Source organism: Cavia porcellus, unplaced genomic scaffold, assembly GCF_034190915.1.
Source record: "Cavia porcellus strain 051 isolate PalLab524CR breed Dunkin Hartley unplaced genomic scaffold, mCavPor4.1 scaffold_2, whole genome shotgun sequence".
In the NCBI taxonomy this organism is placed as follows: domain Eukaryota; kingdom Metazoa; phylum Chordata; class Mammalia; order Rodentia; family Caviidae; genus Cavia; species Cavia porcellus.
The window spans coordinates 29,382,064-29,489,273 of NW_026947485.1; the positions used below are offsets into that span (position 1 = coordinate 29,382,064).

Here is a 107,210-nt window from a genome sequence, read left to right on the forward strand (position 1 = left end):
AAAAAGGGTGGAAAGTGTAGCTCAGTAGGAAGTCCTTGGATTCAATTCCCAAACTCAAAAAAAAATTTTAATTGATTTTTTGGAAAGACTAAAAATGCCAAATAGCCCAAATAGTTGTTCATCTGTATTGAAAAATTTCAAGTGATTTTTACTACAGGTATTCCACAAACTGAAAGAATTCCTTAGTTTCCACTTCAAGTAGTAAAATATATTTAAAATATCCAGTGTGTTTCTGTTGTACCCAACCCATGCCTTCCAGGTACCCCATTCTCTCTTACTTCTTCATGTAGTTCGAGCTATTAGATTTTAAAAGCATTCTATTCCCATCCTCAGTTCCTTCTCCTACTCACCCATCCTCAGGTTCAATTCTCACCCTTGTCTCCACAATCAATTTTAACCCTATAAAATAGTGATTTAATGAGTTGCAACTCAATAGTATAGAATAAGCTCAATTTGTCCCTTCTGAATGGCCCAATTAATCCAGTTCTGCAAAAAGCATTTTAGTCTTATTCCATAGGTCATTGGTGTCCATCAGATCTCCATTTATGACCAACGTATTCTGATGTTCTCATTCCTGATATTGAATTAATACTTACATCTCTGGTGAGTGGAACCTTGAAAATCCTGCAAAAGATGAAAGTCCTGAGGCATAAATTTTGTAATCTCAATTTGATCACGGTGATTTTCAAATATTACATACTCTCAAATTCTGTGTGCCTCAGTGTTGTATGTCTATAGAGGAACAATATTATCCCCATAAAGGACTTTCAAGATAAATATAATTTTATCATCATATCTTTTCTCTCATATATCATGAAGTGCCCAGTGCCTGGACTTCCTCTCATACTAGTGACTATTTTGAATGCCCGAGTGCATTTGAAGTGCTCCTTCTGCCACTTCTGCCTCAAGTAGCAAGCTCATATTTGACTCTTTTATGACATATTACTGAGAATTTCTGTATTAGTGTTCTTATTTTACAGCTATACCTAATGAATTAATTATATGACTCCAGCCAGTTCTCAGTAAAAAAACAAATACTCTGTTGCAAAACAGTTTCAGCATGTGACAGATTATTAGAATGCCTGGAATTTGTTTATGAATCTCCAATTTCTATAGATCCCTTAGAAGTTACTAAAATTTCAAGATAAAATTCAACTATACAACTCCATAGTAAAAATCATATATATATCATGATTGGAATTATGTAAGAAACAAAATCATTGATGTGTGAGCAAAGCCTTAAAAACAATCCGCAAGTAGCAATGCATTTCACGTGTAAGTAAAGTTAAATTACAGTAATGAAATTATTTTCTTTTTGAAATGTCTATTTTCCATTTTTAAAAGGAAGAGGATATTATAATATTCATCATGAGATAACACTCTGAAAGCATGCTGAAAAATGCTGTAGTCTTCAATGCGTTCTTTTCAATAAGCTCTTCCTTAATCAAATCTTAGTTTAGCTTTATATTGATTTTAGAACATACCCCCTTTCACATGCACATGTGTGTTTACTAGAGGGCCCAAAAGGTTAACAGCTGTTATGTATCATTATACACTAACAGTTTGGTCTAATGGATAAAGATTCAATCTACAATCTTAATAATCTTCTTGTTAGCTCTATAGCCCTAGCAAACCACTTAGCATCTATCGCTTCTGTTTTTCTTTCAAAATGAATAATAATAATTATTGAACTAGGAAAATATCTATAAAGTATATTTATATAATAGCTTTCAGTGAAAATGAGAAATGAATGTAAACTAATATAAATACCCAGTTCTTGGATTATAACTGGCTATGGAATTTAGATTATTAATATACTTTGGTAATACTTTGGTAAATATCAAAACATTTTGACAAATTTTAATGAGAAGCACAGTATGTATGCCATGCAAAAACAGTAATTCTTTCCAAGGGCTAAAGCTAGGAAAAAATTTTAAAGAAATTTTAGTTCTAAAATGTATGGTAGTAACACTACACATTCATCAACTATAATGACAGACTTAGAAAAATTCTGCCTTTTCACCAGTTATTGAAGAAATATTGAAGTAAAGATCAATTATTACCATTCAACTGTTTAAAAAATGTACTTTCATGCTGTTAAATGAGTGAATAGAGATCTATTAAGACTTTAGCAGGAACGTTACTCACCATGGGGATTATGGCTATTAATAAGAAATGAATCATTGAAGACATTAAGTGGAAATGTTTTTTAACCATTTAAATAAAAGTCTTTGTTCTTTACAATAAAACTTGCCTTTGTTAGCTTCTTTATTACAAGAGATTCTGCAAGATTTTCCTGATAGTACCATTTCAGGTGGCTTTACAACATTTTAAATCCCTAGATTCCAATTCTACTTTATAGAGACAGTGGTGGAGAGGTATTAACTTAAAGTAATTTAGCAGTGTTTGAATTTGATACATGAGATCTATATTTCAGCTACAAACGTTACCCCTAGTATAGCACTATTATTATCCCTAGTACAGCACTATTTCAAGTCTTAACAAATTTCAGTAGTCCCTGTTTAAAGGTTTCATTTTCCGAGATTTCAGATGTCCTCAGTAAACCACCATCTGAAAATATTAAATGGAAAATTACCAAAACAGATAATTCACAAGTTTTAAATCGTACACCATTCTGAGTACCAAATGAAATTTTGTGCTCTGTAGCTCTCTCCTGCTCCAAACATAATCATCCTTTTGTCCAGCATAGCTGCACTACAGTACCTGCCCATTAGTTACTTAGTAGCTGCCTTAGTTATCGGATCAACTGTAGTGGTACCACAGTGTTTGTGTTCAGATAATCTTTTGCTGGTGCTGAAACTACATCACAATATCTACGCTATCCAGTTAATTTCATCTCATCATGTAGGCACTGTGTCATCTCACAAGAAGACTACAGTAAAATATTTTGAGATAACATTCATATAATTTTTATTTTAGTGTATTATTATAATTGTTCTATTTCATTATTAGTTATTATCTTACACGGTATCTAATTTACAAATTAATCCTTTTTATGGATACTATATATAGGGAAAATATAATACAAAATCTTAGGAATCCATTGGAGGTCCTAGATACCAGTCATGGACAAAAGGGTATTTATCATGTTTATACTCAAAGATATCAGATGCTGAATTGTAAGCTTTCTTGCCATATATGTTAAAAATTTCACATAAGGAACTTCATTAAGTATATGACAATGTATTAGTCAGCTTTCTCACTGCTCGTACCAAATACCTTAACACCTGAAATTTAAAGTGTAGTTTTCCTCACAGTTTCAGAGGGTTCCATCCATGGTTGGCTGACTTCAAGGCAAGTGCAGCATGGGAGAAAAGCATAGCGGGGCAAAAGTGTTCATTTCATGGAAGGTGAGAAGCAGAGAAGAGAGCAAGAATGCCAACAAAAGACACATCCTCTAAGGCAGGCCCCAGTACCTACCTCCAACTGGGTCCCACCTAAGAACACATTCAACTGTAAACATCAGTGGATCAACCCACTAATGAGTATAGTGCCCAAATGATCTAATCACCTTTCATTAATCCTGTCAAAATGACAGTCAAGATTAACTAGACAGACATGGTATAAAAAGAGGGACAGAAAGCCAAGTGTGGTGGGTACCTACACTCCCAGCCTACAGCTGAGGCGGAAGGATCATCACAAGTTTGAGGCCAGCCTATGCTATATAATGAGTTCAAGGCAAGCCTGAATTACATAGTGAGACCCTGTTTCAACCCCTACCCTAGAGAGGAAGTTTTAAAATATTTGAAAATGGTGGAATACCATGTCAGGAAAAATCGAATTGTTACAGATTTAGATTTTTTAGCACTCCTAATGCTGACCAGGGTGCAATGAAAAGAGGCAATCATTCCCTTTCAGGAAGTAAATTTATACTTTTGGAAAACAACTTGGTCATATGAATCAAGAGTTTTGTTAATAATCTCAAACTTTGACACAAAATTATTACTTCTAAGAGCCTACCATTAAACTGAAAACTAAAAGCAAACATTTTATTGCTTTTTTTTTAAGGCAGAGAAACGGAGCTTGGCATAGTGGTACATGCCTATAATCCCAGCTACCCAGGAAACTGAGGTAAAATGATCACAAATTGAAGCAAAGACTAGGCAAATTAGTGAGATCCTGTCCCAAATTTAACAAAAAAAATTTTTTTTAAAGGCTAGGAATATAACTCAATGACAGAGCACTTGCCTAACATTTATGAGGCTCTGGGATCAATCATCAGTACCACACACCAATACACAGTGACATGAGATAAAAGATTATCATACATAGTCAGATTTTTTTTCTAAAGCAAATTACCTAACTGAATGTAGGTTGATCCTAATTTGTTTTTCAAAAAGTGCAAGCTGGCAGGTATGGTGGCATACTCCTGTAATTTCAGCATACTACAGAGGCTGAAGCAGGACAATTGAAAGTTCAAGCCCAGCTGGGGCAACTTAACAAATTAATGAGACTCTGCCTCAAAATAAAATAATAGTAATCATCTAAAAGTTGGGGATGTAGCTCAGCACAAAGGTTCTGAGTTCAATCCCCAGTACCACAAGTGAAAAATAAAAATAAATTTAAAAATAAAAAATAGGGGCTGGGGATTTAGCTTAGTAGCATAAGTGTCTGCCTGGCAAGTGCAAGGTGATCAGTTTGATCCCTGGTATCAAAATAAGTAAATAAATAAATAAATATGAAAAATAGCCAAATTTATAGAAACAAAAAATATACTGATTTTAAAAATACACATATACTGTTGGCTGCAGGGACCAGCAGGAGGAGGAAATGAGAAGTGGCTTAATGGATCTAGAGTTTTAGTCTAGCAAGATGAAAAGTTCTGAAGATCATTTGAAAGACGATATGACTATACTTAAAAATACTGAACTGAAAACTTAAAAAATATAATAGGAACTGGGGATTTAGCTCAGCATTGTAAGTGCCTGCCTGGCAAGTGCAAGGTTGAGAATTTGATCACTGGTACAAAAAAAAAAAAAAAAAAAAAACCTGAAAAATATGATTAATAGAGCACATATTATTTTGTACATATTTTATTTTTTAAAGTATAATTATGGGAAAATTAGCAAGTGCATATGTATCCAGGTAAGCACCAAGCTGTTAGCAAGAATAACTAGAAATGAGGATAAGGAATTATCCAGTGTTTGCTTGCTTTTATAGTATTTCTATATAACAAATATTTTCAGCGGGAAAGGTACTTATAGGTGGGATGTGGATCCCATTTGTGGATTCTTGATTCAAACTGCAATAACTTTCAATGAAAGAGTAGCGAATTAAGTCACTATTTGTGTCCTATTTAACAATCAATAGAAGCATACAGTTTGCAAATCAAACCAAGGATGGGAAACACATGTACTACTTCTTTAAGCAGTTATCCAGCTTTATAAAACAACTTTTCAATGAAAAAGTTAGATATTAAAACATTATTGCATTTGGGAATAAAATGGAATAAAAGATAATAAAGCTGTATATTTATTAATGAATTTGCATTTACGTATAACAATAAAAATTCAATTGGAAAATTTTAAGTACTTACTAAAAGTTACCATACAAAATGAACTAATTATTCAATAGCAGAAACACAGCCATATCTAATCAAAACTCACATTTCCATTGAACACGGCTGCTTTGTTTATAGCAACACAGTGACTCTACAGAGATCAATCCATTCATCTGACTTTGGTGACTATATCTACTTACTCAAAGTACTGAGAATTAGTGTCCAAATTTTCTGAATATATTAGTAAAGAACACTGATTCATTTACTCACTGACTCAATAAGATAGTATCTGAATATGAAACAACTGGAATTAGTAGTTCTAAAATATTTACTGGGCACCACCTTGTACTTAGGACTGATGGTAATTATTATAGAAAAACTAGAGAACCAACTATCATAGCAATCACTCAGTATTTAAATCTTGAAAAGAAATTCTTTTGAGACAATCTCACTATATATTCTATGCTGACCTTGAACTCATGGAGATCTTCCTGCCTCAGCTTCCTGAGTGCTGGGGATACAGGCACAAGCCACCAAGCTCAGCTCACTCAGTATTTAAAAAAGCACTTCAGAATTAGAAAAAAATATTGAAGCAGTAAGTGTGTGTACTTTTTCAATTACTTCTCTTTTTTTGGTACTGGGGATCAAACTCACAACCTCACGCTTACCAGGCAGGCGCTTACGCCACTGAGCTAAATCCCCAGCCCTTCAGTTATTTCTTAAATGAAATAATGATTCTATTAGATAGTATTTGTTTTCCTTAACGGCCTTGGGCAAATAAAACATGTATGAATATATGAGTTTCCCTACTTTATTTTAAAAATTTACAAGAATATGAAATCCTAAAGTTTAGAAACCACTGCCCTAGAAGACACAGAGTTAAAAAGTATGTATTTACTTCCATAGACAATTGGAATGATCCCTGAAGAACAGGATGAAAATGGAGCAATAAGCTAGGTGTGCAGCACATGCCTATCATCCCAGCAATGGGGAGGCTGAGGCAGAAGGATTGTCTTAAGTTCAAGGCCAGCCTGGGCTACACAGAGAGATCCTGTCTCAAAAATTTTTTTAAAATGGAGCAATATAATGGTCATAAATGACAGGCTTATTATTGTTGACATCTTGAAAGACTTTAGCAAAAGCAATTAATTTATTTATTTAGGTGCCAGGGATCAAACTCACAACCTTGCACTTCCCAGGAAGGCACTTATATCACTGAGCTAAATCCCCAGCCTCTTGCAAAGGTAATTTAATATATATCCTGAGCAGGAAACAAATGGTCCAAGCTACTTTCAAACTAACAACAATAAGGTTAGCACTTGTGCACTAAATTAAGATATCAGAATCCAGTCAATACATTATGTCTGTTCTGTTCACTATTACTCGGAGACGAAAGGAAAAGAGTCATTCTGAGAGTGTTGCCTCTATTTTTTCACCAAGATACATTATTATTTAATAGTTCTATAAACAGAACTAGTACCCCAATCTTAATTTTACATCATGACAATGGCCTAAATGTAATTTGTCAATATCTCGACTTTCTCAGAGTATACAATAAGAGAAAAGATAAAGACTGATAAGTATTGCTGTTTATTTTGTGTAACCATACCAAAAACATTCCTACAACTCATGAGGAGAATCACTGGATTACAGAAGACAGCATATGCCAAGTTTCTATCAAAAACAAAAACAATTCAAAAAAAGAACTGTAGCATTATTGTTTTCAGGGATCAAACTCACAAACTCACACTTGCCAGGAAGGCGCTTATGCCGCTGAGCTAAATCACAGGCCCGCCATTTTGTTGTTGTTGTTTTGTTTTTCCATGGAATTCATCTGGATCATTTTAGTCTTGTCTTTTTTGCGCACAGGAGTGGGGGACCCATCTCATGAGCTTGCTCTTACCACTTGAACCACTGAGTTAACTCCTGGGCCCTAAACTCTAGCATTTCTACAATTTCCTTTGTTCCTCTTTTGCTGAAGGGCAGATGTCTCACACTGTTTAAAACATCAAATAGGGACTAAACTTCATGATTCGATAAACTGTGAAGTTGGTAGTTTCATTTCTATTTCTCATCTAAAATGTATTCGTTACCTCCGATTTTCTCCTTCTAGCATTTTTCTACTGAAAAGCTGTTCTTTTTGTTTTCTTTCCTTACATAAGAATCATCTAGCCACATGAACTTCTGGCCCATTTCATGAGCTACTTGATTACCAAGAAAGCTTTCCAGGGTGCTATACTGGTGGTTACTTGAGTGTGGCTGTGTGGAAGCTACCAGCATCTGTCTACAGGAGTCAGTCCTTTCCTCAGCAGTGGTTCACAACCTCAATGGCATTAGAATCACTTCTGTAGCTTCTTAAACATATGGAGGACAGACCCCAGGCCAGTCCAATTAAAACAATAAATTGGTAGGTGGTATCCTAGCAAGTATAGACAGTTCCTAACACTCTTTATACTGGAAGCTGAACTAAGAAACACTGTTAGGATGCAGGAATCAATTATTTCCAAATTTATCACACTGACTGGCCAATACTTGTTTATGTCTACCTCCTCTTTAGAATGTGAACTTTCTGAAGATGGTATTTAGCAGAGCAAGAATTCAATTTCACTTAAAATGAAAATTCAAACTCCTTAGAATGGTTTACATGAGCTTATCTAATCTTTTCTCAGGCTACCCGCCTCACCTGCCTCTGTACTCCTGAGCTCCATGCAAACATTCTAAATTCATTCCCACTCCAGGCCTTTGCATTTACTGTCACCTCCTCCAAAAACTCTCTTCTCCTAGTCCATTTCTCTGCCTCTTTCTCCCCACAGAGGTCTTTGCTCTGTTCTTAGAAAGTCCTCTCCTGTCAGGCCTGTATAAAATATTCACTCTTCCTATAGCCTCTATCACTTCCTACTGTCCTATTTCCTTCATAGAAGTTACTGTTATCAGAAATTAACTTTCTTATTTATTATCTATTTATTCATTGTCTGCTCCTACCCACTTCTCTACACTGTAAATTTGAAGAAAGTCAGAACTTTTCCTTGGTATTACATCATCAAAGGTTACTTCCTGTGTCTATATGGAGTAGACAAATTTTTTAATAAATGTTGAATAAGCATTTAAGTAAATGAGTGAAAGCGTTAACTCTGGCAGATTGTTAAAAAGCTCAGAACACCTTGATAAGTTTAAGTAACATATTTATTTTATCACAATATTTTACTGCAAATAAGTGCCAATAAATGCACAATTCCATTTGTTCAAGTCATTGATTTTTAATCACTGTGTTGACTATTGTATGTTACTCCCTTTTTTATACAAATCAACTTGCTTCCCAAATCCAGCATGTGCACGACTGTGTGAATGTGTGTGCATGCATGCAGCACTGTGAATTGTATCCAGGAAATGCTAAGCTACATCCTCAGTCCTTTTTATTGTTTTGTTGAGACAGGTTCTTGCTAAGTTGCTCAATATGACTTCAAATTATCCTGAGTAGCTGGATTACATGCATGCATCACCATGCCCAGCCAAGTATTTTGTACTTTAAGGTTAATGATCCTCACAGAAAGATCAATTTCTAATTTTATAATAAAATATAGTGTAAAAAATACTTAAAATACAGAAATGCATTTTACAGAGAATATGTAAAGAAGCAATTTATAAAGTAAGCTTCGGCTAAATAGCTTATGTAAGAAACAATAAAAAAAGTGTCAAACAAGACATACAAGACATAGAGTAAATGCATTGTCATGTGGTATCTGTTATTGCCTAACATTCATCTGGTTTTTTCAAGGGGCTTACATTTCATTTAGACACTGATAACACATATCAACCTTGAAAAAAATGATCATGGAGGGACTTACAAATTACCGAATAGAATTCAAATTCTGTCATAAAAGCAGTATAGTATCACGGAGTCATTCTAAAGCAAAGAGAACTTTTACCTAACTGGGTATTTTAGAAATTGTACTCTGCAAGTTGGAGGATAGAATGAAAGAAGAAGGGCTAAAGGCAGCAAGCCCTACATAAGAGTTATCAATCTGAATTTGGATGACAACAAACATGAGGAAAAACAAACATACTCAGGAAAGATTTAAGGAGATGAAACAAATAGAACTTATTTAGAGACATTTATTATGTCTTGTCTTCTTTTATTTATACTTTATATGTCAGGTAGAAGTTCAAGGTTATGACAAAGTAATTCACATTAAATAATGATGGGATTAATATTTTGCTTCTGTTCATCAAGAAATCTTGCAAGATTTTCAGAAGTAAAACTTCAGATTTACAAAATGGCAATTAGCAAATAATTAGAATATTTATAATTTCTCTAGATCTTTTTACAGACTTTTAAGCTAGACACTACAGTAAGTATATGAGGCACAAGCTGATAAATAACAATACCACCTATTTGTCTGCACACATGAAGGACCATGACAGCAGCCTCCTATGGCTCTTCTCTAAGGTATAGTGGTCTATAATGGTTGTGGGGCCTTTATTTTCTTTCCTGCACATTTCCACATGTCTAAATCTAATACACATCTCCCAGCATATTTGAAGTACCATCTTTTCATGTAACCATCTTAAATTTCACAGTCTGAGAATGAATAAATCTCTTCAGAATTCCTCTCTTTCTTTCACGGCACTGTTTACTTCTCTCTTGTATAAAGGCTTATCTCTAACAGATTGTAAATTTCTTTTAACTGGGATCCTCACTTTTTCTTTAAATTATTAATAGAACTTAGCACAGTGCCTGGAACATGACAGAATCTCCAAAAATATTTATCAAATGAATAAATCAATAGCTATTTCCAGCTATTCTTTCCACACTGTCCAGTTTTACCTAGGTTGATCCCAATGAAAGTACTGTCAGAGATCAAAGCCTTATGTGATTTCTGAATTATAGATTCAGGAGACAAAGTTCACTGGCAGCTCTTAAGAAATTATACTAGATATTTGACTTTGACTTAAAAGATACTGCTGCATCACATGTCTAAATTTCTTTTATAATCTGACAATGGCAATTAAACTTTTAACGTAAAAATTCTTTTTTTTTTTTTTTTTTTTGTACTAGGGATCAAACTCACAACCTTGTACTTGTCAAGGAAGACACTGAGCTAAATCCCTAGCCCTTAATGTAAAAATTCTGACCACTAATTTTTTTCAATCTGAATATTCTACATATATCTGTGTATCTCTATTCCTGTATATCAAATTGTATATAAAACACTGATTCAAGGACCTGGGGATTTAGCTCAGTGGCATAAGTGCCTGCCTGGAAAGTGCAAGGTCATGAGTGTGATTCCTGGTTCCAAAACAAACAAAAACACCGATTCAACCTAACCAGACTGACATAAATGCAGTCTGTGTTGTAACTAAAGGTATTGTTAAAACATTAAAATAAATGAGCTCCATACTAATGAGTAATTTTCCAATGAGTTCCATTCCTAGAAAACAATATAATCATGTTGAAATCCCAAAGAACAATTTAATTCTCTTATAGAAGACAACTGTTAAAGGTAATCAAATTCACAAACCTGGCAGTTGCAGTACCTTTCACTGTCCAAACTGCTTCAAGAGGAAGCCAGCCAAAGTCCTGTGCAGTTGAATATAGACTGTATTTATCCTTTTAATTCCTTTCTTACTGTTTAGAATGCTAGTCCTGCAACATTATAAATATTCTTTAGCTTCTGGGGTTTAGGGTAAGGAGTTTAACCTTCTAGTGCCTGATCATATGTGGCAAAATTTCTAGTTGTATTTATTCACAGTAACAAAACAATTAAAAAAGAACACCTGATTGTATGAAATGTGTAGGAGTACAATGCCATGATATTTGGGATTTGTTTTAAAATATTGTAGCTAATGAGGGAAAGGAGATGAATAAGATGACGAAATCTAGATAGTAAGTGAACCTGGGTGTTAAGTAGATGTAGCTCACTGTACTATTTCTCTGCATTTATGTATATCTGAATTTTTATTACTTTTATTGGAATAACAATTTTAAATAAAAAATAAGAGATTTGGACAAGTTATGCTCAGTCTTGAATCATTTTTGAGAACTGTGGGGTATATTCTATCATGGTGCATCTCAGTTTGACTCTAGACTCATGTCCTCTGCTGGTTTTCAGTTTTGATTTCAGTTGTTTCCTAAACTGGCAGGAGATGAGGGGACTGATAAGTGCTTTCAGATTGTCAGTCGGTTCTGTGGCCCAGAACATTAAAACACAGCCAGAAATTTCAGAATGGTTTTGACCTCGTATCTCCTCTCTAGTTTCTGGTACCCTTTTGATAGATAGAAGTTGTTTGTTTTCTACTTGTGGGGGGTAATTATTGTTTTTGCTGTCCAGTACCTTCTTTGCCTCCCGTGATAATAATTCCTAAATTTCGGGGCTGGAGATTTAGCTCAGCGGCATAAGCGCCTGCCTTGCAAGCAGGCAGTCGTGAGTTCGATCCCCGGTACCAATAAAAACGAAAAAGACAAAAAAATAATAATAATAATTCCTAAATTTCCATTTAGGGATGTGCTGCAGTCCTATTCTCAGTCCATGAAGAAGCTGATTCTACCTTTGTACTTGAGGGTAGAGTTTAAGACAAGACTAAGTCAGAGTACGCTGCCTCTTCGGTCACTGATTCGTTTATACACAGGCTAATTAGGGCTAAGGAGATTCAGGTTGGGGATTTATGTTTTTGTACTTAGAGAAGTAAACTATCCTTCCTACCAGATTTGATATTAGGTTACGGTGTGCAAAAGATTAGTAGTTGCTTGAAAGCATAATGTGTAGCCCGACAATGAATCAAATGCAGCCAAAAGCAGGCATATTACCACTGGAAATAAAAAGGAGACAGGCTCTAATGACATCATGTGAGCCTTGACCAGGTACTCTTGAAGACTATCACTAGCCTTTCACTGAGTCAATAATTCCCTAAAGAGCTCTAACTGATCCATAGCTTAATCATTCCAACCTATAATTAACACTATATAGATAGCTTAAAAATATAACACTTTTAAAGGTTTGCACTCTAAACTAAGATGCATAAAGTTAAAGGATAATTCTAATGTATCAAAATACACAAATAAGTCCTAGAAATGTGGCTTCATGACCATTAAGTTCTGTGACTAATTAAACCAATATTGCCTATTCTGTGACAGCTTTGAGCTGACTCCAGCAAGATCAGGAAAATTCAGCAAAGAGAAATTAATACAGTCCCATAATGTTTCAATCTATTCAACAATATATCTAACTCCATTTGCAATGTGTATATAATAAACATTTTAAGAGCATTTCAGTAACATAATCATCACTGACTTAATTCTCTCTTGGATGACTGGGTGTCTAGGTAACATAGCCGTCAGAAGCGGCCAGGTATGGAGGTACATCCTTCCACTACCAGCAACTAGGGAGAATTGAAAGTCTAAACCTAGACTAGGAAACTTGTGAGATCCTGTTTCAAAAAGTTTAAGACTAGGGATGAGCTAAATGCAAAAGATTTGGGTTCAACTTCCAAGTACTGTGAAAATAAAAATAAAACCAGAGGTGGACATCTGAGTAATGCTTCTTCTGGTTGCTAGGTCTAGAGACAAAAAAGATTCCAAAGATGCTGAACCCAAACAAGACAATCTAACTAAAGCAATATGAGGGAAAAGTACAAATGTGAGACAGAAGTAAGTAGAAGCTAATTAGGAAATCAGGAGCAACTGGTTGGAACAAAAGACAGAAGGAGATAGAGAATCTCTGAGACTGGTTACTATATATTCAATCAACACCTAGAAAAGGGTTGTGGATGTGCCAAGCTACTTCACATAAATGACAGAAAAATATTAGAAAATCATCATTTACTTTTAGTACTTCAGTGAAAAAAATTCACCTATCTAAATGAGACTCATCAGGCACTGGGAAGAAAAAGAGGGCACACAGATTTCTTATTCTGTTGTACCCTTTTGCTCGTTTAGGCCGTGAGATGGGAGTAGTAAATTAACAATCAGCATCTTCCAGCTTCTTTCTAGTATGACTTCCAGTACGGAAGAGATTTGAAAGATAAGATAATTTCCTCCCTACACGTCTTTGTAGCAGGTGTTCTGGAATTAGGACCCACCAATTAGTTCAATCATATAGTCTGGAAAGCAGAAGGGAAATAAGGCAATCCCTTTGCTGCAGTATAATTCTAGAGTCTAGTTACCAACTAGTTACTTAGTGAAGCTATTGGGATAAACTCTTGAATTCTACAGTTCTAAGCAGCCTCTGATTCTCCATCTTCTTGATCAAGTAGCAGCTAAAATTTCAGGCCAGTTCAGCAGCATTGCTTTGGATGTTACTCCTGTAAACCCGATCTTGAGCTCACTACTCCAGTTTTATAAGGACTTAATTATCTATATTAGAATCGTTCTTGAAAAAACTAAAATAGTTTCTGCTTCCTGAAACTAAATGACAAGCATCCTACTTCCTAAAGCATTACAGATTTGAAATGATAAACAAGTCAAGTCAAAGGTGAATCTCACATGGGGGTGTCATCTAGGCACAAAAATAGTAAATTAAAAAACATAGAAGTGCTTGCAAGTGACCAAAATGGCACAGCATATAAACCTCTGGTAAGACTGGATAATTGTCCTCAGGTAGACAGGTTTCCATGGCACAAAATTCCATAATGCCATTCATTTAGCAGTGTTAGTCACATTGATGACGTCACTGGCACTCACTTGTTGTCATTTCCCCATTGTGCACACTTAGGCCCAATGTGAAACATTAATAAATTGAACAGGTCACCAAACACAGTGATCTGGTCAAGGCAAAGCTGCTTGTAAAAGATTATGAATCAGATTAAAAACTTCATTTGCCACAGAGTAGGGGAGGCAATACTCTTCCCTTAGTCACGGAGTCCTCCATACCTTTCAGGGAATAATTACAGAAACTAAAATTATTATTAGAGAGCATTACTATTTAAAATACACAGATCACTGTCTGATTCTGCCATTTAAAGCACAGCAAGAAATAAAAATCATGAAATGGTATCCTGGAAAAACAGTGGCCTTGAAAATAAATACAGTAGTCAAATTTGGAATCTTCTAAGAGTCCTGAAGGGAAGGTGATTTTGCTAAAATTGATATTCGTTAGGATTTGACTTAAAACTCTTTATCATTTTTCAGTCCTGAAAATACAGGAAAAGGGCTACCTGCTTCCTCTAACAGGGTCAGGGTAGGGTCTTCAGTTCTGGCCTGTGTTTAGCATTACTTCAGCATCATAGACCCCCAAAAGTCCTGAGAATCTAGCTCCCCTGGTGCTGCCAGTGCTGCAATGCAACTTTCAAAGTAATCAACAAATTCTAAATGCAGTATCTTAAAGGAGTTAGTGGGATACAAAATGTACAATCAACCCTGTGAAAGTGAAAGGGGAGGAACTGTTTAAAAAGGGAAGGCAAAGGACATTGTTAATCTTGTATCATAATTTGAAACCCATATTGTTTTCATCTCTCTGTTTAGTTTGGTTATATTCCATTCCAGTTTGTCTAATTGTACTAGATTTGAGGGCATAGACAGCTATTCCAAAAATAGCAGGATATACTACAGTAACCATTTTTAATTTCCTATTAACATAATCTGAAGCCCTGTATTGCTTTCACTGTCTTGTTTAGACTGATTTTATTTGAATCTGTTTTGTTTGACCACTGTCTTGTCTTGACTGATTTTATTCGAATCTGTTATGTTTGATAGTATCAAGTCTGAGAGTATAAGCAACTACTCTGAAGACAGTAAGATTCACTATGATACCCATTCTGGTTTGATTATCCCTCTTTTGAAATCCTATAATGTCTCCAATGTTTTGTTTTTATTGATTTTGTTCTGTACTACTATGTTCAATTTTATTGTGCCTGATGATATGGGTAATTCTATTGAAGATAACAAGAGACATCAAGATAACCATTGTAGAGCATCTTGTATTGTGGTTGTGGTTTTAAATCATGTACTATGTCCATCCTCTTGTTTTAAATGACCCCATTTTGTTTTTTTCTCATTTGGTTTTATTCTTCTCAAAATAAAAAAATTGCAATATTTATCTGCAAACTGCAGTAACCTTTGAAAAACTGAGAGACTTGCAGAAGAGAGGATGGTTATAATTATTGTGTATGAATTATTTTTTAAATTAAATTATTTTTTAAATTAATTTTATACTTGGGGAATATTATGAGAAATCCATTGGCATTTTCACTGATGGGTGAGTAAATATTACAGTTATTATTTTGTATGCTCACAGGACAAATAATATTTTTTTTACAAGGTGAGTATATCACTTCTCGTTCTTGTAAATCTTTGGAAAAGAAATGATACAAAAAAGAAAACAGTCTGGGCAGGGAACATAGCTCAGCAGCACAAGTGCCTGCCTGGAAAGCACAAAGTCCTGAGTTCAGTTCCCAGTACAAAAAAAAAAAAAAAAATCCTAAAATTCTACATTTTAGTCACTGAAAGTTACTAAGGTAACCTGTATTCCTATTATTTAGTTATGCCAAAGAGCTATCCCCTTATTACCAATTATCTTTTATTAAAGTAACTTTCAAGGCTAAGAACATATAGTTAAGTTAGGCACAAGGTTCAATCTCCCACACCAAAAAAAGAACATTTTTTTAATTAAAAAGTTTTCTTTTTTAAAGACCTATAATAGTTTCTCTTTCTTAAAACTAAACCAAAAACTTCCTAAAGCCAAAAATCATTTTTCCCTACATTTCTTTTGTATCAGGTGTTCTGGAATTAAAATCCACCAATTAGATTCAATCATAAAGAATCTGGAAAGTAGAAGGGAGTTAACTTTCACATAGCAATTCCATGACAAGGTAGCATGACAGTCAAGCTCAAATCCATATTCTATACTTCTGGGTATGTGTTACCCTTGTAAACTATAATTATTATCCTAGCTATAAAGATTTAAGCATGAAATTTAAAATGTAAGCATTCTTAAGGATAAAGAGCTACCAAATGCAAAACAATAGGTATATGTTAGCATAAAATGCCACACATTTTAAACACCTCAGAATACAGGATTCAGGCAGGGTATAAGATATAGGTCAGCTGCACGAGTGCCTGCCTCACAAGTGACAAGTTGTGAGTTCCATACCCCATAAAAAAAAAAAATATATATATATATATATGAATGATTTCATTGCCATAAAATTATTTCTTATGATGTGTGTTTCTTTTTGTACAATGTATTTACACACTTACAAATATTTGAACACAAGCTGAACTTAGCAGTTAAAATAAAAACACATTGATTGTTCTTCTATAAATATTAAACTTTACAAAGAAGAAAACAGATAAACATGAAACAGCCACAACTTTATTTCAAAATACACAATATGAGAGCACAAACCTTCCATCACTGTTTGCCATCTATGCATACAGCAGACCTTGCAAGTGATTCTGCAGTTGCTGCACAGTAGGAGCCTCCAGGCCTGTTAGCTATCTAATTCCTGTGCTCTGCAACAGATCTCACTCCTGCACCCAGCAGAGCACAGGGTCATTCTTAGGTCAGGCTGGTTACAGATGGCTGTCAATTGACTCTTGGGCTAGGCTTGAAACCTCCTTTCTCTGTTACACTGATGATTCCTAGCGATAATTTAGGAAATTAACCATACCATCCATGTGCATCTAAGTGTGTTTTGTAGGCTGAAAGTGATTATATTAAAAACTCAGTGGTGGTTTAAGTCTGTTACCCTTTGAAAGCCAAGAACTGAAACAGATATACTTTTATTTCAATAAATATTTGTGGTTCTGTGCTGCCTTGCAAATTTAAGAAAGGCAAGCTGTAACAAAACAGGTTGAAACTAGCTAACACTGCCTTTTCTCCATGCAAAGATAATTATTATTCAGTCAAAAACGCATGTGAAAAAGAATAATTGCATAAGAAGACATTATAATCCTGCAAATATCCACCTGGTATTTTTATTTTGATGAATGCCCTTTTGGATTGCCTTGCCAGCGTAACAATGTTTGTGACAACTGTCTATAGCTAGGGAGAAAGACAAGCACCTTAATTGTAAATTTGTGTATGCTTTATTGCCAATGCAATGGCATGAACACATTTAACAGGATTGTCATTCCATTTAATTACTCTGATTTTGACATGGATTATCGCAAACAAAACTGATGACATGAGTTATGAGAGCCATAAAAAATCACTGCTTACTCTTCAAGGGGTGATATTAAGGTATTCTACCATATTCTCTATGGCTAGTGCATAAGGTGAAAAAAAAACCCAAAGAATTACCATAAGATAGCCATCCTCAAATTGCTTTTTTCCAAGTTGAGTTATATTTGTGGTATGACAATGATACATGATCATTTTTTAAGCTTACTTGGATTAGATATATGTATCTGACAAAAACCAACAAACAAATTAGTTAAGTAGGCAACTGGGCAAAAATAGAGAAAAACACTCTCCCAAATTAAACCTGTATTTAATTTCTATTGTATTTGTGTTTCTTCTTCCCTTTTTCAGTATTATTGTAAGGTATCCATTCCCATTCCTCAGAAACAGGTGGGGGAATCCTCGGAGGGTGGATACTAAGCAAGATTTGTGCAGATGCACGGGCTGTATGAGAGATCTAGGGTAATAATCACCTCCAGAAAAATGAAACTAGTAGTAAGAGGAAGCCAGCAGCAATATTCCTGTGAGACACTCGTGGTGTGGCACATCCTGGCACGCATAGTCAAAAGGAAAAGTGCCATATAGTGACTGGAAGGGAATCTACTACTGGCTTTCTCTTCCTGAAGTTGAAGGAAAGAAGAGCTTTAGCAGCACAGCATCAGTGTTTTATGTAGTACATTAAACTGTCTGCTACTTGTTCATTTTCCATATTCGAGTTTATGACTCACTAAAAAGAAAAGAAAGTAGCATCTTAAAATATCTCCATAAGTCCTACTCCTCTGCAAATGCAGGGGAGGGGGACTTAGGTTTATAATACATCTATAAACCAATTATACAAGTAGATGTTAAATCAAAGCATCCTCTTTTTTAGTTTTTAAACTTGAAACTATCATTGAAAATAAGACCATATTTATTTGGCTATTGATCAAGTAGAAATATTCAGTAAAAAATATTTTGCCAGGTAGTTCCATTCCAAGATTCTTTTATTTTTCAATTAAGAAATGGTTTTGTGCCATACCAATAAGATGAGGTATTCAGAGGATTAAATCACTTGACTATATATTAATGTAAAAGAAAGCATCAGGTCGCTGCCCTGACACAACAGATTTATTATTAAAGTTGGTAACTCCATAGCAATTTGCTACATTAGGTTTTATAAAATAAGAGACAGGGAGAGATCAATGATAACTTTGGCTTACAGTTGCTTTTAATGGTTCATTTATAATAGCTACTTATCTCCTATTATTTTAACTTGCTATAATAACGTCAAGCAAAAAAAGAAAAGATAATCACCATTATGGGAATATACATTTAATTCAAGTCTGAGTGACTATTCTTTAATTTGATTTATGTATTTGTAGAGTGACCAGAAATAACTGAAAATGCATAAGGAGTCTTAGGTACACATTAAGAAACCCTTTACATGGTCTACATTACATTCAGAGTACAAAAAAATCTGGCAGTTTTTGTTGCACTTTCATAGGTACATTATTAAACAACCACATTGCAGGGCCTATTCATAGCCTACCAGTTCAAATCCACCTAGTAGTAGCAACATCAAGAATAATAGTTGAATCCTAAATGGCCCCTTTAGCCTCCTTGTGTTTACTGGAGACTATTGTTGCAAACAAAAAACCACAGTTTTGTACCATATACACATGTGGATCCACACTCCATTCATGTATTCTCTGCAAGCACTTTATTGACCTTGAAAATTATTTCCTTTCTTTCAGTGGACTTTTGATGCAGGCTTCCAAATCCCATCTCAAATGAAGGTGAAATAACTCACCTATTTTCAACAAGGCTAAACAAAAAAGGTCCTTACCAGACAAACCCCCAGATATTTTCTTCCAGTGAAAAAAGATTAAATAAATATTAAAGTGGATGAAGGGATTATTGAATTAGAAAGAGAAGGCTTCCTACTACTATGGTAGAATAGTAATTAAAAAGAAGGCAAGCCTTTTTGGCAACACAAGCTAGTTCTACCACCAACTTCCCCTGTTGGTTGCCTCTGCCCAAAAGTGCAAGGAGCCTGACTGATCACTGCTGATTCTCCCTCTCCTAACTGGCACTACTGGTGCTGAATGTGTAATTTCACCCTAGAAGTAGCAGTCATTCTCCAGAAACTCTAAAATTAAGAGTGGTGAAATTAAATGTTGGCAAGAATGTGCACTAACTGTGTTACCAGCTAGCATGAATTCTTAGCTGCAAGTAACATGAAAATCCCATGTGGGCTAGTTCTTTCTGGTGGTAGGGATCAATATTGTCCACATTCTTCTTCAGGCCTTCTAAAGGAAAGAGGCCCCATATGTGTTTCTAAGATGGTATCAATCAGTAGAGGGCTCTTACTCAATTTGTATGGAAATCATAAATTGGCAAATACAGTTCTCTTAATGTTAACAATTGTATACTTTGAATGCCAGTGTCTATCACCTCCGTTAGTACTGGCAGTCCTCTTGTCACTTGGATCAAAGAGCTACTATCAAGCCACAGGAATTCTTCTGGCCACTGGAAATTATGACTCTTGGAAATTCTTTATCGTTCATTATTCTGCTTAGCTGTTTTCAATGTTACCAGCTCCAGCTAATGACCACGTTCCACAACAGTAGTATTTGGTGTCACCAGGTCTAGTGTCCCAATCCTACACATAAATATGAATGATACAGATTCAGGAGAATATCCCACAGACCATTCCCTCCTTATGAGAAGAAAAAAAGCAGGCTTACATGTGCACAGTGCCAGACATTCTGTTTGATCATGTATAGGATCTAACATGTAGCCCCTTTGGAGAGTGTCCTTGAGGATCTAGTGAGGAGGCCTTCAGAAGGGCAGAATTATCCAGAGAGGCTGCAAGGCAGAAACATGTGGGATACATCTTCATGAGAAGCCTCTGGCAACCAAATCAAATGTTTTCTAGTGTGGTAGTAGGGTATCTCGCATAGACAGATAGCCCCAAAAGAAAAATAAAAAGTTTCATTTGGGGAATGTTGAGCCTATTTCTCTTGTCTTAACTGGAACTCTCATACACTGATAGTGAGGATATAGATTGATATAACCACTTTAGAAGACTCCTGGGTAGCACCTACAAAAGCTAAACATATGTCTTCCCTCTTATCCAGCAGTTCTAATCTTAGGAATATATCTAAGAGATGAGAGTACACACTCTTACCAGAAGTTACCAAGACTATTCATAAAAGATTTACTATTTATAAAAGATTTACCACTGTAGGTCTGTGGTTAAGCACTCACCTAGCATGTACAAAACCGTGACTTTGAATCCTATCATGGAAAAATGCACAAAATATTTATTTATTCAGAATAGCAAAAATTAGCATTCAGGCAGCAGAGTAATTTCAAGCCTGACCCTCTCCCATAAACAAAAATTAGAAGCAACCTAAATTTCATCAAATACAATAGTAAATGAAATGTGGTATATTCATATAATGAATACTACACTGATTTTTTTTAAATGAACAAACTGTTGCCAGGCATGGTGGTGCCTAACTGTAATTCCCCTCACTCAGGAAGCTGAGGCAAGAGGATTGCTATTAGTTCAAGGCCAACCTTGGCTACACAGTGAGTTTAAGGCCAGTCTGCACTACATAGTGAGACTCAATCTCAAAACACCAAAAAAAAAAAAAAAAAAAACCCAAAAACTAGCTATATCATACACGAATCTTAGAGACATTAAGAAAAAAGATATGGGGCTAGGGATTTAGCTCAGCGGCATAAGTACCTGCCTTGCAAGCAGGCGGTCATGAGTTCGATCCCTGGCACCGGAAAAAAGAAAAAAAAAAAAAAAGCAAAGAAAAAATATATATAAAACCTACCATATGATTGTGTTTATATGAAATACAAAAATAGGAAAACTAATCCAGTGATAGAGGTAAAAAGTGGGGATACCAAGTTAACTGAGAAATTTTGGGGGCACTTCTAAAAAGGTTCTCTGATCTAGGTGACAGTTATACAAATAATACATGAATCTTAAAGAGCTTTTAAAAATTTAGACCCAAATGTCTATATATAATATGATTTCATTTATATGACTTTTTAAAATTCTAGTTCAATCAATGCAAGTGTGTGGTACATAATGTTTACATTCCTTGTGAGATACATGTACATAATACATCCTAATTCCTTTTTTAAAATCCCTATTCCTTTCTTCCTTCCCCTTTCCCTCCATCTTTTGATCCTCTACCCTTTTGAGAACAATCTATATCCATATTTCCTATTATCTTTTATTTTGCTCTTTATTTTTACTCTGTATTTCTTGTATAGAAGAAATCATGTGATACTTAAGCTTATGTATCTGGTTTATTTTACTGATTACTATGGTCTCAAAGTACATCCATTTGCCCACAAATGACTCAAGTTTATCTTCTTATGGCAGAGTAGTATGCCATGGTATATAAAGCAGGAGACACCACAGTTTGTATGACAAAAGGCAAAACTATAAGGATAGAAAACATATCAAAAATTGCCAAGAGTTATGGGTAGAAGGAGGGGACCAACTACAAAGGGGCAGGATTCTGGGAAAATGGCAGAAAATAAGCAGCAAAGTAAAAAGCTTCTCTGAGAGAAACAACCCAGATGCTGTAATATAGCATTCTGGAGAAGACCAGAAAGAAAGAAATGGATCCCCTCGACCCAGGAAGAAGCTAAAGTGAAAATGAGAAAGAGAGAGAGAGAGAGAGAGAGAGAGAGAGAGAAAACTTAAACAGAAGGTGGTAGCCAGACATGCTTTTACCCGAGCTGATCCCACTGTGCGTGAAGTGCCACTGGAATCTGGAGACGCAGGGTCACAGTGAAGTTGGGGTTGGCAAGCCTGAAGGCCTCAGCAGGAAGACATGGTCACAGAAGAGGGCAGTGGACCAGAGAACTGCACCAGCTCACAGTGAGTGTGGGGGACACAGTCCTCCCACAGGAGTGGGCGATTGGCTGGGCACCATTTTGGAGTTGGGCGGGATAAGCCCAGAACCAGAACTGCGCTGGCTTCATTCAGCCACTCGTAGTGTAGAGCAGATTGGTGAAAATTGCTTGGACTGAGTCCTGCCCCTGTGCGCAATCCAATAGCCAAGGCCAAGGTTTCCCTAAAATTATCCCTAACCAACCCCACCTGCACAACACACACTAACAAGGTGAAGATTCCCAGTGGTTAACCAGTTCACAAGGGAGGGGCCAGCCTGCCCCACCCCTGCTTATACTCTAGTAGTCACAAGCAGATTGGGGAAAGCAGCAATCCCTAGCCAGCACGCTTCAGAGTAATTATAACCAATAATGAAAGTGCCAGGGACCCCAATACCCACTTGTCTGGAAGAAACCAGGAATATGACAAGAGGAAGAAATGAAAGGCAGTCTCCAGCCCTCCAACTCAAGCAGTACTGGCCCAAGGGAGGTAAACACAGAAGAGATCAGGGGTTGCACACCTGCAGTTTCTGAAGCAACAGCATCTGACATAAAGAAACAATTTTGTGAAACTATAAAAAAAAAAACAGAAATATTAATACAAGTAAAGGAAGATATGAGAAAAATAATAAATGTTAAGCACCTCTCAAGAAGACACAGATGGAAGAATAGAGGAGCATAGAAAAAGGAGGGAAACCTTCAATGAAGAATATAAAAAAGAAAATTTAGAATACACAAAACAGAGAGATTCAAAGAGATTACCAGGAAATTAAAAACTCCACTGAAACCTGGCAAAACTGCTTGAAAGAAACTCAAGATAGACTATCAAACCTTGAAGACAGGTTTGCAACTTGTGATCCTGAAAGGAAAGATCTCTTAAAATAATAAGGAACCAGGAAGTAACAATACAAAGGCTAGAAGATAACAAGAAGATCTATAACTTAAGAATAAAAAATGAGGGGCTGGGGATTTAGCTCAGCGACATAAGCACCTTCTTGCAAGTGTGTGGTCGTGAGTTTGATCCCTGGTACCAGTAAAAATACAAAAAAGAATAAAAAATAAAAATAAAAAAAAGAATAAAAAATATGAGTGAAGAAGCAGGTGTAAACACAAATGAAATACAAAGGCTATTTACAGAAATAATTAAAGAAAACTTTCCAAGCATAGGAAAAGGAAATGATATTCAGATATATGAGGCATACAGAACTCTAGCCAGCTATAACCAAAACAGATCTATACCTTCGCATATAATAATCAAGATTCCAGAAATTCAACAGAAGAACAGAATATTAAAAGCTGTCAGAGAAAAGCAACAGATCACCTATAAAGGAAAACCCATCAAAAGCATGGCAGACTTCTTGACACAAACCATCAAATCAAGAAGAGCTTGAAGTTTTCCAAGCCCTGAAAGAATATAACCTCCAACCCAGATTGATGTACCCTGAAAAACTATCTTTCAACATTAATGAAGAAACAAGATACTTCCAAGATCAAGAGGAACTGAGGGAGTTCATGACCACCAAACCAGCCCTACAAAAAATACTGGAGGACATTCTAGAGAGAAAGAAAAAAGGCCATGGTTTCAGGAACAGTGGCAGATGGGGCTCACTGAATGGGGTAGACAGTGGAATAAAAGGGAAAAGTAAACAGCCAACAACAGAAAAATAGCATGGCAGAAATGAGGCAGAGAAGGTGGGCTATAATCACTAACATAGATGACCTTTGATACACTAATAAAAAGAAACATAGGCTGAGTGGATCAGGAGATAGGGTCCATCAAGATGCTCTATATAAGAAATATAATTAACCTGAAAGAGGTTTATGGACTGAAAGTCAAAGATGAGAAAGTAATGCTCTATGTGAGAGGGAACCAGAAAAATGTAGTGGTAGCTCACTCATCAGCTGCAGATTGTTGGAAAGACATAAAACTTTTATGCAATGCAGAACTACTCAGCTATAAAGAAGGAAAACCTTGAGGCTCTTGTAAGTAAATGGATACAATTTGAGATTATGCTCAGGGGTAAAAAGGTTCAGAACGACTTAGGTAAATAGTGGGTTGCCTCCCTAATCTAAAAACTAAAGGAGTTAGTGGGATAAAAAATGTACCATGCACCCTGTGAAAGTGAAAGGGGAGGAATTGTCTAAAAAGGGAAGGCAGAGGACATTGTTAATTGTGTATCATGATTTGAAACCCATTTATTTTCATCACTGTTTAGATTGGTTATATTTTGTTCCAGTTTGTCTACTTGTAAGAGGTTTGAGAGCATGGACAGCTATTCTAAAGATAGCAGAATATAACAGAGTAACCATTTTTGATTTCCTGTTATCTTAATTTGAAGCCCTGTATTGCTTTCACTGTCTTCTTTTGACTGATTTTATTTGAATCTGTTTTGTTTGATAGTATCAAGTCTGAGGGTATCAGCAACTACTTTGAAGACAATAAGATTCATTATGATACTCATTCTGGTTTGACTATTATCTTCTTTTGAAGTTCTATAATTTCTCTATAATTGATTTTGTTCTATACTGTTATGTTCAGTTTCATTATGCCTGCTGATATGAGCAATTCTATTGAAGATAACAAGAGACATTATGGTAACCATTGTTGATCATGCTGTATTTTGGTTTTAAGTCATGTACTATGTTCATCTTTTTGTTTTGACTGATGCTGTTTTGTTTTTTCTCATTTTGTTTTATTCTCTTCAAAAAAAAAAAAAAAAACTACAAAGGGGCACAAGTGAACTTTTGAGGATAATAGAAATGGCCTGTATTTGACTATGGTAGTGGTTACATGACTATGTACAGTTAGTTATCTGTATTCATCAGATTAAACTAAAAAAGTTGAATCTAGGTCTTGGATGCAGCTCCATAGTACAATGCTTGCCTAAGATTAGCAAGGCCCTGAGTCCAATACCCAGAAAATAAATAAAAAGGCTGAAACTTAGCTAATTATAATTTAACACAATTTTAAAAGATTCAACAATCTATACATTTAAGACTAGTGTACTTTATGCACTGTAAATCAATTTTAAAAAATTTTTTTTTGTCTTTTTCCCTTTTTATCGGTACCAGGGATTGAACTCACGACTGCCTGCTTGCAAGGCAGGCGCTTATGCCGCTGAGCTAAATCCCCAGCCCCAATTTTAAAAATTTTTAAAAAGACATGCATCCCCATCCAGACGTGCTCTGTGAAATACTTTAGTTGTTACCACTGAATAAAAACATACAAAGTGTTAGATTTGGAATGGGCTCTGAGGTTCATAAGTCACACTTCAACCCTAGAGGTGAAATGACTTGTGAAATGTCATACAGTTAGTCAGTTGTGGAACCAGAAACAAACCAGGGCATCTGACTGTCAGATTCTAGTTTAATTCTAGCTAAAGGGAGATTTTTAAAAAAGCAAACTGATCACATGGTACTGTGTAGTTGCAAAGCACAGGGCCTCTACACATATTGGTTCTCCTTTTTAAAGGTATTAAGAAAACAGAAGTTTGAAAAATGTGTTTAACTATGTAAGCTATTTAACCTGAATAATCTGAGATATCAGAGATCCTCTGATACTAGAAAATTACCATAAAATCTATATTATGACAGCCTCCATTTATGAGGCTCCAATTCCAAAACAACTCATGGTATATCTTCACCTCTTCCCTGTTCAGATCTTTAATATCAGTCAGTCATACAAAACACTGTTCTACTACTAGACAGATATATTAATGTACAATCTACATTATAAGACCCCTTATTTAATTCCTCTGGCAATGAATTCCTCTGTAATGAAGCAACTTTTTAAAAATACACACATATACAACCCCCAACAGTCAACAAATCCTATAAAACCTTACTCATGTTCCACATAGTTCTCAACAGTGTTCTCACAACATTGCAAACATGAGTAGTTGTACCACACTTCTACCCCTCCAAAATGGAGATAGTAAATACATAAGTCCAAAATCAGTGTCCCCTACTTTATTTCTCTGTGTTCTATACCAACCCAAATGACCTTTTGAATCCCTTCCCCCTCCTGCCCCCATCAAGGCCCAAACACCAACTTTTCTCTGACCTCCACCTTCTGTCAAAACAGAAAAGACTCAGATATCAATTATTTACATTTTTTGATTGACTGATTGGTTAGAACTTAGTTTCAATAAGCTTTAGCTTTATGCTAATTAAAGCAACATTTACATTTTAGGTCTAATTTACATTTTAGGTATAATGAAAGGTGAAAGCCAACTGATTCTCTATTTAAGAATTTTAAACTTCAATTTTCCTTCAGTAAGCAAGTGAGGAAATATTTTAGAAACCAGGAAAAGCTTGAAATGACACTATGTTCCTAACCTTAGGAAAGGGGAACAGGGGGAGGGGGAGGATCGTGAATAATGTTAAAATAACCTGGGCACTACAGAAAAAACCCAAAAGGATCATTTGCTCTTTCATTCATTCAACAAACATTTTCCAGCTGTCTATCGTATGCCAGGTATTGTGCAAGGCAGAGAGAAACAATGATTAATATCCTGGAATAAACAACAGTCACAGAATTTTTAAAAAATTTAAGGCCAAAAACGAGAAGTGTAGCTCAGAGAGGTAATACCAGCACTCAGAACGCTGAGGCAGGAGGATCACAGCAAATTTGAGGCCGGCTTTCACTACATAGTGAGTTCAAGGTCAATCTGAAAGCATAGTGAGACTTTATCTCAAAAAAAAAAAAAAAAAATTGAGAAGTGCTCTGACTAGGAGAAAATTTACTACCTGTGTAGAGCATCAAAGATGGTTTCATAAAGATGACACTGAGCTCAGCTTGAAGGAGTCTGACCAGCCTAAAGGCAAAAAAAGGACAAAATAAGATCCCTAACTGTTTACCCAACTATGAGAAGAAATGGGACGAGAATAATTGCCTTTGAAGTGCAGAGAGGATTTACAACAGGAGAGTCTAACGCCAAGCCTAGTGTCTCCTGTGACAACAAATAAGGTGGCAGCTGGACTCCTGCCTCTCATCTTCAATCACCTGGAGAAGCCATCTGATGCCAAGCCTTGCCAAAATGACGTTGGGTCACTTACAGGGAGGAGAGCTGCAAGCATTTATGTACAACTCCATGCTCAGCCTACCCTTGTCAAAAAGTTACTTTCATATCAGGTATATAGGTAGGATATAAATGTTATCCATATCTCTTAAAATAGTTAGTCTGGTTTTCTATTTTTAGCCTTAGAATTTCAGTCACTGTTGGTATTGAATTTAGCACAACAAAGGTTTAGAATGAAAACTGAACCACTGGCCCATGGCTATAATCCCAGCTATTCCGGAGGCTGAGTCAGGAAAATTGTACAAGTTTGGGCTCAGTCTAGCAACTCAGTGAGACCCTGTCTCCAAATAAAAAAATTTTAAAAAAGGCTTGGGATGTAGCTCAGAAGCCCCGGACAGATCCTCAGTAACACACAAACACACACACACAGAAGTACACATGTTTGAAACCACATAACACCCTTCTGCGTAGGAAAGGATGAGAAGGAAGTCTTACCTAGCCACAACAGTTAACAGCATATTTTTTAAAGCTTGCTGAAGGCAGAAAAATTCTTGTTCAATTGTCCCCAAATTCTAACAAGGACAATAAGAACAGAACTGCCTTGAACTACCTCTGCACTACTTCTTGGCCCCACTTCTTGGCCAAACCAAAAAAAAAAAAAGCATATATATAAGTTACGATGTGAAGCATATCATATTTGATGTTCTTTTTAACTAGTATCTAATGCTTTTATGGTACAGCCAAATTTCCTAAATTTCTAAAACACAGCCTTCAAATTCCTATTTTATTCCAAATTTTGATAATGTAAGGATGAATTCAATAGTATTTATCCAACATCAGGGTAGAATATGAAACAGTCCCTATTACCATGTTAACTGAGCTTGTGGCCACCCACAAAAAGACACTGTGCAGTCATGTGACTAAGTATATCAGAATAAAATGTAAGTAGAAGTAATACCCAACTTACAAGTCACTTCATAGGAAACTGCTTGCCCTCTGTTCCTCTTCCTAAGACCCGGAATGAGTACCTGGGGATAGTATTGTTTCCCCAGGTAAATAAGACCTAGGAAATGTCAGAGCAATATGATGGAAGGAAACAATTCTATAAGTGACCTTGTTACGTTAAGGCACCCTAGCTGTATGGACACATGTATTCCTTTGACATTTTACATGCAAGAGAATCATATTTCAGTTACATTAAAGCCACTTTATTTTCATGACTGTTACAGCAGCCTAGCTGGAGTAATATAAACATTAACTCAACAAGCTTTACTATATGAAAGTATATTAGGGAAACAAAGTGGCGACCAGATGGAAAAACTGCCAGGACATAGTTTACTTATATTCTAGAAGGAGAAGCCAACACAAAATGAAAATTTAAATTTTCAAGTTGTAATGAGTATGAGAAAGAAAGGAAGGAAGGAAGGAAGGAGGGATGGAAGGAAGGAAGAAGGAGAGAGACTGACAGACAGACTGTGCTGAGGTAGAAAATAAGAGGAGGGATCTATTTTGAATAGAGTAATCCAGTAAGTCCAGTAAGGCCTCCATAAGGAAACACCATCTGGTTGAGGCCTCAAGTCATAGGAAGAGGTGAGAAGGAGAAACGCATTCCAGGTAGCAAAGGTTCTGGGGCAAGAACAATCTCAGCCCCTGGACAGAACTCAAGAAGGCAGGTGAACAATGTCAGCAGTACGGCACCAAGAAAGCCAAAAAGGGATATGTATAGAGTGAGGGATGTAGCTCAGTGATAGCACACCTGACTAACAGATGTGAGGCTCTGGATTCCATCTAAGCTCCCATTTCTAAAATTTTTTATCTCTTTCCTTTGACATCCGTAAACTGGGTACATGAAACATCTTGCTTTCATAGGCAAATACCATCATAGGACTTTAGCAGTTAAATCAAATCATATAACACTGCCCCTACCCGGGCTAAAAACTTAGTCTGAATTTATACATTTTGGGTAGAAAAAAAATTGTCACTTCTCCCGCTGTATAAATTTTTATAACAAAGCCCTAAAAGTTTACATATCCAATTAAATTCTACTAAAACTATTACTAAATAATATAACAAATTAAATATTAGGTTATTCGTTCTACAATGACTTGTAAATTGTTTAAAAATAATTGTATGTTATCTATAAAATTTACATCGTCCCTAAATGTTTTTAATTAATGAAGAAACAAAACAATGGCTCAGAATTCAAATACTATGAAGCAGCAAGATAAAAACCAAAATAAGGTGAAAGCAGAAGTCTCAAGTGGGGAGGGATAGAGTTAGTGGAGGTCAGGAAGAGGTGAACCCAGGAGGAATTCCTGGAGCCAAAGAACAAATCTATTGGTGCTTATCTAAGGCACCTGCAGGTGATAGGTACCAAAACACTGACCTCATACAAGCACAGTACTCCGTTAGGGACTGAGCAGATACCTTTATGTGATTCCCACCAAAAACCTTTTTAAGTAGAAAACAAGAACAAGGAAGAGAGGAAAGAGGAAAAGAGAGAAGAAAGGAAAATGGATGGAAGGAAGAGAAAGAAAAAGAGAGATTTGAAGCTGAGTAAGGCAAAGAGTATACAATGTTATTAAGAATGGATCCTCAGGAAATAGATGTTGAGTTTAAAAGTGGACATCACCATTTTCTAGCTGGGTGATATCACTGTTTCCTCCTCTGTAAAATGATAGTACCTATACTTCATAGGGTTGTAGAAGAGATTTAAGTGAGTCAATCTATGCAAAGTGCTCAGAACAGTGCCTAGCACAGTGTACTCTACTCTCATACAGATAGTCTCAACCTCAAGCTGATGATAAAACAGGAAATAAATTTTATTTTGCATCTCAATTACTTTGGGGGGGGCAGTACTGAGACTGAGCCCATGGCATATGATAGGCAAGCATTCTACCACTGACCTATACCCACAGCCCTATTGGTATTTTCTTCATGGGTAAAGGAAAAGAACATCTTTGGCTTTTTTACATATTTTTTTAGTATAACAAGGCAAAGAAAGTGTACAGTGAAATAGTCCAAAGTTAAGAAAGGAGAAACAGTGCAATTTAAAGAAACTGTCATCTGACCTATCTTCTACAGAAATTTTCTAAATATCCTACTTTCCTCCAATAATTCTAGGCTATAGCTCACCAGCCCTAAAAATGTCAAAGCAGCAGCTAAGTGTAATGGTATATGCCTGTAATCCCAGAGCTCTGGGAGGCTGAGGCAAGAGGATCACAAGTTTAAGTCTAGCCTGGACAATTTACCAACTGTTGTAGTAAGGGATTGTAAGCAGAACAATTAGAAACAGGACATGGAATTTATAATATTATTTTATGATGGTCACCCAGAGTTAACACAAGAAAGTGCAGGAAATCTATCTACAACACTAAAGACATAGAATATTCAGCCAAGGGCCTGGATTCCACAGCAATGTCCAGCATGAATCCAGATGAAAACCTAGAGTCTAGGGACTGGGGATTTAGCTCAGCAGCATAAGCGCCTGCCTTGCAAGCAGGCATTCATGAGTTCAATCCCTGGTACCGGAAAAAGACCAAAACAAGAAAAAAAACCTAGAGCCTCCCACGAGTCCAACTGGGAGTCTAGAGCCCACAAGAAGGACTTATGCCAGTTTCTTTTACGAATCTGTGCTAGGAAGACACAAGGGTCAGCAATGGAAGCTAGAAAGTCTATGCCAGCGGAATGGAGCTGTGCTGGTAGGTTGAGAGTTCTATGCTGGAGCCAAGTCATGCTCACAACAAAGACCAGGGCTGTCCTGAAAAGCACCACAGCCATCAACGACACGGAGGCCCCAAACTCCTCCAATGATAAGAATAGTCAAGTACATGCCAGGAAGACAGTGTGATGAGTTTCTTCTGGAGATTAAATGGCATATGTCTTCCCCTCCACAGCCAGGAAGTGATGCTCGATGTAAAGACCAGAGCTCCTCCAGGAGAACCAATGGCTCAAATAGCAACACTTAATGAAACCATAACGCCTCGCCTCTCTCCTTCTCCATGTCTCTACGCTGGCAACTTTCCTCAGGTAGAACATCTACACTCAGCACCATGGTGATTTAATTCTGCTGGCATTAAGTTGACCACCAGCTTTTAATCCATAACACCAATTTAGCAAGACCCCATCTCAAAAGAAAGAAGGATTGATTCAAACCACCATTCTTTGATTATTTTTCTTGGTACATGTATCAACTTAAACTGACCATTGATATTTTAATTAGAAAAGGAACACTAGGAAGAGTGGAAATTAATCTTGCAAAATTGAAAGCTGGTGAGCCAGACTTAAATGCCAACACAAGTCAGTCATGTAAGGAGACAACTGCCCCACCTCCAACCCTTTTATTGACACCTGTGTTTTCAAAGCACAAGACCAGTCTGGCATAGTGGCACAGAGCTGTAATCCCAGCACTCCCAGCACTCAAGAGGCTGAGGCAGGAGAACTGCCATGAGTTTGAGGCCAGCCTAGGCTACATAGTGAGTGAGTTCAAGGATAGCCTGAACTGCACAATGAGACGCTATCTCAAAAAAAAAAAAAAGACAGGATCACTACTGAATATCATCTCTAGTACCTTCAGCATAGCTGTGGTAGAGATGGATGAGGCTATCGGAAACCCAGGTATATGGTACTTGCTCATATTCAGAATGAGAAATTCCAGGAGCTGAGGATGTAGCTCAGCAGAACAGTGCCTGCCTGCTTGGAAAGCACAAGGTCCTGAATTCATTTCCCAGGACTAAAAAAAAAGAAAGGAAATTCCATAAATATAGAAGTTTCAGATGGGAGCCAACTCCATGCAGAGGCCAAAAAATGAAAAGAAGAAAAAAGGAAAAATATACAGTCTAATAAGTAGCAGTACAACATTATTTTAACTAATCATTAAATAAAATTAGTTACACAGAAACACATAAATTCAGATAATTTTTATGTTATACCAGTAAGTAAAAAAGACAGAATTTTTAAAAAGACAGAGGGAAAAAAATATGTGTAGGGGCAAAGACTGGACTGTAAAAAACAGCTGTATTTGAAGAATGTGACAGTAACTGGGTGTGATTTCCTCATTTTCTATGGTAATTTTGTATTTACGATATTATTAAACTATGCCATTTTCTCAGTGAACTGTCAGTATTGCAAGCAGATCATGGTTACTTTGAGAACTTCAATTTTGCTGATGATAAAACCACAGAGACAGACAGACAGACTTTTGGGGCTGGGGATTTAGCTCAGCGGCATAAGCGCCTGCCTTGCAAACAGGTAGTCGTGAGTTCGATCCCTGGTACCGGTAAAAAGAAAAAAGACACACAGACTTTTTTTCTACTTTTGTGTATAGTTGTATATTTTTATATTTCAAATCTTAGATAATTCATACTATATACATAGGTTTATAACCACCAAACACAAGGCTTCTAAAATATAACGATTCTTTAAATCTGAAATTAAAATATAAGATTAGCCCTAATTACATTATTATTTGTGCATTTTTGAAGCACAAAATTTCAGGGGCAAGGGACATCATTCAATGGTAGATAGGTAAGCTGTGATAGTTAAGCTGAATTGTCAACTTGATTGGCTTTAGGGGCTTTAAGGCCAGATAATAACTTAGCAAAGTACATTTACATGTGTGTCTGAGTGGGTCAGACAGGTGTAGCCTCTGGTGTGATATCACTAGCCCTCCCCTCTGGTGCTCATGCTAACCACTCTGCTTCCTGGCTACCATAAACTGCTCTACTTGCTTTGCTTTACATTCCCTTCTGCCATACTTCTGCCTTGGAGCTAGATGTCCATGGACTGGATCTCCGAAACCATGAGCCAAATTAAACCTCTCTTCCTTTAAATTGCAGCTGTCATTGGGGATTTTGCTCAGAGGTATAAGCACCTCCATGGTGAATATGAGGTTGTGAGTTCATTCCCCAGTACCAAAAGTAAATAAATAAACAAAATTGCAGCTGTCACGTATTTGGTCCCAGCAACAAAAGACTAATATACTTGCCTAGCTGGTGTGACACCCCGTTGAATCCCCAAAACCACAAATTAATAACAATAACAATAACCCTGCAAACCAGTGCCGTGTGCAGGCAATTGCCAGTGGAGGGACAGCCAGACCCCAGTCCCTTCTGGTACATGGGCTGGCAAACAAGAAGAGCCAATCCCCCCCCCACATACCCCATAAGCAACCAATTGATCCAGATAAACACAGGCTGTGATGATAGATATTGGGGTGAAATGCAATTTGATGCTTGTCGTGTTTTGGTGTTTCACTGACCTTGCAGGTCTAGGGCCAGTAGTTTGATCATCTATTCAGAGGAGAGTGGTACACAGTGTGGCATCTGGGGAGGGAGCTCCTTCTGAAAGTGGTAGCCATTGTTAATTCCCTATGAGCTTGTTTTGAAGTCCTGTGTCATTTTCATTGTTTTGTTGGGTTGGGTTTTGTTCTGTTTTGCTTTATTTTGTTAAACCTAATGACATGAGCAGCTATTTCAAAGATAGCAAGATATGTCATGGTAGCCATTTTGGATTTACTTCTGTTTTGTTTTGAAGTCCTTTATTATATTCATTGTTTGTTTTTTGTTTGTTTGTTTGGGGTTGGTTTTTTGGGGGGTAACCAGGGATCAAACTCACAACCATGTGCTTGTAAGGCAGGCACTTACACTGAAGAGCTAAATCCCCAGCCCACTGTTTTGTTTTTATTGGCTCTATTCTGTTTTGTTGTTTGATTTTTACTATGTCTGAAATTATCTGCAGCTATTTTTAAGACAACAAGAAGCATTATGGTAACTATTGTTGATTTCGTATTGTTTTAAAGTCCTGTATCACTTACACTGGTTTGTTTTGATTGGTTTTATTCTGTTTTATTTTCCTTGGTTTTAGCCTCTTTAAAGTAAAAAATAATAATAAAGAAAACATTTCACATGTGATGATTAAAGGAACAGGTTACAAAGTCTAACTTTGTTAATCACTCACTATACAAAGGCAAGGGGCTTTCAGATCTTCCCTACGCCTTGCTTGCTCTATTTATAAAGGGAATAAAACTCATAAGGTTGCTGTGAGGAATAATTGAGATAATGATATAAAACTCTTATGTCTTATAATCTGAGCAACTACTTTGAAGATAACAATATACAATATATTAATCATTGTTAATCTCAAAGAAAAAATTCTCTTAACTCAGCATCTAATACCAAGAAAGCCTTCAATATTAATATAAAAAATTCATGACAATTTGCTGAAGTCTGATTACTCTCATACAATGCATATTTTCATGTAAGATAATTAACTGCAAATTCTTTTAGTTGATAGCACATCACACTGATGATGGAAAACTTTGCCCTTCTATGGTTTCTAAGTCAAGTAGGGACCAGGAAGCTAACATCACAAAAGTGTCTTGGGCAGGGTAAGTAAGAAGATTAGCACTCTCGATTTTATCACTGTTTCATCCAGAAAAACATGTAAACAGTCTCTGAAATGGAAAAAATAAAGTAGGCCAGATGGTTTCTCTTTACAGGGCAGGCAGGGATCTCAGCTGTTATCCTTACTGTAGAGTTCATGAAGGCAAGTAGGAAGAAAACCTCAGTGCCAAAGCTAGTTATTCAAATCTGCTTATTCTTAACTCTTAGAATTTTAGTACTTATTACTATAATACCATGCTTAATATATTAATTATTAATGCTATTAACATATGTAGCCTGAAATCTGGCCTTCTGATTTTTTGACACACACACACACCAATAAGAACAGTCATATTTTTTTTAACACTTAAGAATTTGAAAACAAATAAAAGAATTTGAGGGCTAGGAGTGTAGCTCAGTGGTAGAGCACATATTTAGCATGAATGAGCCTCTAGGTTCAGTCCTCAGAACTAAAAACAAAAACAAGTACAACCTGTGATTGAGAAACACAAAATACAAGTATCCACAAGTGATCACATTCATAAGTAGGACCTTAAAAAGTTGATCTCATAGAAGCCAAAATCAGAATGGTGGTTATCACAGACTCGGGACAATAAAGAAAGAAAGATTACTTAACAAGAGAATATGTTTTTGACAGGAGGAATAAATTCTGATATTCTGTAGAACATCAGGGTGAATATATTTAACAATAATGTATTATATATCTCAAAATAGAAGAAACTGAAAGAATTTGAAAATACAATAAATGATTGGGAGCCAGATTCTGTGGTGCACATTGTAAACCCAACACACTGGAAGTCTGAGCCAAGAGGGTCTCAACACTGAGCCCAAGCTGGACAAGTAAAAGAAGCAAGAGAAAAAGGGAAGGAGGGAACTTGCTTTGATGAATGTTCCAATTACTGAGTTCATTCCCCAACGTATTCATGAATCAAAACGTCACACGGTACTTTAAAAATACATACAAATATTGTGTCATTCAAAATCACATGGGTGCATGTGTACACACACATAGGTGTCCTGAATTCCAGTCCAGTGCACTTTCGACCACAAAGGTCTGTCACCTCCTGTTGCTGGAAGTCAGGGTTCCTGCCCTCAAGAAGCTTAAGATCTACTTAAGCTAACAGTCAAGACGAACGCATGTGCAGAGTCCAGTCCACTATTCCGAGTGATTCTTAACAAATTCACGTGTGAAAAATGGAGCTATTAGGAAAGGCTTAGCACCAACAGTGAGGAGTAACACGAGAAACGTTCTAGAAAACAAATGAGCCTTGAAGCAAACCTTTATGATCAAGTTTGACTCAGCAACTGAAGAACGAAGCTAAGTTGTTCCCAAAACACCCGAGTTTTAAACTTCTACCCCTGACCCACGCTGCCACCCCTACTATTGCAAACAGTCTAAGTCTGAACCTAAGCGGGATGAGGACGTCCCTAAGTTGGGTGCGTTGTGAAGACACCGCGGAAGGGTCAGACTGAGGCAGGGCTCCCCTTCCAAATCTTAACCGACGGGAAGGGGCGCGGCCGCTGACCTGGGGTCTTCCAGAGAAGAAGGCGGGTCCTTCCTCCTGGGGCGGGAGGCCCTCCCAGGGGCCGGGCGCGGCCCACCAGCTTCGGCCTCCCCTCGGGGAGAAGCGGGATCCGCGGGCCTGGCGGGAAAGCGAGGAAGCGCGAGGCTCTCGAGGGCTGCGACCCAAACTGGCTCTCCCCGGCCAGCCCCAGCCTTGGGCGGACCAACGCGCAGCCCGCGGCGCGACCCGACGTGGGCCTCGCGCTCAGGGCGTCTGCGGCGCCTGTGCGCTTCGCCCGCTCGGTTCCGCCCGCGACCTGCGCCGCCGGGCCGGAAGAGCCCGGATGCTGCGCTCGCCGGCGGCGCGGCGTGAGGCGGGGAGGGCGCGTCCCGGCCCCCACCCACCGGGCGGCCGCGAGGGCCCGGGGCTGGGCTCCTCCCGCGGCGCCCCTGCGGCCCTGTCGCCCTGAGGCCGGCGCCCTTGGTGCCGCGGACCGAGTGGGAGCGGCCGCCGCCGCCGCTCCAGCGACCGCGTAGATCGGCCGCCGCGCCGAGCTCGCGCCGGGGCTCGGACAGCTGCTCCCTGCACGGTTCCTGAACTCCTGAAGCTGATATTCCGTTTGCTCCTCAAAAGGGAAAATCCCCGGTCATAGTGTACCATAACCGAATTGCTGATAGTTCGGTGGGGTTGGGTGGAGGGGTAGGTTTGCCTTTTTTAAATCATCACTTTCTGCCTTCTTCTTCTTCTTCTTCTTACGGTACTCTGGCGAGTTTTCTTTTAAAAACGAAGCGAATTATAATTTGTAAAATGTTTAGAGCGTTCAAGAAATATCCCAGTTTGAAAAGGAAAAACTGCAGCTTTTTTCCATTTTCTGTTGTGAGCAGTTGTATATTGTTCCTAGCCAATTAAGCACACAAGCCTAAAATGAAAATACAAGACAGTCAGATTGCTATAACTTAACTTTGTAATGGAGCCTTTTTTCAAGTTTTTATCAAATAAAATTTAATATGCTGTTTTTAAAATGCTGACACATTTTAGTTGTGCCTGAAAATCTCGAGAAAGAAACATTGTTCTCTTCGTCTATTTCCAATAAATTTAAAATGCAACCTCTCAAGGACAGTTAGTAGAACACAGGGTTTGAGGTTACCCTCTCCTTTAAAAAAAAAAAAAAAGCAGACCCTTTCAAAGGTTAACAGTTGCTTGATTAATATTTGGTGTGAAGTTCTGTATTGAAAATCAGCTATATGTAATGGGCTGGTATTTAAAATAAGGGACTAAAACGCTGAGGATTTCTGTTTTGCTCTTCAAATATTGACAGCCATTGATGTCCTTTGAGGAAAAGGTTCTACTGGGATTAGCAGGACCCCAAGGAGATCAAATGAGGAAACTATGGAAGTTTGTGTTGCAAAAGAAAAGAAAGTTATGTTAATAATTTGGGCTTGGGGGCAAGCCTGTGTGTGTGTGTGTGTGTGTGTGTGTGTGTGTGTGTGTGTATCTTTTCCTGTTCTGTCTTACTTTTGTATATTAAGAAAGTGTTTTTTAAAAGGCAATTTGCCCAACATATTACTAATAGAACAAAGTGGTACAAATGTTTAACTCAGAGTTTTCAAATATTCAGTAGTCCAGAGGACTTAAAAGTCAAGGATTTTTTTAAAAGTCAAGGATTTGACTGAGTGATCAGTGAAACCGAAGTAGAAAAAAGTAAATTATATCCAGCTTGAAACAAATTACATAGAATAAATTTGGGGGATTAAACCAGAATTTTAGAATTAAAAATTGCATTGGGCTCAAGTATAAGCTACTCTGATTTGATTTTAAATTGAGTAAATACTAATGACTGACTGTACCCTTCATCAAATCAGTCCTTCTCTGGGTGGTTTTCCTGATACATAAAACGAGAGGTTGGATAGATAAATTTCATTCAATTAGATCCCATCCTAGGCACAAGGCATTCTAAAGGAGAGTTTTGTATGTTTCAGAAATGCAGGCACAAGGTAGGCTTATCTGTGGTAGAGAGTCACCAGTTATTCATCCAGTGAGGAGTTTATCTGACAGCAGCTTGCTAACTTGCATTCTTGTGTGTATTGAAAAAGACCATTTCTAAGAAAAAGAAAGGTATTTTACTTACATCCAATATAAAGATGCCATCCATCCACTAATTTTGAAATTTTACAGCAGAAAGGTCTCATGTCTCTCGCAATAGTAAATTAGACTCAAACACCTAAAGGTTCTACTTCCAAAATGATTATTCTTAAGGAAGAAACACAAACAGCAGTGACCATTTTTCACAGACGTGCTCAGCCATCAGGAAAGCTTAATAAATCCCTATTTAGTATGCATTTATGCAGTGATTACATGAACTTTGACCTCTGGAGAGCTGTAGCAATTAGCTTCAGTGTCCAGCATCTTCTATCCACCATTTCCCACTGCCTTTCTTGGGTCCTCTTTTTTTCATCTCAGTAGTTTAAAGGTGTAAAATTTTAAAGTTGACTTTCCACCTGAATATTCACAAGTCAAATCACCCTCTGATCCCTACCACTGTTGTCAGAAGACTCACCTCAGGTGGATATTGGGGCTTGAATTGTCAATATTACTTAAATGCAAATAGATTTCAATTCAGTCTTGTGCTGTACTTTCCTAAAGATAAACTTTAATGGCCCAAAGAGTTTCATTTCATAGCTCACAGCATCCGATATAAATTGGATCTCTTCCCTCAGACTAATCTGACATTTTAAAAATAGTCAATGTAATTTAAGTCAAATGAAGCCTAGTGGATAGAGGGAGCAGAGGAAGGGCAGCTGGAAGCTTCCAAAAGGAAGGAAGAAAAGAAAGAAAAGAAGAGAACCAGGCGAGAAGAGGAAAGTGTATTAAGTTTCTAGTAAACATTGTTTTGCAAAAGAATAATAGGAAAGTTGCCCCTTTCCCAGAGAGGGATGGGACTATAATTGTTGCCTTTAGCTAGAGCACAGATAAACCGCTGGGACTCTTTCTAAAGTGACCCATCACTGCATTCATCTCTTCTTGAACTTTCGGTGAACCTGAGATTAAACAGGGGTGAGCAGCTAAGCAGTTTGTTGTTAGCAGCCTTTTCAACAACCCTTTCAGACTGAGTAAATATTGATCGGTTTGAATCTGATTGCCCCAGAGGAAAACACCACCACATCTGAATAGCCTCCAAAAGTAAACTTTCAAAGGTGAAGCCCAGAGCAGACTTCAGAGTCACAGCAAGATCTCAACTCAGCTAGTTTGGGGATACCCTAAATTTTAGGACTATTTTGGTTGACTATAGAGAAAGTGAATTTTTAATTCTATATTGCAATTATCTAGGTCTGTAATTCAGACTCTTGTTTTATTCTTAAACTTATCAATAAAATATTTTGGTTTCTCTTTTTATGTTGTTTCAGTTACAGTTGCTTTCAATGAGGAGCTAACTGTGCTCCCCAGAGACCAAAACAGAAGAAGCAAGACCTTGAAATAGGATGTGTTAAATGCTTTTGATTTAATCGATTGGGACAGCTAAAAAGATACAAATGTTTTCCTTGTTGAAAGGTATATTAATGTTTCCTAAATGCATTGCTTGTTAACTGATTTATTCCATGACATAAAGAAGGCTAGAGTTTAGACATAATTTATCGTTCTGCTCTTGCGTTCAGCTACATTAAAATCAGCACCTAGAAGACTGGAATCTCTAGGATTCCAGCGGGTTGGCCCTGCTTTTAGATATTGAAATCAAGACTGTGGCATGCAAATGACACTTTAACACATTAAAGTATTTGGAAACCAACCATCTGTTTTGCTGTGTGGCCTTACACTAATAAACAAAAGATACAGTACAAGGCCAGGCGGGGAAATGAAAGAAAGGTTTGGCTGCCTTTGAAGTTCTCCATCCTCTTCAGTCTTTTAGAGGCCACCTCAGAACCCAGCTTATGGTGAGGGGAGGGCACCCATGCCCTTGATATGGCCGCCGCACCCGCGCCTACAGAGGCTGGGCTTGGCAGTGCAAGAAATCTCATGGGTACTCTAGAAAACCTGCAAATTCCAAGTTTTTGTAGCATTTTCTTCCCAGCCCATTCTTTTAAAACACCCTTTGGGCAGGAAGGAAGTCATATGTCTGTATTTGTTTGGGATGCTATAAAATTTCTGCTGTGCCCTTTGGGCTCAAATCCTCCAGATATGTGTGAAAGTGAAGGGAAAGTGCCAAAAGGTCTGGGAGGAGAAGCACTTTGAATCTTATCATGTGCTGGTCTACTTACCCTGTTTCAGATCTGAGGCATGCTTTGGTCAGAAATAACTTGGATATGGAAAGGCCAAGCTAGCTTCCACAGTTCATCTGAAGAACTTATTAAGCCCAGCGAAGAAAATGACAGTTTTTTTCTGGGCTATGTGGCAAGAAATTAGAGCTGTGAACCTTGTGCAACCCTGATGGCTCTGAAATCAAAGCTAAGTCTGAAGGAATGAGATGTGTAACCCAGAGACGGGGGTAAGGAGGAGCAGGAAAGGATGGATGTTGACAGGAAGAATGGGGAAGGGATGCAAGGATTTACTCAAAACAGATCGCACTCAATTTAAAGGGTAGAATATATTGGAACATTGCCTGACAATCCAAAAAGAAGGAAGAGGGGTGAGTGGGGCCTCATCCTTACAAGAGCTTTATACAGGACCTAATTAAATGTGAATCTCTTAGCTCTTGGTTCACTGATGTGAGGAAAGACTGACTGAAGACAGTTTCATTTTGAAGGGGGCTCTGTTTATATACATGTCAACATTCAGTTGGAGGTGAAAAGGTTAGTACTTAACCCAGGAAGTATCCATGTTTGTTTCACAAATAGATCTGCTTCATAAATTTCTTCACTATTCTTTTTTCTCATGATAAACTTTATTATAATAAAGGAGCTGTTGTCATGTTAAAGAGAATCAATATATTAAATAGACATTGGTTATGTGAAATTCCACTCAGGCTAAGTTCCAGCTACATGATAATGGAAAGCACTTCCTTTTATTCAAGAAAAGGCCCACTTCATTGAAAACACACACCATCCTTCTCTCCTCTACATGAAATGAGCCAACTGTCTATGGTATGAAGCAGCAAACTGAAACCTAGCCAAATACACAGATGCTTAAGCATACCTGAAAGCTGAATATATTTATTACAGACACTGTAAGACCCGTAAACTTTGCTCTGGATCACATTACTTCAGGATCTCAGAACTGTTCATGATTGTACAGGAAATGAGGGATATGATAGGCTCACAAAGAATAAACTGATAGAACTCAGTGTGGTACTTCAGGGACATCAAAACATTGTGCGACATGCAAAAGACTATTCACGAATCACACAAAATATACATTCATTGTGCCATCCATCACATTAACAATTGAGCTGAAAATACACCATATCCAGCTAAGATTACTTTGGAAAGAAATTGATTGGAATAATACCTTTAGAGTCTAAATAAATCAGCACAGAGTTTAAATGGAGGTTAGCCAGGGAAACAGGAAAAGGGTAGGGTTGGGTAGAGATTTAGCACAGGAAGCCAAGTTTTTTAATGTTGTGCTCTATAGGCTTTCTTAACTCACTAAAAGAAGAAATGGAGGCTATCATCTGAGCATCTGATTGGGTTTAAATGAATTTATTTTTTCCACTTATAATTACACATAAAATTGTACCACTTTTGAGTTTGCCCACCCTGTCTGACTTAGTGACCTAGTCTAAACATCTCTAGAAAATTTGTATAAAGATAAATCTCTTAGGACAAAGTATTTACAGTCAGCAAATTCACACAGGAGAAACTGAATTAAATTAAGGATGAATTAATTGTGTAAACACAGTCATAGTGCATCTCCTCTTCATGAGCTCCTGGGCTCTCCTCCTTTCTCTATATTCTACTTTGAAGGACCAGGTAAAGGAGAGCTGTAAATATACAGTTAGATAAAAGGTGAGATGCCTCCCTCTGACATGTTTCTGCTGGCAAAGGGAACTGCTTTCCAAAGCACATCTGAAAGAAACAGTAAGTCCTGTGAAAACTTCCTAAAATCAGAAAAGGATGTTAGGGGTCATCAGAAATTGATGCTGGCACCCAATCTGGATTAAAGAGTTAACCCCCTACTGAGTCTTTGGCATAGAATTATCTGGAAACACATTACCCTGGCCAGGAGCTCCCCAGATAGGATCAGAAAGGAAGAGAGACTGTAAATGGAAAGAAAGATAAGCTAAGAATGTGCTTTGGGTGAGGAATCCCAACCCAAGGAGGGGCCTGGGCTGCAGAGTCTGGGGCTGGGGCAGCCTCAATGGGAGGTAGTCAGAGTGTCTGAGGTAGAAGACCCCGGAGAAGGAACGCAGGGTGAGGAGCTAGATTTCTCTGAGGATTCCTCGGCCTTTTCGTCGCTTCCGGGTGGTGTAGCGGGTGAGATGGGCAAGAGGCCCTCTTTCTCACGTTTCTTCTGCTTCATTCTGCGATTCTGGAACCAGATCTTCACCTGGGTCTCATTGAGCTGCAAGGACGCAGCAATCTCCACCCTGCGGGCACGCGTCAGGTACTTGTTGAAGTGGAACTCCTTCTCCAGCTCCGTGAGCTGCTTGGTGGTGAAGTTGGTGCGCACAGCGTTAGGCTGACCCACATAACCATACTCTCCAACTTTCCCTGAGATAAAGTGGGAAGGGAAGAGAGGAAAAAACAAAAATCCTTAAATCAATAGGATGTCCCCTACACACCTCAGAGTATTCAGGTAAAGGGTAGATTATGAACTTAACACAAATGGGCCAGGCAGGCTGAGTGATGAGGTGAAAAATGTTAACCTCTAGCCAGCCATTATCGTGGTCCAACTAGTGATTACTAGAGCCTGAAGATATTAACAGAACACCATCACCACCAATGCTACACACACACACACACACACACACACACACACACTTCATACATCCAAAACATTTAAACCTCACATCCTTTGAAAACATACCAGTGCTAGAGACTTCTTTGCTCCCAACATACCTGGCACACTCCCTGCAACCTGCAAGTCTAGCCAAAAGCAAGAACCTTTCTTTAAACAAACAAACAAACAACGATAGCTTTGGAAACTAAGCAAACCAGCTCTTATAGAATCATCAGGATGTGTCCTCTGGCTGGCAGGACTGACCTGTTTTGGGAGGGTTTCTTTTGACTTTCATCCAGTCAAAGGTCTGAGCTGGAGATGTCTCCGATGCAGGGGAGCGACAGGCTTCTTGGTGGCTGGCGTGGAGAGGGGACAAGGAGTTATTATACGTAGCCAGGGCCAGGTTCTGGTGCTCTTGTCCATATGAGTGGTGAATGTATTGAGGCGAGCCCACCGAGCCCCCGGCATAACCCTGGTGGTGGTGGTGATGCTGGACCATGGGAGATGAGAGATTTCCAGAGTAAACTGTGGGAGCGCACGGAGGGTACCCGCCACTTACATCTGCTTCCTGATTTAACCCGTAGGGGCTGTAAGGCGGACCAAAGTTCTGTGCGCCATAGCTTGCACCACAATTCGAGTGGGAGTAGGACACCCCCAGATTCCCAGAAGTTTGGTAAGTGGCAGGCTGGGAGTGGTGATGGTGGTGATGATGGTGGTGGGGTGAGTTGATCTGCACCCCCCTGCCCACCAAGAAGCGGTCATCACTGCTGCAGCTGTTGGCACTGACTGCGCACGACTGGAAAGTTGTAATCCCATGATCGGAGGGGTAGGCTCGCCCTGAGCAAGTCCCCGAGTCGCCACCGCTAAGGATGGGGTATTCCAGGAAGGAGCTCATTCTTGCATTGTCCATCTGTCACTGAGTGACCGTGTCCTGCGAAGCCCTGAGTAACCGTGCCAACTTTCTCACTTCCTCCATGGGGCCGGAGAAGAAAAATGATATGAATGTACAGTGCGCAAGAGGGGGGGCCGGTGGGCGGAGGCCGCAAGGGATGGGCACGTGACTTTGTCAGCCAATAGCTGAGGCTCCTGCGAAAGTTTGCCGGCTCCAGCGGTGATGGATCACCGTTTCAGTGGCATTTAAATCCCTGGCGCTCCTCCGCCTAGGTGACGCGCAGTCGCCCCCCCAGGCAGCCCAGGCAGCGGCAGCAGCTGCGGCGCCTGCCACGGCAGATTCGGAGCGCTGGGGCGAAGGGGCGCCAAGGCTGCTTTCTGCGCGCGCCCGACACCGTACGCCACCCCCCGGAGGCAGAGGCTGGAAGGCATCTCCCCAGTCCCTGTCCCTCACCCCGCCGGAAAGATGAACAAGCGAGAGGTGAGACGGGTAGAGGGCTCTCGACTCTCCTGGGGCGGGCATCGGCGACCGCAAGTACCCGGTTGAGCCCAGGGCGCGCCAGGCGGAAAGGGTGGCGATCGGGCCCCAGCGCGCCCCAGGCTCCCGGGGCGCGTCCACCGCACAGCTGCTGCTGTGAGGCCGTAGGGCTGGGAGGAGCTCGGAGAATGGTGGCGGAGTGAGAGGCTCTCCAAGCTCGGAATGGAGAGGGCAGGGCGCAGAGAAGGTCTAAGGGGTACGCCGGTAGGTGTGGAGGGAGAGAGGGCAAGAAAAGAAACTTCCCTGCTACCCGGAGGGTCTCCGCAAGCCCTGCTCGCCATTAGCATAGCAATGAGGAGCTTCTGTAATCCGACCCCGGGGCCGGTGAGCGCTTGTTTTGGAAGTGGCTGGCCGAGGCCTAGCCTGGCCCGGCTCTTCTTGGCCCTCCTCCTTGCTTCACCCTCCGCCCCTTTCCCCTCCCCATTCAGCTCTGCTCCTTCGGGATCCGGAGCTACTGGCCGCTAGAGTTTGAGGGGTAGGAGGCGGGGAGAGAGATGACGACAGCAGACGTGGGCAGCGTGGGGGCCGGGCCGAGCGCTGCAGGCCGTCTGCCGGCTCTTCAGGCCCGGAACAGGCCTCACCGTGTCTGTCCACGGCTCCTACAAAGTGCGCTGAACACCCCCCCCCCCACACACACACATTTTTCTCGTTCTAGAAGGGGATGTTAGGAGTGGGAGAGCCCCCTTTTTCCAGTGACCCCACCCTCTCCACTACTGTACGTCTGGCGTGGGGGTGGGGACTGGCAGGTGGGAGGGGCGGTGGACAGATGGCTGAGGGTGAATGAGAGACACTTTCCTCTTCCCCAACAATATCTCTCACCATTTCCAACGGACTGTGTAGTTGCTAGTGTAACCCCTCAAGTCTTCCCCTAGAGAGACACATGCAGTTCTGAGTGTCATGCCAGGCCAGGGGTCCTGTCTCCATCACCTTCATCCTACAATGATGCGGCTGCGCTGTTTACTATTAGGTTTTTTATCATTCCCTGGGCTTGTGGAGAGAAAATGCTAGTGTGAGAACTGACAAATTAGTAAGTAGGAGAAATTCAAAAATTATCTAAGACGCTTGTAGCCTGTGCTGCATAGATTTTACTTAGACCATGTTTGCAACATCAGATCAGACAGATGAAATTGATAGTGAGGGTTGTGTGTGGGTTTGGTGCTCCAACTTTCCCCATTTCCCCTCCCTTATTAGAAAAAAAGCAGGCATATTTCAAATATGTTGATCATCCTTTCAGGCTTCTGTTTCGGTTCTCCAATATAGAAGTTACTCCAAAACCTGTTCACCCAAGAGGGAGAGCATATGCAACACACCTTTGACTGTAGACTTCCTCCATAGCAATAAAAGTTTCCCCCTAAACATTTGGAATATTTCACAGTGACCTTTGACCTACCCCCAAGCATGGTTAATAGGGTGCAAGGGCTGCAAAGCCCCCTCCACACACACACACACATACACATACGCGCCTGTTTCAGCTTCTGGGGATCTTCATGCTGGAGAAGGGGAAAGGCAAGGTGGCCCTCCTGGAGGCGGCTTCTTTGAGAAAGCCGGCCCTTCAGCGATGGGGAAAGGAGGGGTTCCTGTGGGACAGGCGCAAGATGTGAGTGGATCGGTGGTGACTTGTGCAGGGGATCTGCTCTCCAAACTGAAGCTAGTCATCTTCTCTGACCTTATTCCTGCACCTCTGTGGGCCTCCTCGGCCACATTTGCACTCCCCTCCCCCAGGCCTCAGGACGCCTGCCGCGAAGCCCCCCCCCCACCTACCCCTCCACCAAGGCTCAGTGGCTCTCTCATCCCTGTGTTCACGGCCTCTGCACTCTTCTCCCACCACTTCTCTCTCTCTTGATGTCTTTTCAAAAAACCTGGAGGCCGTGGATATTTTCCTTGGGATTTCAAACTCGCACTTAGGCCGGCAGACGCTCAGGCCAACCACCCACCCGCCTCCGTGCGCGGCTTCCCGCCTCGGCGGCCGCCCAGGACACCTCTCTCCCGGAGCGGCTCACCCAGGCAGCTTCCCCTGGCCTCCAGCCCGCAGGTTCCAGTAGCTCGGGTCCTCCCCAGCCCCCACTCCCGAGGAATCCTGGGGGGCATTCCGCCGCGCTGGGGACTCTTGTGGTCCTCTGGGCGAGTAGGGCAGCGACCCAAGACCGAGCTCCAGTCTCTAATCGCCCCAGGAGAGAAAGGCAAGCTTGGTCGCGATTAAAATGACTATCTGCTAGCCTCTTACTCGGCTCAAAGCGCCTCTTACTGGGCTGTTCTACTAGAAAGAGAACGAGCGAGGAGGAGACAAAACGCCGTGGCTCGGAGCTGTTACGGCATCCGCGGCTGAGCCAAGCTGTTGTTTTAAAGAGCAATAAAAATGAATTATGACTAAACGCCTTCTAACTTAATGCTTTCGGACGGGGATCCCCGGCAAATACGTAAGAGGATTTTTATTTGTGCATGTGTTCCTGCAATTGATCTCTTTGATGACATTCTCATTCATAGAAAGCGTTTGATTTATGAGCTTAGAACGAATCGCATCCAGTAGCGGTGCAGCCCTGGCCGCAGCCGGGACGCCCTGCTCGGCGCACTGCCTGGGCCGGAAACCGGCCGCAGTCGCCGCGCACTGCCGCTGCGGCCGGGATTTAGCGGGTGAAGTAGGAGGTGAGAGAGGTAGGGAACAAACCTGGGAAGGATGATCGCGATTGCATTTATAACTTTCAAGCCTTGGCTGTTAAGAGCTGGGTTCTTAACCCGCCCCACACACATGTTGCTGCATTTTCTCACGGTAAGTAGTAGCCCTCAGAAAGGGAAAAATTAAACAGGGGGAAACAGAAGGGGGAAAAAACAGAACAGCTCAGTAACGCACCCTAGATCACATTTTATTGGTATTTCATTTAAAGTGCTTTTTTCTCTTTCGCTGTCTAGGAAACTGGACTAATATATAATATAATCTAGGGTGTAGAAACACTCCATTTTAAATCTCAACTTGCTAACCTGACTTCAAAGCTTTAATGATCCATTATTAGCAATGTAAACAGATTTAAGAATGAAATATTGATTTTTCTGACCCTGGAAAAAAAGGAATCCTAGAATGACTGAACAGACGATTGGAAAGAACCCTTCTGACATGCATTTTGCAGCAAGTAACCATTGTTCTGTTTTATTTTGTTTTTCTCTCTCTTTTAGGTCTGTTTTGCCTGAACCCATCAACAGCTGGGAGATTAATCAACCACACGGAAAATGTGCTTGGGATGGGGGTGGGGGAGGGGTCGAATGTAGATGTTTCAGACAAACGTGTATAAATAAATGAATTGTTGGTAACTTAGTTATTGACCTGGAGACTGATAGCTTGTTCAAGAAACTCCACTTTACTCATCCCTAGAGCTGGGGGTTTCTGTAGGCACTTTATTTCTCCACTTTCAAAAAGCTTGGGCTTGGCCCAACTCTTAGGCTGCCCAATCCTGTTTCTATTTCTAATTTAAATCTATGGCTTGAGCCTCTACATGAAAAAAAATTCATTTCCTTCAAAAATAAAAACAAAACCCAAAAGACAAAAACCACATGTCAAAAGCCCTAGCCATTTTCTGGCTTTCTTCTTTGTTGCTATTGAAGACTTTAAATGTGCCACCTTAACAAATATATTAAAATTGAAAAAGAAGATAAATTGTGACCAGAATTTTATTTACTGAATTAGACTAAAAAAAGAAAAAGAAACCATTAAAAGCCTTAAGAAAGAGGGGGAGAAAAAATAAGAAAGCTACTTATAGCAAAGGAGAATTTATTCTACCAAAAATACGCATGACAATGCATCCTAATGTAATACAAAAATAAAAAGAAAGTGATGTTACAATTTATGATCACTTTCTTACAGGCCTTGTATATTGCTTTCAGGAAAATCACATAGACCGTTGTTGGATTTAAAACAACAAAAAATTCCAACACAATCTGTGAGATGGCTCTGAAACTGAGTCAGGGGAATCACTGAACAGAAAATCCTCACCATTTAAAGGAAGAGGGAAGGAAAATAAAATAAAGACCAACTCCCGGAATAAAAGAAGGCAAAACCACCTGGTCAAAGGGGTTTTTGTTTTGTGATGCTTTGTTTTGCTTTAATGTTTTTAGTAATTCAGATGCTGCAAGTCGATTGTGGTGAGTGTGTCTGTAAAAAAGTCAAAGCTGTCAGCTGAAATATCTACAGGACTGTCGAGGGAACCTGGCAAACTGGGTGAGACTGCATCTGAAAGCTGCAGGCAGGAATCTGTGGAGAAAACGTTAAAGTCCTGCAAAGAAGGGACCTCAAGGGCCTCGGGACTGTCATTGTTTAGGCCAGCTCCACAGTTCTGGCCCATTGTTGACAAGCAGTTAGGAACAGTGGGTGACTGGTGCTGAAAATGTTTCAGATTTTTCTCATTGCTGGTTAAAGGCGAAACTGGGAAACTTTGGGAGTCGCCATTGTGTCCATTGGGAGCCTGCTGCTGGGAGAGGGCATTTTGCTGAAAAGTGTAACCTTCCCTCTCCAGAAGGGCCCCAGAGACGCTGAGGGCTTGCTCAAAGAGCGACTTCTCTTCCTCGTCCTCCTCCACTTTCTCCGAGTCCTCAAGGCTTTTAAATTTCCCTTCGCTGTTTTGGTTCTCCTTGCACTGGGTCTGCCTCTTGTGCTTCATCCTCCGGTTCTGAAACCACACTTTCACTTGTCTCTCAGTTAAATCCAGCAACGCTGCAATCTCCACCCTTCGGGGTCTGCAAAGGTACTTGTTGAAATGAAATTCTTTTTCCAGCTCTAAAAGCTGTGTGTTAGTGTAAGCAGTTCTCAGGCGCCGCGATCCCCCAGCGCTGCCATCGGCGATTTCCAGGGATTCTGCGGAAAGGGAAACCAACAAGAGACACACGCACAGTTGGAGGTGGAGGGGTCCGAGCAGGGTTACTCCACTGGAGAATAAATATAGCAGAAAAGATCAACGGCAACAAAATGGCCGCCCCTGGATGCACTAGAGCTATTGTGCTGCCTTTCCTGGGAGCCCAGCCTGGGGAAACCCCATCTCCTCCACCTCTCTCAAATTCCCCAACCTCTTCATCCGGGAGCAAACTTTATATTAGCCGCAACACAATTTATAATTAATGCATCAGCTGCTTAGCTGAGCAAGAGCGATCTATCACTCTTCATTACTGTCAAAAAGCCAAACTCTAGGACAACTAGACAAGAGGAGGTCAGTTCCAACTCAAATAAATCATCCCACATTACACAACTTAGGGAAAGTTCCCCCTCCCTTCCTAAAAATATATATGTCTCCTCGTGGAAGGCAGGCTCCCTGTCCTCTCCGGCGAACCTGCTCCTGAGCCCGGGGGCAGGGACGGGCGCCCGGCTCTCTCCTCCGCCCGCGCCTCCAGCCGGGCCCCCTCCCCCATACCCGCTCCCCGAGCCCGGGGGGCCGCAGGGTCCGGGCCTGGGCCGAGCCTTCGGACTGACCTTTGTGGCCGAGGCAGGCAGGGCCGGTGGCGGCGGCGGCGGCGGCGGCGGCGGCGGGCGGCAGCGCGGTTTTCTTGGCCGCCTTCTTCTCCTTCATCCAGGGGTACTCGGGCGGCTGCAGGGCGCCGGCGGGCACCGGGCTGCCGCGACTGCCCGCGGGACTCGTCTTGGGGCGGCCGCCCGCGCCGTGGCGAGGGTGACTGCCCGGGTTCAGGCTGGGAATGGTCTGCTCAAAAGGAGGAGGAATCAGTGTCGAGTGTGAAAGCGTCGAGGTCTTGATTGATGAACTTTGAAATGTATCAGCGACAGGGGGAAAAGATGTCAGGCACTCAGCGAGCGACGGCTGGCTATTGATAAAACCAATCTCTCGCTCAAATTCGTAATTCATGGCCTTCTCCTTGGAGCCCCCTTGGAGAAAAAGTTCCCTCTTTTGGAGGGGCTTTGGGGGGGCAAGGCCCAGGAAAAAGGCGAGTGCGGAGGGAAAAAAAATCTATCATAGAAGATCGCTGCTGGGGTGTTTTTTTTCTAATTCACTGATTACAGCCGTATGGGGACCGCGCTACTATTAAACTATTGAATTCATGGAGACAAGGTTGAAATTGGACCGAATTGGCTGTCACATGATTGCTTCTGCCCAATGACAATTTGGGCTTTAATCAAAAGAAGCCACTGTCTGTTTGATTGATCCAAAAAAGTCGGGAAGGAACGCCTCATTGGGGGCCAGCAAGGCTTTATTTACACTTTTTTCATGGCAAAAATACATAAATGTGGCTGTGGGAGGGAGTGCCCAGGAGTGCCCGGGGCCAGGGCGCCTGCCGGCCTCCCGATCAGCGAGGACCTAGTGTGTGCGCCCGGGAGCGTGCGAGTGTGAGCCCGCTGCCGGTCCCGCGCGGCGGCCCTCCGCCTCCCCCGCACACTCCGCGCATTGTTTGGGACTGTCGGGAAGACGCCTCGCACCTCACAAATCATTTAAGCACCTCACTCTGACGCCTGCAGTCATTAACAAAGTAATCCATTAATCTTCAAAGTTTTGACACCCGAGGGCCCCCACATCCCAGCCACATAAGTTCTGCTACGGCAGAGGAAGGAACAGAAGGAGATAGGAGATGAGAGAGGAAGAAAGAGAAAGGGAGGGAGGGAAGGAGAAAGAACAGAGAAGAAATATTTGGGAGAACTCCCCTTTATCTCCCTTTCCTCCTCTAATTTTCTTAAAACCAGTAACTCATCTCAGAACTGATATCTCGCTGAGACTGTCTCTGTCTCTCTCCCTCTCCTTTCCTCCTCCTCAGTCTGTTTTCCTTCCTCTCCCATTTTCTTTCCCTCTTTTTCCTCCTCTCCCCTTCCCCCTCCCACTCTCTTCTGTCCGCCTCTCCTTCCCCCCGCAGCTCCTCGCCCCCCTCTTAGTGTCCAGCCTGGAATCCTCGGCCCTGGCCCATTGTTAGCCGGCTTTTCCACGGCAGCTTTGCATCTGGCTCCGGCGGGAAGCGGAAAACGGGAAAGGGGAGGCGGCTCTCGAAGCTTCCCGACCTCCCTGCGCCATCAACTTCTCAGGAGTGGCTGGAGAAAGATAGATGCATGTGCCAAGGGAGACAGCAACACCAGGTCCATGTGTCCAAATCCCCGTAGCCAGGGCGGCGGCCAGCCAAAGAAATGCCGCCCGGAGCAGGCGCGTGCGGCTCCTGGCATTCTGGGTTTCATACCCATAGGGCTCGGGTGTGGTGAGTATTTCCGATTTCCAGGAAGTCTGTTGCAAGTTATCGGCAGGAAGGAAGAAGACGTTTGTGCCCCTCTCCTTTCCCCTACCCCTTTCCTTGTCCTCGTCGCTCTGCTTGGGGGCTGGTTGGCTCAGATGCAGCGAGGGCTCCTTAGCAGCCTGAATTGCTTCCCACACCTTTCTACTCCTTGGGCACCAGACAGGTTTGCACCCGGGTTCTGTGGTGGGAAAGAGCATTGCCGGGAGAGGGCAACCCGAGGAGGATTATAAAGGTTCTTCCTTCTTCGTTCTCTTTTTTCCCAGTTCCAAGACTTGAGATTGAGTGTATCTTGGACAGTGCTGGAGGGTTCAAAAGATAACACTTTTAGATATCAAAAAAATTACCCTAAAGCCATCAAGCCAGAAAGAAGGGGGAGAGAGGGAGAGAGAGACAGACAGAGAGCTCTGAAGGCACCTCTTTCTGCCCCCCCAACCCTGAGGATGGTGATTCGCTTTTGCTTCCTTTGAAATGGACCAAAGTGATCAGACTCCTTCTGGCCGGCAGGCATCAGTGGCAGGAAAATAAATCATTCTGATGGCCAAGGAGAGAGAGGTTGGTGGGGGAGAAAAATACGCAGAAACAAGAAAGGCTGACCAAGAAGCAAGAGCAGGACTCCATCTCTGAGGCCTGCATCAAAGAGGATTTGAGTTGAAAATGAGATATAAAGTGGCCTCCAACTTTGACCAGCCCAGAGTTTTGCCTTGCAGATAGAAATGGTATTTTGGAAAATGTGAAGTTTTTCAGTTTTCTTGCTTTTATTCCAAACAAAGCTCTGAAGGAAGTCTGGGTGCGATCAATCTTGCTCACCAAAAGCCTTGACAGCTTCTGGCCCTTAAGAACACATTTCAGCTTCGAGCTCTTTCCAAGATCAAATGTGTCCGAGCAAAGAGAAGAGCAGGAAACGCAAGTAAACAAGGAAAACCAGTTTTTAAAAGACATTTTTTGGCAGTGGAAAGGCATATAGGGCTGCTCTTAGGAAAGGTGCTTTGCAGATTCTGGGGTAGTGGGCTCTGGGTATTAGCTTTTACCCAAAAATCCTGAGAGGTGAAGGGGAGGGGAGTTGCAGAGCGGGAGCGGCGCTGCCTCCAGATTACTGGCTTTGTCAGGAGCTGCGTGGGTGAGAGCTTTCTGCCTGCCTCAGCTGCCTTAATTCAAATACCATCTGGAAGAAAACCTTTTTCTGAGACTGCTCAACATCGAAATCTTCCCCAGATCTATTACTTTAACTCAGGAGATATTTTAATAAGGATTTCTTTTTAATATCTGGTAAGCTGAGGGTGAAATCAGTATTTTTTCTTTGAAAGCCAAAATGAATGTCTTGACTGGCAAGATATGGAAGATCATATTAGAATCTCATTTTTACAATCTCTGCCCTGAGGAAAGGAGGAAGGTTCTAAACCATTCTTTCCTCAGCTAAAGAGTATATTTTAGAAATCATTTCAAATACTGGTATCCCTGAAAGAGTTTCATCTTTGGGTGGAAATCCATTCTCTCTCTCTCTCTCTCTCTCTCTCTCTCTCTCTCTCTCTCTCCTACTCCCTCTTCCTCTTCTCTTTTCCTTTTCCTTGCCCTCACTCCCTACCGATAGTGCACCTTATTTTCCCAGGTTATTTTATACATGTCTCTCAAATGCTTGCTTAAAAAGAAGATTTTTGTATCTGCCCAGTATGAATGACCAAAAGGCAGAAGGTCCAGTTCTCACAAAGACTGGTTTTCCGACCTCTGGTGGGCACCTTATTTTGGAGAGAGGTTGAGGTGGGAAAAGCAAATCCATTTCCCCCACAGGCCAAACTCTTTGAAGAAAAAAACATATATCATTGGGAACTGCAGAACAAATGTGGAGAAAGCACCTCTGGGTGTGAGAGAAACACCCAGCTCTCTGCAGCTGCTTGCTTTTGTATCCTCCTTAGATCCTTTTCCTTTTTCTTAAAACCTGAAGGTTCCCTAAAAGCACCTCATTGAGATGCAGCAGGTATCCAGAAATAGCTTCTGTGCCCACTTCTAAGGATTCTCTGAGATAGTTTGGGGGTTGGGGAGAGTAGAGGCCATGATGATGAATATTTTGGATTGCAAACAAAATGGCGACATTTTCATTCCTGCTCTGAAAGATACAATCCAGGAGGGATGGGGGCTTAATTTCTTACATCAGACTCTCCTGATGCCCCAAATGCAGGCAGTGCTTCACTTCCAACTCTGAGCGGGGTGATGATGGGGAAGCAGCTCTGAGGTTCGCATTTTCTGACTTTGGTCCCTTCTCCAATTAATTCTTTAATTTGAAGATGGAAATATTTCCCATTGTGACTGCCTTTTCAGTAAGCAATCCTATCTTAAATCCAGGAGTGGAAATGTAATATTTCGCTCCTGTAGTATCAAGTGAAAGAAGTACTTATACAATTGCATTTTTATCAGAAAGATACCAATCTCCTTTCTCCCCCTCCCCCTGGGGCCATAAAAAGAAAGCCGTGAGGGAAGGAGAGTTAATAAACCCAGAGAGTGGCAAATGCTATATTCCAGGAAGAAACTGATGCTGGGATATAGGCAGTCCAAAAAGGGCTCAGGGATACTCCTGAGCTCAGTTTTCCTTTTGCTGGAAACCCAGGAAAGTTCAGTTCCTTTGACTCCATGTGTTGATTTTAAGAGCGATTGTATCATCCTGGCGTGACAATAGACTGCGAAACATCTTCGAAGGAGCCTGGGAATTCGACTGATCATGGAAACTGTTCAGCATCCCTAGTGAGAGCTCAGGCGTACGCTGGTCCTGGTCGGCTGAGACCCAGAGGAAAGCTTGCAGGAGGAGACCGACCAGCATTCTCTCTCCCCCGGGCTGCAGGGCACCTGTGCGCCCCCCGCCGCGCCTAGAGCCTTGCTGCCTTTGTTTCTGCGGAACACTGCACTCTGCAGCCCGGGCGCCCTCCGCCTGCCTCCGCAGCAGCTGGGAACCAGGCTGCCAGCGGGCCGGCCTGCGGCGTTTCCAGGGCTGCTGCTGTGGAGCCTCAGCCTCTTCCCGAGAATTGGCGGAGCTTCCAGGAGAGCCGCTTGGCCAGGCTCTGCGCCGGAGTCGCAGGGCTGCCTTCCGCGGCCTACTCAGCCAGCGTGCCTCTGCCTGAATTCCAGGAAGGCAACATTTTGAGCCAAAGAACCCTTTTTGAGCATGGATATTAATCAGAATAAAAACTTTATTTTTGCTTTGTTTCTCAGAATATGAGCAGCAAGGAATGTAGAACTTTCAAAACACATCTAGCATTTTTCATGTTTACAGCTTTTTTTTTTTTTTCAGTTTTGCCGGATGTTGCAAACCTCAGTCACTGTTTTTAAACGCTGGATCCTCTCTGGCTTTATTGCATCATTACCGTTTTTATAAAGGAATTATATTTCCCTTTCAAATAAAGAATTTTGTATGTAAGCCAATACACTATTGAACAAAAGGCCCAAGAAACCTCCTGAACAACAAGGGTACAGAATTTCTTTAATATAAATACGAACGGATGGGGATAAATAATATTTAAAACTTAGACTATTCAATGCTTGCAAAAAAATATAAATAAATCTGACTGTTCACCAGCATACACACACGGGAAAGACGTACACTTAGTCACCCTTGTACAAGGAGCCTCTGTTTCAAAGCGCCTTTGATTTTTTTCTCGCTCTTTATAAGAAGTGCAATTTTAAAAACTAAAAATTAAAGAAAAACCAACGTATTGCTTCCTCTCGGGAGCCATAAAGTACGAACAAATTCACATTAAAAACTCGACTAGAAAATTTGTTCATATACCCTGTTTCTGATCAAAGAGTGGAGAAGGTAAAGAGTGCAGGGCCAGCGGCGGGGCGAGGGGCAGAAGAGATAAATATCGCTACTGATACTGACAGCCATTCCAGCAACCAAGATTGCTACGTCACATAAACTATAAAAATTCATTACCAAAGAGAACAAAACAGGGAAGAGGGTAAAGGGACGGGCAGGAAAAACCTAAAACAAGAAAAAGAAAAGGAAAAAGGGCGAGGGAGGGGGACTCTCCTGGCGCGCAGCCCCGAGCCCACCATCACAGGTGGGTGAGCTTGGGCGCTTCCTGAATTCTTCCCTGAGAAGGATGGTGGGCTGTAAGGTCCGTATAAGTGGGATGAGGCTCCCCTGGCCCTGGCCCTGGCCCGTGGTGGTGACCGCTGCCCAGTGACCCCGCGCCCCCGTAGTCCATGGCGGCTGATGCGTGGGGGAGGTGAGTTAGGCCAAACAGTGCCGGCCCAGAGTTGCTCATGGGCTCCACATAGCTGCCCCCCACGAAGACGGGGCTTCCCTGTAAGTGTGGGGTCCCATAGCTGCCGTTGCCCTGCAAGCTGTGAGCGTGCGGGTCATAGTCGGGGGTGCTTCCTGCACCCGCACCCGCCGTCGCATAGCGCTTCTGTGGGGGAGGTGGGGGTGCACAGCTGGGCAGGGGCGCGGGGTAGGAGGTGGGAGGGAGCCCGTAGGCGCCTTGAGGAGGCTTAGAGAAAGGTGGGGGCGACTGGGGCTCATACTGGACACTGTTGACTAGCGAATGCATAGAGTTCAGGTAGCTGCCTGCGCCCGGAGGCACAGGGCTGCGACTCGGGGACTGGCCCCCGGATGACGTCAGCATGCCCTTCCCCTTCTGATCCTTCTTGTATTTCATGCGGCGGTTCTGGAACCAGATCTTGATCTGGCGCTCGGTGAGGTTCAGCAGGTTGGCCATCTCCACCCGGCGCGGGCGGCACAGGTAGCGGTTGAAGTGGAACTCCTTCTCCAGCTCCACCAGCTGCGCGCTGGTGTAGGCCGTGCGCGCGCGCTTGGAAGATGCCTGCCCAGGCGGGCTCTTGTCACCAGCGCAGCTCTCGCCTGCCAGGACAGAGAGGAAGAGCGGCGTCAGGGGCTGCCTGCAGCTCCGCCCCGCTCCTCAGTCTGGCCCCTCCTTTCTCCAGATCCCACGGATCCCTTCAGCTGTCAGGCCCAGAGTCAAATGAGGTGCTGTCCTGTCTCTTAGATGGAAAAACAGTGCAAATAGCTAGTTCTTCATTTACCTAAAGAGCAAATTAAGGCCGGTGTGTTGGCACACACCTATAATCCCAGCACTCAGGAGGCTGAGACAGGAGAATCGCTGTGGTTCAAGACTAGCTTGGGCTACAAAGTGAATTCAAATCCAGCCTGAAGTGCATAGTGAGACCCTGTCTCAAAAAGACCAAAAAAAAAAAAAAAAAAAAAAAAAAGACAAATTATAGGCTTCTCCAAGGGGGAAAGAACAAAAAACTAGAACCCCAGTTTGCCTTCAGTCTCTATTTCCTCTCTGGAGTTACTCACTTTCTCATTTACTGGCTCTCTAAACCCTTTAGACAAGAAGCTTTCTGTGGGCAGGTCTCACATCTTTATTCCCTTCACAGTAACTAAAATCTGAGTTACCTAAGGCACACACTCAAACCTTCTTTTCCTCCCTGTCTCCTCCCCGACTGTCTTGATTAAGCAATAACTTCTATTTGTCAATTTAAAAGTCTGCTTAGAGGAGAACAGCAGATTAGAAACCCCAAACTGGAAGGCCTTCTCTAGTCACTGAAGATACCCATTTCTTTTGGGAAGCCCCAGCCCCCTCAAAGGGGCCCTATTCATTAAAGCACCTCCTGTCATCCAGCAGCACGCCAAACCTTTGCCTGCCATTCTTGTACCCTCCTACCCACCCTCCCCAATTCTGACTCTGGAGGGCCCAGATGCTCAAGCTCAGAGCGAAGAATTGGCAACTGGAAAAGACAAGGGCAAAGGTAACCTAGGAGCTAGGAAAAGACAGTGCAGGGTAGGGGGCTTTCTTTCACTACAGTCCAGTTCCAGGAGGCCCATGTGGTTCCCATTAGGATGACAAGCCATCCTACCCCCCCCCCCCCATCCCTGGCTGACTTCACTGTAGTAAGTCTAAGGAAAGCCTTCCCAGAGGTAAGGCAGTCACTCCATCTGCTGGAGCAAAAATTGGCTCTGATGATAGACAAAGCATGACTCTGATTTGGAGGATGATTAGGCCTGCTTTTCCTCTGTACACGTCAGAACAAGGAGGCTATCACTGTTTCATTAGAATAAAGGAGCTGTGCTTTTTAGAGATAGTGGAGCTCATGATAACTGTGCCTAGAGATCAGAACTTCAGGAGTGAAACAAGAAGACTCCAACTCAACTAGGTTATGCTTGTCCTTGCAGAGGTCCACAGAGACTCATCAGGTCTCTGGAGTTTCTTGGCCCACAAAGGTCTTATTGCCCTAAATTGCAAAGATCCCGAAAACCTTTTGGGAGTTGGGGGGAATGATACATTTCTGGAAAATTTCCAGTGCTCCCAAACTGTGCTGCTGTGGTTAGGTTTTAGGGTCTGCAGCCAAGCCAGAGGACCCTCTTTCAGAAAGTACCCCTTTACCTGAACTGGAGCCGCTGGTTTTCTGTTTTGTATTTTGCCTTGACTCTTTCATCCAAGGGAAGATTTGTTTGGCCACGGTGGGTGAGTTGAGCAGGGGGCTCTTGGCCGTGCTGGCTGGGGTGGGATTGCTGCTAGCATTCTGAGGAGGGGAAACAGAAGAGGCGGGCGGAGGGGCTGCAGGGGTGGGTGCGGGGGGCTGCGGTGGAGGTTGTGGAGGTTGTGGGGCTGGTGGTGCAGCCTGGGGCGGCGGTGGGGGCAGGGGTGGGTCGCCTAGGCCTGGGGGCTGGCTGGGTGGGCCGCTCAAGGTGCGTAGACATGCTTCACTCAGTTCTTGTGCCTTGGGATGGCCCCCCGCGCTGACAGGTGACTGAAGTGAACAGGCTGGTCGGTGGTACTCGCCCTCGCCTCCTAGAGCGGCAGACCCCGCGTAGGGTTGCTGACTGGCATTATAAGCAAACCCGTTGGCTGCCTGGTAGGGGTAGGCACCGTAGATAGCTGAGCTGTCGTAGTAGGTCGCCTTTTGCATCGCGTTGTCTCAGGATCTTGATCGTACACTCTGACAGGGGCTTGACACCCGTGAGGGCGCACATTTGGCACGCCCCCGCGGTCACGTGACGCTCCGCCGCCAATGGCCGCCCCGCGCAGACCTGGGGGGGGGGGGTAGAAGCGCAGCGCGGTGAGGGCTCTGCGCAAATCCATCTTACTCTCAATAGCTAAGTGACATGAAAGCCATAAAAGAAAAAGTGGTCAGCAATATTTAGCAGCACGACTTGGCCCCGGGCGCAGGGAGCCGCGCTATAAAAAGCCGTTGGAATTTACTGGCAGCTACAAATATTTGCTTAACTTGCGTCTGGAGTTGGGGGATTTTCCGGGGAAAGGGAATGAGTGAGGCCTGGAAGCCGAGTCTCTGGAGCCGAGATCCAAAAGGAGAAAGGCCTGGTAAACTAGAAAGAGCAAGGTTGGGGTCTTGCTTTTCCAAAGAAGAAACGTGGTTATCCCTCCGTCTCCGCTTCTTGGCATCATCCCGAGGGTATGAGACTCTCCTCTCTGCAAATCTTGGGGAACTGGCAAGGAGCCTGGGTCACCAGTTTTTTCTCCAATCCCTGCTTTAAGACTAATACTTGCCAAAACAGCACTGAAATGGGATGACTTCCCATTGAGCTCTTTCTTGGTCCTCCCTGTACTCAAAAGAGGTTTGCATAAAAAATATTTTAAGGTAATTACTTTGCTAGATAGTGCTGAATTTCAGAAGCTAAGCTTCTTAGGCAGTAAATTCTACCCCTGTTCAGGGATAGGGCCCACCTCCTCCAAATGGGCTCTTTTTGGCCAAAAAGGGGAAAAAGAAAGCAGTGGAACATAAAATGTGTGTATGTTGAGGGGGCAACAACACCCCCATCCAGCAAGTCACAACTCAAGCCATGGGTAGTTCTTTGCTTTTTTGCTTCCTGTTTCTCAGACACTTCACAGCAAGCCACCCCAAGTCTTTTCCCCAGTTATAGGAGGTTCCCAGAGCCTTCTGACTTGGACTTTCTGAGGTGCTGTTATTCAGGGCAACTATCAAATTCTACCTGTTAAAACATGATGGATTAGATTTAAAAAAAAAAAAAAAACCCACCAGGAACCTGAAAAACCAGCGTTCATCTCCATGACCACGGCTTGAACTCTCCTTCCAACATAACGATAATAGGTTCTGTCTTAGAAACTGCTATGTAATTTGATGTATGGGGGTCATTTGACTCCGGACAAGGCATGGAAGCACAAACCATAAAATTCTGCCAGAGTTCCCTGATCTTTGTGTGCCACTGTTGTTGATATTTGTTATTTGCCTATTTACCTGCTTCAGAAACAGCACCGTAACACTGAAAATCTAAAAAGCAATTGAACACCTTCTCAACCCTCTTTTATTTGAAAAGTTTGCAGGAGTGAAGTCTGTTTTCTTTTTGTTTTCAGCCTTTGCATAACTGGTCTCTAGTTCTTAGCCAAAGTTCCATGTGAGTTTCATTTATTGTCTCATACACACACTCAGAATGTTAGTGCCTCTTATCATTAAGAAAATTGCAAGGACAAATTCCTGAAGAAAATGATTTACACTTCATGCTCTATACATTGAGTTTCACAGTTATTCAAAATTTCCAGGAATAGCAGATGTTAACTAGAAAAAAATAACATAATAAGCATTTACCAGTGGATGATTATAATTTTGTTTTTAATAACATACTCTCATAGATTTCATTATGAAACCAACAATCAGACCAATGTCTGGAAAACAAGCACAATGAATTTTCTAGAACTTCAATTAAAAATTAAAGCATTCCTTATCCAGAGTTACTGTACATGATCACAAACCCTGGAGTATTATCTTTTAGAATAGATACAATGTACAGATACCAAGATAGAAAGCAAATAAAGGGCAGGATAAAATAAAATTTAAAACAATAGCAATTTGAGGTCTCAGTTTCCTGTTCTTCCACTGAAAACAGTTCCTATTACACTTGGCAGTGTTAATATCTGTCATAAATTTATTAGATACTAAACTTTTACTGTATAAGTAGTCAGGTTAAGAAAATTACTCTTGAGCAGCAAGATATTAGAAAAATAAAATCAACATGATTTTGAACATGCAGAATTTCTAGCGACTTGCTAATCTATTGTCACAGGCTATACCAGCCCGATGCCTACTTAAACCTTGTGTCAAGTTGTGCACTGTGATGCAGAATAAAAAAGTCTTTAAAATTCAAAGAGCTACAACAGCGTATAAAGTTAAAATGTGACTTCACCTCGGAGATTTCACCAAAATTCTATTGTTTGGGGAATGCAATCACCTTGAAGCTCACACACTTCCCCCACAATTTGTCCCCAAAGTTTGCAACCTAGTAAAGAAGTTGGAGATTTGCCAGCTGGGAAACTTTGCTTTATACCCCTAAGCAAAGCTGAGGTGGAGGGAGATTCGTCGCCAAAGATCTGTTTCTGCACAATAACCCCCAGGTGCAAGAGCTGGATGGGAGTGGAGGAAGCGAAATTGAGTGCAAGAAGCAAGCCCTATTGTCTGCCTACAAGGTGTGCCCAAATTCCACCGCCTTGCTTCAGACACTTCTCCCTCTTTTCACTCCCTCTGCTTCCTCAGCTAGCCCTCACCCCGACTTTGAGCTGGACGTCGGGGAAGAGCCCCCGCGCCCCCTGTCCACTCCTCCCTCCCCGACCCAGAAAAGTTGAGGCTGGACTAAGAGAAGAGTGAAGAGTGGGGGCGGGGATGGGAAAGCAGCCTGAACTCGAAGTGTAAGGGTATCAGTCACTGCCGGGAAGGAAGCTCCGGCTTGTGAACTCTTCTTGAACCGAGATTTAAGTCTGCAGCCATAAATCACCGAGACGTAAACTCCGCCATTCAGCGCCGAGCGCGGCCGGTTGTGGCCCTGCTTACCTTAACTTCTGACGATCGCTGCGAGCGCAGGCTCAGGCTCGGGCTCCGGCCCCCGGCCCGGCTGGGCAGCCCGGCCGGGTCCCCTCGGTGCGGGATGGGGATGGACCCTCAGCATCAGCCGAGACGCGGGCGGGCGGGAGACCCGAGGCCCGGACGCCGCCGCGCAGAGATCGGTCGCCTGGCTGCTCCGGCACGGCTCGCCCTAGGCGGACTGGGGCGGCTCGGACCCCCCCTCCCCCCACCCTCCCTCCCGCCCCTCCCCCACACCCCCGCCCCCTGCCCTTCCCGAGGGCAGCAGCCGCGGCCCGGAGATAGCGCTGGCGCAGCGCGGGCTCTGCCTGGGCTAGTGGCACCGACTTGGGTATGTTTCTTATGAATATTACGCGCGGAGCAGCGTCTGATCGGGTGCGTGGGGGGTGCTGGGGGCGGGCGGGAGGGGAGACCGAGGCGGCCAGGGAAGCGCGGGCCGGCGTGGGGGATGGGGCTGAGGCGAGGGGAGGGACCGCAAGGAGAGGGGAGCTTGGCGGTGGCGGGAGGAGGGCGGCTTCCCCCACCCCCAACCCCCCCCTCGCTCCTGGTCGTCACTAAAGTCCAGGAAAATTATGCTAATGAGGACAAACGGCTCTCACAAAGGGGCTCGCTCGCTGGGCTCTATTTCTTAGGAATCCATTTGAGAAACCACGCAACCCCTCGGCCTCGGACATGACGGGCTGTGGGACAAGGGGAAAGAGGAGAACCAGAAATGAGTTCCTCAGACTTTGGGCAGCTTACTTCACCTGCCACTCCCAATTTTTGGGTTACTGGGATAGGGCCTTTCTCCCTAAGCCCAAGAGCCAACTGGACCGTTGTTGGTTATGTTTTCAGCAGAAACTAGTGACATCCTGGCACAGGAGGAAAGTGTCCTGGAGGGAAGTTACACCTTTGACCTAGCAGTGAAATTAGCTCTGTGGACTCAGGCACGAAGAAGGGTGCCTAGAACTCTGGGTCTCCAGCTCCCATGTGCCCATTGCACAGCGTAGACACTCGGCTTGCCCACAGGAAAGACAAAGCTCTGACCCCAGCACAAACGGACATCCAGGATATTCCCATCCTAATTAGAGGGGAGGCCCGAGCTTTCCTGGTTCTATGCCACAACTTTAAAGAGGATGGTATTCCTCCCAAACCTCCCTCAACTCCCCAGGTTCTGAAACAAACTCTGCAACAGCACAAGTGCCGCTAAAAGAGAGAAAGGGAGCTTTCGTGCAATTCCAAGGCGTCCACCGCGGTCCTTCTCAAAGGAAGGTGTTAAAAATATAAGTAGTATGTTTAAACTGTCAGGGAGCCAAAGTGTCACGTTAGAGCAAAAACAAAGCCTGGGGAAAGGGAGAAATCAGAAAACACTTTGGGCCAGGGTGGCCTCATGCATACCAATGGTTTTTGTCATTTATGGCTGGGCAAGATTTATGACTCGGCGCCCCAAAGCTGTAAACAGAGCGCAAAACAGCAAACACTTGTTCCTTATAGCATATTGCGGCGGCACAACTTGAAAGGGGGAACCGGGCTGTGTAGGAGGTGACAGCCAGCCGCAAAAATCCGCAGGGCGGCATTTTCTCTTCAAACCCGCCGGTCGGATGTGGCATTTGAAGAAAGAAGGCGTGGGTCAATAATCAACCCGCACTTTCTCCTCCAAATCGCTGACGCGACTCTAACCTCCTTCTCAACTAAACCAGCCGCAGGGAAGGCCAGCTCTCTGTGAGAACCTGCCCCGAGGAAGGGATCGTCTGGGCAGAGGACACCCGAGCAAGGGCTGGGGCTCCCGGAGCGCATACCTTTCCAGAGCGCTGAGACCAAGCCGCGCACACCGCACACCGAGCAGAGCAAACCATGGGGACTGGACCTGAGGCGCTGAGGAAGATCTGGTCAGGAGCTCATCTCGGGCCAGGCCGCATCCCTCCCCCAACTAAGTCGCTTCTGGGCTTCGGGCTCCACTGGAAGAATTGGGGCTCAGACTTCTAGTCGAAGGTCTAGTGTCCTGGCAGAAAGACTGCCGGTGTCCCTGCCTCATGACTGCCAAAATCTAAAGGACTGGCTTTGGAACAAACGCAGACAAGATGATTAAAAATAATTTACAATGGCGGAAAGTTTTTGTTGGTTGGTCATTGTTTTTTAAGAGAAAATATGCTTGTTGATTTTTGCCTCCAGACATTATTCAAACGCAGTTGTGCCCTTTCTAGACAAATCCCACAGCAATTCACCTGGCTTCTTCAAATCCACCGAGCCTTTCTTTGCTGAGAGGACCCCATGGGCCCCCGAACTTCCTTAGGTCCCCATGTTTCCTGATCTGTCATCCAAGGGGAGTACAAGAAAAGTTTCTCAGCAGTAGAAGAATATTTGGAGCAGCAAAGGTGCCTGGTGTTTCCTTTCTACCATCAAGAGGGTGTACTGCATATCTCTGAGGGCCTCAGAGCTCCAAGACCATCTTTACAGCCAGGGAGGAAGGTGAGGAGTAATTATTGGCAAGAACAAGCATTGAAATCCCAAAACAAGGAGGCAAATTACTGAGGAAATATACTTGCCTACGAAGGTGAGGTTGGAATTTTGAAGGTATAGGGGACCAGCCTTAGCTATTGTGGAGTGGCTTTAGATCTTTCCTGGGAGGAAAAACCAACCTGTGCTCTATAAAAGCAGCTTTTGGCTTCTTACTATGCATGCTTTGATACATAACCAGCTTGGAGAATCCATAGCTAGATATTTATTCAAGCGGCTGGCAGTGAAGTGACAATAAAAAGATGCCTCTAACAAACCTCTATTCCCTTTCTCATTCTTTCTAGTGAAACTATATTATTTATGAGTCTTTAACTGGGTCAAAAATGCACCAGAACTGGGTCATAAATCATATGAAATGCTGACAGGTAATTGAACAGCAATTAAAGCTTACATTTTATTTCCAAAGGGTGTTTTAAAGCACTTGAAATGGCCTCAGTTAAACATGGTTACCGCGGAGGCCGGCTGGGGAGGGCAGAATGAGCCCTTCTGCTCTGGAAAGTAAATCTCACTCAAATAGGAAGTGTGACTTGAGGGGTTTTTTTAAGCTAATAAAAAAATAAGAATTTTTAAAACATCAAAGAGGCAAATTAAATTCAGAACTCCTTGTAAGCACCCTTTTTCCTGCTCTATGAGCAAAGGAAAGTGGGAATTTCTTTTACCTTCCTAAGGAGTTTGTACTCTTCTCAGGATTGTGGAATCCCCAAAGCCCAATTAGCCTAGGCTTTCTGAGTAATTTAGAAGCATACAATTAGACTCTCTTCTCCCTCCATCCTGGCTGCTGCTGTTTCTGGGACTCTAAAACCAGAGAGATGTCTGCCTCTGCTTCCTGAGGACTGTGCCTCCAGCTTCCCTCCAACCCAAGGTGCACAGCCAGTTCTTGAATTCTCCGTGCTGGGTTGGAGACATACAGGAAGCACTCAGCACACCGATGAGATCCAAGCCTAGCCCCTGTACCGTTCCAAATTAAAAAATAACTCAGGATCCAGGTAATAAACTCAGCTCACCACCACCCCAAGCCTCTCCTAGGTCTGAGCTGTCTTCCCTCTCTCCCAGGCAGATGGTGTTCAGGGAAACAATGGCTCGCCCTCCGGGTCTACTGCCTTAGGTCTGGCTGAGCGGCTGAGCGTGGGGAAGCATGCCTTGCAACCTAGCACTGAATAAAGTGGCTGGAAGCATCATCAATAAAATGGCAGCACATCTGCACATTTCCCTCATCGATTTTCCTCTCCCATCTGCTTAGACTGCTCAGATCAGCCCAAAGCCTCCATCCCCGACAGGCAAACACAGCTAACCCTGGAGAGATTCCTCTTCTCAGCCACCATCCTCCACCCCTTCCATGAGGTCTTGCTTTCCAAATGGCACTGGCCTTTACCTCGGCCTATGCCGGCAGCTGCCGATGCTGCTGCCGCCACCGATTCAGGATCTTTCCTCTGCTGAGTCTCGGCTCCTAGGACTCCAGACCTGCCCGCTACGGTGCAGTGGACAAAGCCAACCTCATGCTGAAGACTACTGGCCCACCTAGTAACCCCTAAGTTCCCCCCTTCTTTGCACCCTGCAATACTTTTCAGGGAATTAAACTCAGAGTTTGAGACACTAAATGGTTTCAGTTCTAAGTGAGAAACAAAGGAAAAGAAAGGTTGAGGGTCCTGTCCATGAGCCAGGGTCTCCTTGCTTGACCTTTGTCTCTCACAGCTATAACTCATTGTAGATATGAACAATCAACGGAAATACCTTAAAATAAATTCCATCCTCCTGGTGTGGCCTCCAGTCCCATCGGCTGGCTAGCTTGCCCAGAACTGCTCCATGAGCGCTGAGAACTGCACCCGCTCTAAGAGTGCTCTCCGGAGGAGAAGGGGAAGGAGAAGGAGGAGGTGGGTGCGTGGGGGTGGGGGGGAAAGCTCTCTCTCTGTAGAGAATCTAGAAAACGTAATCACAGGCAAAGACTGCCTGGGTCTCCGCTCCAAATGCCACAATAATGTGCTGTATTATGTGTTCACGTAGTCATGCCTCAACTTAAATATTTTTATTTGAAACAGGGAATCACCAAAGAACCAGGTTTCCAAGCACAACATTTGGCTTTGTGGGAGGGGAAGTGGGGGACCTTGTCCAGTAATATGTAAGACTTCTGAATAGTAGGAAACTGGGGGCAATATCCCCCCCCTACACACATATTCATGCCACACAAGTCTGCTTGTTTTTTTTAACATGCACACCAAAACACAAGGGGACAGTAATGCTGTCCATATTAGACTCTACAGTGCTTAACTTTCCTTATAGATTCATGGACAAGTTGAATCCAGCATACCCAGGTCCCCTAGTTGCCTCTGGCCCAGAGGCCAGAGTGTCAAAACACAAGAGCCAAGCCCACAAATGACTGGCCTAATCAGCAAAGTTCTTCACACTCTGCCATTGTATGGAGTTAGCTAACACCCATGCAATATGCCATCTCCACTGGAGAAACCAAAAAGACCTATAATTACCTGACAAATGTTAAAGCTTCTCCTCTGAGTCCAGTTGTTCTTGCTCAGTGGAAATCCACTAGGCAAGCTGTGTTTGGCTATAGAGTGGTGGGTGAGGGCTTAACAAAATTTGGAGGGACCTAATGCCCTGGCCAAGCCTATACTGATGCATTCTCGCAATACATAGCTGAGTGATACATGAAATTATAGATTTCTAAATATGAAAAAATGTAAAAGAAAATGATCTGATTGCCTCTGCAAGAGGGAACAAAAAGTATCAACCTTTACTTTATGCTAACTTATACTATACTTCCCTTATGCTAACCTATAAGACAACCTGGGAACCTCTCTGCAGGTAGGTCTGTCTGCTTTCCCCTAAGACAACTCTAAATCTACCAGCAGAAACTGAACTGAATCAATTCTGCTCAGAAAGAACCTGGCTAAACAAATTGGCCCGCCACCCCTAGTCCTACCTTCTGCTTGGTAACATTGCTCACTCATTTCTTTCTTTCTTTCCTTTTTTTCCTCACTCACTTCTTTCACTAGCTGTCTAAAGTTTCCCTTTCCAGTATTATTTTATGGATTTTGAGTGCTCTAAGGACAGTGGAATCCTCATGCCATATATATCTTTTTGTTGTTTGAGAGTGAGTTTTCAGCTGCCTATGTCTAAGTGTGAGGACTTACAGTAGCAGCTGCAGGATACTGTGGATGATTCATCCCCTTTTCTCCTCCCCTGAAGGGGGACACAGGGTTTGATACAAGTCTAAAGCCCCAAGTAAGAGGGCCTGGATCTAGCAGGGTGCCCAGTTCAAAAGAACAATAAAAAAGGACACAACCTCTTGGAAGCAAGAGCTGGCCTAAGCTGGTAGCAATATTTCCATAATGCTTTGCCTAATAAATTAGAGGATGAATAAATTGGTTTCCAAATGTATTCTCTTTTCTTCAAGGACTCAGTATACTCCTACTCTTCCCCTCTGCTTCTTATTTCCCCTTTCCAATCATTCACACTTTCCAGATACCCTAGAAATGACTTGAAAGAGGGGCTGGGGATTTAGCTCAGCGGCATAAGTGCCTGCCTTGCAAGCAGGCAGTTGTGAGTTCGATCCCTGGTACCAATAAAAACAAAAAAGACCAAAAAAAAAAAAAAAAGAAAGAAAGAAAGAAAGAAAGAAAAGAAATGACTTGAAAGGGAAGTATACCTCAATTGCTAACAACTCCCCCCACTCCCACCATGTTTCTACACAGCTATCAACTATGAGATGAGGAGGGCACCCCTTCAGAGTTAGTTTTGAGCAAATCAAAACTCTTGAGGCCATTAATCTGTAGTAGAAGTCACTGGTACTGCTTCAGACAAATGCCTTAACGCTAGGAAGGCCTACAGGCTCCCAGCTCTAGGCTGGGGCCTCTATACCTCTAACATCCCAGTTAATGCTCCAACTGCTGTTTAACAATTAACATTAAAGACTTGAGATGGAATAGAATGGGGTGATTTGGTGGAGTAAGAAGGGAAAACTCTCAGGAAGCCAGAGGAACTCTAACTTTTGAGGTAAAAATAGTTTCCCTGAGAGCAATCTTGAATGGCACAGCCAAGCTGACAGTGTTTCTTCACCATTCTGAATTCCACTTTTTTGAAGCAAAGCTATGGACCTTTTTAAAACCCCAGCAGCCAGAAGCCCATCCACTCACTCCAGCCTCCAACCTGGCCAGGTCTGGGAACTTCATGCTGTCATTCAGGCCTCCAGAGCCAAAATAGGGGAAAGTTGGCTTAGAGGAGTACACATCTAGGGATATAGATTGTGAGTCAATATTTGCAAGGCTGTTGGCAGATTAGATATAACTGTACTCAAACAATGCAATCTGATTTCCCTATCAAAACCACACTTAACATTTTTATTAACTCTAGTGGTTTTTCTATTCAGCCTAAGGTAAAGCTCTCTGAGCTCACTGTGTGTGTGTGTGTGTGTGTGTGTGTGTGTGTGTGTGTGTGTATGTGTATGTGTGTGTGTGTGTGTGTGTATGTGTGTGTGTAGATGACAGATCATTATTTAACATGAGATATTTTTTGTGGGTGGAACTGCAGTACAAATGGACTCCAAGTTCTCCGGACACATGTGGATGTAGGAGCTGAACTCCTATAGCTGTTTATACCTGTAATTGTTCTGTTGTTTGCAGAAATACAAATCATATGTACACACTGAGTTGCAAGTTCCTGAAATGTCCCATCTATATTTGATACAAACAGACATGCAGAAGTTGAGAAAATAACCCAGTTATGGTTACTCTGTTTACTTCCTATCTGATAAAATAATAATTGTATCACGAACACCATACCAGCCTTAAAGCATCACTGAATAGCATGTTTACAGTTAATTAGCAACTTGATTTATACCTGGGGAGCAAATTTCAGAAAAGACTCAGGCCTTGGGAATACAAACCAAAACCTCAAAACTTAAAACAAACAAACAAAAAATTCTGAAAACTTCTTAAAAGCAATAATTCTCTTAAAGAACAGAGCAAACTCATTCCTTTATACCAAGCTTCTTATCCTAAAAGCCCCTCCCCCAAATGGGCATGTAATTTATGGATCTTTTACAAGGTAATAAACCACAGTAATTACCTCCCTGCATCCCAAACTAAGAGAACAAATTATGCCACAACTTGAAAAGAATTTTAAAGAGTTTTTTCTTATTCCAAATAGGAAAAGAAAATGTTGAGGCAGTAGAAGACTGGATCTTTTCCCATAGGAAGAACTATAATCAGCCCTGTTGAAAGACTGCAGAACACCCGATACTTGTGAAGGCCTACACATTGGAAATACAAGAACTTCTCTCCTGTCATGGAGAAGCAAAAGGATCAGAGAAACTGAAAGACATCAGGCTATAAGGCAAGTTTCCTCAACCAGGTACTAAGACTGGTGACAATTTCCAAAGCAGCAGACACCTCAGTGGACAAGCAGCTCAGCCCACACAGCAGCCACAATGCCCGTGGCCTCTACTTGCTTTTGCCTTGCAGTTTCATGCAGTGGTTTGTTTGGGTCTTGCAGGAAAAAACAAACACATCCCCTTCGCCTCCCCTAACCCCATGTTTGGCTTCACAACTGCTTTCCTCCTGCCCATTACAGGCTTTGGGGGAGACTCTTTGTCTGCCTCAAGCCCAGCACTGTTGGGCATGAAGCTGAAGGCAACTCAGCTCCAAAACTCCTCTTAAGTTAAATATTGACCAGAATCTCTTTCAACCTGCTGTAGTTGCCAGGAGCTGGATAGAGCAAACTCTTCCTAACTGCATGGTGCAAAGTTCGCCGCAAAGAGTTCTGGCACATTGCTTACCTCCAAAGATGTTTAAATCTGGACCAGGAATTGTTTCCAGCTTCAGGCCCTCAGGGAATCGTTTTTTCCTGTGTCCAAGCACTCTGTGGACAAATAAACAGCAGAAAGTGAACAGTGGCTGCAAGGGAAGGGAGTTGGAGGACCAGAGTTGAAAATGTGGCCTGTGCGGGTTTCAGGATAGCCCCGGGGTGATGCAGACACAGAGGAGTTGCCAGGGCATTTGTCCATGCAATGGCACTCAACTCGAAATGTTCCAGTCTGCAAATGACCTGAAGCTGGTGATTTATTTTTGTAAAATAAATACATACTCCATCTCTGCACCCACACTCTCTCCTTTTCTTTCTTTTATAGGAGGAGGGAGAAAATGGACTAGATGGTTAAAGAAGATAGGAAAAAGGTGGAAGAGGCTTTGCTGGTGGTTCGGAGTCAGCTGGCAGGGCTCCTCACGCACAACTTGGGGAATGTGAATGCATGCTTTATTTTCTTTTGCCAACAAAGGGAAGCCTTGTCTGGAAGCATTCAATCAGGATTCTCCCGAAACCTCACTAATAGTGTTCATTTCTGTTGGTGGCTCAGTTCACAGACTCAGATCAGTCTTGGGAGGTTTTATCTCCTGGTTCATTCAAGTGCTAGGCGGCCACTTTTTGGTCTTGCTGGGCTGGCAGGCCAGTGACTGCTGCTGGAAACTGGGCAAGACTACAGCAGGTTGCTAAACAACATTCAATCAATGCTTAGCAGTCAGGAATCTGTAAAACTAAAACGCCTTGATTCTGTAATCTCACACTTCACAATATTTGCAACACTCTCTTGTGCTCTAACCAGGAAATCTGATCCTGGAACCCTCAGCCAACTTTCTGGGGGAAGGATACCCTGAGAAAGAAACAGAGAATCCACTGGTGAGTTCTGCTGGGACTCTAGTTTATATAGCTCTAATCTTGAGTCCACCACTTTACCCAGATGTAGGTAACTTCTCAGACTCTGACCTTCTCCAAAACAGACCTCTCCTGCCTTTCCCGCATCCATGTGAGAGGGTCTACCAAATAGCTGAACAAGCCCTCTGACTCTGGGCTTCAGAGCCCCCAGCATGATGAGCAAGTGGCAGCAAACTGACAACTGCCTTCTGCCACAACTGCCTGCAGCCTTTAACCTCCATCCCTGCTGGGGACACAGAATCCAAGCTGGACCCTTTTCCCTTCTTCACCCTTGCCCTCTGTATCTTGAAAGGAGAATCTCCAGCCTCGGGGCTCCTGGCAAGACCGAGCTGGGTGGGGCTTAGACATCCTACACTTTGCACTTCAATTTCGCCCCAGAAAGCTCCTCTATGCCACCATCCACCGCCGTCACAACCTCCACCACTCATCAGGCTGAGTATTATTATTATGGTTATTATTATTGTCGCTATTTCCTTATCCCCAAGGCTAATATTCTCGGCTGCCGTTCCCCATAAATCCTTCAGACTAATGAGTCAAAGAGAAAGAGAGATGCTGCCCAGGTCTCTAGCTCTGCAATGGCCGCCGCCGCCTCGCCCCGTGGCCTCACTCTCCGCGTTTTTGGCGTCCGCTTGCTCCCTCGATCGCCTGGCGCAGTTGATTTATGAAAGCCCGGAAAATTGAACAAAGCCGCGCGCCCGTCCTGTGGTATCTCTGCAGCCTTCCTCAGAGTGAATCAGAACATTACCAACTGTCTGCGCATCCGTCCCACTTCATCACCAAAGCCAGGATGTGACCACAAAAAAAAAAAAAAAGCTCCCAAACTCACGTTTCCCTGGACACAGCGCACTCCCTGGACTCTCAGGAACCCGGCAGAAAAGCACCAGGACCTAGCCAGAGACCACCAGCTCTGGTTCTCCTCGCTAAATGGCTCCCTCCTGCTTTCCTGAAGGAGTTAAAAGCCTTTGAAGATAAATCTGAGGGTGCGAGTATTTAAAAATCAAATAGAAATTTGGAGTCTCACTTCTGAGAGATTCATTCCTAGTGAGGCCCTGACGACTCCGATCCATTCCAGACGATCCGCATTAATTATTTAATGAGTCACGTGACCGCAAAGATTACAATTTCAATATCTCCCTCCAACAGGCTTTATACCTTTATCAGCTGCAACCAGGGTCCCTGTTTTTTGTTTGTGTGTGCGTGCGTGTGTGTGTGTGTGTGTGTGTGTGTGTGTGTGTGTGTTTTGTTCCCGAGGCCTCCTGAGTTCATTCACCCTTGTGCCTTGGGGCAAACAACCGTCAAAAAATCACAGGGAGAACATAACAGAGTTAGTCAATCTGGGAGGAGGAGCATTGTGGGCAGTAGGGAGCGCACTGCTCTCCAAGTCACCTTGATATCCATCAGCTCCTGAGACCAGTGCCAATCACCTGTCTGAGTGCCAAGTCTAGGGAAGTTTGGTGACATATCTTCCAAGGCAGCTTTGATGCTACACTGGGCAAGATCCCTTCTAAATCCAGGCTATGCACACCTGTAGCTATTTACATCAGGGGTAAGCCCATGTACATACCGCATCCTATTCTCTTTGAAGAATAGCTTCTGCTGGGGAATAAAATGACTGTGTGCTTACCATATCCATGTCCAAGGTGACACCAAAGGCTCCTCTCAGCCTACACACTCATAGCATAAAAACATGGAGAGGTGGAATATTCAGCTGCTTCAGTTTCCTCATATGGAAACTGAGAAGATTGAATTCAAATGACTTCCAGATCTCTTTCAACTTGGACAGTTTTTCAGTCTGGATTCTCTTTCAGTTCTAGGAAGCCTTTCTAGAGAGAAGACTGGCCTGAAAGAGGAAAGGATGTGCTTCATGAATTTGGAGCCTTCAGAAGAGATGCCAGAGTTCTCAGCCAGAAGTTGCAGACTAAAAGGTTTTATGACTTGATACTATCAAAGAGGCATAATGCACAACTCTTCCTTTTCCTCCCCACTCTTCTCTCCTCCTCTTCTTCCTTCTCCTCCAGAGCTTGTCCTTCCTAGGTCCAAAGCGGTTATTCTTGATGCGGTGTGTTGTGGAGAACAGGTATCAGGAGCCTCAGTTAGGAAAGGTGAGCTTGAGTTCTTCAATATGAGATGGTGCCTGGGAATGCAGAGACCAGGGAGGTGCCAGAGATACCCTGCTGCTTGCACAGAACTCATTCAAGTAGGAAGCCTCGGGTTTCTAATTATTTATTCTTTGGGTTTTTTTCTTTCATTTTACAGAGTTGCTGATCTGTTTCTGTGCTGGCCCTGCCAGAAGGAAGGCAGCATTGAGAAAAACAGCAGTTTGGAAGTTTGGAGGGTTATGGGACCTCAGGAGATATGATGATTCCTATTGCATGGGGAGAGAGGAGAGAATGAGGGGAAATGGGGCACCCTGGGACAGCTGGATATAAAGAGGATACTGTGCAGCAGGCCTTACCCCATATATCTAGGTAATCTTCTCATGAGCTCCATCCTGGGTATTAAGTACTCTGCTATGCCTGTCACAGTTGAATTCCTGCTGTAATAAAACACCGGGTATATCGTAGATTTCAGCAAAACTAGGGAAGAAAGCCTGCAAGTGCCATTTTTCTTCAAGGGGGAGAGTGTTAAGTACTTAATTCAAACTGTGACCATTAAAGTGTCTCCTATCCGATTTAGGTTGATTTCAGATGTTGGCAAAACTTTTATCTCCAGAGTCATGCACAGCTTGGCTCTGGGACTGAAGTAGATGAGTGTGTATTAAAGAGAGGAAGGATAAAGAGGGAGCAGGAGACCATGTTAAGGGTCATCTTAGTAGGAGGAATACAGAGTTTACACAAAATACTGTCTTTAAAGGTCAAGGGTTTGAGGGGTTAGTAAGGTTTGCCTTAAAAAAAAAAAACTAATGAGATAGAAAATTTGTCCTCTCAGTGAACTCTTATGGTTGCCCTAGCGAAAGGCAGACAATGCACGATTTTGAAGCACAAAGTGACATTTCCTAAGCTGTTATTACAAGAGCCCTTAAAGGCAATATCTGAAATAGACAAAATGTGAAAAAATGACACCATGATTTGAATCACTTTTGATAATTTTGGTTTATAAAGTTTACCAATATATATCCTAATAATGCATTTTGAACAAAAATGCCATTTTATTCTAGAATATCACAAAAAAATGGTCTTGATCCTCTCTTTCTTTTCTAGATAGACTATAAGACCGAGAGAAAGAAATCATTCCCTTTACCTTTAAACTACTGCCTCTAGCATGAGGCTAATTAATGTTCCCATACCCTTCCTTCCCCACAAAGGAGAAATATAAGAATTTACCTTAAATGATGATAATCTGCCATTTGAGGTTTTGCAGCTTGACACTCAATTTCCACCAAGAGTCTAGGTATTTGTTTTTTGAGCCGATAGCCAAGATGCTATGCCTTTGCCTGAGACATTATTTGCAAGAAGATCCCTCTCTCCTTCACAGACTTTTCCCAGAGAATGCCTTTCAGAATTGCTGTTGAATTACAAAGAAGTATTTATTGTATGAGGTGATTAATGATTCCTGGGAAAATTGCTATTTTCAGCATGATTTAATTTCGTTTTACAAGTGCGTGTATAGGGGGAGGGTTAATAAGTTTCAGCAGTACTTGCATTGCCTCCAGAAATGCCTGACACCCTTTCACACCTTATAAAACGTACTTTATGCCAGTTTTTTCTTGATTTGAGATAGTGTGTAGTGTGTGTGTGTGTGTGTGTTTGTTTGTCCCTAGATTTTCTCAACCCCATGCAGTGGCCCCCGTCACTTCTCTCTTAAATCTGGCTGTAGGTAGAGAGCGGGTCATATCACATGCAGTGCAGCAGGGATAAAAGGGAAAGCAGCAGTGATACTGGCTAAGCATTTTGCCATGATGGAAAAAATGGGTTTTAAATTCCTGATATTGCAGAGATAGGTGGACACCCTTTCACTTCCATTAAAGTTACTACAGATCTAAAAACTATTTTTTCAAGGGAGATTGACAATTCCAGGGTTATTTTTTTCCTGTATCATGTTGCAGTATACTGTCTACCATAAGCACCAAGTTTAAATCAGTATAAAAATACTAGAGTGTGGCAATTGAGAAGTGAGTTATTTTCATTACGTGGATCTAGGTTTCTGGAAGTAAGATATCAAAGCATTTAAGAAAAGTGACCATAATTCAGAGGCTGGCATTCTCCCAACAGTACTCTTCCAGGTCTACTTTGCTTGAGGTGTTTTAGGTGTCACTGTGCCTTTTTGTTTCCTCAAAAGATATCTTGGAGGATGTACTAAGAAAATATATTTTAGTTAGAAAACTCTTTCAAAAAAAAAAAAGAGAAAAAAGCAAACACAAAAATTCCCAAGCTATAGAGGCCCTCAAGATCAGCCAAGAAACAAAAAGCAATCTCAACCCTTTGCACAAACTATTTTTTAATCTCCAGGGAAACAGGCAGATTAAGTGTGAAGGTGCAACAAATACCAAAGGGACCACTTCTTTCCAAGTGTGCTCAGAGTTCAGCTTGCTGAACAGCTGCAGAAACTCCTGGGCCCACTGCTCTACATGGTTTCACCTTTCATTGCAGGGAAGGACACGTTCCTATGTGTTACACAGACTTGAAGCCTGAAAGCCTCGCCAAGTTTGGGAAGAAGAGGAGCCCTCTCAAAGCTCAAGAGCCTTCTTGGTCTTTGGAATATTTCCACAGTGGATCAAGCTTGACAAGAGTTCAGCTCAAATTGAACACACACACACACACACACACTCTCTCTCTTTCTCTCTTTCTCTCTCGCACAAATTACATGCACAGTCAGAATCCATGTGAACACAGCTAAACCATTTACAAGGCTTTTTACATGCAAGGTCAAGAATCTCAGTCCAGAGGAAAAGCTTAGGAAACACACAAATCTGTCTCTTAGATTTTTAATATTTTTTAAATGAAGTTTATTCTCGGCACATGGCTTTCTATACAGCCATATCACAATTTATACAGTTGCACATGGGTCTAAATGCATCCCCCTCTTCCCAGAGATAGCTCCCCAGAATAAGTCAACAATATCTTAATAACAATATCTTAAATAAATGCAAAAAAGGGAAACAGTCACACCTACCATCAAAATCTACATGTTTTGAGAATTAAATAATCTTGTGAGGTCCACAGTATCTACTCATTTATTCAGTTCATTACAACCTTGTATGAGCTGCCTTAATGGATGAGGGAAAGGTAAAGAAGATGGGAAAGGGTCTGCTTTCTTCTGCTTATACAAATATACACATCCCCAGTCAGCATGCACTGTCCAGCTGACTTTATATAGCTCAAGCATTATCTGATGCCAAGTGGTCCTTCCCAGGTATCCAAACTTGGCACCCTTCTTCAGGCCAGCAGATTGTTCCACCAAACAGCACCCCTGAACAACTGTCCTCTCTTGGGTGGCAACCAGCTCCTGCTTCTGGGTGGATGGGGGGGAATAATGTCTTCTTTTGGTTATCCTTTTCAACAAATTGGGTTTTATTTTGGTGTCTGTCACAGTAGAGAGATGGGGGAGGGGTAGATAGGGAAATGGGTGGAAGAGAAAAAGCAAGTAAGGGACAGAAACTGACCTAGGTGTCTAGAAGACTATATGGAGGAAGGAACGGGGGTGGAGGCACCAGGGAAGGAGTGGGGATGGGTGTGCGGGCTCTGAGTTTGTGCTTTCCCTGGTAGGCCCGAAGAGGCCTGGGTGGAGGCTGGGTTGGAGGATCGCATCTTGGTGTTGGGCAGTTTGTGATCTTTCTTCCACTTCATTCTTCGGTTCTGAAACCAGATCTTGACCTGGCGTTCAGACAGGCAGAGCGTGTGGGCGATTTCAATGCGGCGGCGCCGGGTCAGGTAGCGGTTAAAATGGAACTCCTTCTCCAGCTCCAAGACCTGCTGCCGGGTGTAGGCGGTTCGAGAGCGCTTGGGCTCCCCTCCGTTATAACTGGGGTTCACTGAGCGCCCAGAACCCCAAAGAAGAAGGCCAAGAAGGAAGGAGTGGAAGAGAGGGGAAGGAGGAGGAGAGAGAAGATAGGGTGGGAAGAGCAATTGGACATCATCATTATATAATAAGCTGACACCAAGTTCACACAAGATACATAAAACCGCAAAGAAAATGTTTCACAGGCTATTGACAACGAGAAACACCCGAGAGCCATAAAGAATGGTGCTGGGCATCGGGGCTGAAGAAAAGCTTCAAAGACACATGGCCCGAAGCCTCTGCCAGGGCAATTAAATTTATGGGGGCTATAATTACTGCCCTAACAGTTTGGCGTCTCGTAAATCTCCCGATAAAGGGACCATGGGTACAAAAGGGTTCTCATGTTGGGATCAGGCTGCTGGCTGGCGAGTAGGCACCCGCACCCCACAGCAGCCCGGGCAGAATGTGGGTTCCCCTCGTGAGGCCCCTTCCCGACCCCCGCCCTGACCCTGAACCCGGGCCTGGCCACAGCCCACCCTCCCGCGCCTCCCCAGCGGCGCCACATACCGGCGCTGACATGGATCTTCTTCATCCAGGGGTACACCACGGGCTCCTTGCCCTTCAGGCCGGGCGGGCCCTTGTCCGCCAGCAACAGCGGGCATGCGGAGGCGCTGCCCCCTGCCGGGACGCCCGGAGTGGCGGGGGCCGCCTCGCAGCGCCTGGAGGGCACTGGGGGCGCCGCGCGGTGCTGCGGGGGAGGCGGCGGCGGGACGTGGCTCGCGTGCAGGCCGCGCGCCGGGCCCTTGGCGAGCGCCGGGGGCTGCTCGGGCTGTGGGGGCCGCCCGGGGCTGGCCCCGCCGCGGTAGCCGTAGGGGTAGGCGGCGTCTGCGGCCCCGGGCGCCGGGTAGAGTGCGGCTGCGGGGTAGGTAGGCTCGCGGGCGGCCCGTGGCGCGTAGTAGGAGGCGGGGGGCTCGCGGCTGCCGCCTGCGTGAGGGAGCTGGGGCTGCGGCGGCGGCAGGTGCTGGGTCGCGGGTGCCGGGGGCTGCTGGTAGCCGGGCCCCCCGCCCGGGCCTCCGTCTCCGCCGCCCGGGCCGCTGTGCTGCGCGTACTCTTCGAAGGGAGGGAACTTGGGCTCGATGTAGTTGGAGTTTATCAAAAACGAGCTCATGGTCATTAATTTGTGAAGTGCAAAAATACTAATTTTTCTCGCGTTGTCGTTTTTCTGGGCTGGCGGAGGCCCCTCCCCCTCTCGCCTGGCCTCCCATCCCCCTTTCCTCTGCGCCCTTCCCCTCCCCCCGCTGTCAAGTACCCTCCCCTCCCCCTCCCGCCGACGCCACCGCCAAAGTTCGAGGCGCTCCTCCCCCGCCCGCACGCGTGCGCGCGCGCGTTTCGCCCCGGCCTCGCGCGCGCCCCGCCCCGCCCCGCCCCACGTGCAACGCCCTCGCCAATGGGCGCTCCGCGCGCGCGGACCCGGATCAGGAAACGCGCGGGTGGGTGATGGATGCTGCTGTCCCGCCCGAGGCGGGGGCAGCGAGCTAGGGCTTCGGACCTCCTGCCCCAGTGACTTGAATTCCTGCTGGGAATTCGGGGCTTGACAGGCAGTGGGTCCTCTCGGGCCCCATGCGGGTCTGTCTTCTGACCTACCCCTCTGAGAAGCGGGCGGCTGCGGCTGACTCGGAACTCAGTCTGGGCGCGGGTACTCCAGGGTTCGAGGCCCTCCGGGAGAGCGAAGGGCATCGAGACCAAGGGACATCCCGGTTTTTATCCTGGCCCTGGAATAAAACGAATGAGGCCAACACACCCGTTTTCTCGCCCCGTCAATTCTTTCCCCACACACTACGTTCTGGTCCGTTTCTGGGTCCTTGCTATGAGAAGCCTGGCAGGAGCTGCACAGTGCGGAGATGGGGCAGCTTAGAGAAATCTACACAAAGATGCAAAGCAGGGCCATCCCAGTGTGGCCGGCTGAGCACTTTCTATACATTTTTTTTTCCTTTTATTCTTTTACAGGCCCACTCTGGGTTTTTTCCCTAATAGCATCTAATTTGATGGAATGTGGACATAATTAAATATGTCTCTTTTGACTAGGTGCGCCTGTGAGAGACTGTGGCCCAAGGATAGAAATGGAGAAAAGCAGCGCCTCCACAACAAATGAATAAATAAGTAAATAAATGGAGCTTTGAAACGAGTGGCTTCCTATTTTACAACAATTCCCCAACAAGCCCTTGTCGGGTCTGACTGAGGACATCTCTTTTGGAGCTAAAAATTTTTCTTTCTCTTCTGGATGCTGCTTTCTCAAATTGTGTCTGGGGCTACAGTTATATTTACAGGACAGTTATAATTTCTGAATTGCTAAGAATTAGCATATTAACGATATCAGTAGTTCCGGAAAGGAGGGAGAGGGAACTGTTGCCTGCCATTTGGTAATTGAAATTTGATGGATAAACTAATTATGCTATTATTAACAAATAAATTACTTATTCATCCCACCTAATGTTGATCTTTGAAGTAAATACTGATACCTTATTGCTAATGTGTGCCTGCCCTTGTCTGACTTATATACACACCTATATCCTCTTTTCTGGCTAGATTAAAGCAATGTCCAGTCTAAAAATAGCTTTCACACTGGCATGCAAAACAAGAATATTTCAGCTGGTGCACCTTGGTTGATTTTTCAAAGAGCAGTACTAACAGAATTCTCACAACTGAGTTTAGAATGGCAGACAAGGAAAGTTACAGCCCAAGCCTGAGGACACTTCAAAAAGAATGTTACTTCTATCTTCATTTATATCAGTTACTCATGTGAATTACTAAATGCTGGAATATATCCATTTGATGGATAGTCATTTAATGCTTAGCCACGTAAAGCCTATTATATGGGACGAATCTTTAAACTAGGTTAGGGAAAGAGGTTAAAAAAGGGATCATGTTAGCTTTTTGCCTGAATCTGTAATTGCCCTGAAGTGGTACAAAGAGGTTTGCCATATTGGGTATATGTGGAGTGCTGTCCATTGATATGAGGGCCTCTGGAAATTTTTTGTTTTTAATGAAATTTGAGTTAAACAGAAATCAACACTGATTGTAATCTTTAGACAGTCTTTCTAGACTGGAAGAAAGGAGCTAGCCTGTAATACAACTGCCTAAACTGATATGTCTTCCTAGCAAAAAAAAAAAAAACAAAATGTACACAGAATATAACAATATATACATATATAGCATTATTAGAAATCTGGGTCTGTAAGCTTCAGGGGGAGAAAAAGCATGAAACCTTGCCTTTCTCATGTCATCAGCTTTGAGTGCTAGGGTCTTAACCGTCTGTTTAATATTTATAGATACCGAAACACAACTCATGTTGTCCAGCCTCAGAACCTTCTACTGAGTTTCTATTTTTAAGTATTAAGGAGACACAGGCACTGTTTTGTATACAGTTGAACTAAATGAGTTAACTGTGCCTGTGTTTTGTGTGGTTCTATTACTTTAGGAAGATGGGCTTACACAGAATTCCCTCAAGGCCTGTAACTTGTCTTTGCGGTTCCTATCATAAACACAAACGGAGCCAGGACCACCAAGTGTTATCTCACACACCGACATTTTGACATTTTACTGCAAGATTTATGGCTATAATAAACAATCTCAGTACCTTTTCTGAACCTTCCACAATCTCCCTTTGCAAGCCATAGCATAATTCTATTGAATCAAATAATCTTTTTGAAAGACATCTTTTTAAAAGCATCTCTTATCATCATGTAAGATTCAAGACACCAAGGAAAAACTAGGAAGATACTAACTCGATTAAAAAACAAACCGAAGTTTACCAGAAGCATCTTGCTTGAGAAAAGATGGGGTGCTCTCAAATCGAGCAGAGAGGGAGCAAGCTAATCTTCGCACACCAACTGGCTCCAGTCCCAAGCACGGTGAAAGCGTTATCCTTTTCTTGGGAAACTGGTAAGCACATCTGCTCATTTCCACATGGAGGGATAACATATATTCCCAACAAAAGCTTTCTTAAAATCCCATTAAGTGAAATAACTTTTCTTCGTGTCCTCACATCCCAGAAGGAGAAGGAGAGCGAAGGGAGTCTGTGGGAGAGGGAGGGTGAGAGGGAGGCAGTGTTTGCATCTGATTTGGTTTGAATCTGATTTGAATCATTTTGAATATATTTGGAACAGCCTTCCCTCTTCAATGCAACCCTGTCCCAAGTTTCAAAGTGACCGAACAGTGACACCGTGTGCATTTTGTTTCTTATTAATCTTACACATTGACAGTCTTTGTTAAATCACAAGGCGCGCCCTTCACCAGCCGACATTTTCATATTTGTTAGACGCGCTGACCTGAAGTTCACCTCGGCCTTGGACTTTGCGTTTCTAAATGGTCTATACAGTGTCTTTTAGAGAGCAGGGTGCTTTGCCCAGGTCATTCCTTCTCAGGAAAAACCAGGGGAAAAAGCAAAGGAAATGTAAACGTTATGGAATGTATTGACTGTATTTGTCCTTTGTTCTTTAGAGCCAGAATCACCCAGACTTGTTCTCTATCTGTCTCCTTTTTGGAGCAGACTAGGGGAATGGCAGAAATTCAAAATGCCTGATGGTGGTATTTAGGGCTTCCTCTACCTATCCTAGATGTTGTTGTAGAGGATAACACTTTACCAAGCGTTTTACTAATTAATTGTTTGGGGGTAGTTTCCTGGTAGCAGTTTCAAACGATGAACACAATCTAGGCATAAGGACTTAAATTCATTTTAGGATTTTGCATAAATTTTAAACAGGGTTGTGAGAGAGGACAAAAGATCAAAATCTGAATAAAGAGATTTCTAAAAACTCTATCACTTCTGTCTGTATCTTTTTCTTTCACTTTAAAGACTAATGCAGTAGTATTAAAGTTAAAATGTTTTTAAGGTGTGTTACAGTTTTAACAAAAAGCACAATGAAAAGATTCTTTGAAAGAGACATAATTGCCTCCGTAAGAGAGGGAGTTTCCGTTTTTTCTTTTCCTTTCACTAGCCCAGATGTGGTAATGTGTTCACTGCTGTAACAGCAATCACCACAGTTGTTTCCTTTCTTCTATTTCATCTGGCAAAACCCCATTTGGCTCTAAGCTCTTGGCCAGAGTAAAAACTTTACACTACCCAGTAGAAGCACTCCGATTACTTCCATAAAAGCAGTGCTTGGGAAATATTTACTTCACCACTGAACATACCTGACACTATTAAATCTAATCAACCTGAATATAGTGGGATGATCTTAAACACCCTTGCAAGAGTCTAAATTCTGAATAGTTGGGTTATCTCAAAACTTAAAAAGAAAAACCAAGGAAAAATAGTTTTTTCCCCCAATGTTTTCCTACAATGATCCCTTGAAGGTCAATACATAGAGAAGAGAAATATGTCCCCCATAAAATAGACTCTAATGGCAACAACACTTAAAACTAATCTAGATCCATAAAATATTGTTTAGCTCTTCAGTTGCAGCTCACACATGACTCATGGTTCTAGTCTGCTTCTGTAATATACTATTCTCTTTTCCACTCTCCCATCCTTCCTCTTTAGCTTTCTTTCCTCTCTCCTCAGCCACCTCCCCCCAATTCCACATGTATTTAAAAAAATATTTTCTGAAGAACAGAAGTCTATCATGGTGGTCTTACAAACTGGCCTGGCATTTATAGATTTCACCTTTCTTCATTCTTTACAGTTACTTACTTGTAGATTGTAGCATTTATTTTAAACTCAGTTGTGGTTTAACAATAATAAATATAGCATAAATGTCAGCAGTTTCAACAGCATGAATATTTTCCCCACACCAATGAACATTTTCTTACTGGTGGTGGTGGTGTAATTCTGTTCCTTTCAGGAGGATTTCCACTTTCTTCCCTTCCCTTTCCAGCTCTAAGAATTCTTTGCTTTTGGGGGTTACAATTTCAGAAATAAAAACATGTTCTATGTTTGAAAATTGCAAAGAATACATTTTGCAAAAAGTGGTGGCATTTGCCCTTATCTTTGCACATTTTAGGGGTCATTATATGTGCTAAAAGGAAAAAATAACTGTGCCCAATCCAAATTCTCTTTTCCAAATTAAAGAGGTTTACTGTGCTGTTCTCTTTCCTTTGAGAGAATGATAGAACATTGGAAACTTGCTACATTATTTCTTAAAGGCCTACTACTGCATTTTGAGCATTTTTATTTTGTGACAAACCCACAAACCACTCCTGGTTCCCAACATCTAAAGTGTTGGTGTTTCAGTAATCTATGCCTATTTACCTGCTGCTATTCCCTCAGAATTGGAGCAATAATTCAACATGAAATACAGCATGTATTACTCTTGAAAAGAGGAATTTTCTATCCTTTCCTCCGTAATTGAGGTCATTCAACCACTAGGGTTCACCTGGAGTCCATACCGTGATACACGCGTCACTCTGAGCCATTTTATCTTTTGTGCTGATAGTCAAGATCGCAGCTCTAACATTGACATCAAACTCTGTCTGGGCAGATGACTAAGAGTGCTGCACAATGTAAACTTTTGACCCTCAACTTTTTGACCCACAGTTGTAACGCACTAACCACAAAGATACACAAAGCTGAACTTCTTCTTTCAGAGGAAAGAGGCCCCTGAGGAGCTCAGGATGCCCTTCTGCCACAGCCTTTGGAATTAGAGGATGAGCTGCATATTTTTTTCTGTTTGTGACTGTATTTCCTGTTAAATTCGCCTCTTCTTTTTGTCAGCAGATAGATAGGAACTAGATTAACTGGAAATCACTTATGATTCCACTAACAGTGAAAATTTGAAGTACAAAAGAATCTGGCAACAACAACAAAAAAATGAAAGCAAAAAGAAGATGCAAGGAAAGCCAGCAATGAAAGGTGAAGACTTTTTTTTTCATTATTTAAAAATAAAGACGGCGCCCTAATTGCTGAGAGAGCTGGGCCAGGCAGGCAAGTTGACTGTGAACTTGTACTAAAGCGTGCTCTGCTGGCGATTCCTAGGGTGTGCAGATTTATCTTCTCTGCATTTACTTAACCCGGCAGTGAACTGCATGGGCGTCATTTGTTAGGCGATGACAGACTTCACCTCCAGCAAGGGCTGCTTCACAAAATCGCAATAATTACCTAATAACCTTCATAACAAATATTATTATTGAAAAGACTGGTTTGTGGAGAAGGGATCTGGTGGGAGAAGGACAAAATCTCTTTGTGAAAAACACCAAACAAAACAACCTTAACTGATTCTCCAAAAGCTGGGGCTTAGAACAGCTAGGACTGTGGCTTCACTCCCATAGTGGTGGGAGTCTAATCTGACCCCCTCAACCTTGCCTAGGAACTCTGCTTATAGTTTTGTCATTGGCTAGAAGGGAATTTCTCCTTAGAAGCCAAAGGGATGGAGCCCATAATACTCTGCCCTCTCCAAGGTAGTCAAGCCATGGGCAGATCCCCAGCCAAGGCAAGAGAGATACCAAGTGAATCTTTCAAGTTAAAAGGATTGTTTTCCCCCTTTAATAGGCCATCTTTTAGGATGTGATTATTTGACTTCCTGGATCTTACCAAATAAACATGATTGTTTCTGGTAGAAAATTCTGACTTGCTCTCCCAAAATTGCCAACAATGTAGCAAGTAAAAATCCATGAGAGAAAGGCAATCTTATCATTATGCTATGAAATTAGACCATCGAGACCCTAACAAACCCCTAAGTGAGTGTGACCAGAAGCTTCCTATTATATTTACAGTTTAGGAAGTATTGTCTCTTAGGCTTCTGCAAACAAATGAGCCCCTGCGCATTTCCTCTACTTTCTCTTTTTACAAGATGAGGAGCAGAGACTTACACTTTGGCCACCGGCTGAGGGGCTGAGGCTGGATGTCCCTATAAAGCTCTCAGGGATAGTGACTTTAAAAACAAAGTTAGTTCCTCTCCAGAAACAATCTATAAAGGATGCACAAGAAGGAGTAACTTATCTACAAAATGAGAAGAGAGCAACCAACCTCTTTAGTATCTTCCTATGAGTATATAAAGAAAGAAAAATAAATCCCTCCAGTAACATTCACATAGGACTGACAGGATGCTATATTTCTTAAAAATCATTTAACTCCACATGGGTTGACCTACATTCTTAAATTCTCCTCAAGTTTTGTAAAGATTAACAAAGACAGAAATAAGTAAGCTGAAAATATTTATATCCTGAATTTTTTAAATATGCAGGAGAGATTATCTGTGTTTAAGATGTTGGATATGACTCCAACAACTCAGCCACTGAGGTGATGTGGACATTTTCCTCACTCAAGGTATTCAAAGGAACCTACCAGCATCTCTATGACTCTTTTCTTCTGCTTCTAATTTCAGTCACCAAGAAATCATTTAAGCAAGATCATCAGATGAGTAACTGAAGTGGGGCCAAAACCAATGTTTTGGGGACCAACAAAGGTCCCCAAACTCAGAGCAGCAAAACAAGACACAGAGCAGCAAGCTCACAGACACACAGACAGCACCCACACATATGGAATTTTTATTCTGGTTCCCACTTAGATATGGACACATCTTCCTAAGTGCAGACATACCAAAATTCACTTTGCTAGGTTACATAAAGTGACTTCAAAGATTCTTCATCTTGCCACACTTTCCATAAAAAGTAGGACTTAAGAGGGTTTTAATTTTTCCAAACAAAACTTTCTAAGTTTTGACTTTGGAATTTCTGACTTTAAGGACATCTGTTGGACTTGTTCTGAGTGGGATGATATTTGCACAATAAAGTGCATAGAAATTCCAAATCTATACTTTAAAATATTTTTCTTTAAGCACTTGGTAAATATCTATACTAATGTGTACATGCAGAAAACTACCTAGCTCCCAAGGGGCGGGGGGACTCAGATTCCATTCTTTGTTGTTGCTCAATATAGCTTGAGAGTTGCCTCAACTTCTCAAGCAGGATTGGGGGAAATCAGCTAGACCCCTTCTAAATACCCACTCAGAAGACCCCAGGACCTGTTACAGGACTTGCTACAAAGTTCCCAGTCACTTGTGGTTGCCACTGAAGAATGGAGGGGGGCCCTGGGGCCCAGATATAATTGTACCTAGGAAACATTTATTTCACCTTATTTCACTCATTGGTACAATTTTGGAGATTGTTTTGGAAATCATAGATTATGTAAATTTCCTCAGATCAAACAGAAAGAGCAACTAACAAAAGAGGCGGAAATCTCCTACTGACAAAGGACCAATTTCATTCCTAAACTATGCTTTATGATGTGTCAGGAAAAACAACTTAATGGCTCTGGGGACTTTTAAGTTGGTCATTGAAGACACCTCGATTTCCCCCCAAACTTTAGGGCACAGTTTGGAAAAGAGAATTTGTGTGTTGAGAGACAGTAAATTTCTCTAATCTTTAGTGCTATCTAGGGGGATGCCTAAGTTGCCTTCTGAGGTCCTATGCATAGAAGTTTTAATTCTACAAAGAAGGAGAGGAGTAGGAAAAGAAGAGAGCGAGAGAGAGAAGAAAGGCAGGGCGGAAGACAAGAGAGAGCTTTAACCCCTTTCAATTAGCCTGGGGATTCAAAGATTAAAGTTAAATCCGGCCATAAAATTTATTGCTCCAGACTCACAGGCCAGTGAGAACAGTCTCATCGAAATAAAAAGATCGTGCAGGCAAACAAGGTTCAGGGCTCAGGCCTGGGTGCAGGGTAGGGTGTGCTGCCCTCCTCCTCGGATGGGCACCCGCGGTCCCTAGAGTGCCCTGGGAGCTGGCAGCCTGGAATCGGCCTCCCAACTCAGGGACCGGGTCTGGAGGTGCAGCCTGTACCTCGCCAGCCTCTGCCAACCTTCTGCTTTCAGGAACCATCCTGAAATCCGCCCCGATGGCCGCCTCATTCAGTCCTGCCAAACGACCCTGGCTAGTGAAGACATATTGCCATAGCCCCGTAAGGAATCCCGCCAGAGTCGCCTCGGCCCTGCCCGGGCCTTTCTTTCAAACTCCCGAGAGCAGCCCCGGCGCCCCGCAGCCGGCGCCCCACTGTCTCCCAGCCCCCACCCGGGGCTATGCCACCCCCAAAGAGCGGGGATCCAGCCAGGCCTGGAATGAGGGGTCTCCTGCAAAGTCCCCCACACAGGCCCATTCGCACACAAAATCATCTTTTTTGCACGCCCGCTGGAATAGCGGAAGTCATTAACATCCGCGGCCGTGCAGCAATTAAAGTTAGGCCTGGGGATGCGACGGGGCCACAGGCTCTGTTCCCCGTGCTGCCTTCCTTCGCAGAGCTGGCTCTTGGCTCTGAAACTCAGCAGAGGACAAATGTGCCCTCCCATTTTAAATTCTGATACAGTCTCAGAGTTATTGTGGAGAGAGAGAGAGAGAGAGAGAGAGAAATAATGATAAACTTTTCAGAGTACAAATAAACTTGAAAGTGCTCAAAAGGCGAGCTTACCTTAACTCGGAGGGAGCCATTTTTCAGAGAGTTTTGAGAACTTGTGATTTGGACACTTCTGGACCTAAAATTGACAATTTGAATGACCAGGCAGCACACGTAGCCTGCAAAAGAGTCAAATGGAGTCCAGCGTCAGTGAGATTATATGTTATGTGGTATATAATGTTGGATGTCAACTCCCCAAAACCATAAAACTTACTTTAATGGCCCCACGTGACGTTTTATAGCCAGTGAGCCGATCTGTCTGTGCTATGGATGATTTTACGATCTAATTCATAGACAAAACCCTATTCATTTGGCACCCAAATGTCATATAGCCGGAACTGGGGCTTATAAAGTTTACTGTTTTATAACTTTTAAAAGGAAAGACGGCATCAGTGTAAGCGGTTGGTAAATGTGCAAATCTCTAGTTGCGCTTAGCCGCTCTGAGGAGTTTCCCAATCAAGCTAGGATGGGGTAAGTACCTTCCATTTGTAGCAAATTAATTGTAGCAAAAGAAGCCAACTGGGTTCAGGGTGAGGAGTTGGGAAGTGGCATTGGGGTTGGACAGGGGCAAAGGCTTGGGATCCACAACCTGGCACAGAATCCTCTTCTACAAGTGGAGGCCTGGACAGCCTTAGGAGAGAGACAGGATCTGTGTGGGCCCTGGAAGGTGGCTAAAAAGCCCTGGGCTTTTCTCCTGCTTTCTCTCTTCCACTGTCTTTTTTTGTACCCAGCAAGTTTGCTTGGTTTCCTCAGAGATGGGTAAAATGGATAGGCTTTGGCACTTGCTGTAGCTTTTCCTACTTTCTGCCTTGAACTTTAGTTGGGCCAGACTTAGGAAGACAGACTGGTTAGGATGTTGGTCTGAGGCCTCTAGGCACAGCCAGACTTCTCAGGTGAGCCTCAGACTTACCAGCTCCCAAGACTAGGCAGACAGACAGACAGACAAGTAGAAGGAGCCGCTTTGCTATTTGGCACAAATCAGACCAAGAGAACTTACAATAGAAAGTTTATTTTTGTTTCCAGTCAGTATTTTTCCTTAAAAACAAATACCCCCCCCCAAAAAAAAAGCTGATCACAGTTTGCTTAAACAGCCAGACTTGGACAATATTTGTAACTTTGTTCACAAAAACATACATCACTGAAGCTGCGCTTATAAGCCACTTCCAGAGTTCGTGCAAAGGGTCCTACAAAGGCACGCAGGGACACACCGCTTGGAGTCACAGTTTTCGTCACAGAGTCACTAGTCACTACACGTTGAACAAGTTAAGTTGTGTCTCATTAAGTCACCTCTACGACAGCATTAATTACACAAGGAATATAGGTAGTTTGAATAAAAATATCTTTAACAGCTTGGAGCTATTGAGACAGGAACACTTCCACGCACATGCACAGTTAACAACTCAAGTGCAACACACAACATGGGCACTAAACGAGGTTGAGGGGGGACTTTTCTGTGTGTTTTTTCTCTTTTCTTTTTTGTTATAGTTACTTCAAGTAACACAGCTTGCTTCATATAAATAAGTTAAAACATCTATTTTTTTTCAAGACAAAGCCATTCAGGACAAAGAGATGAACAGAAAGCAGATCTACTTATACAGGCGCTATAATGGCAATAAACAGGCTCATGATTAAAAGATGAATTAGGGCAACGAGAACAGGGCTTCTTCACAGAAGGAACACAAGGGAGTTTCAGAAAGTCACCTTAGTACTGACACTACGCGGGATCCGCTAATACTGCTCAGTACTTTAAATGCTTAAGTGATCAGGGGCGGAAGGCCCCTCCTGCTGCCGCCATGCTCATGCTTTTCAGCTTATTATCTTTTTTCCACTTCATTCTCCGGTTTTGGAACCAGATTTTAATTTGTCTCTCGGAGAGGCAAAGAGCATGTGCTATTTCAATCCTTCTTCTGCGGGTCAGGTAGCGGTTGAAGTGGAACTCCTTCTCCAGCTCCAGGGTCTGGTAACGTGTGTAGGCCGTCCTGGCCCGTTTGCCTTCAGGGCCGCCTATGTTGTCTGCAATAGAAAAGTCAGCGGTTTAGCCACCAACTCCTCGGTCCCTGGCTTCCAAAGTCCTCCAGCTGACGAGCTAGGGTCCTGCGCCGGGGAACCAGGCGAAAGGCTCAACAAGTCTCCCCTCCCTGTCCACCGGCCACTCCCCAATTTCCTTCCCTCTTCCTTTCTAGAGAGAAAACAATACGGTTTGGACTCTGGGAACAATCGGCCCAAGTGAGGCTGGAACCACGTCCCGGAGGACCGCCGGGCTTTCCCTCGCCCCTCTGTGCCCTCTGGCCCTGCCCCAGGAGCCCCAAGCAGGGGCACAGCCCTCCCAGGCAGCCAACCTCTGGAAAGCCACCGAGGCACAGCCCTTTTCTGAGTGCCAAAGTGGCCTCCAGGTCCTTCTCCCTTAAAGTTCCACCCCACGAGCTGCCTCCATCCAGCCTCAGCTCCTGCGCCTGGGGCGCCTGCTCGCTTGCTTTCCTTCTTTCTTTCTTTTTCCCCCCTCTTTCCTTCTTTCTCCCTCTTTCCCCCAAACTTCAGAATCCCACCGGCCCTCGCCTTGATTATTCCCTCTCAAGCCCCTTTTCGGGGCTCTAATTAGTAACGCTGTTTCCCCGGCACAGTCCTTCCCATAAATTATCCCGCCTGACAAGACCGATTCACGGCCCCTCCTGCCTGCACCCTCTACCTCTGCGCCCTTCTCCGCGGGCCTGACCCGGCCGCGTTCCGAGGCGCTGGGTTCCAGACGCATTTTTTTTTCCTTTCGCCCTTTTTTAAAGTCCAAACTTGCCTGGCCACCAGCCCACTGCCCCGCTATCTGCGAGTCGCAGGTTGCTGCAGGGACGCGGAGGAGGATGGAGGCAGGGAGGCGATCGGCAGGGAGAGGCTGCGCGGGGCTGGGGGAGAGACTAGGAGAGACCCGGAGAAAGGGCGGCAAAGCAGGCAGGGAGACCGCGGGCCGCGCCCCCGGGACGCGTGGATTTAGAAAAAGGCTGGCGTTACCATGACTTATGTGCAGCTTGCGCATCCAGGGGTAGATCTGGGGCTGAGCGGGCGGCGCCGGGCTCGGCTCGCTCTGCGCGCTCGCCGGCTCGCTGCTGGCGGGGGCGTCCTCCTCGGCTCCGGACGCCGTGCCAACCCCCTCTCTGCTGTTGATGTGGGTGCTGCCGGCGTTGGCCGAGGCGCCGCTGGAGTTGCCCAGGGAGTTTTTCCCGCCGTGGTGGCTGTCGCTGCCGGGCGAAGGGGCCACGGCGGAGCAGGGCAGCGGGTCTGGCGGAGGCGAGTGCGTGGACGTGGCCGGCTGGCTGTACCTAGGCTCGGCGGGTGCCGCGCTGGCGCCGGCCGCGTAGCTGCGGGCGCGCTCCCCGGAGCCAAAGTGGCCGGAACCCGAGCGGCCGACGCTGAGATCCATGCCATTGTAGCCGTAGCCGTACCTGCCGGAGTGCATGCTCGCCGAGTCCCTGAATTGCTCGCTCACGGAACTATGATCTCCATAATTATGCAACTGGTAGTCCGGGCCATTTGGATAGCGACCGCAAAATGAGTTTACAAAATAAGAGCTCATTTGTTTTTTGATATGTGTGCTTGATTTGTGGCTCGCGGTCGTTTGTGCGTCTATAGCACCCTTGCACAATTTATGATGAATTATGGAAATGACTGGGACATGTACTTGGTTCCCTCCTACGTAGGCACCCAAATATGGGGTACGACTTCGAATCACGTGCTTTTGTTGTCCAGTCGTAAATCCTGCCTGATGACCTCTAGAGGTAAACTCGTGCACTAATGGGGGAGTTGGGTGGAGGCGAGAGGGGTGGCGCGCGCACCCCAGGCGCGTGCCCGCCGCCCGCCGCCGTCGTTCAGTCGGACTCGAGCGCCACCCGCTGGAGTCAGGGAGCATCGCTCCGCTTCCGACCCGGGGCTGCAAGGGCCGGGGTCGAATTGAGGTTACAGCCCATTATGGCAAAATTATTGCATTTCCCTCGCAGTTCCATTAGGATGTACCAATTGTGAGGCCGTCAGCTGCCGATCGCGCGCCCAGCGAGGATGCAGAGAATTAGGGGGAGGTGGTGACTTGGAATTTATTTACAACTTTATTTGCCCGCTTTGCAGCCCCTCTTATTTTTGTGTTGAGGTTGGGGTCGTTTCTGTCATCCTGCCGGCAGCTCTGAATTTTGAAAATACAGATAACACCTTCGGGGAAGGGGAGGAGGCCATTTAGCCAAATTGGAGAAATAAATCCTGCCCGCAGCAGCAGCTACAATTACAGCTCTGTTTTTGCGAGTGCAAGAGGGACAGTGTCCCTGCCGCTCTTAAATGACAGGCGTCTATTAAAGATAGCTTTTGTGTAGTGTTTCTCCGAGGCGAGGTCATATTCCACACACTTTTACAACCGAGGTTGATTTTTCTTTCTTGTAAATATGGTTTTTGTGTTATTAGTTTGCTATTTGATTTGCTTACGCATCTGTCTCGTAGAATCTTCACCAACGAGTCCCCGTTCCTTGAGCCAGCCAGGCTCCCAGTCGTAGGATTCCCTGTGAACCGAGCGAATGGGCCCAGGCTTCCCACGACCACAGAGCCTGCTTAGGCGCTGGGAATTCATGGATTGAGTTCTTGGGGTCTTGTTTATACCTCCAGGAGTAAATTGAGGCAGCTAATGAAAGCATTTCGTGGCAGAGCCTAGTATCTCCGTAGTTATTTTTCTGGGCTACAAAAGGCGAAAGTAAATCACAAATATAGCTGGGAGGGAAGCAGAATTTCCCCGCTGAAGACCCGGCATCACAGGCACCCCTGCCATGTTTGCAAGCCAATGCCCTAGTAGCACCCATGGCCCTGAGCACACTCCTTGGGTGCTGAAAGCTGCTTCTTGGCGGCGCCGGCGCTGTCGGAGGCAGGGAGACAGAATCCGGAGCCAGGAACCTGCAGGAGCCCAGTCACTCCCAGGGCTGTAACGTTTCACTGGCGCCCAGGTTAGCTCGCTTCAGCTGGCTGCTTCTTTTCCACTGAAGGTTGCGCAAGCCAGAGAAACCCGGCTATTTAGGGGCCCTTTTGTTCTTCGAGCTCCTTCCTGTTTGGGGGGTGGCCTGAGAGGCCACAGCAGGGCTGGGGCCCCAGCTCTTAGACTCTCTTCGCTTTCCGCTGGCCTGAGCTGATGTGGTGATGCCCTTTAGGGCTCACTGCCCAAGGACCAAGGCAGAGATGCCCAAATACTGAACTGGGCACGGCCTGGGGAGAAGGTCTTTCTTCTTCAGCTACTCCACATTCCAGGCTTGGGGAGCGAGAAGGAGATATAACACAGCTGGGGAGAAATTCGGGGCACACTCCGGGAATTCAGAGCTGACTTGGCAAGCCTTGGGGAGCAGGCCCGTATGTGTGCAGTGTGCGCCACTCCACCGCTGGCAATGCCTGTGCATGGGGATTTTTTTCTTTTGGTTGTTGTTTGTCTGTTTCTGTTTTTGTTTTTTTGTAATAAATACTCGCGCGTTGCAAAGCTTTGGGTTCCCCTGAAGCTGCAAAGCCCCCCCACAGCAGCACAAAGAAAAGTTGGAGAGCAGGCTAGGGCAAGAGGGGCAAAACCAAAGGAGGCTGCAGTGCTGGCCTGGTCCTCGCCTAGACGTCTACTCTCCCGCCTTTGCCTCAGAGTCCTCCCCGCTGGGCTGCGTGGAATTGATGAGTTTATTTTCCTTTTTCCACTTCATGCGGCGGTTCTGGAACCAGATCTTGATCTGGCGCTCAGTGAGGCAGAGCGCATTGGCGATCTCGATGCGGCGCCGCCGAGTGAGGTAGCGGTTGAAGTGGAACTCCTTCTCCAGCTCCAGGGTCTGGTAGCGCGTGTAGGTCTGGCGGCCTCGGCGCCCGTGGCTCCCGTACACAGCACCTGCAGGTAGAAAGGGCCAGTGCCGGTAAGCGAGGGTCTGTAGGGCTGAGCTAGCGAGTCCCTTGCCTCCCTCCAGGGGCCTCTGGGCTGGAAACCACTCTGCTTCCATTCCTGCCTCTCCCACTATATCTGGGGCCGAGAGCACACTGAATGGTGTAAAGGTTGTTTCATAACAAGTGAGATGACTTCCCCCTAAAATAACTTGTGATGGGAAGGTGCTGTTTTTGGAAAGTGTGCCTTGTAGGAAAACCATAACAAATGTAATAAATAGAATGGGCATTCGTAATTTGGGACAACAATCATATTTTTGTGTTGTGTAGTATGTGTGCATCTGGGGTAGGTGGGAGTGCATTCCTATTAGCAGTGTACACACTGTAAATTCACATGCTGGTCTCTCTAGGGATACTATTGAGGCCACCTATGTCAGGATACAACATTGTTTTGAAAGTTAAATGTGCTTAGCTCTCAAATATTTGCACATTCTCCCAAATTATATGAACCATTAGAAAAATACAGAAGTCCATGGAGGGTGGATTTTAAAGCAAAACACTAAGTTTTAAAATCCATATTAGGCTGTCCTGTTCCAAGGGGATGGGAGGATTCCCTATGAGGCCTTTGGAAACCAGGGCAAAAGAGATGGACCTACAAACAGTCTGGGATTTCTTGCAATGAAGGACTGTGCTGGGCTGTGTATTCTGGTGCCAAAGGTGCCCAAGGATGGGAGGGTCTCCTGAAGCCAAGTGTGAGGCTCAGCCAGGGGCTCAGATGGAGGCATAAGTTGGCTGAAAGAGGGCAGTTGAGTGGAAGGGGAGCAAGGGAGGGAGAGAGAGAAAAGGTCCTGAAGCTAGGGATGTGGTCCTCCTCCAAGGCTTTGGGGAAAAACACTGGCAGAGGCCAAAGGAAGTCCTCTCTCCAGCTAGGGTTCTGAGGGCAGAAAAGAGAGGGGTTGGGAGGTATACAAGGCCCTCTCTACCTGGGAACAGAGCAGGGTGTTACGGGGTGCAGCCTGGGGGCTCTCCTTCCCAACCTGCGTCCCTCTCTCTTCAGATGGCCCTGTCACAGTTCTCCCAGTTTGCAGTGATTCCCCCACCCTCCCTAAAGTGTCACCTTACATGGACCTTATCACCCTCCCTTTCCTCTGCTTTGGCCTGATGGTCCCATTAGGAATGGGTTTTCTTCTTTTAAGATCTACTTTTAAAAGCCAAAGAAACTTTGTTCATTCCTTCCCCCTTTCAGTCTATTTCTCTTTCTACTTTCTCTCTTTCCTTCCTTCTGTCCCTGCCTCCTTCCCCTTCCCCGCCCCCCCTGCCTTGGGTGGGGGTGCAGGGAAACGTCTTACCCGCGCAGGAGTTCATCCGCTGCATCCAGGGGTAAACAGGGCTCGTGTACTTCCGGTCGGAGCCTTCGTCATGGAGGGCTTTGCCCTGTATGGTGCTGCTGTCGGGTTTGTACTGCTGCTCGGGAGAAAAGTGCAGATAGTCCCCGGGGCCCCTCTGCTTGCCACTGCCCGAGGGCGAGGCGCCACTGAGGTCCTTATCAGAATAGAAACACGAGGCCCCGTACTCGTAGGACGCCCGGTTGCAGGCCAGGACCGAGTTGGACTGTTGGTAGAAACAAGGTGAGGTGTACGTCTTGTCCGGGAGGCTCGACGCCCCATACGAGGCCGGGAAGGGCCTCAGCGCGTCATAGCCAGCCGGGTAGAGGGGCAGCTGGCCCAGGAAGGAGTCCTGGCCGCTGGGCAGGCTCCCGGGGAAAGTGGGATTCACAAAATAGGAACTCATTTGCGCGCCCCTCTGCAGGACTGTGATTTGTTGTGTATTAGTACATCTGGCTATAACTATTAGTAGTCATCGAACTGGTTTGTTTCTGGATGGCCGAACGCCAAAAGCGACAGCAGCAAATCGCACCAGCTGACGCGGCGGCGGCCAATGGGAGCGAGCGCCGGAGCCCGCTCCCCGGGGACCGCGGCGACCGAGGCAGCAAAGTTACAAACAGCCCCCAGCCCGCCCGCCGCCGCCGCCCGCCCGCCCGGCAGATTGATGTGCGCGCACAGCCAGCCCGCCCGGCTTCCCCCCAGCGCCAGCGGCCGGCCTGGCCCGGGCAGGGACGCGCAGATCGGACCCGGTCTGGAGCACGAGCGCCCGGGCCGCCTGAAAGGCCCTGTCGGGCTCGCCCTTCCTGCCACCCACCCTCACTCATCCTTGCCTTTTTTTTTTTTTTCTTAGTCAGATTTTGCAGTTTTTTTTCCCCCCTCCAAACAGGAAACCCGACAGCCCCCGCAGCCAAGAGGAGCCGTGACCACGATGGCTTTGCTCCCTGCTGGCCTACCCTCCAGGCCTGGTCTTGAGTTGCCCTTTCCCTTGTGCCCCTCTAATGGAGGGTGTGGGGTCTTTGAGAAGCCAGGCCTTCACTCTCTGCTCTGCATGGCAAGCTTGGAAATGGTGCATCCCCTTATTGTCTCCTTCCCACTTCTGCCAGAAGTCTAGGCCTCACAGCAAAGAGCTGAAGGCTCACCCCACGCTGGCCAGGACAAGGCCAAACAGGCTCCTCCTGCTGCCCCTGCCTTCTACATATAACAGCATCTTGTTTGGGTACAGATGGGCTCCTCTGCAATGGCCATGCCTACTTGGTGTCAAAGCAAGCATTCTTATACCAGCTACACACCCAGTTGTTGAGCCTAGGAAACAGAGAAACCAGAACCCACAGATTTCAACAAGGAAGGACCTACAGAGAGGCAGCTGTGAGTGAGACTGGGCTCAGACTGCTGCCCCTCGCCCAGTGCTCTGCTCCCCACAGCCACCAAGAAGCTGAGACAGAAAAATCCAAATGGGCACTCTTCCTCCTCATCCCAGAGGCACTGAAGATACACTGCAGATGGTCCCTGGTGGAGCAGGGCATAGAGAACAGCTGGACAGGGGCCCCAAGGTGCACAATAATTAATGGGCTTGGTTTCCGGGGCGCCTGTCTGCTGACATGGTCATGGGAGAGGCCTCTCTCTTGCCCTTCCAAGACAACCCCAGAGCCTGCTCCAGAACAGGGAACAGTTTTCTCACAGGCTCCAGAAATCCTGAATTGCTTTCATTGTGGTCCCAGGCCTGGCAGTTCCCAGATAGGACAGGAAAAGCCTGTCCTGGGCTGCTCTCTTGTCTCTGAGAGGTGTGCCTTCAGGACAGTTCACTTTTACAACACAAGGATCAATCTCGTTTTGTAAAATGTCGTATCAGTCCAGTGGCATTTTTATGACTGTTTGTTGGGCTTGTAAAATTCCTTGAATTGGCTTTAAAATCCTCAATTCTGTGGAGGTCAAAGAAATGACATTATTTGGTTGGATTTCGGGAGACTACTTTTAAGCTCTGTAAAACCCTGGCCAATACAGGCTCATGGGGTTCAGGAATGGGTGGGGGTGGGGGGATTGGCAATGCTCCCCTAGGAGTCTGATAATGACTTCCTTGATTTCTTTCTTGCTTTTTAATTTTTTTCCTGACTTTCCTTCCCCAAAAATAAGAAAAGAAAAATTTGAAAAAGATAGCTACTGTCGGCGGCAGCAGCCTCCACAGAGCCCATGACGGCACTCTCAAATGCTTGGGGAAGCCTTGTGCCTATACTTTAATCAATCCAGAGAGGAAAAGTTTTTCCTTTACATGTAAAGGATCATTTAGACAAGGATAAATTTTCACATTTCCCACAGATTTCTTCAGGGAAAGGATCCAGTAGGTGAAAGGAAACTCTCAAGAGTCAGAAAAATAAAAAGGGAAAATTTCCCCTTAAAAGCTGTGTTTCACGAAAATCATGTTTGAGCTATTATATTGTAAAATCATCAGATAACAATAATTTCAAGCAAGTTATTTAAGATGAAAATAACTGTTTTGCAGATGTTGATAAATGCTTACATTTATACTTTCCCATTCACTCCTCCACGGTCTACAGTGTTGGAGCTACTGGCAGTTTACTACTATTATTGTTTTGCTTTGACCTGGATTCTCCATCTAGTAATTGTCCTAGCAAATGAAAGAATTTGGTTGTTCAGCTCAGAGCCAGAAAATATTATATTTCTAGATTTTGTAAACACTAAAGTGGAAAACATAATACATTAAATGGAAATCTTTGCATGATAATCAAGGCTAGTGCATATTATGTTGGTAGCTAAACAATTTATCAATCTCTCTCTCTCATATATATATATGTATTATATATGTATATATACATATATATATGGAGGAGAGTAAGAAATTCACAAGGAAGAACCCATTCAGACAATAATTGGAGCCCCACACCCTCCCTCGAACCTGTCCTGGATGGTGGGAATGGCCACTCCAGGGCTTTCTCTTTTCTGTCAAAGGCAGACAGAAAGCCAACTTACCTTTCAGCTTCTCTCATTGGGCCAGGATATCCAGTAGGGTCACACCTTCAGCTGCTGCCCTGGGCTGCCCATTGAGCTCCTGTACTTCTCCCAGGCTGGAGGAAGGCCTTCAGGGATGTGTGGAGACCTTGAAGGCCCACTTTCTACCTTCGTGGTGGCTCAGGCCACAATGAGCAGCACACAGGTGCGGCCTCTGCCTGTCACAGGTTCTTGCCTGGAGCCCAAATCCACCTTCCTTGCCACAGACAATACTTCTCAGAGCTAGCTAGGCCAGCAGGCCTCAGGACTACAAGTGGTCTCTCCGATGTCAGAATCCCAAAACCAGCGCGTTCCCCCAACCGGCGTGCGACCCCAGGGCTCCTTGGGACGCGCTGTTTGACCAGAAGCAGCCATGACATGCCAGGCGGCCCGTGCAACCAGTCTCGAATGTGCTGGGATGGGGAAGAGGGAAGGACCCGAGTCTATTCCGGCGTCTGGCTTCAGTCTGGGGTGGCGGAGGCCGGTAGATTTCCCAGCCAAACAGACCCTGGAAGACTGCCCTTCAGGTTCCCTTTCGCCCCCTTCCCCTGCCTTCAGGGGAATTTCTATGGGGCCCGCACAGCAGTCGCGCCAGGCTGCAAGACGCGAGCTGCGGTTGGCGCCGGTCCCGGCGACGGCCACAGCGTGGCAGCAGCGAGCGCCATTTCGGTCACAATAAATAATCTGCCCGAGGCAGCCGCAGTCGGGCAGCCAACAGCCCTACAAGGCAAATGCGCCGCTTTATCTGCCCGAGCGCACCCAACGCCATGGCGAACGACACAAACATTTACACCCCTCCATGGTTAACTGATGCATACCAAGATATTATCTTAAAATAGCAAAATAACAAGAACAACAAACAAAAACCGAACAAACACGGTAGAACTCGAGCCCAGAACCTGAAGATCGATTCTAGTCGCCCGGTGCTCCCCGGGGCAAATCTGGTCCGATACGCACTCAGGCCGAGCCAGGTTCGCGTCACCGCGCTATGCAAAGCCACCGCCAGGACTCCCTCCGAGCCCCTCCCGGCTAGCTCCACGATCCTCTCCCCGCTCCTGGGAGGTGTGGTGCATGGTTGCCAGCTCTCTGAGCCGAGCTGGGTTGGAGGGGGTCCCCCTATTGCCCAGACTCGGTTTACGTCCTTCATTCAACCCTAGCTGCCACCTGCACTCATACCACAATGTTCTCCGCTTCAAAACACCCCACCAAGTAGCATCCAGACAATTAACCTCGTCCTCTCCTCCGATACAGAATTCCACCATGCACCTATGGCCTCTTCACAGCTCCTCAGACGCCTCTCATCGGAAAACCGGCGAAGAGAAGCAGGCAGTCAGCAAAGAACTCTGGCTGATTAGTAAGTTTTTTTGTCTGTTTCCCCAGTTCCACCTTTCTCTCCGCACCCAGCCCCCAGGAACCACAAGGTGCTGTGCTGACGGTAATAAAACGCCTGTGGGTTAACTCACTTTGGCCCTCGCCTCTTCTCACCTCCCAGGTCGGGAGCTGTCTCCTGGTATTGGGGAATTCAGCCAACCCCCTGGGCGTGAATGTAAAAACAACACAAAACCAAACAAAAAACAAAAACAACCCCCCCCAAAGCCAAACCCTGAGGCTGGCAGGAAATGCAAAGTGAGAGGTCACTTATGCTTCCCAACACCGCTGGGGAAAGGGGCAAGAAGCACGCGCGCTGCTGCCTGTGCCAGGCGCTGTGCCACGGAGGAGGGCGGGCACTTACTGCCCCGTGATCGGGGCGGGGAGGAGGGACGGAGTGGGGTGTGGGTGGAGGTGGTGGAGGTGGTGGTGGTGGTGTGTGTGTAAGTGGGCCGTGGGGTGTCCGGGGACGAGCGCCTGGGGGGTGTGGTGGACATGTCCCTTTCCACTGCCGCCCTGGCCGCCTTCTCCCACTGGCATCTCACCACCTTTGCTCCTGTCTCCCCCCCCCCCCAACACGTCTCACCTTCAGATGGCGGCTCCCAGACGCTCCTGCTCCTCTGACAGCTGTCGCTCCGGCAGCCCAGAGAGGAATTGTCCCCCTTCCTGGTGCCAGGGACGCAGGAAATCAGCCAGGTTGAGAGTGGAAAAGCGGCCGCCGCGGCGCCGGGAACCGGGCGCGCCCCACCTCCCGCGGGAGCGGCCGGGCCGGGCCTGGCCCGGGCTTCCCTTCGCTGGACATCGGCGGACAAAGCGCAGCCCCGCCGGGCTGCAAAGGCAGAGCTCCGAAGCAGGCAGGATGGAGCGGAGCAAAAGAATGCGGCTCTATTCTCGCAAGGGAAATTATAAAAAAGTTCATGTTCACGGTTCTCATCCACATGACCGACAGCGGCCAATGGAAGGGCCGAACAACTCATAAAGTTGTATTGCAAAGTTGTAAATTTTCATAAACAACAACGGATTTATGACCCTTTCCCCATCACTAAGAGGAGGCAGCTCTTACACCGGCGCCATCTTACCACCGAGGCCGCCCCGGACTTGGGCAGCAGGTTTTACAGACCTTTTTGGGTCAGATTTTATAAAAAGAGTCCTAAGAAGCTGTCCCAACCCAGGCAGGAGACAGGAGTGGAGGTCTTGGCCAGCAGCGCCCAGGATGCTTTGCAATGGCCCAGCGCCCCAGCCCCGAGCCCCTGCCCCAGCCCCCCTTCTTCCCGCACCCAGACGCCCCCGGTGAGACTGCGCAGGCGGGGGCTGCGGCTCCTGCCCCTCCTCGAACCCCTTTGCTGCAGTGCCGGCTCCTGGGGCCCCCTCCACCCGCCTGAAGACAGAATGCGGGTGCTGCGGCAGGGGTCCCCAAATTCCATTTTCTACCCTAGGACTGAGTTCAGGGCGCATGCGGACTCCAGAATCTGTTGCAGGGTAGGTAATACCCTCTTCAGTGTCCACCCACCAGCCTTAGAGCAAAGGGTGGATTTGGAATTCACTGTTAGAATTTCAGGAGGTTTTTAAGAGGTTTACAAAGTATAATGTATCTGCCAAAGATCTCTTGTCAAAGGATTTAGATATTTGCACACACACAGAAATCAGATGAAAGTATCCACAAAAAGACAAACAAAATTACAGACAGAAAACGTGTAATTGTAGACACACAGAAAAATCCACACTCAAGTATGGTCACAGAAAATAAGTACACACATTTATGGACACAGATTGTATACATAATTATAAGACAAAGCAAAAATATACACCAAGCATACACAGACATTCGAAAATAGGCACATACGTACCCATACCAATCCACACACACAAATATAGGAGACATGATAGGCCTATACACTAATACATGGACAATGCAACACTTGCAGCTAAGAACAGTCTTCCACTTTTGCATCCCAACAGCCTCTTGGGCACACAGACACAGCCAGGACTTGCCCTTCAGCTTTGGTCACCGCCCGGTACCCCAGCCCCTCTAGGTAAAGCACTCCGTGTTTCTTTGTGACCAAGCATCTTTATTTTTATTACATAAAACATGGTTAGCTGGACTGGGAACAGTTCTGTCCCTGAACATCAAGCTGGAGCGTAGAGGAACACAGTACAACACAGGAGATGAAGGGCATTGGGGAGAGCCTTGGACCTCCCCACCCACTACATAGTTCAAGACAACACACCATGCTATAAAGTCACCCCATTAACATATCCTTCCCAAATCAAGACATTTCTTTACAAATGAGCTCCAAGACTATAGAAATGACCAAAAAAAATCTCATTCAAATATACAGTATTTGCCATCTTAGGAAAAGTCAGGGTGTACATATTTGACATGGCTGAACAGTAGGACGCAGGAGCCAGGGGAGAAGACACACGGATGTTGGGAACATCTCCACAGTCCTACAAAGCAGAAGCTAACCCAGAGGTTTGCAGCCTGCTCAGGAATACTCCCCTCCAGAAGTAGGGGGTGATGGGCCTGAACTTGGGATGTCCAAGCCACAGGAAGAGGGATTCTAGGTTGCAGCACTTAGTATGCTTTGGAATAAATATATTATTTTTCAATTTAAATAGACGCCAATGCCCTGAACCCTGGACCCCAGTGCCTTCCCAGTGACACCTTGGGGACCCCAAAGACTGTTGGCTGGAAGCAACAGGGGCCTGTCTTGGGGGGAGGGGGCATTGACACCAAGTAGCAGGCAAGCTAGCCAGCACAAATAGGTAGTATGGGGCTAATAGGTAGTACTGGAAGAATTGTGTTCCTGTGGGATGGGGTGTGGTGCTGGGTGTCTGCCAGTGTTGGGACACTAGGAGGCTTCCTGGAAGTGGAGGCCCATTGCAGCTGGGCCCATAGGTAGTTTGGGGATGCCTCTCAAGGAGGCCTGTGCTAGGTAGTATATTGGCCATGCCAATGCAGAGCGCTGGCCGGGGCTAGGGATATCTATTGGAATTTTCAGAGGGAAAGGGGATCCCAAGGTGACCTAGTCTTCATAGCCTCTCAGTTCAGAAATTTGGGAGCTACATCGGGTGATGGGGTGGGTGCTGTTGGGAGCTGGGGTCTTTTTCTTTTTAAGTTTTCTTTTATTTCCCCCCATTTTTGTAAATAAAACCAGTGAGTCTCTTAAAGATGCTTTTCCGACTGTCCGATGCAGCCAGGGCCCTGGCTTGGCCCCTCATTCCTCCTCTTCCTCCTCCTCCTCCTCCTCCTCTTCCTCCTCTTCCTCATCCACCTTGGCAGAAGCGGGAGCAGCAGCAGAGGGCACCGCGCCTTCCGGGGCTGCAGCAGGGGTGGAACCCTCTTCCTTATGCTCTTTCTTCCACTTCATGCGGCGGTTCTGGAACCAGATCTTGATCTGGCGCTCGGTGAGGCAAAGCGCGTGGGCGATCTCGATGCGGCGCCGCCGAGTCAGGTAGCGGTTGAAGTGGAACTCCTTCTCCAGCTCCAGGGTCTGGTAGCGCGTGTAGGTCTGGCGGCCTCGCTTCCTGTCTGGTCCTGAGAATAGAAATGTGGACACATGGACACACGGATAAATAAGCAGGCAGGGACACGGCAAGAACAGTGAATTAGCCAGGCTGCTGTCCAGAGGGTGCACTTTCTTCCCTGTCCACAACTAAGCCAATGGCTCCCCTCTGCCCCAAAATGCAGAGCAGAGCTGGAGGTAGAGGGGGGCAGTGTTAGACGAAGACCCAAGCCTGGAGCCAGACGGGCAGGCAGCTCTGCAAGAAGGGAAGAAGCAGAATTCCAACTTTACAACCAGCCGACCTTTCCAGCCGGCTAGGCTTCCACAATGTCCTGCTTCCCCCCTGACAAAGGGAAATTGTAAATATAGAGTGTGGGCGAGTGGGAGACGCTGCACTTTTGCATTCAAAGGCGAGCCCGCCGGTCCCCAGCCTTCCCAGACGAGTGGGCGACCCTCCCCACCAGCTCTCCACCCATCCTCGGGACCTTCCTTGGGCACATCGACCCTTCCGTCCCTTTCCCTCCCGTCTTCAAATGGCCCCTGGCAAAGGGATGGGTGAGGGGCCCCAGAGGGTTTGGCTCTCTCTGCTTTTGAGAAAGAAAATCAAGGCTGAAAGGAAAAAGAGGGAGGGAGGGAGAAGAAAGGGAGGTAAGGATAGAGAGAGAGAAAGAGGAAGAGAGAGGAGAGAGAACAGGGAACAAACTTAATGCTAAAATTCCAAGGCAAGTGGAGTTAAATAAATTTACGAGGATTGAAACCATTAATTGGGCCATAAAAAGTTTTATGAGCCTCATTTACATACAATGCTACGGGCTCTCCACGCAATGGCGCCTCAGCTCTAATTAAAACCAGAAAGGCAGCGCCGCCAGGAGTCAGGGGGCCGCCGCTCGCTGGCTCGCAGCCGCCCGCCAGCTCGCCCGGGCCCTGCGCCCTGCGCCCCTGAGCCCGGCGCCCTGCGCCCTGCGCCCTGCGCGGCGCTCGGGCTCCCGCTCGCCCGCCCGCCGGACCCGCCCGGCCGCCTGGCGGCTGCGCCTACCTGAAGACCGCATCCAGGGGTAGATGCGGAAAGTGGCCTCGGCCGGGCCGTGCAGCGCGCCCTCGTCCGCCTTGTCGCAGGCGCCTTTGGCGAGGTCACTGCAGAGCCCGGGGATGTTTTGGTCGTAGGAGGCGCAGGGCAGGTTGCCGTAGGCGTCGGCGCCCAGGCCGTAGCCCGCCGCGAAGGGGCTCTGATAGAGGGGGCTGTTGACATTGTACAAGCCCGGCACGGTGGAGGCGAAGGCGCCGGCGCCCGCCCCGTAGCCGCTTCTCTGCGAGTTGGGCGCAAAGGAGCAAGAAGTCGGCTCGGCATTTTGGAACAGAGGAGCCCCCGCCGTATATTTGCTAAAAAGCGCGTTCACATAATACGAAGAACTCATAATTTTGACCTGTGATTTGTTGTCCGGCAGCTTTCAGTGTCGGTTTTACGAGGTAGCGTGATATATGATAACATTACACCCCCAGATTTACACCAAACCCCATTTTCTTTTGGACGGAGCTCGCCGCGGCACGTGACCGCCCACATGACAGCCTCCGCCAATCTCGGGCGCCCTCACAGGTGGTCTCGCCCGGCGGGGCCGCGGCCGCCTAGAATGGAAGCTGGGAGGCTGCAAGGCGCGGCCCGGCCGGGCTCCGCGGGCTCCGCCGCAGCAGGCGCGCTCAGCCGGCCCGCGCCCCGCGGGAGCCGCCGCGGCCACCAGGTGCGGCCCGAGCGCCCCCCCCCCCCGCTGATGAGTGAGCCCCGCCGAGGCGTGCGGATCCCCGTCCGCGTCCTGCCTGCTGACGCAGCCCCGCGGGGCTTTGCACCCCGCACTGCCGCCCTCCCTCTGGCCTTGTTGGCAGGTCTGGCCTTGGGCAGAGCTACTCTTTGCCCGCCTCTCTGTTGGGTGCAGTGGACCAAGGGCCGGACTTCGACTCCGAGCCAGACCGGGCAGGCGCAGCGTCGCTTTCAGCAGCCAGAAAGCCACGGCAAAACTGGAACCATGTGGGTGGAATAAAGTCAGTGTCTCACAGCTTCCTTTTCGTAATCTGCAGCGCACTGTTTATCCGCCCTAAAGGAAACAGTGAAATATTTATCTATTAATGAGTCTCATTTGCCAACAGATTTATTAACATGAGATTCCTTGTGCCTCCTACGGGACACAGCAGCCCTGGAGGCTCAGTGCATCCGCTTCTGGGCACCTGGTTGGCCTCTGGCAGCCCAATAAATGGCTTTGTCCTCCCCACGTCCTTTGGTTCCCCTTGGTTCCCAGAGCATCTCGGTCCCTCACACCCTCAACGAGGAAGAATCTGAGGCTCTGCACCTTTCCATCGGCTCCCAGCACCGCACCGGTGAGATTTCTAGCAGCTTTCACCCCAGTCATCCCCGGACTTCCACCTTGTGAGTGCCAGTGTCTGGGAGCAATTGAAGCTTCAGAGCTGAATTGGAGTGGAAAGAGGCGATCTAGGTACCTGGTGACTGCACCCCCTTGCAGATCTGATTTTTTTTGGAGCCGCCAAAAACAAGGGAGCCCTCTACGAAGGCCAGGCAGCTCTGGCAGCTGCATCTTTACAAGCAGCAGCACAAAGCTGAGTGTACAGTACTCTCCTTCCCTTCTACCCAGACACCCCAGTATACAGCGCCTACCTTCCCAGGCCTCTGACCCCTGCTGCAGCATTCGACCAACTGAACCCCTGCCACCACTGTTCTGTGGAGATGATAGGGCGAACCCTAAACGCCTCATAAACTCCCGGGCTGCACTGGAAGCCTGGCCACCTTTTACTGCCCAGCTCGATTGCACACCATAAACCCACCCTCACAATGGAATTGCCCCGGAAATTCTCCTCTAAATTATAGACTTTGGTTCCTTGTATACAAAGCACTCCTCTTCACTTTCAGAGGGTCCTGGCTACCCTGGTTCACCATACTTTCTCGGGGGTCTTGGGAGCACAAAGAGAAAGGATGGTTCCAATCGATTACCCAGGAGTCCCAGCTTGTACCTATAAAGGAGTCAGTCTTTGGTTGCAAAATGGGGGCAGGTGGGCACTGGGCTGTGTACCTCAGGAGTCAGGGATCTGGTGGGGCGGGGGAAGTGCAGTATCCGGAATGTCCTTTATAATGGATCAGGATGATACCAAATCCCAGACCAGGAACGGAGTGGGTAAACCTAGAGGAAAAAAATCAAAATAACATTGCCTTCTAGCAGGGAAATAAAAAACCTAAGAAAGTTAAAGAAGATGCAAGGAAGCAAAAAAGAAGGCTAGATCAAAGAGGTGGAATTAGGTGGGTTTAGACCAATAAATTTTTCCTCTGGTGACACAGAGCAAAATGCAGAGAAAGACCCAGCCACGCCGCCACATTCTGTCTAGACTCAGGCGGCTGCAGTGGCTCACAGCGATGGCTGCTAAAGTAGACCCTGTCCCAAGCAAGGTGAACAGACAGCCTGAGTGGGCAGCGACTGCAGGGGTTGCAGGCAGGTACGCACTTCACTGCCAAGGGAACGCTGGGCAGCAGCAAGATCGTCTCTTCCCTGGATTTGGTGCGGCAGGCGTCCAGGAGGTCTTGCCAGGGTGCTCTGCCCCATACTCCAGCCAAGGAGGATCCAGACACTGCCCGCCAGACCTAGGCTCTTCTGGGCTGAAGTCAGCCAACTGGGCCAAGTCCCATGGGCACCAAAACCTCTCTTTCGTTTCTGAGATTCTCTCTCCCTTTCTGCCTCCTGTGGTTGGATTTCAAAATAAAAAGGCTCAACGAATACCAGGCTTTCAATGAAGTCTATTTAATCATGTGTTCCTTAGCTATTGGCTCCTTACTTATTTGACTGAAAAGAGGAAAAGGTACTAGCTTATGTATGATATTATTCAAAGAATATTCGTTGATGAGTGACCTGGAGCAGGGATAGGTAGGCCAGCTTCTAACCAGCCTACCTATCCTCAGACGTTTCCCACTGCTCTCCTGGAGCTAGCCTCTCACCGCTAGAGTGTTTCCTCTGATTATTACCAAATAGTTTGTAATATTTTAATCCAGTTAAGATTATAAACTCAGCTCTCTGGCAGCCTGTGATTTGCTTCTCCAAATGTTTCCACCCACCCTTCACTCCCGGACTGAGATCTGTTCCCCACCAAGTGAGCAAGGGGTGGGTTGGCATGGACCAAACCTTCCCGATGGGTGAAAATGAGCTCGGCCGGCCCAGGGTCGGCCTGGACAGAGGCGGCCGCTGCCGCTGCGGGAAGCGGCGCCCTGGCAAAGGGGAGGGAGGTAGCTTCCCAGCCGCCAGCCGGCCAAGGGCAAGGGAGGCCCTGTCTGCCAGGCAGTCCACGAGGGCTGAGGCTCCGGGTGAACTGTACCTACCTGCGGCTTCTGTGATCGGTGGAGAGAACTGGTTAGCACCAATCTATGACTTTATTTGTAATTACAGAAATCGAGCTTTATATCTGCGCCTACTGAATGATCTCTTTTTATTTGTTACTACATAAACAGTCTTCTGACTTTGGATACAAAGCCATGTTGACTCTCAGGAAAGCAATAAAACCCTTTTTACAATTAGATGCTGTGAAATAGTGTGCATTATACATGCAAATATAATGAAGATGTGTGTATAACGCCAACGTGTGTATAGAGAGGAGAGAGAGAGAGAGAGAGAGAGAGAGAGAGAGAGAGAGAGAGAGACCCAGGAGAGATGGCAGCCAAAATCCAGTCCCCAGTTTTTCAGAGGTTCAGCACG

General features: G+C 44.5%; 7 protein-coding genes and 2 long non-coding RNA genes across 15 annotated transcripts; 2 read left to right on the plus strand and 7 right to left on the minus strand.

The window, feature by feature from the left end:
• Nucleotides 1–41,314: 41,314 nt before the first annotated feature.
• Hoxa1 (homeobox A1) lies at nt 41,315–44,406 on the minus strand. Of its 2 annotated transcripts, XM_013150465.3 has the most exons (3): nt 43,901–44,406; nt 43,606–43,697; nt 42,926–43,112 (listed from the first exon to the last, which is right to left on the minus strand). In XM_013150465.3, exons 1-2 carry the CDS (start codon nt 44,249–44,251, stop codon nt 43,641–43,643), a joined length of 408 nt encoding a protein of 135 aa, XP_013005919.1. In that variant the 5' UTR covers nt 44,252–44,406; the 3' UTR covers nt 42,926–43,112; nt 43,606–43,640. The 2 variants fall into 2 exon arrangements, with proteins under 2 accessions (XP_003467991.1, XP_013005919.1); XM_003467943.4 differs by having other exon boundaries at nt 41,315–43,112; nt 43,606–44,406.
• A 100-nt stretch (nt 44,407–44,506) lies between these two features.
• Nucleotides 44,507–48,077, plus strand: LOC106027239 (uncharacterized). Its single transcript, XR_001200810.3, has 2 exons — nt 44,507–44,713; nt 47,939–48,077. It is a non-coding gene; the product is annotated as an uncharacterized LOC106027239 (long non-coding RNA).
• A 335-nt stretch (nt 48,078–48,412) lies between these two features.
• Nucleotides 48,413–54,993, minus strand: Hoxa2 (homeobox A2). The gene is made up of 2 exons (XM_003467946.4): nt 50,220–54,993; nt 48,413–49,610 (listed from the first exon to the last, which is right to left on the minus strand). The coding sequence occupies exons 1-2, from the start codon at nt 50,605–50,607 to the stop codon at nt 48,871–48,873; spliced, it is 1,128 nt and encodes a 375-aa protein (XP_003467994.1). The 5' UTR covers nt 50,608–54,993; the 3' UTR covers nt 48,413–48,870.
• Nucleotides 54,994–55,129: 136 nt separating this feature from the next.
• Hoxa3 (homeobox A3) lies at nt 55,130–72,760 on the minus strand. Of its 3 annotated transcripts, XM_013150466.3 has the most exons (4): nt 72,654–72,760; nt 70,098–70,180; nt 58,369–59,015; nt 55,130–56,822 (listed from the first exon to the last, which is right to left on the minus strand). In XM_013150466.3, the coding sequence occupies exons 3-4, from the start codon at nt 58,892–58,894 to the stop codon at nt 56,014–56,016; spliced, it is 1,335 nt and encodes a 444-aa protein (XP_013005920.1). In that variant the 5' UTR covers nt 58,895–59,015; nt 70,098–70,180; nt 72,654–72,760; the 3' UTR covers nt 55,130–56,013. The 3 variants fall into 3 exon arrangements, with proteins under 3 accessions (XP_013005920.1, XP_063095793.1, XP_013005923.1); XM_063239723.1 differs by lacking the exons at nt 70,098–70,180; nt 72,654–72,760 and adding an exon at nt 66,044–66,150; XM_013150469.2 differs by lacking the exons at nt 70,098–70,180; nt 72,654–72,760 and adding an exon at nt 61,787–61,950.
• On the plus strand, nt 62,012–76,193 carry LOC134473925 (uncharacterized). 4 transcript variants are annotated; one of them, XR_010044418.1, is made up of 4 exons: nt 62,012–62,191; nt 62,651–66,183; nt 69,470–73,497; nt 75,619–76,193. It is a non-coding gene; the product is annotated as an uncharacterized LOC134473925 (long non-coding RNA). The 4 variants fall into 4 exon arrangements; XR_010044420.1 differs by having other exon boundaries at nt 63,496–66,183; XR_010044417.1 differs by having other exon boundaries at nt 62,012–62,147.
• Hoxa4 (homeobox A4) lies at nt 75,951–78,220 on the minus strand. The gene is made up of 2 exons (XM_063239755.1): nt 77,534–78,220; nt 75,951–77,000 (listed from the first exon to the last, which is right to left on the minus strand). The coding sequence occupies exons 1-2, from the start codon at nt 78,138–78,140 to the stop codon at nt 76,648–76,650; spliced, it is 960 nt and encodes a 319-aa protein (XP_063095825.1). The 5' UTR covers nt 78,141–78,220; the 3' UTR covers nt 75,951–76,647.
• Nucleotides 78,221–88,340: 10,120 nt separating this feature from the next.
• Hoxa5 (homeobox A5) lies at nt 88,341–91,250 on the minus strand. The gene is made up of 2 exons (XM_003467955.4): nt 90,348–91,250; nt 88,341–89,360 (listed from the first exon to the last, which is right to left on the minus strand). Exons 1-2 carry the CDS (start codon nt 91,240–91,242, stop codon nt 89,110–89,112), a joined length of 1,146 nt encoding a protein of 381 aa, XP_003468003.2. The 5' UTR covers nt 91,243–91,250; the 3' UTR covers nt 88,341–89,109.
• Nucleotides 91,251–92,955: 1,705 nt separating this feature from the next.
• Nucleotides 92,956–97,567, minus strand: Hoxa6 (homeobox A6). Its single transcript, XM_003467961.4, has 2 exons — nt 94,559–97,567; nt 92,956–93,219 (listed from the first exon to the last, which is right to left on the minus strand). The coding sequence occupies exons 1-2, from the start codon at nt 94,998–95,000 to the stop codon at nt 92,960–92,962; spliced, it is 702 nt and encodes a 233-aa protein (XP_003468009.1). The 5' UTR covers nt 95,001–97,567; the 3' UTR covers nt 92,956–92,959.
• A 3,446-nt stretch (nt 97,568–101,013) lies between these two features.
• On the minus strand, nt 101,014–104,026 carry Hoxa7 (homeobox A7). The gene is made up of 2 exons (XM_063239775.1): nt 103,508–104,026; nt 101,014–102,503 (listed from the first exon to the last, which is right to left on the minus strand). Exons 1-2 carry the CDS (start codon nt 103,884–103,886, stop codon nt 102,184–102,186), a joined length of 699 nt encoding a protein of 232 aa, XP_063095845.1. The 5' UTR covers nt 103,887–104,026; the 3' UTR covers nt 101,014–102,183.
• Between the last annotated feature and the right edge of the window lie 3,184 nt (nt 104,027–107,210).

Coding starts and splice junctions, on each gene's coding strand:
- Hoxa5 (XM_003467955.4), bottom strand. CDS start 91,242: ATGCTCCCTGACTCCAGCGGGTGGCGCTCGAGTCCGACTGAACGACGG. Junction 89,361..90,347: donor CAAGCTGCACATAAGTCATG/GTAACGCCAGCC, acceptor TTTCTATTGCAG/ACAACATAGGCGGCCCTGAA.
- Hoxa6 (XM_003467961.4), bottom strand. CDS start 95,000: ATGAGTTCCTATTTTGTGAATCCCACTTTCCCCGGGAGCCTGCCCAGC. Junction 93,220..94,558: donor GCGGATGAACTCCTGCGCGG/GTAAGACGTTTC, acceptor TTCTACCTGCAG/GTGCTGTGTACGGGAGCCAC.
- Hoxa3 (XM_013150466.3), bottom strand. CDS start 58,894: ATGCAAAAGGCGACCTACTACGACAGCTCAGCTATCTACGGTGCCTAC. Junction 56,823..58,368: donor AACCAGCGGCTCCAGTTCAG/GTAAAGGGGTAC, acceptor CTGTCCTGGCAG/GCGAGAGCTGCGCTGGTGAC.
- Hoxa7 (XM_063239775.1), bottom strand. CDS start 103,886: ATGAGTTCTTCGTATTATGTGAACGCGCTTTTTAGCAAATATACGGCG. Junction 102,504..103,507: donor CCCCTGGATGCGGTCTTCAG/GTAGGCGCAGCC, acceptor TTCTATTCTCAG/GACCAGACAGGAAGCGAGGC.
- Hoxa2 (XM_003467946.4), bottom strand. CDS start 50,607: ATGAATTACGAATTTGAGCGAGAGATTGGTTTTATCAATAGCCAGCCG. Junction 49,611..50,219: donor TGCCTGCCTCGGCCACAAAG/GTCAGTCCGAAG, acceptor CCCTTTCCGCAG/AATCCCTGGAAATCGCCGAT.
- Hoxa4 (XM_063239755.1), bottom strand. CDS start 78,140: ATGACCATGAGCTCGTTTTTGATAAACTCCAACTACATCGAGCCCAAG. Junction 77,001..77,533: donor GAAGATCCATGTCAGCGCCG/GTATGTGGCGCC, acceptor CTGGGCGCTCAG/TGAACCCCAGTTATAACGGA.
- Hoxa1 (XM_003467943.4), bottom strand. CDS start 44,251: ATGGACAATGCAAGAATGAGCTCCTTCCTGGAATACCCCATCCTTAGC. Junction 43,113..43,605: donor AAGAAACCCTCCCAAAACAG/GTCAGTCCTGCC, acceptor ACTTTATCTCAG/GGAAAGTTGGAGAGTATGGT.